Source organism: Hippoglossus stenolepis, chromosome 14 (genome assembly GCF_022539355.2).
Source record: "Hippoglossus stenolepis isolate QCI-W04-F060 chromosome 14, HSTE1.2, whole genome shotgun sequence".
Lineage (NCBI taxonomy): Eukaryota > Metazoa > Chordata > Actinopteri > Pleuronectiformes > Pleuronectidae > Hippoglossus > Hippoglossus stenolepis.
The window spans coordinates 18,406,476-18,522,962 of NC_061496.1; the positions used below are offsets into that span (position 1 = coordinate 18,406,476).

Here is a 116,487-nt window from a genome sequence, read left to right on the forward strand (position 1 = left end):
ATACACCAAACTCTGTTTGGAATTTTTCATATTCTTTGCTGAATACCAAAGATAACCACATTTTTACTGACTTCTAAGTGTTTGAACTGATCTACAGTTCAGCATTAGTTCTGTTGCTCCAACATTCTGAGACGAAACCCCTTTTTAAATTTGTAACACATATTTTAATTAGATAATAATACTTTACTTGTACATTGCACCTGGTAGACCGTAAGCACCTGAGAGCCTTCCATAGAAATTATTTTCAAATTGTATTTGTTTACTTTCTGTCTAAATACATATACTTCCTGGTGTGGGGCGCGGCAAAATGGATGTGAATGTGGGTCCTTAAACTTTTGGCAACCACGGAACCTGAGACTGCTCTTTAATTGGTTGTTGTGGATTTTCCAGAGGCTCTCTGCGCCCCAGACACTCCCACTTTTATTTCCAGCAAATAGGTATTAATTTACGTTTTTTTGTCTACTGTGATTGGTCGACCCTCACAGGTAAATCGCCTCTCACTTAATTACTTCTGCTGGGAGCTGACCAGCAAAGATATGGTGACCTCAAGTGGAACTGTGTAATCTCTTTACAAAAACACCCTTTCACAAGGCGTTCACTCGAAGAAAAAAATTGATCTCGGTGCAGATCGCACGATTGACAGATTCAGCAGCCGGCAATTTATGAGGACTTACATCCGGGGCTCCTGCCGCTCCAGTCTGTTTGCCACCACAATCATTGGCATATCTACCACTCTCAGCTCATCAACAACTTTAATAGGACATCCTGTGGAACCCTCTCCAGCTACACAGCACTCTCCCTTTTTATTATAGATTCATTTGAAGACTTCTAACACAGACAAGAAGAAAACAGACGGGTGGAGAAAGTACTTAAACGTCTTTCTCAAGCAAAAGTACAAATAAACAGACAAAAATCTTACTAAGTTAAAGCAAAAATACATTTTCTACTTGACCAAAAGTAAGTAAGTACTTGGTTTTAAAATACTTAAAGTAGTAAAAGTACTTGTAGAGAGTAGCCTATTCCGAATGCAATGGTCTACTTGAATTCGGGAATAGGTTACTAGATTAATCTATTACATCTTTAACTGTATAACGGTATTCTGTTTAAGACAAGAATGGTACTGACTCTGTCATATTAACAAAGAATGTTGCAGATGTTTCTACTGAGAATATTTACATTGTCATATTATTTAGTGACTGTGTCTCAGCGGTGGCCTCGGTGAGAGCTGCTGCTCTGATTGGATCAATGGACTAATTCCACTATTATTATTGATTACTTTCCAAAATATAAAAGAAATACATGAATTGAACTTAAATGCAATGTTTTTTTGAAATGTAGGGAAGTAGAAAGTACAGATACTTGCTGATATATGTAGTAAAGTAAATGTGAAAGGTACCTGAAAATAAATCGACTAAACACAGATACATAAAGAAAATGTACTTTTGTTACATCCCACCACTATTCAAAAAATACATCCTTGAGCAAGAAGCACAGAAGTAAAATCTGAGCCCTTAAAAAATAAATAAGTAAATATAAAATCAACATTCATATAAATTAAACCAATGGTGGAATTAATAAAACAAATGTTAAAATAAATCAATCTCAGCATGTAGAATATATAGATAAGACTCTAGCACCGGTGCTAGTGCATAATACAAAATATTGCTACTTCTGCCAAACAGTTTATGTTTTCATCTGCATCAGGCTGTGGATCCAGTTCATTTCTGTATAAAGTTGTGTTTTTCAACATTATAGTTGATTTCTGAGATAATTATTATGGATCCTGATGAGAAAAATCAGTCACGTTTCGGGACTGATATTTACGAGTGTGTACGATTTGGTGCAGATCCAAATACAAATCTGGATCTAGCGAACTTAAATGTGGTTTTATAAAGGGACGGTTGAGCCTTGGTGGAGGTATACACACTCTACTGACAGCATTTGAATCAACTGATACAAATACTGCTGCAGAACCTAAGCACTGATCATTAAATGTAAACTCAGACCCACGCTTGTGCATCTTTAAAAAAGCATTTTCAGTTCATTTTCATGAGCGTTTGTAAATGTGAACGTCTGCATTTACTGATGTTTTATAGGCTGTCATACCTGGTCCCAGCTGATAACGATAAAATTATCGACATTATCGACACTGAACAAAACTTTGAACCATCAAACATTATTTTTACAGAGCTGACAACAGATTTCATGGCTTTATTCATTTTTAAAACAATACAGAAATGTGTGCAATGTAATTTACACAACACTTTCATGCTAACTTTATTTCCGTGTTCAGTTTGGTATACTTTGAAAATGTATGATGTAAAGAATTTTGCGTGACCCATTTCAAAACAAAAAGTGCCAACTGAAAAACAAAACCACAGCACTGCACAGATATTAAACAACGTAGCACCACACGTTTGCTTTGTCTTGAAGAATACAACCCCATCATCCACACCGGCAAATTATCAGTTAATCTGATTTGCCTAATTCCTTTTTAACACTTTCCTAATCCAGGCCCTGAAGCAGGATACACTTGTGTAGACATCAGGGGTCTTGGGGTTTCCGCATTGCTTACCAGAGAAGGAGACCACGCCTGCTGCAGCTCCATCACACACCAGAGGGCCACCTGAATCCCCCTTGAAGAGAAAAGATACATGTCACTTAACAGTAGGTGTGTTTAAAAATACTTTTTTTTCCTTTGTGCAGTTTTGCTTGATCAATGTCCAGCCCGTTTATTATTCTCACCGTGCAGAAGCCTTGAAAACCTCTCTCTCCTTCACTGCAAACCATTGATCTAGTGATGGGAACCGATCCCCATCTCCTACGACATGTCCACCGTGACAGCGTGGTTACGTTGACTTCCTGAAGCGTGTTGGGTTCGGTTCCGTCATCCGCTATGTACCCCCAGCCGGCTGTGAGGCAGCGACTTCCTTTTTTCACCCTGCCTGTTTTCAGAGAGATCAGCTGCACTGCTGCACTCAGTTGTGCCCTGCCGTTCAGCTGAGATGAGGGGATTGATGATTGAGAAATACAGAAAATACATCTGGTTTTATGGTTTTTGTGCAAGCTAGAGACAATACTGAAAATGTGAAAGTGCTGTAGACAACAGTTGAAACTGTCCTCACCTTCAGGAGCATGATGTCATTTGCATGGTTCTCATACCCGGGATGGGGAAAGGATCTGACAGCTCTGAATTCCTGCTTTGTACTCTCGTTAGCTGACAGGGAATCAACGCCGAGCACAACTGTGTATGTTCTAGGAATCACAATTTAATGAAGACTAGACATTAGATATGATGTCAAGGCTGCAAATACACAGAAATCATTATCCACGTCTGTGTTCAGATGCGTGATGCTGAGAATGAACACTGACTAACTAGATTAACTTTGAGATTTAGATGGTTATTTTATCATTAATTAAACCTTTCTCAGAAGTTCTTGAGGACAAATCCTTGTCATGTGTGATGAAATATAGATATAAGGTTCAAATTCCTTAACTTGTCCTTTACTTCCATAAAAAGGATATGTTTGGACTCCGCTTCAGTGGACATGTTGAGACATTCTAACGTTGGGTTAGAAGACCAGAGATAAAGATTGGGGTCTCGGTCTACTGTGTTTTATCTAATCTTGTCTCAAACATGTGACACACATGTGGTCTGTCAGAGAGTTTGTGGAAGAGTCTTTCTGTTCTCAGCTGACGGCATTTTCGCTTCCCCTCGACTTAAAGAATACTTACAATTTTGGTACGAATATATTAGTTTGGATAAATTTGATTTGCTTTTGTTAATTGTCAAACCAGCAGTTTATGAGGTCATTCTTACTCTTTGTGTTCGGTGCTTCAAAAGGAAATCCACAACAGACTAATTTCCGTGCAAGTCAGAATATGCACAGTTTTTGCATGACGTCATCATCACTGTCAGTATATATCCTGCTCGCTGTACATTATTGTTAAAAATGTATAGAGTACAATGTATATATCTATACCCTGTCTTTGTCTTTATACAGTATTTATTATTCATTTCATTCCACTAGTCCAAACCAGCCACCACTATAATCATATATTAATTTAATACTGTATTATAAATACAATGATAACTAAATAGAGTATAATTATATCTAAATATTTTTGTACCATTCTTTAACCTAACCAAGTTTTTTGGTGTCCTGGTCCCTCGCTGTATGTCTATTTCTAAGTAAGTGCACTCAGAGCAATTTAATACCAGAGTCAATATCCTTGTATGTGCAGACATACTCGGCCCGATTGTGATTCTTTGTTTCCTCAGAGAATCTCAAATTCAGACAGAGATTGTCATTATGAAGTTGTGGAAAATACGTCACTTTAAAATGATTCAAAATCCGAAGGTATCTGTTATGGTTGTTGTTGTTGTTGTAAGAAGTACGCTTTTGAGCTTACCCACGAATCTTACAATGAGCTGCCGTGAGCACAAAGTCTTGTCTCACCAGCGCTCCCCCACAGTTATGGCGACCTCGGACTTGCAGCGAAGCCATGTAGGGGCGTGAGTGGGGGGCGGCATCTCTACCGCCAACAATATGAGAACCATCAGCTCCTGAAACACAAAATGCATCATTATTCAATTATCATAATCCAACTTAAATCATATGTAGCTTTTCATTTTTTTTTTTCATATACAGAAACCAGAAAGAAAAAATTGCTGCTTGTTTGATTTTGAATTTTATCATTAAGAAGGTGTAGCTCACCATTTAGGACAAAGACCAGCAGGAGTAGGAAACTGATCGCCATGGTCCCTCCTCTGATCTGCCTTCCGCTCTTGGTTTTATACATTTTCTGGAGAAGAAAACCTCTTGCATATTTTGTGGTCTTTATTGCTTCAGTGAATGTGCTAACATGCATGTGTTTATTTTCCAAACAGAGTTTCATAATTGAGGTTCCTCAAAGCCAAATGGCCTTAATCGCCTGAACAAGCACAGAGTTGTTCCTCCTCTCAGGCACTATTACTTCTATGGCTCAGCCATTTAGGCAATTAAAGTTGAACTTGCATATTAGTGTGGAGCGGATGGACGCCACTGTTGCTCCTCCACATCCGCCATCACATCATGTCAAGCTGCTCGTTCAAACTATCTTGTGCAACTCACTTCTATTATCAACAGTAACATTAATAACCATAATTTACTACAATATGCTACAGTGGGAAAAAATACAAATATATCTACTTTAATAATTTTGGTCTAATGAAGCATTGCAACTTTTTAAAATGATAGAAAAATATGTTATTGTAAATCTTTACTTTAGAAACTACAGCAATTGGTGACAGTGATGAGTTGAAGTTCATACTCTTTTTCAGCAAAGTTCAACACTTAAGATGAATGGAAATTTATCAGACAAATATGGCCTTTGTTATTGCTTAATTAATGACGGTTACATCAGTTTCCTCTTTTCTACAAGGTTACATTACTTGTGTTTAAAAAACAGTTTTGAAGAAGGAATGTGGTTTTGAGTCATGCAACATACCACGGCCTGAAACTGAACTCATCTGTTGGAAACAGAAAGTACATCTTTATTAAATTCAACAGAAAAACTGTAGTAAACTTTGATGAATGTTCTTGTTGAATATGATGTGAATCAGGAAAGAACAGCATTTTAACGCTGTTGAATTTGTATTGGGCTCAAGTAAACACAGGAAAAACTATTACATTTTTTATTGACTTGTGATCTGAAGAATGTTATCATAGGAAACAAATTAAGACAATGTTTTAAGGTATTTTGCAACAAACACTGAAAGAGTGACTTAGACACAAACATATTTCCCCTCAGGCAACATTAATTAATCAGAAGGAAGGGAAGAAAGGAAATAAAGAAAATGCATGAAAAACCAATTATTTGATTGTATAAACACACATACAAGCACATGCATACACACTCATGAATTAAAATGAATAGAAATAACAACAATACATGCACAAAAAAAAAAGAAGAAAAGGAAAAAAATGGATAAGGACTCTAACCCTAACCCTCAAATGAATCGGAGAAAGGGAGAGAAACAGAGGAGTGAGATGGAGAAAAGGAGAGAAACAGAGGAGTGAGACGGAGAAAAGGAGAGAAACAGAGGAGTGAGACGGAGAAAGGGAGAGAAACAGAGGAGTGAGACGGAGAAAGGGAGAGAAACAGACGAACAAAGTGGGGGAGTGGGATATAAGAGGGGAAGAAAGTGATTCTAAAACTGTTCAATTGTTGAGATGTATTGAGATTTATTATCTGTAAAATTGGTTGAGACTTTTGAGTCAAGATGTGAAACAGAAAAAGGGAAATTCAAGCTTTTGCTCCCTATATTTAATTTTTCTGAAGTTAAGCCCTTTATTTGAACATGCACAATTTTCACATTTTAATTATTTTCTCTTATTTTGAAATGCAGCCCTACTTTTATTTAGTTAATGAGAGAACATTATACATATCTGCAATCATACATATATGTTCAGTTCTTTGTTACGTTCTATGTCAAAGTTTTTGAATCGTACTGAATTCATTTGATTTGACAGTCAGGTATTTAGTACATGCAGATGTTGATACAACTACTAGGCTACTTAAATATATATATCACACTAAATAGTTAAACATTATGATCTTCCGGACCTTTGCTTCAAGACATTTTCTCTAACTGGACCTCTTTACATTTTAGTTGAATACCCCTGGTCTATGGGGTTTAAATCCTACTCGAGCCCAAATGCCACATATGCTGAGTACGTTTCCTCAAATAGGGTAAAAACATTCTGTTGACTGGATCTCTGACTGCGTTAACCCACTCATGAGCTGAAACAGTGGATATTACCCATGCCCCCCGGCTTCCTGAACCAGAGGAGATGCCACTTTAACAAATACACTAAACTCTGTTTGGAATTTTTCATATTCTTTGCTGAATACCAAAGATAACCACATTTTTACTGACTTCTAAGTGTTTGAACTGATCTACAGTTCAGCATTAGTTCTGTTGCTGGGCCTGATTCTGGCAATTTAAACTGCAACTATCAGTTGGTTACGCTTTTCTCATCGGAGATAACCAAAGCTTTATAAAGCAAGAAAAAGCATTCAAGGAGAGGAGTGCCACTATTCTCCATATTCCATGTGTCTGTACCATCAATCTAATTTTGAAGTTGCTAAGGTTATTCAAAGGTAAAAAAGTTGCGTAGTGTTGCTTTTTGTCTTTTTTATGGAAGGACAGGAAGCACCTGGCAGAATCCTTTGTTTGTGTCATATCCACCTACCAGTGGTGGCTTGTTAATACAGGGTGGGGGTGCCGTGCCCTCCAACACTCTGAGACGAAACCCCTTTTTAAATATGTAAGACATATTTTAATTTGATAATAATACTTTACTCGTACAATGCACCTGGTAGACCGTAAGCACCTGAGAGCCTTCCATAGAAATTATTTTCAAATTGTATTTGGTTAATTTCTGTCTAAATACATATACTTCCTGGTGTGGGGCGCGGCAAAATGGATGTGAATGTGGGTCCTTAAACTTTTGGCAACCACGGAACCTGAGACTGCTCTTTAATTGGTTGTTGTGGATTTTCCACAGGCTCTCTGCGCCCCAGACACTCCCACTTTTATTTCCAGCAAATAGGTATTAATTTACGTTTTTTTTTGTCTACTGTGATTGGTCGACCCTCTCAGGTAAATCGCCTCTCACTTAATTACTTCTGCTGGGAGCTGACCAGCAAAGATATGGTGACCTCAAGTGGAACTGTGTAATCTCTTTACAAAAACACCCTTTCACAAGGCGTTCACTCGAAGAAAAAAATTGATCTCGGTGCAGATCGCCCGATTGACAGATTCAGCAGCCGGCAATTTATGAGGACTTACATCCGGGGCTCCTGCCGCTCCAGTCTGTTTGCCACCACAATCATTGGCATATCTACCACTCTCAGCTCATCAACAACTTTAATAGGACATCTTGTGGAACCCTCTCCAGCTACACAGCACTCTCCCTTTTTATTATAGATTCATTTGAAGACTTCTAACACAGACAAGAAGAAAACAGACGGGTGGAGAAAGTACTTAAACGTCTTTCTCAAGCAAAAGTACAAATAAACAGACAAAAATCTTACTAAGTTAAAGCAAAAATACATTTTCTACTTGACCAAAAGTAAGTAATTACTTGGTTTTAATATACTTAAAGTAGTAAAAGTACTTGTAGAGAGTAGCCTATTCTGAATGCAATGGTCTACTTGAATTCGGGAATAGGTTACTAGATTAATCTATTACATCTTTAACTGTATAACGGTATTCTGTTTAAGACAAGAATGGTACTGACTCTGCCATATTAACAAAGAATGTTGCGGATGTTTCTACTGAGAATATTTACATTGTCATATTATTTAGTGACTGTGTCTCAGCGGTGGCCTCGGTGAGAGCTGCTGCTCTGATTGGATCAATGGACTAATTCCACTATTATTATTGATTACTTTCCAAAATATAAAAGAAATACATGAATTGAACTTAAATGCAATGTTTTTTTGAAATGTAGGGAAGTAGAAAGTACAGATACTTGCTGATATATGTAGTAAAGTAAATGTGAAAGGTACCTGAAAATAAATCGACTAAACAGAGATACATAAAGAAAATGTACTTTTGTTACATCCCACCACTATTCAAAAAATACATCCTTGAGCAAGAAGCACAGAAGTAAAATCTGAGCCCTTAAAAAATAAATAAGTAAATATAAAATCAACATTCATATAAATTAAACCAATGGTGGAATTAATAAAACAAATGTTAAAATAAATCAATCTCAGCATGTAGAATATATAGATAAGACTCTAGCACCGGTGCTAGTGCATAATACAAAATATTGCTACTTCTGCCAAACAGTTTATGTTTTCATCTGCATCAGGCTGTGGATCCAGTTCATTTCTGTATAAAGTTGTGTTTTTCAACATTATAGTTGATTTTTGAGATAATTATTATGGATCCTGATGAGAAAAATCAGTCACGTTTCGGGACTGATATTTACGAGTGTGTACGATTTGGTGCAGATCCAAATACAAATCTGGATCTAGCAAACTTAAATGTGGTTTTATAAGGGGACGGTTGAGCCTTGGTGGAGGTATACACACTCTACTGACAGCATTTGAATCAACTGATACAAATACTGCTGCAGAACCTAAGCACTGATCATTAAATGTAAACTCAGACCCACGCTTGTGCATCTTTAAAAAAGCATTTTCAGTTCATTTTCATGAGCGTTTGTAAATGTGAACGTCTGCATTTACTGATGTTTTATAGGCTGTCATACCTGGTCCCAGCTGATAACGATAAAATTATCGACATTATCGACACTGAACAAAACTTTGAACCATCAAACATTATTTTTCCAGAGCTGACAACAGATTTCATGGCTTTATTCATTTTTAAAACAATACAGAAATGTGTGCAATGTAATTTACACAACACTTTCATGCTAACTTTATTTCCGTGTTCAGTTTGGTATACTTTGAAAATGTATGATGTAAAGAATTTTGCGTGACCCATTTCAAAACAAAAAGTGCCAACTGAAAAACAAAACCACAGCACTGCACAGATATTAAACAACGTAGCACCACACGTTTGCTTTGTCTTGAAGAATACAACCCCATCATCCACACCGGCAAATTATCAGTTAATCTGATTTGCCTAATTCCTTTTTAACACTTTCCTAATCCAGGCCCTGAAGCACGATACATTTGTGTAGACATTAGGGGTCTTGGGGTTTCCGCATCGCTGGCCAGAGAAGGAGACCACGCCTGCTGCAGCTCCATCACACACCAGAGGGCCACCTGAATCCCCCTTGAAGAGAAAACATACATGTCACTTAACAGTAGGTGTGTTTAAAAATACTTTTTTTTCCTGTGTTCAGTTATGCTTGATCAATGACCAGCCCGTTTACTTTCTCACCCTGCAGGGGCCTTGAAAACCTCTCTCTCCTTCACTGCAAACCATTGATCTAGTGATGGGAACCGATCCCCATCTCCTACGACATGTCTGCAGTGACAGCGTGGTTACGTTGACTTCCTGAAGCGTGTTGGGTTTGGTTCCGTCATCCCCTATGTCCCCCCAGCCGGCTGTGAGGCAGCGACTTCCTGTTGCCACCCTGCCTGTTTTCAGAGAGATCAGCTGCACTGCTGCACTCAGTTGTGCTCTGCCGTTCAGCTGAGATGAGGGGATTGATGATTGAGAAATACAGAAAATACATCTGGTTTTATGGATTTTGTGCAAGCTAGAGACAATACTGAAAATGTGAAAGTGCTGTAGACAACAGTTGAAACTGTCCTCACCTTCAGGAGCATGATGTCATTTGCATGGTTCTCATACCCGGGATGGGGAATGGATCTGACAGCTCTGAATTCCTGCTTTGTACTCTCGTTAGCTGACAGGGAATCAACGCCGAGCACAACTGTGTATGTTCTAGGAATCACAATTTAATGAAGACTAGACATTAGATATGATGTCAAGGCTGCAAATACACAGAAATCATTATCCACGTCTGTGTTCAGATGCGTGATGCTGAGAATGAACACTGACTAACTAGATTAACTTTGAGATTTAGATGGTTATTTTATCATTAATTAAACCTTTCTCAGAAGTTCTTGAGGACAAATCCTTGTCATGTGTGATGAAATATAGATATAAGGTTCAAATTCCTTAACTTGTCCTTTACTTCCATAAAAAGGATATGTTTGGACTCCGCTTCAGTGGACATGTTGAGACATTCTAACGTTGGGTTAGAAGACCAGAGATAAAGATTGGGGTCTCGGTCTACTGTGTTTTATCTAATCTTGTCTCAAACATGTGACACACACGTGGTCTGTCAGAGAGTTTGTGGAAGAGTCTTTCTGTTCTCAGCTGACGGCATTTTCGCTTCCCCTCGACTTAAAGAATACTTACAATTTTGGTACGAATATATTAGTTTGGATAAATTTGATTTGCTTTTGTTAATTGCTTTTGTCATGAGGTCATTCTTATTCTTTGTGTTCAGTGGTTCAACAGGAAATCCACAACAGACTAATTTCCGTGCAAGTCAGAATATGCACAGTTTTTGCATGACGTCATCATCACTGTCAGTATATATCCTGCTCGCTGTACATTATTGTTAAAAATGTATAGAGTACAATGTATATATCTATACCCTGTCTTCGTCTTTACACAGTATTTATTATTCATTTCATTCCACTAGTCCAAACCTGCCACCACTATAATCATATATTAATTTAATACTGTATTATAAATACAATGATAACTAAATATTTTTGTACCATTCTTTAACCTAACCTAGTTTTTTGGTGTCCTGGTCCCTCGCTGTATGTCTATTTCTAAGTAAGTGCACTGAGAGCAATTTAATACCAGAGTCAATATCCTTGTATGTGCAGACATACTCGGCCCGATTGTGATTCTTTGTTTCCTCAGAGAATCTCAAATTCAGACAGAGATTGTCATTATGAAGTTGTGGAAAATACGTCACTTTAAAATGATTCAAAATCCGAAGGTATTTGTTATGGTTGTTGTTGTTGTAAGAAGTATGTTTTTGAGCTTACCCACGAATCTTACAATGAGCTGCCGTGAGCACAAAGTCTTCTCTCACCAGCGCTCCCCCACAGTTATGGCGACCTCGGACTTGCAGCGAAGCCATGTAGGGGCGTGAGTGGGGGGCGGCATCTCTACCGCCAACAATATGAGAACCATCAGCTCCTGAAACACAAAATGCATCATTATTCAATTATCATAATCCAACTTAATTCATATGTAGCTTTTCAATTTTTTTTACCATATACAGAAACCAGAAAGAAAAAATTGCTGCTTGTTTGATTTTGAATTTTATCATTAAGAAGGTGTAGCTCACCATTTAGGACAAAGACCAGCAGGAGTAGGAAACTGATCGCCATGGTCCCTCCTCTGATCTGCCTTCCGCTCTTGGTTTTATACATTTTCTGGAGAAGAAAACCTCTTGCTTATTTTGTGGTCTTTATTGCTTCAGTGAATGTACTAACATGCATGTGTTTATTTTCCAAACAGAGTTTCATAATTGAGGTTCCTCAAAGCCAAATGGCCTTAATCGCTGACAAAGCACAGAGTTGTTCCTCCTCTCAGGCACTATTACTTCTATGGCTCAGCCATTTAGGCAATTAAAGTTGAACTTGCATATTAGTGTGGAGCGGATGGACGCCACTGTTGCTCCTCCACATCCGCCATCACATCATGTCAAGCTGCTCGTTCAAACTATCTTGTGCAACTCACTTCTATTATCAACAGTAACATTAATAACCATAATTTACTACAATATGCTACAGTGGGAAAAAATACAAATATATCTACTTTAATAATTTTGGTCTAATGAAGCATTGCAACTTTTTAAAATGATAGAAAAATATGTTATTGTAAATCTTTACTTTAGAAACTACAGCAATTGGTGACAGTGATGAGTTGAAGTTCATACTCTTTTTCAGCAAAGTTCAACACTTAAGATGAATGGAAATTTATCAGACAAATATGGCCTTTGTTATTGCTTAATTAATGATGGTTACATCAGTTTCCTCTTTTCTACAAGGTTACATTACTTGTGTTTAAAAAACAGTTTTGAAGAAGGAATGTGGTTTTGAGTCATGCAACATACCACGGCCTGAAACTGAACTCATCTGTTGGAAACAGAAAGTACATCTTTATTAAATTCAACAGAAAAACTGTATTAAACTTTGATGAATGTTCTTGTTGAATATGATGTGAATCAGGAAAGAACAGCATTTTAACGCTGTTGAATTTGTATTGGGCTCAAGTAAACACAGGAAAAACTATTACATTTTTTATTGACTTGTGATCTGAAGAATGTTATCATAGGAAACAAATTAAGACAATGTTTTAAGGTATTTTGCAACAAACACTGAAAGAGTGACTTAGACACAAACATATTTCCCCTCAGGCAACATTAATTAATCAGAAGGAAGGGAAGAAAGGAAATAAAGAAAATGCATGAAAAACAAATTATTAGATTGTATAAACACACATACAAGCACATGCATACACACTCATGAATTAAAATGAATAGAAATAACAACAATACATGCACAAAAAAAAAGAAGAAAAGGAAAAAAATGGATAAGGACTCTAACCCTAACCCTCAAATGAATCGGAGAAAGGGAGAGAAACAGAGGAGTGAGACGGAAAGGAGAGAAACAGAGGAGTGAGACGGAGAAAAGGAGAGAAACAGAGGAGTGAGACGGAGAAAGGGAGAGAAACAGAGGAGTGAGACGGAGAAAGGGAGAGAAACAGAGGAGTGAGACGGAGAAAGGGAGAGAAACAGACGAACAAAGTGGGGGAGTGGGATATAAGAGGGGAAGAAAGTGATTCTAAAACTGTTCAATTGTTGAGATGTATTGAGATTTATTATCTGTAAAATTGGTTGAGACTTTTGAGTCAAGATGTGAAACAGAAAAAGGGAAATTCAAGCTTTTGCTCCCTATATTTAATTTTTCTGAAGTTAAGCCCTTTATTTGAACATGCACAATTTTCACTTTTTAATTATTTTCTCTTATTTTGAAATGCAGCCCTACTTTTATTTAGTTAATGAGAGAACATTATACATATCTGCAATCATACATATATGTTCAGTTCTTTGTTACGTTCTATGTCAAAGTTTTTGAATCGTACTGAATTCATTTGATTTGACAGTCAGGTATTTAGTACATGCAGATGTTGATACAACTACTAGGCTACTTAAATATATATATCACACTAAATAGTTAAACATTATGATCTTCCGGACCTTTGCTTCAAGAAATTTTCTCTAACTGGACCTCTTTACATTTTAGTTGAATACCCCTGGTCTATGGGGTTTAAATCCTACTCGAGCCCAAATGCCACATATGCTGAGTACGTTTCCTCAAATAGGGTAAAAACATTCTGTTGACTGGATCTCTGACTGCGTTAACCCACTCATGAGCTGAAACAGTGGATATTACCCATGCCCCCCGGCTTCCTGAACCAGAGGAGATGCCACTTTAACAAATACACTAAACTCTGTTTGGAATTTTTCATATTCTTTGCTGAATACCAAAGATAACCACATTTTTACTGACTTCTAAGTGTTTGAACTGATCTACAGTTCAGCATTAGTTCTGTTGCTGGGCCTGATTCTGGCAATTTAAACTGCAACTATCAGTTGGTTACGCTTTTCTCATCGGAGATAACCAAAGCTTTATAAAGCAAGAAAAAGCATTCAAGGAGAGGAGTGCCACTATTCTCCATATTCCATGTGTCTGTACCATCAATCTAATTTTGAAGCTGCTAAGGTTATTCTAAGGTAAAAAAGTTGCGTAGTGTTGCTTTTTGTCTTTTTTATGGAAGGACAGGAAGCACCTGGCAGAATCCTTTGTTTGTGTCATATCCACCTACCAGTGGTGGCTTGTTAATACAGGGTGGGGTGCCGTGCCCTCCAACACTCTGAGACAAAACCCTTTTAAATATGTAAGACATATTTTAATTTGATAATAATACTTTACTCGTACAATGCACCTGGTAGACCGTAAGCACCTGAGAGCCTTCCATAGAAATTATTTTCAAATTGTATTTGGTTAATTTCTGTCTAAATACATATACTTCCTGGTGTGGGGCGCGGCAAAATGGATGTGAATGTGGGTCCTTAAACTTTTGGCAACCACGGAACCTGAGACTGCTCTTTAATTGGTTGTTGTGGATTTTCCACAGGCTCTCTGCGCCCCAGACACTCCCACTTTTATTTCCAGCAAATAGGTATTAATTTACGTTTTTTTTTTGTCTACTGTGATTGGTCGACCCTCACAGGTAAATCGCCTCTCACTTAATTACTTCTGCTGGGAGCTGACCAGCAAAGATATGGTGACCTCAAGTGGAACTGTGTAATCTCTTTACAAAAACACCCTTTCACAAGGCGTTCACTCGAAGAAAAAAATTGATCTGCGGTGCAGATCGCACGATTGACAGATTCAGCAGCCGGCAATTTATGAGGACTTACATCCGGGGCTCCTGCCGCTCCAGTCTGTTTGCCACCACAATCATTGGCATATCTACCACTCTCAGCTCATCAACAACTTTACAAGGACATCTTGTGGAACCCTCTCCAGCTACACAGCACTCTCCCTTTTTATTATAGATTCATTTGATGACTTGTAAGTTAAAAAGTTTATTTTATGTTAAAACGCATCTACGGTAGAGGCAAGTAAAATAGGATAAGCGAGAGATTCACTGTAGAAACTAGAATCACCACACTGCTGTTGTAGGCCTCCGCCAACCAGTGCAGTTTCTACAAGGTCACTGTAACCTTTACATTTGACAACTAATCAGATAATCTTTGAGTCAAAGTACAACTGATCAAAGTTGAGATATTACATTCAAGAGGTCAAAAACATTTTTTCTGAAGCCACCGTGACCTTGAACTATAACCACTGAATCGAATCAGTTCGTCCTTGAGTCCAAGTGAATATTTGTACTAAATTTGAGGAAATTCACGTTCTTGCGATATCACGTTCACGGTAATGGGACGGACAACCCGAAGACATAATGCCTTCGGCCACTGGTTGTCGCCAGCGCAGAGGCATAAAAATATCGTGTAGTGGTACATTTTTGGGACCGAAATAAGACTTTTGCTAAACAAGTTTCTCAGGTAAGGAAATCCCTCGCAGCTGAACAGAGGCCTAATGTGGCACATGTATAGGAGTAAGCACATTTAACCCTTTGATACACAAGCTATGGAAATCCCTTCTAATGCACAACATGGGTCAACAATGACCCGTATTCATTTCCTATGTTATTTCGTGCATGGCTGAGTATTTCTTTGCTTTATCTTTGAAATCAATTTATTTCGTAATTTAATATTCTAAGTATTCAGTGGAGGGGTGCTCGTTCCAGTAAGACCCACTTTGACTCAGTCTATTGGACTGGGTTTGAGTTTCTTCTTCAGACGATTCATCAGATGAGTTTTCTATGTCATCAAAGGAGCCTTCTTCATTTAGGACAGCTGGATTCCAAGACCCACCCACAACTCCAGCTTGATACTGCTTGACAAAGCTCACTAAAGAATTTATTTGAACTCTGTGACAAAGTAGATGAACCACAGAAACCACAGTATCGCATGTGATCATCAGTGCTCTCACAGTTATGAAACAAATGCTTAAAAAAGTCCTTTCATTATTAATGAACAGCTAACAGGCAAGCTTGGTTTTTTGGTTGATTTATGTGACCATAATCCAAAAAATGGGATACTTTATACAAATATAACCATGCAATCAAACATACACACTTATTGGTAATTGCATGTTAGTTAAAGCAGCAAAACAAATCTCTATCTCATATCTGTGTTGTTTTTCAGTAGGACATTAGAAATCCATCTTTCATATTCTTTACATGAGCAGTTGGATCTGTTCTGTAGAGAGCAGAGCCTTTTCAGTGCAAAATTAAATTTAAATATATATTCTTCATCAAACTTACCCTGAAAAACATTTGTGAATATCACATAAGAATGTTTTTCTTTCTTTATTTAGAATAGAAGACTGGCTAATACAGATGTCCAGTTGTCAATACAAGAACAGTATATAAAACCAGACTGAGGATGAAGATATAGAACATAAACAGAAAACAAAAGGACAAAATAAATTAACAGAAGGTAAGAAAGAGGTCTAGTCAGGAAATAAAAGGGTGTGTGAGCCCAGACATTATGGTGAGTAAATAATGATTTATAATGTTTTTATCTGTGAACTATTCCTTTAAGTTATCCGGGGCATTTTTGCCCTGTATGATTTCACTCCCTGGTGCTTACAGAGTAAACAGAAGTAAAGTTCAAGCCTGTATGACACAGAGTAAAAATTTGTTTTGGCCATCTCATCATTTTGTCTAAGACATGTCAGAGGGTGAAACAGCAGAACCTTCTGTAAGCATGCATTGTGCCGGTAGCAGATTAACCCTAAGTTAACCTTTATATACAGCAGTGTGCTCAAGAAGTGTCCCTGTGGTTTTCCTTTTCTTCATCTCGACTTCTTTAGCCATATCCTCTCTGCAACAGTGCATTACAGTAATAGGTACATGTGGTCAGTGAAGAAATTAGTGGTCATGCAGTATTGCCTTTGTTGCAGTGAATTCAAAGCTTGTGGTTCTTCTGCACTTTTTTTTTCAACACTTTCATCATTTTCCCAGTAAATAATTCATGGCAATGGATAAAAAAAAAAAAGAGGATATCATACCAATAATTACATTTTAAGGGGACTGTTTGGCCGGGGCATGTGCTCTACTGAGGGCTATTTGATGAATTGAACTGAAAGATAAAAATCCTTGGTTATGAATCTACTGTTTAAATATGACCTTTGAGCTGTTGTTGGTTTTGACAGTGTGATGCTGTACACCAAAACCCAATTAGCAACAGAAACCACAGTCTCAAGCTCCAAACTTGAATCTTACAGTCACATTTATGACACAAATTCTTTACTCATGGTCATTTAACCATTAACAGTGAGCGATCTGAAGAAACATTATGACTCAACCTCTGTGTTTCTCCTGACCCCAGTGGGACATGCCACTTAGTGACGTTGATTATAATCATGTGTGAATCAAGTATTCTCACTGACTGAGGATACTGTGGCTGTTTAACAAACAGGCATGAAATGTGTGCGAAGGAGTCACCCGGTGAAATGTATGGATGAACATTTTGATGAAAAAATGTGCAAATATCAAGGGCACATGAGGAAGAGCCTCAAAGCATGGAAACATGCAGTGGAGATTTTCCAGTGGTTCCTACAGTGGCAAAATATCATAAGTGAACCTTTGTAGTTCACATATATGTATAAATGTGTATAATCTGTGGTCAGAGCTTCATCAGGTTACAGTAATGAAAAAAATACCACAATCTCTTCTGAGTAATAACACAAAAAAATCTAGTACTTCTTTTCATCTCCACATCATTCAAAAAAGACTTTCAATAAAGAATAATTCAAAAAATTCCAATTCAAAAAAGCTTGGAATTAGATACAAGTCACTGGAAGCAACTGGAAGATAGTCACCAGTCCACAGTGAGACAAGCTGTCTATGAATGGATATGAGTTAGTTCTGCGGCGAGTGGTGGGCGCCCAGTTAACGTGGTTTCAGTGGAATGACACAAAATGCACCGTGAGGGGAAGAAAAAAAAGACAGTCAGTGTTGTAACAACCCATGAGTCTACCATTTAGAAATCAGGATGCATGTGACTTCTTCTTGTCATTTGCCCCACTTATCGTCCATCATTAGGCTGTAGTACTTTCAGTCAGTTGCCATATGCAGTGTATTGCAGTGCTTTTCAAAGACTAGATAAAAACTATAGCACATTAATGTTTTTATTATTATTTAATCGACAGAACTTTGTTTATTCAATAATCTGCTCATATGGTGGTACGTGATTTTAGTGTTTCCCTTTTTCAATCATAAATCCACCTCCGCTCCAGCCTCACACTTTTGTGTCATGTATTGTAAGAACTGTTAACAACCCTAGTTGTTAAATTTAACCTTAACGCATCGTCTCTTTACACATCACCATTTAGAAACCATCAATGTAGTAACATATAGAGCTCCACTGATAGTTACATTGGTCAGTTCTTCGTAATGTCCAGTAGAGGGGGCCAGAGTTCGTTATAAGACTTTTTAAGTTACTCTGCTTTTGACCATCAGAAGGAGCCACCCTTCCATCAGTACAAATTTAAAATGAATTGAGCCGTCTAATGAATGTTACTGCCTGCAGCCCTCTGACCTCTGTGGTACATTCAAATAACCCATTTCAAGCAAAACAGTTTGAATGCAATCCAATACAAATACTTAATATTTATTATGAGGGACAAGGTATAGAAATTATTCATGCTGCTGTGGACTGATATTCAGAAACAGAAATACTTGAAAGTAATGATTTTTAAATCAACACACTTATTAGATTAGTTTGATGAATGAAGCAAAGGCCAAGAATAACCAGAGAAGCTCTTCGAATTCATGCTTTCATATCATTACAAAGAATTTATATTCCTCTCTTTTACAGTTGCTATCTCCATCAGCATTAATCTACAAAATAATGATGGCGTCACAGACTATTTGGTTTCCCGTGATCTGTCGGATTGATGATCCAGTAAACTGGCCTTAAAAAGAGCTTGTGACAACAACCACAGCAGATTCTTCCTGAGGTTTTCAAGCTCTGAGACGAAACTGTACATTGCAGAGCTTCTCTCGATTCAAGCCTCAATTCTGTCGCCACTGAGTCTGGTGCTGAGGGTGGAGAAGTATGTTAGTCAGCATTTATAGTTAATGTACAGGCTTTGTCAATATACCGTCAAGATTTGTCCTTTGTACGCTATGTATCGATAAGAGTTTACAGTGGTTTGACTCTGTATGAATGTCCTAATGTATTGGCAGAAAGAAACTCTAAAGTTTGTATGTTTGTTACTATGAGTGGAATTACATGTTGAGGAGACGGCACTGTAAAAAATACATGGACTTAATACACATGACAGAATTTGTGAGAGGTGTGTGTCAGTATGAAACGTTTTCAAAATGGAAAAAAAATACTGTGATTTCTCCACATTTGAGCATTTTATTGACTATGACTCTATACAGCCCCTGTTACAAAGGACAAATAAAGAAAACAATCTAAATCATAGACAACAGATGAAAAAATACATCATAATTTAAAATCAAATTCAAATAACATATATATATATAAATATAAAACTGTTAAATTTGAATAATAAAAACTAAATGAATATATTAAACTTAGTATGTATATGTGTTAAAATCCATGGGTCACCTTCATATAATATTGGTCTGAAAGTCTGAACTATCCCCCAAAAATGTTCACTTCTGAAACCAACCATACCTTAGTTTAATTTGATCAGGACCGAGACCCCCCCCTTTTGGTCAAGCAAAAATGTTGGTCCATTGGTCCTGTCCCTGGTCCAAGGCGCCTTTCACATCTGTTAATTTGCTTGAACTGTACTAATGAACTGTAAAGTCTTAAGGTAGGTGTGAAGTGTCCATGGTCTACATTTCACTGTTAGCTTTCACAGTGTGCCTGTATGTTTTTTTAATCCATTGTATTAACCAGTAACATGACAGACTTTGACTATAGTCAGACACAAGCCAAGGATTGTAATCAAAACAAAAAACTTCTCATCTACTTTATATCAAAAAGAGTATTTTTACATGTGCTGTATGTTCAGGAAGAACATCCACCTGTTCTTCTTTGAACTGAAAAAAAAAACCTAAACTGCAGTGTTGAAGAAAAACCTCTCCATGCATGCAGTGGTGAAACACAGAGTCGGTCTTGTTTCACTGGCATGAAGAATTACTTCACACTCAGCAGGGCTTGAGGGGCAGGGTGGATAGGCTTTGGCACCGCTGGAACTTTGCATGAAGCAGCACTGACTTTGGTCTTTTCCAGCCACGAACAGCCAAAGACAACCTCATGATGTTGACTGGGACGTTGGCCAACATGTGACTGGCCCGCCTCAGCTGGCTAAACTCTATACTGCTCTGTGCCCCTTTAGGATGCCAACACCTTTTCTGTGATCTTTTATATGTGGACATTTTTGCTATTGTCTTTTCATTGCATTTATTACTATAAACTATAATGTTACATCTGTGCGAAAAACAGTGGGATAGTACCACATACAGAAACTGAATAAAGTGAAAGGATGAATTGAGGGCCCACACATGTCTCCCAAGGATGTGGTTCGACTACATGGTCTGTCCTTCTTTCCGCTCTCCCCCCTTTCTCCCCCCTCTTCTCTACTCTCACCCCAAATGGTTGAGAAAGTTGACCTCCGGTTCTGTTTGGCGTTTTCTTCCCGTTTTTTTCTCTCAACAGTTGCCAAGTGCGGCTTATTGTAGGAACCATTGGGTTTCTCTCTAAAATATTGTATGAAAATGACCTCATGATAGAGAGTGTCTTGTGTTATACAAATATACTTGAAATGAAGGTCAATATAGATTCATCCATCCGTCAATTATCCATATCACCTATTCTTTGAGGATCGTGGGGGAGTTGGAGCCAATCCCAGCTGACATCGGCCGAGAGGCAGGGTGCATCCTGGACAGGTCGCCACCGAACTGGGATTTGAACTGGGACTGCGACAGTTCTAGCCACTGCACCACCGTGTCAGTTCTTCCAATTCAGACATACAGCAGATATTGAAAAATAAAATCAGTTGATTTTATTGAACAATGTAATGCAATCAAGGGCAGCAGCAGTTTTTCATTGAAGTTATAGTTATTGGTGCAAGACAGTATTATATAGCCTCATGCTGACCTCTATTTGAAATGCACATGTATCCCTGCTTTTAATATTCATATATTTGTGCTCTAACTGAGTTGGAAATGTTAAGATTGATTAAGATACCAGGTTTGTGTACGTTCAGGCATTCGGTTTAGGACATTTGCTAACACTCTTATATATTTACATTAAATTGAAGTAGTAGCAGCAGCAGTAGTTGTACATGGATGTTGGACATATTTGGCTGTTCTGTGTAAATTGCGGCCCCTTATGGCCCCTCGATTTAGAAAACTCCTAGAGCCGCCACTGTTGAGCTCACTAATTAGCACATGACATCTCGTTTGTTTAAACTCAAGTCTCTATTGGTTGTAGCAACCTCACTGTGGAGTCCAGAAAGTCTCTGAAGGAATAATGAAATATCAACACATGAAGTAGAAGTTTTTTACAATAATTTAGTCTGATGTCACATACTGACACCAATGTTGTGACATCATAATACTTATATTAGATGTACTCTCATCTGCTTTCCCTTCTTTTCCTTTCATTCGTTCTGATTCATCAGAGCCTTCTTTCCGTTCATCTCTCGACCTCGTCCCCTGGTGTCTGGCACACTTGCAGGCATCCAGAGAATGCCTGACATGGGGTTTGGCCGGTCTGCACCACATACCTGCAGCGTGGCATGGCACAGCTTTAGGGGAATTGTGGCGCATGTGCCACTCAGCAGCCCTGTCTGATGTCCACTAAGTGGCTTCAGACATGAGCACTAATCCACTCTGTGATGAGAAGGCTGCAGCCTGATGGCTCTGCTGCAGGCTGCCAAAATTGTCCAAGCATAATCTCAGGGTCAGACAGAGCACAATGGAGACAAACCTCGAGGCTTCAAAGGGAATTATTGTAACTTCAGTGAAATTATATTTCCTTTGCAGGAATTTGACTGTGATGAATCAATTTGTTCATGTTGTCCCTCCGTTTTATGAAATCTTTATTTGGAAAAGGAGACTGAGGACCATGAACTCTGTCTTTGCCTTCTCTTATGTGCATCAGTTCACAAACACACACAGTAAATAGAGGATTTATTAAAAGACACAAGATGTTAATATGAGAGTTGTTGGAAGGCCTGTGTTTTCATTTTTGACTGAGCAAAGCTAAATGACAAAATTCTATGACTTGACTGTGTTAAATCTTGGGAAACATTTTTATATCACATGGCACAGTTTCTACAAGGACACTGCTGATTTTAACTGTTGTGCTTTGTGAACATAAAGGCTACAGCGAGTCATCTGGAAAAGACGACAAACTCATTTTTGCATCACTTCTCATTGGAATGAGAATTTAGCCGAAACACTGAATAGGTTCTGTATTCTTATTAATTTTGGTCATGAACATAGCGTGTACCCAATAACCATACACACACACACTCAAATGCACACATGCTCGCAAGCTCACATGCACTCTCTTCCATCGTCCACCCTTGAGTCCATCTATTCAGCATTATAACTTGGGCTGTTTTTGTAACAAAACAAGGCCTAATCCTAAATTCAGGGAACTGTGAATGTGCTTCAACAAATGGCAGACAAATGAGAAGGATTAGCGAGGGCCTGTGAAAGAGTGAAAGGTTTGCCATTGATCTACGGTGGTCCTGTTCTCTTTCAGGGCCACTCGGTTTGAAAACCCCACTGAGTAAGAGCATACAGGGCCACTCCAGAGCCCCCTAGGCCACCGAGAGACACACAACAGCCACAATTAGTCTCAGGAGCTGTAATGGCAATTCAATAAGCGCTTTAAAATTGTGCCTTAGTCTGACTGCCACCCCCCAACCCCTCCCAACCCTCCCATTTTCGTCTACATACATAAGATTGGTATTATGAGTGGCGAGGGGCTCTTTTTTCTTTCCCACCCACCACAGTTCTTTTCAGTCACTCCGCGAGAAAATGACCACACAGGGTTTCAAAGGTTCCAGAGGCTGTGGTTTGTTGTCGCTGAAGCAGCATGACTTGTGCCCCTGTAGATTTTGGCTAAGGCCCTCAAAATGGGCTTCAATTATTACTTTCTTCTGTCACTCAGCTGCAAATTAATTTCGAAGCATTCAAAGTAACCTTCTCTGTAAACACTCATTGGGTCATGCAGAGTACCTCCATCCAAGAAATATCTTCATGGGTGTACAGTGTTATGATCTTAGATGTGGCCTGCTGTGGAGCGTATACCAGGTGCTATCTGACAGACACGAGCAACAGCATGACTCACTGTCTCAGTCCTCTCGAACATGGATCAGATCAAACACAGACCAAACACCTGTGCTCCTGACATCAACACGTCATAGCAGAGGAGGAGCTGAGGATGTCTTCTGGACAGCTGTCGTTTCCATTCTCCAACGCGCTCTTTGGGACATTCCTCGTCGATTTTGCAGTGTTTAGGTTTTTTTTTTCCTTTTGCCTCGTGATCAAAGGCCAAAGCTTTTGATCAGGACTTCCAAAGGATCCCTATTGTTTTGCTGGAGAGCACACTGACAGGACAGTGTTCGAGCAATGATAATTACAGCTCCCATTTGGTGTCCTCGGATCTGGCACCAGCAGCCAGTCGCACCCTCAGGCCAAGAAGAAAAGAGAGATTCTTGGATGGTTAAAAAGAGGAGAGAGGAGAGGTGCAGAGAAGAGATGGAGGAAACACTGACAGAGAGGCGAGTCAATCGAGGGAACAGGCAGAAAATGTGATTACCTCGTGGCGTCCATGTTTTTAGTGTGTCTGTGTCTGCTGAGGGTTTGATACCGATCATATGTTCAGAAACACCTGTGAAATTGAAATTCACTGTACTTTACTCTGACTCGAGCTTTGTTCCAACAAGGGGAAAAAAAAAACTGAAATCTTATTCTTCTTTTGGTTTAAAATGAATAATAAAACATTTTGGAAAATAAACTTATTCTTTTCTTACCACTCGTTCAGTTTAGATTTAAACCTCTCTCATGTCTCTACAGTAGGCTAAGTGTGAAGCTAGAAATAGCAGACAGTTAGCTTAGCACCAAGACTGAAAACATGGGGAAATTCTTCTTTTATCCGTACACCAGCGCTTTCAAAACTCACTGATTAAAAAAAACTTTAATTAACCCACATAAAATCCTAAGTGTAAAATGACAACTCACTGCTTTGCAGGTGCTGCACTATTTCTTGCATAGGACCACTATTTTCCTGGAGTCTCCACTTGCTTCCAGGCAACCAGAACCAGAGTTTTTGTACTGGCATAATGAGATACGACTTGTAAATTTGGAACTACAGAGGTGCTAATATGCAGATTTTGAATAGGATACAGATATAACACTTGGAAAGAAGTGCATTTCCCAAAATATCTAACTTTTCCTTTAAATTACTTGATACTACCGTTTAAATGCAATGGTAGGACATTTACAACACAACAGCCCCTCAAGGATTCATAGTTGAGGACAATGACATTTGCATGGCAACAGTATACTCCAGACCCACATTACCATATTTGTATGCCGCACCCAGACTTTTTGAGCTGAACTACAGTGTGACTTCACGCCATTCTGACCAGACATGTACCCCGTCACAGTAATCTCACATTATGTCAGACTGAAAGGTTGGCCTTTATTCACCCCTAACAGCGACTATTCATCCCCGACTCTCCTTTCTGTTCACTGAAAGGGCTGAGTGGCCTCCTGTGCCACTGGAGGGCTCATCTGTGTGTAAATGATCTCGATGCTCGGTTGCATAGTTCATAACCACAGACCTTTCATCAGACACAGGGAGGTCCTCCACATCAACGGCTCTCCCTCTGTGAGTTTTGTCATGATTATGATGAGGAGGGGGGATTATGTCCAAGAGCTCTGATGGAGATGTTACCAACACTTAACAATCAGTGTCAGGCATACGGAAAGATTAAAATCCAATTTTAGCACTTTAAAATTATGTAAAGATGATTAAAAACCCTAACCCACAAGCAATTGAGCCATGAGTCATGATTCATTTACATTTTTTATTGAAGTTTACCAAACTCAGCATGGACCAAGGCACTCAAATGATTTTACTTTGCTGAAATAAAGATTGGTTTGTTCTGAGGATTTTGGCCTTATATACAACCTGCCAGTACTGGCCTACAACCAGAAAACAGTTTATGATAAATGAATCACAAATATCCAGTAAAATTACCATACAAAATGAATGGAATATGGGCTTGAATACAGTTAATTTTCCCCTTATTTTTTAACAGTAGGACTACAATCCAACACAAAAAGTCAACAATAACAATAAACATTAACCTTAAACAGTTAAAGAGTACACAATGTTTTAAATATATTAAATGCTCTATTAGCAACAGGGTTGTTGTTGAGAAAATGTTAGCAAGACAGACGTAATAACCATTTACAACTGTGTACAAAATTAATGATGTTGTGATCTCTGATGTAACTACATTCTTTGTAATGCATTAAATGTCTCAAAACGTATATTAATTATCTCAGACCCAGAAGTGGAGATACTGATTTCTAACCTATTAGCTGTGGGCTGTTGGATGTCAGAAGCATTCTGAGAGAAACACACACATCCCAGTAGTTAGCTTTGTTACTGCTGTGTTCTTTTCACTGGTGTATGTATTTTGTTCATCTCATCTTATCCTGTAGCATCATTATATCCCAAGCAACAGTGATCACATAGATTTGTAGAAGGGCCACAGCCAGGATTTTAGAAACGATGCGGTCACTGTTACATGATAAAACATATGTGACACTGTGGTGCACAATTAATATCAAACATTTCACATGGGACATACATGGAAATCCATCAATATCGGATTTTCCTATGTGAGGTGATGATAACCATGTGCTTGAGATGAGAAATATATTCAACATGATAAATCCACATATTTATTTAAAGTATAATTATACAATATTAAAGGAGCTATATGTAAGTTTTTGCTATTGTTACAAAGCCGATCAATGTTAGCATTGATCGCTGCTTCAAAGCTACTTGCCAATGTAACAGTTCCTCGCAGCAGAAACTGAAGACGTATTATGCTCTATAGCTTGTAAACACAATGATGGCTGAAGCTGTTGATTAGTGGCCATCACCACCACTCGTACCTGGCAACAAGCCATGCTCAGCTAAAGTGAAAACTTACATAAGACACCTTTAAGTTTAGAAATACTGGAATCAGCTCAAGAACTAGCCACAATATGTTAGTTTTTAATTGTAGAGTGTGACCCTCCCCCCACACCCACATTGCTTAATCCCCCAAAACACCAAGGATATGACCCCAGTGTCATCAAAGGTACATATACAAATATTTTGTGTTCTGTGTTGTGCCAATGCATTTAGCCCATCCCTTATTGAGCTTTAAGGAGCTATTAGTCCCTGATTTGTAGCTACATATCTCAAAGTTCTTTTTGTTTCATAATGCTACTTCCATTTCAGATTGATAAGTATAATATGATTTCCCTTCTTATTCAGTTGAACATCTGAAATGGGGTAAAAAAGAAACCAGTGGGCCACGTTTTGTTTCCAAGCCCTGCCATCCCTTTTCAGTCCTCTTACAGTCTCTTAAAGTCACCCTAACACCACTTTACATCCACTCCAGACACACAGACGTAAACTGTAACCAGACAGATTCTTGAAGAAAGAATTATTCTACGGTATTGGACTGTGTTGCTGAACATCATTAGAAAATGAAGAAAATAACTTAAAAGTACATATCTAACTCTACAAATGTTACAGACCTCAACAAATGTACATTTATTTGACAGGAGGATGGAGTAATAAAAATAAAGATCACAGCTAGATCAACACTAGTGTGGGGAGGCAGGCGAGCCAGCCAGTTGCCGCTCAGAGTTCAGACTTGCGAAGCTAGGATGGGAGCATGGGCAGGAAATGGGTGGATGGGTGCCTTCGTCGAGCCTTGTGACCCCGCCTCGGCTTCCCACGCCCGTTAAGTGAAACAAACATCTGCCTGCCGCCATGCTTCCAACGCAGGGAGGCGTACGTGTTGTAGCCGTTCTCCTCAATGCGCTCCTTGAACTTGCAGCTCGGGTTGTACTTCACCTGTGATCAGAGGGAGATAGACATGAGATATTGAGGAGGTTATAACAGATGAGTGTACCGGCTCACGTGTTACAGTACGATATTTTGCAGGTGTTCGTAGCTAAGGAGAGATTTTCCATGACAAATAATTTAGCTTACGTTTGTTTTTCTTAGTCCACAATGGAAATGTTCCGTCTAGAATCTATGAGTTGGTTTTCCTAAATGCAGCGCAGATACAGTAGCTGTGACATTTTGAGACAGTCTCTGAAACATCTTCCTCATCCTCATAATACTGTACAAAGCATAAAAAAAAAATGCCTTTCAAGAAACAATGTTTCGGTTACTCAGGATAATCCACAGACCTTCCAGTAAGGTTTATACTGTGACCCATTTGTAAAGTTGACCACAGACAGAGACTGAAATATCTTCAGTAACTGGGATGTTGTTATTGGAAAAAAATATTTCACACACTTTATTGTGTTGGATTGGCCGAGGAAATCTGATATCCTAAAACTTTTAAAATTGGAGTGGCACCTGGAGCGTGCAAGGGACTCATGCGTGAGTAAGATTTGGTGAACTAACCCTTTAAGTTCTCAGATGTAGCAAAATATAACCACAAGAGATAGTGCTGCAGATAGTGCAGATTGTTATCACGCTGTCATAATGAGACACTCTCTGTGATAGCATCAGGATAGTGTGAGCTTAGCACGAATCACCTGCTCTTTTGATATGATGGGACAATGCAGAGGTAAGTAAAGGCCCAGATCTAAAGATCTATTTCTGTCATATCTTCTGTGTTAGCTTGTTGGACACACTTGTCTTATCACTGCTGCCTGACTGATTGCTTGTCCCCGATTGCTCCTTTTTTCTAAGATCTAAATACATGAGCTAGACACCACACTTTTTACTCACCCACAAAGAGAGGTGATTACTTTTGAAAACTTGCTGTGCAAAGCAACAATTGGCAGATGACACGCAGACCTTGAAAAGGGCCCAGCTGGCTCTTTGTCATTGCTGGTTGGGTTTCTTTTTTCTGTTCTATCTATTTTGACAGTGGAACAAGCATACTCAAACTGCAGGTATCATCAACCAGGGCCCAGGTGTACAGCCATGATTGATAGCAACTCTGAACCTTCTCTTGACGTTCCAGCAGAAGATTCCTGAGATTTCACTTCAGCAGAATCAAACATGTTTGGATAGGCACTCATTTAGGACCCCTATTCGTATGTACCTCCATCACCCTCCTCCCCTTCCCAGCCATTCCATCTTGACCTCCAGAAACAATGTTGCCAGGTTGTATACTCACCGATCCAAAGAGCGTGCCTTTCTTGGACATAGCTAAGTACAGCCCGGTGCTGACAGATTTGATGGCAACAACTCCCACACTGACAGATCGGATTTCCATCAGGCCTGGAAAATAAAAGAGAACAAGAGTCTGGGTTAGAAACATCAAGCTTTGGGAGTTCCCCATCAAAAGCCACTCTATCATTAGTGATTACAATACCACCATATGCTCTGGGGAGAGAGATCCCAAGACAAGAAAAAAAGGACACAGACAATGACCTGAGAGAGCTCACTTTTTTAGATCAACTGAGCATTTTGGTCAACAGGTGAAAGTCTGGCTATACTGGAAAAGCCAAAAAGTTATAATTATTGTGTTTAGTATCATTGCATAGTGTTGCAAATGTACCCCAATGTCCTGAACGATACAATAGAATATGTGCCACACACTTCTGTGGCAGACATGCGCAGTGTCTGAGCCTGCACATTGTCAGTCTGCCCTGCTACATGCATTCATAAAAGCCCCCTGACTCCAGATGTGACACTCCATCATGATGATACCCAGTTTTGTTTACTGGGGCACACAACGCCTGTGTCTGCTGGCCACTTAAACGGCCTCTCTCACTCACTTCACCCCGTCAAAAAGCTGGCAAGCTGGTGGGCTAATTGTTTCCTCTGGGCACTGATTGCAAACAAGTCCCATGTGGCTCTCTCTTGATCTGGTTTTTGTCTGCATACTAAAATGAAGGCACACACCCATTGTCATGGCTACGACAGGGAGATGTTTTGGAGATGACCTGAGGGCTTACCGCAGGCTCCTGAATAGAAACTAATTGCTAGAGATGAAGCTCTTTATGACATTTTTTTTTCCTGGCTTGATTTGCCCACTTACACCTTCAAAAGCACCCTTATGTGGCCTGCTATCTGATAGCAGAGCACGGAATCTTCTTTTTACACCCCTGAAAGCCACATCTCTGCAGATAAAACATGTTATGCTGCTCCTCAAAGGCTTGGTACCGCTGGATATTTGTGAAAAAGGATTGTTGGATTTGCAAAGATGCTGTAAATGCAGCACCAGATCACGGGACTGGAGGGCATATTGACCCAAAGCTGTTAGGAAATGAAGGAGTGATAAAAGCTGTACCCAACTGACTAACCCCCGGCTGCTTCTGTACAAAGACAGATCTTGTACAGGGTAGAGACTGAGTTCCTGAATAGTTTTACTCTCTTTGCAGATTTTAAAGCTATTTGTTTTTGCAAATCCAAGATTTGTTTGGAAAGACAATTTAAATAATTTGTTATATTTTTGTTTTATCCAAGATAGGTTCATATGTTTTCATATGTCTCATCCTTCCACATTTCATTGAAAATCTTTAATTTTGCATAATCCTACTGACAAACAACAAAACTTTGTTGGTGGAGCTAGGTTACCACTCTCTGTTGAATAAATCCTATGACTGACAACTTGAGTGCAAGTTTGGGTTACAAGTACTTCAGTAAGGCTAGGTGGCCTTCGTCGCTATGGTTACAATAACAAAGACCGGTCATGCTTGGAGAATAACTTTGGTACGGATGACACCAACATAATAAATAATCTTATGGGGCACAAAGGCTATATCCATACTACTACATTCAATTTAAACTAAAACAAACTCTGGCCACATGAAAATGTTTGCTCTTTATCATTTATAATCCCTGTCTAAATGTATCAAGTGACCAATCACGTACACCGGGCATGTGTGTAAACAGGCAGCAGGCTGTCTACTCTACAGTTGGTTACTTATAGAAAATACTGTACTACAAAAAAAGAAACAACAATAGTGAAAAGAGGTTTTCTATTCTTGGACAAACAATGATGTGTAATTGTATGTAAGTAAGTTTAAGAAACTTTTTGCCTTCACTGCTAGTAGTTGAGCCATGACATAAGCCATAAGATCCAATAAGGAAGCGAATGTCATCCTTTACAAATGTCAGATTTTGCCTGTCCATACTAAAACGTTGCAGGAATTTTCCAACAAAAACAGGGCCTACAACATTTCCAAACCCTGTTTCAGGCTCTCGGAAAAACTCTGGAGCAGTGTGCACTGCATGTGTAAACCTGGCAAAGGAATGTGTATTAAAACTGAAAAGTCGTATAGTGTGTGTAGCCTAACTACTCACTCCTGGATGGCTGCTAATACCATCGTCCTTCTGTTGTCGGTCTCAAAGAGCACCAAAAACATAAAAACACACATCTGCTGCTCCCATCACTCTAAACAAGCAACTATCTCCAACTTTTTTTTTTTTTCTTCTTCAGAACATCACTGGTCGTGCTTACCAAGTGAGGTCATCTACTTTAGTCCCGGACACAAAGAGGTACAAAGAGTAAAAAGACAGGAAAGGTAAACAAACACAAACTCCTGTTGAGTGTCTTTCTTCTCTGACAGGAGCGTGTAAATGAAGCCCTCTCTCAGCTCACCACAGCTGCAGGGACGGGGGGGAATGGCTCAGTTGAGTCCACCTAGGTATCTAGCCCAGCTGCACCCCCATCATTCCTACGTTGCCTCTGATCCTCCGAGGAAACATTAACACTTTGATGGCAGTCTCCTCTTTATGAGCTGTGTTTACAAACACCGGGTGTGCTATGGTGGCACCTGGAGCGTGCAAGGGACTCATAAGCAATTAGCTGAGGCCCGGCTGGTGATTGGAGCGCTGCAAGGATTTATGGGGGATTAGTCCAGGCCTATGAAAACCGCTGGTGCCTGAAAGTGGTGCCAGCAGTAATTGCCTCTTTTTTTTTTTTTGCTGGTTCAAGTTCCAGGCACAGTAGGTGTGTTTGAAGCAACAGTTTGTCACATATGAGACATTAAAAGTACCAAACCAATCCAAAACTTGGAGTTGTTAACATTTTGGAGTGAAAATTAGAGGCATCTTTTGTCCAATATCTGTAGCGACGGGTTTTCAGGTTTGTTGGTAATCATTTTGTTGAAGCACTTCAACTAAACTCCCCACGTCTTCCTTATGGCACATTAAATATTGTCCTTCCTCTCTTCAGGACTACCCTACATGTCACTGCATTCATACGTGGCGGTGGCGCAGCCAGCAGACACAAAGATCTGAGGACATAAACTGGGGATTTCACGTTGTCTACAGAAATCACTTGGGCTCTGGACGCTTGGCCACACATCTATAAAGACCAGTTAGATCCATATAACTCACAGTCCCCCTTTGAAAAGTCACTCCATTGTGTTCGAAGCCTGAGAAATCAGAGTGAGGCACTGCAAGCTATTAGAGGGTTTTCCTAACTGCTAAAATACAAAGGTCACTTTAGTGGAAGGAAGGCCTATATTGAGTTTGGCCTCCAGACTTGAAGAAGTGAAATTTAGTATTGATATAGTTCTATGGAACCTTTTACAACATTTAGTTTTTTAAAAGATGTCCAGATATGTGGATGATTTAAAGAAAAATCCCACTATTTAAAGTTTAAGAATTGGTAAATCGTGTCTTTTTAGTTCCTTTAAAACTAATTTTGGTTTACATCGACAAATAGCCTTGTGTCTCTGAATGAGTATTTAAAATACTTTAAATATGCACCCTGGAAATACTCCAGCCTTTATTAACTTATTTTTTTTGACATATGATCTGTAAATGATCGATTAATTAATTGTTAGGAAATGAATCTATGCAGACTTTTTAGAACTACTATTTTAGTTGAAAAGCTGACTGTATTTACCAAAAAAATTAAGTGAGACTAAGAAAAGTTTAAATGATTTTCTCTTCAAAAAACTTTTCAAACCTTTTCAACAATATCATGATTAAATAGAACAGCGAGAAGCAATGGAGACAAATTGACTCTTTGTTCTTAAGTCGCATTGGAAACTAGAGGTCACCTCTTCACCGCATTCTGCAAAGCAAGTATCAACTGATGGCCCTATTGAGCTCATGAAAAAGGTGCTTTTGGCTTCCTACTTGCAATTGGCCAGATCTCTTAACCTTTGACATGTTTTGGCTGCGACTGTCAATAAGCTCAAGCTGCCATTACAAGCAAATCCCGCACTATACATGTCTAGTCAACTGTGGACTTGCTATTTATTTCCTCTCTATGGGATTTTTAAAGCATAGAAAAAGTCTTTTGCCCAGTCTTTTTTTTACTCTTTCTTTTCTTTCCGTCCCCCATTTTTTGGACGTTAGCCCATCGTCAGATCATTCAAGCCTTTTCTGACCTCGAAAAAAAAGGCAGAAAAGACAGAGAGAGACACTCTCACGGGGTTCCCTTTTATCAGACTTGGTATGGGGGAGGAGGAGGAGGGAGCCAGTACAGGGTGAAGGTGCTGGGTATAAGATGGGGGGTTGGGGTGGTGGTGGGAAGGCTGCCCCCCCCCCAATAAGTCTTTGTTACTCACCTGAGAGGTGAAGAGCTAGACAAGATCTTATTAATGACCAAGCATTTTCAATAGGGCTCTACAAAGTGTGGCAAAATGGTTCCTTCCATCACAGATTTAAAGCAGAAAAGGGTGAAAGACTGAGAAAAGGGAGTGAGAAAAAGAGATTTTCCTGCTCCTTTCCTCCTGTCTTCTTTTTGTTCCTTTTCCCAGGTCTTTAATTTCTTGGGTTGCCCCCTTGAGCAGCCCTCCATGGCTCAGTGCTCGACTAGAGCGGAGCCTGGGAATCTCGGAGTTCCCGCTGTGCTCCTGCTCTTGATTGACATACCTTTTCAATTATTTCACAGTTTGCTTGCAGTTTAAATGAAGAGGGCCCTGTTGTTTTTTTCCTTCTGCCCTCCTTTTCAAAATACAAGCTTTTCATGTTGGGTCTGGGCTGCCGGGCCTAATGGCTGTGACCAGCACCTTTGATCTGCCATGACCCCCTCGAAGGGTCTGGTACTGGGCGAAGCAGCCGCCTGTGTGTATCAGCATGGACAAAGGCTGCATCACTCACGTTTGCTTTAAACACCTTGAGAGATTACCATGAGAGCGGGCTCTAGTGGAGGCCTTCACAGGTCGTGTGATATGGAAACTTGTTAACCCTTGAACGTACAGTAAAATACCAACCAATCATTAGCAAGGATTATTTCCAGAGGGAAATGTAACCTGCGTACAATTTACATTTTCACCATAAAAGAAAAATATCCCTGCATATTTAAGCAACTTTGCAAAGCCACTGCCCGATGTTCATTGCTTTGTAAGATATGTATATTTACGAGAAAAAAATGTTATACTCTGCAAACAAATCAATAGAATGGAGGATACTTTCACTGATTTCTTCCAGGTGGTGGATTTGCATGTTGATACAGTGGAAATAAGTCGTTCATTTAAAAATGGCTTCAAACACAACTTGCAATTGGATAAAACAGTTGCTTGTACAGCTTCATCCAGCATCCTCATCACTGCCTCCGAGTCCGACTAAAAGCCTGAATATACTTCAAGCAAAGTGCTGGATGAGTCATCTAACGGCATCTGAAACCTTTCCGCAGAATTGTGGCTATTCGTCCATCAACTATAAGACTTCTCGAACGATAACATCTATTTAATACAGAAATAGGCATAGCCCTAACCCTAAGTAACTTACTATCACCCACAATTACATTAAATTGTTAGATGGCATAAAAAGCCATAAAAATTAAGACAAATATGCATTAGCGGGAAGTTTTGGTGGATGGATTGATCAGCAAAACCCAGGACTTTCTCTCACAAGAAAACAGTGAGGAAGTCCCATTTGAAATCGACAGTTATTGACGTTTCTTCATGACTTGTCTTCAACCTTCTCTATGTGTTAGTTGTTGAAACAATGATGATGAAGGTCTTCTAACCTAAGGACATTATTTTATTTGAACCCAAACCATCCTTTTCTAAACTTAGACTCAGACTGGGGAGTCAGTGAGGTGCAGACAGGAGAAAGCTGTATGACCTGTAGTCAGTTTGAAGCATAGTGAGGACGGAACGTATCCAAAGCATTCACAACAAATGTATTAATTATGAATGAATTTGGACCAGATATAAGTTGTCATTTGATTTTTCAGTTGGATTTAAAAGTGGATGTACCTGTGGTTTGAAATACTTGCACCCAAAGAGATTTAAGCAATGATTGTACAAGTAATGATGAAATTCAAGCAATGACTCTTTGACTGCCCATAAAATGTTACAATGACCTTGATTTGGGACAGAGGCCATTGTTTATGTCCCGACAACAAACTGTGAACGTGTCAGCATGTGATGTCTAATCAAAGGCAGAAGAGGTGTGTGAGCAAGAATCACTGCTTCTGTTTCAGTGGCTCTGAGGACACACAGGAAGCATAAAGTAACCACTCTTGTTTAAAAAGTGCACTCCCTTTCCCAAATGATTTTCAACTGAGACTCTTTCAGTGAATCAAAATTGACTAAACGTTGACCTAATTCTTTGTTTAAAAAAAAAATCCAAACGCTTCATCTCAACTCGTATATGACGGATGAATTAATGTTTGCTCAGGAGGCTCATATAGCAGGATCCTAGTATTTCCGATTTGTGGCACATGGTACTGGGTCAGTGATGATCTCATTGGCTGATATGAAAGCTGATCTTCAATTTGCTGTGGAATATGACATTGCTGCTGAGAAGGAAAGAAATCATTTACAAATAACATGGTGGGCTGGACTTAAATTGTTAGCAGCGGAATAGTATTGTTAACTTCTCTCCCTTTTTAATTGCAGAAGGTAAATTACATCTTTATCATGCAGTATCTGCTTTGTCATGCAAAAAAATCATGGCTCTGCTGAGATCATAGAAGATGACAAAAATATGTGAACACAAATCTTTACACAGACCAAAAATGATCTACATCCACTGCTCACATATATCTTTAACATATATGTTCAGTCCTTAACGCTCTTTACATTATTCCAAGCTAATCTTGAGTCTTTGTCTACTGGTACAGACGCAGGTCAGGCACACACAGATAGGACAAGCACAGATTATGGCTGAAACCAGAGGATTTACGGTGGAAGCACAAAAACATAAAAAAAACACATCCAAAATGAGTGCAGTGGTAAATATGCCCCCCTGAAGAAGCATAACGTACCTAACTAATCAAACGTTTGATCCCTAGGAATACTGAAATGTGCTGAGCCCTCAGTGGCAGTTATTGTAAAATTGGTTATATCCAATACTGAGAGGGTTGTATCCATATTAATTGTGAAAATATAAAATAACCTGATTTATTTTTCTACTGTAAATTATTACAAAATCGTAGATGTGCTCAAAGTGAAGTAAAGTTTACTATATATTCCTCTTTTCTTTTCCAGGTACATATCACACTTTGACTTGTGTGTGGCTCCTCTCCCAGCATGTAGTGGGTGCACGGGATTATATTACGTCTGCAGCCACACACAGCTGCCAGCCTTTCACATTTGAGTTGGGTACTTACCAGATTGATGATGGTGTATTATACATCTCAACATTATCAACCCAGTCAGCTGAATGCTTTTTCCTGATGCACACTAGTATTTGAAACCATTTATATTATGTTGAACACCCCACTGTACTGTCCAGAAATAGTTCACCACAAGCTGGTGATCATAGTGAAGCTTTTAGCAGCTATCCAGTCAGATATTCGTGGTTGGCAGAGACCGATAACAGAGCTATAAGGCAGAGAGAATATTGAACCAACATTTGCTAAGTGGCAAAAAAATGTATTTAAAGTGCTGAATAAGTAATAACCAACTATTTTCTAACAAGTTCTCTATATCAACTTAAAAGATGATGATATGTCAATGCAGTTTTGGCATCGTATGTTTTCTGTCTTAAGTGACCCAAAACAATCTGCTTAAGTTTACAGTAATTCTTCTTCTTTTGCCCCAAAAATGACAACACAGTAGAGATTTGAACAATGCCCAATGCACATCTAAGAGTACTCGGTTACTTCAAGTTATTACTTATTGACATATGTTTACTATCAGTAAAAACACCAGAAACTATAAATTTGATCAATGACTTATCAAAGGACAAAGCTAAACATGACTGGCAAGGCAACTGTCATGTTTGATCACTGAGTAGTTTACAGGTTAGTTCAAGTTCAGTGAAAAATCTGTCCAGCTGTGATGTTGCTAAAACCAAAAACATTACGAAACACTAAAACTGCTTTCAGACATGCACTGAACTCATGTGAGAACACAAATGTCCAAGTCAGTTCCTCTTGACAATTTCTAGAGCATTTCCTGGCAGCCCCCGAGTAAAATGTCCTAAAAATGTCTGAGTAAGCCGATGCGGAAGATGCCAATGAAAATGTGAGTTTGGAAAAACAACAAGATTTGAGAGCTTTTGGTGACCAGGGCAGATGCCTGTGTTGATGTGCTGTTCACAAACATGTGATTTCTGAGGTTCTGGACATTTTAATGTTATTATAAACACATCTGACCCGCAAATGTCCAGACCCAGTTTTTCAGACATTTTGCGGACTTCATGTCTGAAAGGAAGACTTTGTCAAATACTGTAGAATGTGCATGTGGCAGTTCTCTACAGGCAGAAACTTCTGAGCATGAAGCACTTTGGGTCACACATGAGCGACGTCTGAACAGGTGTTTAACATCTGCTTCTGAAGGCTAAAACAGGACTGATTGGAGTGCCACAATGATTTTCTGCCCTATGTCTTGAAGGGACATTATAATTTAGGTCTTCTTTGATTGAATTACTTGTGCAAGGATGAGCCCATTTATAAGTAGTTGCATATCTTTATGTTCATCTCACATTGCAGGTTTATTATGCAGCTACATCAACACCTTGTCATGACCATTATCTGTGGCGGGAAGCAAGAAAACTGCTGACTATATTTGATTAAAACTCCAAATGCTACCACAGTTATGAAGCCTAGTTTTGCTTTTTAGCTTTTACGAGGTTTAAGGTCAATTTTAAATATTTTGGTTGACATCAGGGGAAGCTTCACTCTAAGGTAAAAACGTAAGGCCTTATTATTTTAGTTAAAGCTGATGGGAGGGTTTGTTTGTATATAACACATAAAGTCACTGTCCACAGTGTTTCATTCACATGCTGGTGAAATGATGACATTTATTTTTGTTTGAATAGGTGTGATCAGCCTCAAAATACACATTGTGATGACCTCATTGGTTTCTGGACAGCAACAAAATTTACAATGTCTTTAAAAGGGGCTGCACTAAGGCTACTGCGCGCGCGTGTGTGTGTGTGTGTGAGTGAGTGTGTGTGTACGTGTGCAGAGCAGCTGTCGGTCTATAGGCAGCGCCTCCCTCAATTCCTACACAAAGTGTACCTGTCTTTCATCCTGTCTCCCATCTGCTATCCTGCTTTTCACTGCCTCTCTGTACCTCACTTTTTCACTGTTTTAGTCTGGCTCTTTCCCTGGGTCACTCCATCACTCCTTCCCTTCTAGCCTGTCTGCACCAGGTCTCCGGACATGCATCATAGCTATTAATTTTCACTGGACTCAGATGATTTATTCATCCTCTAGCAGCTATGAGATGTGTCTGCTTCAAGCCCAGGAGAGCTGAACCGAACACACACACACACACACGCACACACACACACGCACACACACACACACACACACACACACACACACACACACACACACACACACACACACACACACACACACACACACACACACACACACACACACACACCAAGCTCACAGCCTACTGTTCTCAGCTCATCACCTACACATGTGCGCAGTTGTATCGTTGTAAATTGCAGAATTAAACTGCACAATAGCTGTTAGCAAGGACAACATGGTGCGTTTTACAATAATAGCTGAGACCCAATCAGCACGCAGTTGTAAGTGTCTGTCATAATTTCCAAAAGTCTCCGTTTCTGCCCATCCAGACTAAAACGCATCCCTGAAGTTTTCAAACTGAATCAGGGCCAGCAGCGTTTCCAAACTACAGAGTAGTGTGGACGGCAGGCGTATCTGTAGCAGAGTTGATGTGTTTTCAAAAGAAAACATAGTAATATGGATGTAGCCTCAGTAATGAACCTCAGTGTGATCATCCGCCACATGTTAGTCAAAGCAGCACGTCCAAGCCAACAGGCCAAGTAACTTGGCGCTGAGATCTTATTCTGTTCGTCAAATGAGCTCAGACCGTCTGGAAGTCTGAACAGTGTTTCTCTTGCCCAATTTAGCTCTGAATTCCTGGACAGTTAGGAATCCTTCGGCTCAACTTGTGCTGGCTTTGATCAAACACAATTTAAAAAGCACTTAATTTAAGTCACAGCAAAGGAAATAAGAAACAGGATTATTTTTGCCTTTTTTCTTTCTAGTGCTCTTGAACTTTTCACAGATCTAAACATGCTGTCACTTTCCAAATCGCTCTGTGTGCTGTCATTTAAATCTGACTGTACACAATGTCCTCTATACCTGAGGAAGTAGGACACATGAAAGACTGGTCTGCGTGTGCGTGTGTGTGTGTGTGTACATTTTCTCGCAGGTGGCCCACCCTGTCAAAAAAACAAGGAGGATGGATATAAAGCACAAGAAGAAAGGAGAGAAAAGACTGGCAGAGGGCAGGTCTTCCCTGCCCACATATCACTTGCTGTTCCCACATTCCATGGAAATCTCTGGAGGGATGACAGTGAAGATGAGACTGATAAGATTGTTTTGTTTCTGTCTTTTTTGAATATCACTCTATAGCCAATGATGAGGGCCTTTTGTACAGCAATGGTTTTGTTATATCTATTTTTATTATTATTGAGTTGTAGTAATATTAATTAGTATTATCAGTTATGGCCACATGCCTTTCTGCAAGACAAACAGCTTCATTATAGTGATTTAAGAAAATGTAAAATGTTTTACGCAGATCACTGTAAGAGGGAACATCTTGCATTATATCAAAGTGCAATATCACCTGCTGTATAATGTTCTCGCCTCCAACTCCATGACTCATTCGTCTCCTTGAACAAAGTCATAGACTTCTTTGCTTTGGCGTCAAACCTCAGGTCAAACCATTCCCTCTTCAGTATCGGGGATATCAATCTCTTTATTATTGAATGGGTAAAACATCATCCATGAATACCTACAGTACCGTAGCACAAATTACAAAAAGGAGTCTGGAAACAATTTGAAGTGCACTCCAGACTTGTGCGCAGGCTGGTTTTCAGGCCGTTCCCCTTGCCTGCCAGACTGAGCCACTAAGGGAGGTGTAAAGCAGAGACAATCTACCTCTCTACAAGCCCAGGCCCTGTTTTTTGGAGCCTGTGAACAAGCCACATGGTGGTGATCTGCTGAAAGCTGACTCCCACACTCCCTCGGCCCCAGCCCCGGCCGCAAGGGGTGACATTCTCTCACACACAATCCAGAGGCTGGTCCTCTTTCAGGACTCGCACTCGGCCCTGTTACCCCCACCCTTTCATATGGTGCTGCTGGGAGAAGTACTCCAGGGATTAGCCCAGTCAGGTCTTTCAAAGGCCATTAGAGCAAATTACAGGTATCCTGTTACCAGTGCGCTGGGACAGGCCAGGTGAGGGGCGCAGAGGCCAGGCGGGAGAGCAGGGGTCAGCTTGGGACAAAAAGACAAGGCCACCCTGGGCCCCACTCTATCGGAGTGTCTCCCTGGCTCCACGAACTGGTAGACCTGCATCTATGAATGGCTCACTTGATGGGACCTCAGAGACATTGTCTCACCAACGTAACTTTAGCCTTTTTTTCTTAGTGCCCCCCCCACCCCCAGACCTCACTCTCCCCACCCTGGTTTTTCTTGTATTTCGATTGATGTGGGCATGACTTCGACCAGATAAATGATCACACAGCCTTTAAAATGTGAGGGTTAGACTGTAATGCACCACCTCTCCACCATTGCTTGACTAAAATGCTGCAAACACATCATGTCCTGGCTGCAGCATGCGCCGCACAAAAAGACCTGCCTCAGGTCAAAGATTATTTGAATCGCATTAACTATTTCTACTTCAGACCAAATTCAAACTGTAATGGCAACCACACAGCCATTAATGTGTTCTGTCAATGAATCACTATGCTGCAGGCTTCATGAGTTTGATGCTGCTGATAAAGCCACGGAGATGGCCACAGGGAGTTCCGCATCCTGCCATTTTCTCTGGACTACACACACACTCTCGCCTGCACAAACATGCCTCTTGGCCACACAGACACACACACACGCCTCACCCTATACCAACCGGTGGATGGCAATCTAGTAGAGGAGCTGCGGAAGTGTTTCATTAGCCAATTACCGCTGGAAGATAAAGCCCGCGTTCCCACAGTTGGCGAGGCCGGGGGTCAAATGTGACCAATTACCCTCCATCCCCTCACAGGACAGATTAGTTTGTCTGATTTATCCCCAGACAGGCTGACCCAATACTCCAGAATCCCCATCCACATCTGGATACACGTGTGTGTGTGTGTGTGTGTGTGTGTGTGTGTGTGTGTGTGTGTGTGTGTGTGTGTGTGTGTGTGTGTGTGTGTGTGTGTGTGTGTGTGTGTGTGTGTGTGTGTGTGTGTGTGTGTGTGTGTGTGTGTCTGAGCAATACCGATTCAAACACTATGCTTATATAGCCAATTAAACTTTAATAACGACACCAACAGGGACTAAATAGGAGTAGCAAAGAGCAGCACTGAAATGTCTTCTACCACAAACCCCACCGAACAGTAATCTGCATTTGCTGTCATTATGCATTCAATGGTAGTTTTACCTCTGAACACAGATTTCCTTGGACATGCTAAGCTGTGATTGTATGAAATGGAACATCAATCAGTTCATTAAGGACCTCCAGGATGCTGAATCAGAGGCCCTCTGTTGATCAAACCCCAAAACTTACAAGCGTGGTGGGGGCAAAGGTATAGAGCATGCTCTGAGGCAGTAGGGGGGCGGTGGGGTGGAGGGCTGCTGTAGGGGGGCCATGGGATAGCAGAGGTGAAAAAGGTTAACGAAGGCAGTGTGGAGCCTGCCTGCTCGTCTGCGCCTGTGTGGCACTGAGGGGCCGCAATCCTACAGACCAAGAGGCCTTTTTCTTTAATCAAGGAGCTAGAGCGGGGAGGGCAAACTGCCTCCAAATCATCCATCACATCCGTAACAAGCGCACGGCGAGCTATCAAAGGCTTCACAGATAGTTACGAGCAGATCTGCCCACTGAGAGCTTTTGTGACTCACGGCTTCTGCAGTTTCCTGCACTTTGGTACCCTGGGAGACAGACATATGAGGGTGTGAAGCCTGGTAATACATTTCAAAGAGAATCATTCACTGCATAGACTGTTTAGCTACATTAGTGTAAATATTCAATGTCAAGTTAAAAGTAACATAATGGCAAGTTTCCGACTCCTAAACAGTGTTCAATATTGATATATGAATACTCAATTCAATAGATCAATATCCATGTTGTAATTACAATCAATTATATCCATGCCCATGATCGGCATCATTGGTTTGTAGATATAAAAAGATATTCATTAAACAGACTTGTATTATAAAATAGACATGAGGATTGAAAGAAGTGGGCATTTGGGACTCAGGTCCGATCCAATGAAAGACATTATCCAATTTACTGTGGGACATGAAAGGGATCCTACTTGAGCCATTCTAGGGAATAAAATACCTCAGCCTATACTTTATTGGTCTTTACCTTTTTTCCTCATCCCCTTCTTTCCCACCTTCATCATCTAACCAATATGACATGAGCGCAAAATCAGCTTTGCCCTGATTGGCTGCTGTATGCGCTGTCAGTTGTATGATTTCTTATTAATCATGTCAGTGTTTTAACCTTTTGTGAACACCATTGAAATTAATAATTCACTGTTATTTATGTGTATTTTTGTGTTTATGAAGCACGCTGAACCAGTCCCTTTATTTTAGAGAGTGGTACTAAGTTTAAGTGTGTGGATGTGAGGCTCAGGTGTGCAGCGAGGTTCCGGTGAGTGAGCACCAGGACACAGAATATTCTCTGTGGTCTGAGCTTGCCCCATATCTACATTATTAAAATGAGATGGGCTTACGGGGAGGTGACAGAAGGCACAAGAGTGAAATCAGGGCCATGTCAGAGCTGTCACTTGCTCCACTGGTCAAAGGGGCCTGACCCCAACCCTATCCACTGCAGGGGAGGAGAGGGAGAAATGGAGACAGCAGAAGGGAGAGAGATGGTGAGGTGTAGAAAGGTGTGGACAAAAAAACAAAAAAAGGAGAGAGTTTGTCGTGAAAGTTATGTGCATACAGATAGAAATGGCCACAGAGAGAGCACCAGGATTTTCACATTAGCATTTCACATTCAGCATCCATCTGTGCAAAACTGTGGCCTGATGTATGGTGGAAACCTGGCGCTCCATGCAGTTGGTTGCTTTATATGCTTGCTTGGTTGTGGATGACTACAGGCTGCAGAGAAACTTTCAGTACGAGAAGTGCAACGTTATCATTATAGCTGCTTTCAGACATGCATTGGAGTCAAGAAAGTTTCCTGAAATTTTCCAGAGGTGCCGTATGTGAGAACGCAAATGTACGAGTCAGTGGCTCCAGACACTTTGTGGAACTTTTCCTGCCAGCACCTTAATAAAATGTCAGGAAAATGTCAAAGTGAGCCCATATGAGAAACAACAAGTTGATGACATTTAATGACATGAAACCAAAAGGTGTCATACACGTAGAAGATGTAGACGAAGATCAATGAGATTGAAGAGTTTTTGGCGACAAGATATATGCCTTTATCGATGTGCGTTAAACAAAAACACGTGATTGCCAAAGGGAAATGTATACGTTATGTCCTGCCTCCTGCCTCCTGCATGCTCTACCCAGGCACCACCCCTCACCAGAATGTTCCAGACATTTCCCTGTTATTATGAACACATCTGACCTGGAAATCTCCTGCCACATTCTTCTTATTTAAAAGGCAAACTTCTGAAATTGTTGCTAATGTTTCATTGAAAAAAATAGATGTTCAGTTAAATCATATCCAGGGAAAATGGGTTAGATGGGTATAGATGAAGATAGATGTCCACTTTCTCAATCTCAGAGTAATATAACTAGCTAAGATGAAATGTGTAGTAGTTGTTCAGCAGAAAGTAGCCTCCATTCTGGACAATTAAAGGTTCCTGTGTCTATATATGACTGTTACATGGTTTGGACTGTACTGCCTCAACTATATCACTGCAACACTTTTTGCCACCCTCTGTGTCCTAATGAGCAGCATGACTTTCCAGACAGGGAAAAACACCCCTGTGCACAAAAGCTTGCACATGTCCGTGTGCATGTAAACACACACTCACACAAATGTATCTGCATCCAGTGCAAGGTAAGGTCTGGTTCGTATTAGCCATTAGGGAACGGAAAAGCACATCTTTTTCAGTTTAGGGTCCACTTCATGCTCCCACAGTGGCACAAGTATAAACACAGGCACATGCATTCTAAAAGTACACACACATTCAAAGTGCCTTGACACGATACTCACATCCTACTCGCGTTCGTTTAGCAAAATGGCCTCACAGATAAAAAGCAGGTACGGGTGGATGTGTGTAATGCAGTTCAGAGAAGACGCTGTGTATAGTCTCAGCCTGTTGTTATGCATGGACCTGCACTGGAGTTGCTGTTTTTAGACTCCCCGCATTTGCATTAATTATCCGACTTCTACTCTCAGGAAGCGCATTTGCAACAGTTATTTAGTCCAGATAACTTCCCCCGCTTCAGACTTCAAGGCACAGGCAAACTTCAACATAGATGGTTTTAATCTAATGGAAATAAATAACACAGATTATTTGTTTGCTCTCTGTCAAATATCATCAAAGTTCAAAATGTAATCCAAAATTAAGTTCTCATTTCAATTTTTTACTTTCAGATCAAGTTCTAGTCCAAGGTAGGTGTACCCTATTTCCACACAGTGGTCCATATGGTTTGCATGCTGCGACATATATGTACAAGGAGGTGCATGGCCCGTATTCAGTAGGTGATTTGTTATTGTTCAACCAGGGTGGATCGTCCTGGCGTCCATATGTAAAGCTCTCGTGTATATTACTCAGAGGTGTATCTCCAGATGATTCACTTTTAGACCTGATTCATTGGGGGTGGGGGTGTGAGGGGCGACACCCTTGCAGTAAGTACTTGTTGCGATAACACAGACAGCGAAAGCGGAAGCACCCAAGTTTATGTAGAACCCTTCCTGTCTGCTGAACATGGTAAATGATTTATGGAGTGATAAGAGGGAGTACATTTGACACGTCATTGAAGGGGAATGTTTTTTGATCATTTTGGTTTAAAGGGAATGGCACTCCTGTGCAGTATCTGACTTGAGTGTGATTAGTTGCAAATATGTCACATCCAGAGGTGTGTCATGATTCAACATATTTTGAGTGTGTTGCACAAAGCCAGGACCTGTTGTAATGCAGAAGCTGTTTATGACTTGATTGCTCGACATCAAGTCAATATTTAGCCATGCAAACTGATGGGCAGGTTGAGGTGTTTGTGACTGGGTGTGATTGAGGGATTGAAGTCTGCTGAAAGTTCAGGGAGCTCCCATGCATGCGCTCCTGTGGCTATATAACTTCACAGGAAAAAAAGGGTGGAGAGCCCCAGATTTACCAGAATGTCACCTAAGAGAAAGACTGAGGCACCTGATTTTACTGCCTCTTATTGCTCTCTTTATGATCTGGACAGGGAGGGATATCTGCCTCGTGGGCAACAGGTGCATTACATTCCTGCTATTATTGCTTCCTAGTCCCTGGCTCCTTGTGAGTTCAGGTTAAATTTGAACACCTTTAAACTCTTGTAGCTGTTGTCAGTGAGCCGTAGCTGTATTTAAGGATGCCAAGTTGTTTCTTTTTTCCCCATCTACCGCAGGGGTTCTCCCTCAGTTTCTTTATTCCTGGGCCAGTGGTTAAACGCTGTCCAAGACATGATGTCTGGCTCAGTCTGAGCAGGGAGGTGAGAGGCTTTATTGGAAGGGTCGAAATAAAACCATTAATCTGTCTTGGTCTAGCTGAGGTTGAGGCGAGACCTGTCTCCCAGTACTCAATGTGCTGGTTATGTCAGTGCAAATATGTGCGTGTGTGTGTGTGTGTGTATGTGCATGAGTAGTGAGTGGTGGCTGCTCCTCTGTGAGTATTTCCTTTGGCGAATGATGTTAAACATGTGTTGCTTCATGAGTAAGACTAGCTGGCCGACTGCTCCCACCTGATCTAACTAATACTCATTTTACACCTTTCACAAAAAAAACATTCACAGTATTAACGGCACTAATATGTTCTCATTTGGGAAAAGGCCAAACTCTTCACTCCCATTTAAAAAAGTCTACATTTGGCTGTGACCCTTCAGTATTGCTTTACCCTACTGTAATTTATTCCGACTCATTACAATGGTGTAAAAAGCACCTAAATCATTGAGGGAGTAGTTTTTGGATGGCAGCTGATCTACTACACTCTGCTCACTGGAAAGACTATGAACAAGTATAATGGTTATTTTTTCTGGACAAAATAATGTTTAAAGAGTCAAACCTCAATCGTTCTGTATTACACTGTAATCGCTCTTTCATGTTAACACTCTTTCCTCCAAGAATTTCAGAATCAATTTGTTTTTTACGAGCTTTTTTAAAACACCAAGGCAAACATCTTCTATCAATGACTCTAATGTTCAAGGAGCTGATTACTGGCACCACGAAGGCCTCTCCTTTGTGTCCCCTTGTCCAGAATTATGAAGGAATCGGCTGATGTTGCCAAAGTCGGACTCTATAAACCTACTGATGAACCCAGTAAATCTCCGAGAGGAGCCGCAGACAGTCTGCTAAAGGCTGTTAGCTACTAATTGCTACATTTCCAGAGCCCATTCATGATAGGCCATCAAACCCCGGTGGCAGAGACCAGTGATACCGGGCTAATTAGTGTGACACCGACACTCTTGTCCTGCAATGTTCCCAGGACAGGGATGGTTTGTGCATTTGTGAAGGATTTAACATGCACGTTCACCATCTGTGCGTGTGCCAGAGATGATTTATTTAGCTTTCAGCCTCTTCACACCAGGAACAGCTGGCAAAGGGTCGATTCTCAAGTGTCTCCCATCGGCTGAGTTCATGCACTGTCTCTATTGGAGTAGAATAATAAATGCATGATTCGTGGGATTGTACCCTCCCGTTGGCATCCAAAATGTCCACGGATCCCCTCACAGTTGAGACGACCCAGAGGAAACCTTACATAATGCCTAATGAGCAACGGGAAACGCTCCAGCACTCCTCTAGCCTTTAATTTCCACCTCAATACTGAGCAGAGCACGCCCAAGTCCTTCTCCTAGCCTCATTAACATGTGTATTCTCCCGATTCAAAACACCAAAGCACTTCCTTCAGCCAGGTGCTTCCCTCTGTAGCCCCTCCAGCCCCGGTGCTGTTGATCCAGTCACACATCCCCATGTAAGCGCGAGCAAAAGTGAGTCATGGTGAGGATGTAGGAAGGCCAGGATAGAATAAACTTTCACAGACCTTTAAAATGGCAGAACAGACATTTTGTAATGTCTGTCGTTTTAGCATGTGGACGCCATCGACAAAACATCTGACCTGACGCTTGATCAAAAAGCTGTTTAATTTCACAAAAATTACACAATGTGCCTCCAATTATATAAAGTTGAATATTGTTAGGCTCAATGACAAAGTAGAATACGGGTTTAGCATAACCCAACTATTTATTATATATATTTCTCTGTGTGTGCATAGTATTATATACATATACAAAAGCTTAGCAGTTAACTTTAATATCTAATTTTAAAGCCTAACTGTTATTTTTGGAAGTTACAGCATGTGACGCACTTTTTTTGTACTGCTAATTACTTTCAATTACAGCCCAATAAATGTCTCCTAGCAACGGGTTTACATGTTTTTTATTTCTTTTCTAGATCAGACATTCATTTATTTTTAATTGGTGCCTCTCGATTTAGTGAATCATTCATTTAAAAATAGCTACAAGTTGCTTAGAATCTCGGAGGGACTATAATTCTTTTGCATATATTTTTTTATTGTTTTATATTGCCTATTTTTTTCCATTGTAACTTATAACAGGCATCATGAGATTTGAGGATGACAGTTTTTGCACAATGACAGTAAAGTTATTCAATCTTTAATCAACTGGTGCAACCCAGTCCTAGCATTTACACAAAATTATGTTTTTGTACATTTGGTAAATTGTCAGCAACCATCCATATGTGATTGCGGATTTGTTATTTATCTTTATTTTACCGCCGTATAAACAGATGCTCATCACTGCCTCTGATGTCAGACTGGTCAAACCTTGGACTTAGTCATCTGTCTGCAGTTTCCCCTTTCTACAACACGTTTGAATCATTTCCACAACACACATTTCTATTTCTATGGGGTGGAAGATTTTCTTCCCGTGGGTCTCATCCAAGTTAAATACGCTCATGAACTTGGTAAACTCTCACATCAAACAGCGAGATGTTGGACACCGAGGGACATTTGGTAAACGCAGCACGCCCTGGCTGCGAGAGTTGTGTGGTTGCAGGGGCAGAATAGGGCAGGTCTGGTTTCAGTGACTTCTGCGATTATAGCCGGTTTGGTGAGGTGACCTTATTTCCTACAAGGATGAATGGGCTGTCACTACCTGGAGACCGCACAAGCGTTTGATGCCTTAAGCCGCACACACCCAAAATGTAACAGTCCATCGTTTAAAATGAGAGAAAATATATGCAGGGTGGTGATCCAAAAACAGACACTAAATTGTGGCAGAAATAGAAATTAGGCTTCTAATTAAAGCCTAAAAAATACAATCACTTTACACATAATAATTGAATTTGAATTAAGTGACTGCACTCTCTCACAGTTGTATGATTTGCTGTTGTTATTGATTGTGAGCGTGTTGCTGGGTGTGGCTGCGCAGCTGTTGTGGTGTAGAAATGTCCAATTAGCAGGCTATGACTGATGACCCAGGCCAGGATATGATGCATACCTGCCTCCCGAGCTTTTGTAAACACTTGGATGTGTTTTTCCTTTCGATCATGCGCTGCTTTGCCGTAGGTCAAAAAGGAAAAACATGTCAATGCCCTCGCCTTCCATCTGTCAAACTACTGTACTTTGTCTCTCGTTGCGGGTAGGTCAAGTTATTTTTAGCAACTTGGCTAATCAGGTGGATAGTAATCATAGGTGAATCTATCTTGGTTTCAGAGGCTGTAGTCAGTTTAATCTAACATATCGGATTTCTATCTTAATAGTTTGATTAAAAAATGCTTAGCTGTAAAAGTGTGATACACGTGTATGCTTGATTCTGATAAGGAACAGATACCTGAGCCTGATATTTTTTCAGAGCACTTTGGATATGTAACTGATATTAAGTCTATCCTCACTGCTGCAACTGATAGTTTAGAATTTCAGCACCCTGCAAATTGTATCTCTTTTTGGTCCTTTTGAATGACTCCTTTACAATATTGCTTCATGTCATTCTAAAATCCTTGTGAGTTGCTCTGCAAGTCCGATAAACAAAAGAGCACTTATTCTCTCATTCTCCGTCTCCCTTTCGACTCTGGCCAGCTCTCTCATCCCTCTAAAACAGCCTTTGTCCCTCTCGCCTCTTCCCTCAGCTGTTCCATGCCCCTGCTCCACTGGGATTGATACAATATTTTCCAACCTCAATTAGCCGAGAGCCTGTTGACTAATTCCAACTGTTTTTACACCTGAGAGGGAGCTGGGAGTCGGTGCTGGAAAAACTGAGTGGGGTGGAGGTGAAGGGCTGGAGCCTGGGTGTAGCAGGCAGAGCTGTCGGGGTAATATAGCTGTGTCGACAAGAGCGTAAGGGCAACACAGAGGACAGAGGAGGGGTCGGCCAGACTGCTGGGAAGCTGCAGTCAGGCTGCAGGAGGACAGTCCTGAGCTGACAGACTCCAAGCAATCAAGCCTGATACAAGCACATGTCTTCAATGTTTGCATTTGCATTGTGCTGTTTCATATTTTTATACAACAGATAGAACATGTATTGATTGAATCTTAAGGAGAAATGCATCCTCTTTCCTGTGTAAGAGGAATCTGTGCCACCGCTCTTGTCATTAAATATGTAGCACTTCCTGCTTGTCCAGCATGGCCACTATATCGGTATCAAGAAAGCATCTGGGTATTTGATGGAAGTAATGGTAGCCCCACTCAGAAATAGGACAAGACCTCAAAATGGCCTTTAAACCAGATCACTCCCATTGTGAGACGCAACCGCAGACTTACCACGAGGACCGTTTTGTTCAATTCAAGGCAAAGCCTATACATGACCGCTGGTCTGGCAGCGCGCTCAGCTCAGGGTGCAGGTACACACCCTCGCTCTGTGTGAGTGCTGAAAGAATCGTTTTTTCCATTGAAGGAAATGAGAGGATGATGGCTAAAGTGTATGAGGACATTATGTTTAAGGGGACTGTACTTTTTCAAAGAGTGCAGCTCCAATCACCAAAGCATAAATGACATTAATATGGCAAGAAAAGGCATCTCACATCAATGCCCAGACATCAATTTGGCTGCTGTCCTTGAACACTTGTTTAAATTTAAACTCCCTCATGTTTCCAAATTGCTACCAGTCTTCCAGCATGACTTTTAAAGTGTCAAGTTTATTTGAGAGAAATATTTTATTATGGTAGGTGACACATTACAACTAACATGGGAGAATAATGTCTGAACTGGGAGACGCCCACAGGACAAAATTTAACACAGTAATAATTCATCTGAAGTTGACTTCCTACCGGTGTGTGTGTGTGTGTGGTTTTAAAAGATTCTGCCAGGTGACTAATCCTTACAGGTTAACAGATGTCATCCAGTCTGCAGCTCTAGCTTGATGAAACTGTGGCATCAGACTGGACACTGGACGCAGCAGCTGTTCCTGCCCACCAGTAGCCGTATGGAAAAATCTGACTCACCCGCTTGGGTAAAAAAGCATTAATGACCAAATACATAAATATTACAGTCAAAGGCATAAATGTCTCTGAGGGCTATCCAGTCCGTCAGTCACCCAGTGACTAATGGAGAGGGAGGTCAGATCGTGACCACAGTCGGTTCCTCTGACCTGGTCAAGGATCAACCGTGGACAGACACACCCAAGAAGCTTATACCATTAGAATAACCTGGGTCTATGTGGATGTGCATGTTGCACACAAGAGTTCAACAAATGTACTGTCTGAGCAGGTGCTAAGACGCAAGATGTGGGGTGCAAGAGAGACAGCAGACTCTGAGAATGTGAGCATAAGTGTCAGGAAAATGTGACGGCAAATGATTGTCAGTAAAGTGCACATACACCAATCCAAAATCACTGCTATGGACCAAAGCTGTTACCCTTTCACACACGCATGGTCATACATGCACGTACACGGAATAAGCGCTTTCTTAGTTTATATCCGACTTCAAAACTGCCGTCTCATCACAGAACACATGAATCCATGTTTGCATTTGTTTTTAGAATGTGTTTCCGTTTACACCTGCTACTTACACGATGCATTTCCATCACAGTTTTGACAAGTTAATCCTCAGTGAAACTCAAGCTTTTTTTCCCCGTCACCAGTTAACATCACCAACTGATGCTGAATGTCTTTCCTCAAGTCAGCTTTCTTGTAAACTCAGTGCCGGCTGTCCCATGAGGAGCCTAAATCCACACAAGTGTATTCCCTTCTTACCTAGCAACGCTTCTGCTCTAAACACAACACAAATAGCTCGGTGGTGATATAACCTCAGGATATCCCTATGAACTGCTATAAAAGTGAAAAGATAAGCAAGTCCAGCTATAACAGTAAAAGTGGGAACGTCATCTCTGACACTCAACACACGTGTGACACACAGAATGCACTCAGGCTGTGCCAGCTACTTACTGTCTGCGTAGTTTTTCCGCCGAGTGCCGTCCACCTTGCCTGTTTTGTCAATGCACAGAAAGAACTTGTTAGCAGAGTAAAGCCGCCGTAGTCGGACATCGCCCTCTAGGTGATTGTAACTGCGAGTGTGCCTTTCCAATGTCCATGAACAGTTGATGCCACTTGTGAGAACCTGTAGGGATTCATGCCCTACCCCGGGAGGACAGGCCCCTGTGGCAGTGCCAGCGGTGACCAGGAGCAGAGTGAAGCATGCCAAGCAAAGGGAGGCTGCACTGGGTAGGGGGAGAAGTCGCCTGGCGGAGGCTGCAGCAGTGGTGGTGCCAAGGGTAGGTTCAGGACAGAGATGGGCTACGGACGGCGTCCATCTGCACATGGTGGGTCAGACTCCCAAGGTGCACCTTGTGCAAGCTGTAGGCATGCTGATGATCAGGAGAGGTCCCGGTGGAGGGATGACAAGAGGGTGGGAGTCCTGAAGGGAGGGGGAAATTGCACGCTCTCCGCAGACCCTCTGGATGGCACCAACAACCAGTGTCCACTCCGTGCTGACAGCAGGCCTCCCTACAGAAACAAGCTCTTTTCTCCAGTTGTCATCTTTAGTCCTGTTTGTCTGTGTGTCCACTTCTTTCAGAAAGTGTTGTAATTCAATGAATCCACCTTTAAAAGTTCCTCTTTAATCCTGCTCCTCGTCTCTCAGTTTGTCTTCCTTCCTTCTTCTTTGCTGGTCCCCAGATAAAAAGTCCTGGGCTGTTTGAGGATGCTCACGTGTGTGAGTATTTGTGTCTGTGTGTTTGTGTGTGTGTGTGTGTGTGTGTGTGTGTGTGTGTGTGTGTGTGTGTGCACCTCGCAGTGCTCTGCTCTTTCCAGCTGGATAGTAACAAGGTGCCTGTCTGAGCTGCTGGCCCGCGGTTGAATGAGCGTTGGTGACTGACTCTATGTGAGTGTGTATGTGTGTGTGTTTGTGTGTGCGTGAGTGTGTGATACTGGGAGAGAAGAGGGAAAGAGAGGGAGTGAGTAAGTGAGTGAGTATGGGAGGGAGAGAGCGTGTGTGTGTGTGTGTGTGTGTGTGTGTGTGTGTGTGTGTGTGTGTGTGTGTGTGTGTGTGTGTGTGTGTGTGTGTGTGTGTGTGTGTGTGTGTGTGTGTGTGTGTTTGCGACAGAGAGAGAGAGAGAGAGAGAGAGAGAGAGAGAGGCAGTGAGAGTGTTTGTATGTGTCAGATTGAGTGGCAGTCAGCGAGTGTGTGTCAGCCAGCACGGGGCAGCGAAGCAGTAAGTTAATGGCCTTGCGCTCTGCTGTGTGCAGTCAGTCGGCCAGTCCTCTCCTCTGTGGAGGCACCGGCTGAGTCGTCCTGCATTTTATCCTGGGCAGGGCCGGCATCTCGGGTGTTGAAAAGGAGAGGGCTGGGGCTGGGTGGGGGGGAGGGGGGGTGGCTGTGGGGTGGGGCCACCTCACTCATTCATAACCGTTTCAAGCAAACTGGAAAGCCTGCGACGAGCACCGGTCCCTATCCATTCTCACTCAGAAAAGTTTGTTCTGTGAAAACAAAACAAAAAAACAAGTAAATTCTTTTCCTACCTGGGGGTTTTATTATCCTAATTTCACAGACACCTGGAAAGACTTACATCCCCTTCCCCTTCCAATCCCGTGACCTCTGCTGTCACACCCCCCCCCCTTCATGTGCACGGTGAAGCATTGTGCAACTCAGTCAAATCAGCTCCATTACTGTCCACTGACCCAGCTCGGAGGCCGTCCCTTTTTTTTGACACCTTCACTCTCTTTTCGTCTCTAACTCTGGCCACATGGGGCAAATTAAGGGAGCCTTTCCTTATTTTTTAATGGCCGCTGGTTTGAATCATCAAGTGGTCGGAAATGCAGAGCAGGTTGCGGGAGTGTCGGCGGAGTTAGTCCAGATGAAGCCTGAGAGACCCTCTGATCACCTGCGTTAATATTTCAATGAAACACCTTCTCTGATCTTTGTCATTTAATTTTGGGAGGGCAGGACGGAAATGAAGAACACCTTTTTTGTGACTTCCAACACTCTTGTCTGTTATTTTACAGGCTGTGAAATGAGCCTGATTAGGACAAGGCATCAAGCTCAGCCCGAGGAGTTCAGATATCAGTGGTGACTCTTTATTTAATGGTATAACTTTAAATATCAATGTAAAGCAAAAGAAGAACAAAGACATATTCTATACTATCTGACTGGACAAGAACTTTATTGATTTTTTGACATTTGGGAAACAACCCTTTTTTGCTAAGTTAAATAAAACCACTCTCATATCTATATAATAAATATACAATACGTTATACAGCCAGTTATCCTAGTTAAGCATTATGATTTTAAATAAGGCAAAACAGCTAGTCCTCTGTCCAAAAACGTAAAAAAAAAAATCGAATACCCTGACTGTAGGCAGAAAATCTTGTCCTCGATGTGAAAGATTCTACACATAATTTTCCAGTATCAAGAAATTAAACAAAGATATCCTGGATATGAACGCTGCCATCTTGCGCATTTGGAGCCAGAGTCGGCACAGTAGGGATCAGGAGAAGGAGCCATAGTAGCAAGGTCCTGTTGATAAAAAACAATCCCAACCAATCGCGGCTATGTTTCAGCTGTCGATCGTTATGATTCAAATGACACTTGAATATATATCAGTGTGATAAGAGCTACCTAAAATGACAGAAACCATCTTTGAGTCAAATTGATTTATCGTATGACTTTTTTAGTTTGGCCCATGTCCCATCCACTAACAAGGAGGAGGCGGGTTTCAATGGCCTATGCTGCAACCAGCCACCTGGTGGTGATCAAGACCCTTTGACCTCTCTTTTGGCCAGCTGTTATTTCATCTATCCTTATGTACGGTCTATGCTGCAGAACATGAAGGAAAAAAAATAACTTTGCTTCCCATAATGACAAACTATTCCTTCAAATTTTTTCATTTAAACGCGAGATGAAAACTAACATGTACCTTTTTTCTCTATCGATGTTGACGCTCATCGAAGTATAAAGGGAGATTGAAACAGTGAAAGAAAGACGAAAGAGTCAGACATTCTGAAATGATGCCGCCCAGTTAGCATTGTCTCTGCTTTACAAGAGTCCTTGCTTCAGTTATAGTTAACACCCTGAGACCAAGTTTTTGATATTCTTATGCAATTTTACCGTGGTACGAAAGGTGTTATATCTTGTTTGATTTTCTTTTTATGAATTTGTTCCTTTTGCACCAAGTGGAGTGGTACTATAAATTTCGTACATTACAATACAATGATAAATAAAGGCTTTCTATTCTATTCTATTCTGCACTAAGTGTCTCTCAGTTGAGTATGTGTTCAGAGACGGTGACTTCACACTATTTTGCTCATATACTTTCCCAGAGACTTGCTGTCCCCCTAACCCCTATTTAAACTTAACCCTCACAAATAAGAAAAATCTACTGGAGAGAATCCAGTAACCTCTTACTCCAAACTCCCAGCTACGACCCCCAACTCCCCCGAGCCATTCCTGTCTACCTATGCTCTGGTTCTCGGTCCCCGCCAGGCTCCTCATCAAAGCAACTTTCAGCAGAGATGTAAATGGGCCCTTCGTAAAAATCACAGTCTTTCACCCTCAATTAAACCACACTGCCGTGTCTGTTAACTTCCGCAGGCTTTATGTGTTTTCCGGTTCTTTACTCATCTTTTCTCCCCTGTTTCTGTCCTTCAAAGTCAAACAGGGTAACAAAGAAAAGAAACAGGGAGCGTATCTGTGTCAAGGAGACTGGATTGGGGGAGTTGGTGGAGTCTTAAAAAAATAGAGATGATAAAAATGACAAGTTGCCAACCACCGGCAAATGTCATGGATCACCAGCAGATGGACATAAGTTGTGTTGTTGGTGTCTAAGTCAGTTGCTTTATGATAAACAAAACTGTAAATAGCTTTTTATTTACTAATCAGTAAGTTCTACGTAGTTTTAACTAAGAAATATATTTGAAGTGTACAAAGTTAACATTCATTAAAAGGTGCTACTCCCTTTAATTCCCTCTGCAGATAGAGGCAGATTATTGTGTTGCACATGCTTGATAATTAGATTAAACTTCCAGCTAAACGTCCCAACAGATTCCATATGTCCAACCCCTTTAACCATTTATTTTTCTACTGTGCTCAGGGCAGAGTTGCCAATGCCCTTACATAGGAAAACGTTTGAATAAAGTTGTTGCTAATAATAATTGTAATAGCAATTTATAATGAATAAAATCTGAACATTGTGCTTTCTCGTTGAAGGTACAGTAAAATTCACATTTTCAATAGTCTATCTTAAATTTGGCCTATGTGTTAGAGTGTATTGATAGATTTGTATATAATAATTCATACAACATTGTATGCCATTCAATGCAATGTGCTTCGTATTGTGCTGTACACATTGTAACTACGTTCACTGTGATGTAACTGCCTTCAACTATATTTGGAATACTTTTAAGTTGACATCATAAAATCATTCATTTATCTCTGGACTATGCCTACCGAATACTTTTATGTTGTAGGTTGCCATTGTAAAAGTACACAATATCTTGTGTATATATATACTGTATATATATACTGTATATATATATACATGTTATATATTATGAAATTTAAAATACCATATGTGTAGTTTAAATGATGTTCTTATCTACTCAGTAGTATATGTGGCCCTATTTCTCTTCTGCAAGATAAAATAAAAAGGAAACATGCAAACAAACAAAGATGAAGAGTATGAGAACCACAGGAAGTTGTAGTTGTCCTTCCTTTGCTGAAATTCCCTGTAATTAAAATAATACAATCACTCTATGTGCTGCAGAACTCCTCAAAAATCAGAGTGGCCCCCCGAGGTCAACAGCAAAGCTCGGGCCTCGTGTGAACGTCAGATGGGGCAGCAGATTGCTTTGTGGTGTCCTGCAAGAAAATGTTTGGGCTCTGAGCTCAGTGCCGGAGCAGAAACAAGCATAATGTAATTCTTTGTTAAAAGTCTGAACGTGCACTGTCTCTGTGTTTTACAGTGAGCATCTTTGATGTGGACAACTACAGTAATGTGGATGATTTCAAGGTCATAACTCATGTTGAGGATTTAGTAAATGTCCAGTAAAGCTAATCCTGGTTATAATTGTTAAAATCATTTAGAGTTTACAAGTGTGTAATCCACTGCATCATTTCTTGGATCAGACGCAGGTACAGGGAACTTTTGAGGCTGAGTTGAGTTGAGTTGAGTCGTGCTGTGTGGGTGTGCCCTGAGCTGAGAACACCACTCTGTGAGCCAGGCACCCAAGAAGGATGTTCTCAAGTGGAGGAACCTAATCTTTCCCAGCAGGGATCCAAGCGGCTCTGTAAGTGTATGAATAGAGATAATATCTCTATAATGAGGCCTGTTTTGTACCATCAAAGTCTTCAAAAGAGTCTGAAACCTGACCTCCCTCCTAGCACTGACAATCCCTCAGTAATAGCTCCCTATTATTAATTGTTTTGCCTGCCCGCTAAGTCCATGTCTCCCTCTTTCTCTCCCCCGCTCTTGTAGTTGTGTTTTAGCAACTCACCCTTGACCCAGTGCTTTTTACGTGCATTGACATTCTGCCAATTTGCAAATCACTGCTGGAAGGATATTTGTTTTCCTTGTTTTTTAGATAAAACTGTTTCCAGATACATGACAATCTACTTTCTCTTGACTGTAGATGCTGAGAGTTACAACACTCACATATGGAAATTATCCCATCGATTTTATTCATGGGCAGTAAATTCTTATAATTTCAGTGATTATGTAATTTATGCTTTCAGTGGGTCCAGCACTGTGTGTGTTGTTCAGAATCAGCACAGATGTGCCTGATACCTTTTGAGCTGTGGTTGGCTAGGCCGGAGGTGGTTAGAGGAACTGACCACCGCAGCTCAGACGTGTCCCTTTGCATATCCTGCTTTGTGACCATTGTCTATTGTGAGTGGCTGTATGATAACTGGGTCATCTATCTGATGCTGTGGAGAGTTCTGAGAAAAGCAGTCTCCCAGTTCTTCACAGGATAATACGCAGAGATCCAATTGTCTGATAGTGTTTGATAAAAAACTAGAATGACACTCAGTAGAGTGCACACCTCCAAGGACCATCAGCCTCCTTATGAAACCACATTTAAATTCACCAGATACATATTTTTATTTCGATCTGCACCAAATTGTACGCACTCATAAAAACGTCTTTTTTTTTCAAGATGTATGAATTATTCTCTGAGAAATAGGAAAATGTGGCTGCGATTAAACATTTGTGCCCTGATAATCTGATCTATCAGAGGCCCATACACAGATGGATCAGTATGGTGGTGGTGATGATGGGGAAAGAAAAAACTTTTAAAATCTTTACTTTTCTCATTCATTCAAATAAAGAAACACTTGCAGCCTCAGCTACAGTTACTTGTCTGAAACAGGATGACACAGCATCAACTAGAGTCTCTCACATTATTCTATTAAGATGTACTTAGAAGAATAGCAGCATGACACATCTTTTGACATTTTTACTGACTGAGTAATTGAAACCATCTTCAAATGCATGTGTGGGGAAACCCAGCAAGAGCTGTGTGAGTCACAGCATCCAGTAAAGGCCTATAATAGTAATGTAAACCTCACAATTCGGATCCATCCTTAATGGACTATAATGGACATATAGGGCTTAATCTGATGACTACTATTTTATAATTGAAGTTTGTTTCTTTGCTTCTTGAGTTAACAGCAGATTTTACAAAATTTTAATGTATGTTTCTAACTTCAAGCCCAAAAGTGTGATTAAAAAAAAAGTGTTTAATAAAGTTTCCAGATGTGACTTCTTTGACTCAGATGTCACATTATTTGGCGAAGCTCCTTGAGAAGCAACCTTTACCTCACAGGACAGGTCAGTAATTCCATGTAATGGGTGCTCGCATGCACACACACACACACACACACACACACACACACACACACACACACACACACACACACACACACACACACACACACACACACACACACACACACAGTATCATTGACTTCCATTTATTGTGGACAGACTAATCTCTGTAGGTGAGGGATAACATTTGTGGCCCAGAAGACTTCTGGTTTCCATTCCTAGATTGGCTTCCGTTAGTCCGTGTGGAGAGCAAAAGAGGCAGAACACCTTGATCGAAATGCATCTATCAACTATTTTATTTTTATGCATTCATATGCAGATAGCTGTAAATAGAGATTAGCCAAAATGTCGTCTGAACCTAAAACACATACAAAAAGAATCACTGTTTGTGTTTTGTGTAGAAAGAACAAACAAAAGAAACTTTCTACTTTTCCCGGATAGCCGCTGTCTACTGGAAGCCCCGAAATGTTGGTGGTTGCCCCCAGAGCTATGTCGTCAGATGATAGTCGATGGGTTCTGAGATTGTAGACAGCCTCACCAAAACCTTATCCCTCAACCATGACAAATTCATGCCTAAAAATAACCTTAACCTAACCACAATTCACATCTTACCCATAACCCTAACCAGGAACTCAGAAATTAAGATTTTTCTCACAAGGACCAGACTTTGGTCCCCATGAGTTTTACTGGTCCTGACAAGGAGTGTTTATACTGGAAAAGGTCCGAAAGAGGTAACAAAATGAGTGCGCACACATGCACACAGGCGCGCGCACACACACACACACACACACACACCAAAGGCATTTGGCAACACCGGCATCTCACAGAGAAGTATCTCCATCAAGTTTCCTCGGCCAGGTGAAGCAGTTTCAAAAACAGCCCTCTCTCCAACTGTTAAACAAATAGGGAGCCCCTACAAAGGTGTGCAAAAGAATCCACATGATCAAAGTGTATGAGAATGGCAGCCTTGTCCTTGCCTGGCCATTATCAGGCCCCATGAATGCCTGTCTTCTCCTCTTTTGTCGGCCGGGGCATTGACAGTCACTCACCCGGCAATGACTGTCACACCAGTGCAAAGAGCCAGCCGCCGACAGGGGCCAACCACATCAAACGAGGCTGTCAAGGGGCCCTGCTTGTGAACCGTGGCAACAAACACCTCCTGATCCTCACCTACAGCTCAGCAGCAGACACCCACCGCTGTGCTCTCAGCAACTGCCTCCACTGAGAAAAGATGTACTGCCTGGACCTCATTTCCCTCCATAACCCCCTCTTTCCTCTCTGTCTGTCTGTCTGTCTCTCTCTCTCTCTCTCTCTCTCTCTCTCTCTCTCTCTGTCAAGTAGGGCTTGTGTTAACCTCCAGCATGCCGAGACACAAAGGGGGCTGCTAAAGTGTTTAAGAATGCTTTATGGATGCATGACAAGGGGAGGCTGACACTGCAGGGGGGTCAAAAAAGTAACCAGGACGTGAATGAGATCAATTCAGTTTTACTAACGATTTGGAGCTGAGTCACACTTGATTTAAACTGTATGATGGTGGGACTTCAAAAGTCGACAGAAGACCATCTTTTTGCACAGGCTGGAACAAGTGCTTCGGTGCAGGCAGCAGGCGAGCAGGTTGCATGTGTATACAAGCAGCTTCAGATTTCACCACAAACGTTACCTCATATGCACAGTTTTTACTCACAGATAATGACAGATTTAAATAAGTACACAATTGCTACTGTGAATGCTGTACAAGTCCTGAGATAATTTACACACCTGTATAGAAAGATGTTGTGTTTTTTTTTGTTGACAGGCTTGATGCATACAAATATTCTGCATTTCACTTAAATATCCACATTATCATTCATGCAGTTTTAGATGGACTTTATTCAAATTATTAAAACTTTTCTTTCTTCTACTTTTATATCATTTAATATTTAAGTCATAATGTTTCCTGTCTAAACCCCCAAGGACTTTAAAGTTGCATGAGCAAATGTTTGACCACTGAAAGAAGCATGTATTTATTCAAATAAAAATGAAACATTTATACATGTGAATACACACGAATATGATGCAAAACTATAATTTCAACGCAATCATTTACAGCTTTGCCTCCTGTTTGACCTCGAGTGCTACTTGGGTAAATGTGATGAGACTGCCACCTGTAGGCCAAACATAATTCACTATCCATTTCAAACTGATGTGATGTAAAAATGTCACTTCTTTCTCAAGAAAATTAGAAAGGAAAGAAAACTTTTTGCTCTGAAATATCGAGCAATATATAACAACTGCCTTTATGTTATTTAGAAAAGACAGAACATACATTAATAAATATACCATAATGCTGGTAATGATTAAAATGTGCTGTTGTGTGGTAGCTCTCTTATTAAAAAAACATTAGGGCCATGGTTAAGAACAATATCCAAGAGGAAGATTTCTTTTCTCTCATTTTATTTGACATTTCAAGAATAAAGTTCAAATCTCAAGAAGAAGGTTGAAATATTGAGAATAAAGTGGAACTAAATCAAATATTTTTTATTTTATTTTGCATTTGAGAATAAAATCAAAATGTCTAGAATAAATTGGAAATTTCAAGATTGGCGTCAAACTTAAATAAACTTATATATCAAACTAACTTATATTATTAGCACATATGACTGCTTATACAAAATGTCTTGTGTAGATGAATTGTTTATTATTATTTTGTATTTATTCTTGTATTTTTGACTTTATTCTCGAAATGGAAAAAGGAAAAACATCCTATTCCTCTTATGTTTTCCTCATGTCTGACCCTAATACGCTTCCGTACTTTTTAAATACCTTAAACTTTCCCCTTGACCCCAGCAACGTTTGCCTCACTCGATTTATCGGTGATCTCCTCACCAGGCCTGACGCGGCCAGTAGCTCGCCCCGCGATTGGCTTGGTCTTATCCAAGATGGCTGCCCACTGCTGAGGGAGAACGCGGTTATTTCATGTCAACATGTCAGTCCTCAGAGTCTGTGCCTTAGCTCAAAGTCTCAGTCGCCGCAGTTTGTTGGAGAAGTGCACACTTCGCGGGTATTCTGCGGACTGTTGTCGGCTGTGTGCGTCATTGAGAAGCGGCGCAGTCAGACGAATCTCAGGTGAGCGGAAGGATCCTCTGAGGAGTGTCTGAGTTAGTCCCACGATGCCCACGACTCGTGTGTTACATGTCAAAGTGTCTTCGTGATAATTTAACCTCTGAATGGTTCGTGTCATGTTAGAACGAGCGGAACAAGGTCAGAGGAAGGGGAGAGTATCTGTCGATGAGTCGAGCTGGAGGATGCTCGTGCATGACCTCCACAGTCAAAGTGTGACTTATTGATTTATTTATATTCACAAAGTGCGAGTAATCTTCTCAGAGCTGTGCTTTAGTTGTATTTGTTCCCTGTAGTAACTTCAGACGATATGTTACATTACTTCACTATAGCAGCGTCCTCTCGTGGGAGACCCCTGAGCTGAACAAGTTAGCCACACAGCTCCACGTCTGTTATGACCAATATCTCCCAGATCGAACATCTAAAGTCAAACATGTTTTAATATCATCACACCTGGACGAATGTAGCTCTCTTCTCACCTGCTCACATTCCCACTCTGTCCAACCAGGTTCAATTTATCCTCAACTTGTCAGCAGCCACATTTTAAATCCAGGAGGTTTAGAGATCAATTTAATTTATAGATATACAGGATTTTTCACTACTTATTGCGTTATCTTTTGTAATTATCTTATCATACGTGTACATCAATTTACCGATGTTTTGGCATTGGGTTGAAGCGTTGTGCTGTTGATATCCTGTCATCTTCCAAAATGTATATGTCCTACAAGGGGGACTTCATGGATTTTAGATTTTAATATCTACTCCCTTTGTAAGGAAAGCACTTAAGCTTGTAAAGTGCTTTGAAATACAAGTTATTATTATTATTATTATTATTATTATTATTATTTCTTCTCGCTCAGACTGTGTGGTGTCTGAAGCTCAAGTCTACGAAAGTGTTGGCGTCAGATCCCTTGCTCCTCCTCGTCTTTAAGCAGGACACTGAACCCCCACATGCTCCTTCTGTGAATGGTGAATGTAATAAAATGATTCCAATCTAACATTTAATTGTACATTTTTTACAGCAAGCTATAAACAGAATACTCTTAGTATTGTTATTAGTTGTTGCATCATTACATTCAGAGGCACGATAGTTATACAGTCTGCATTAGGAGTCTAAAGCCAAGCCTAAACTTTTTAATCCTATTGTATTACGTTAGGATATGAAAGTATAAGTATGCAGTGTATTATTCTGAAATATTTTTGGAAGCTCTAGTTGTAAACCGCTGTTTTTCTTTTTTTCTTTCAGAGACACCTCTCCAGCTTCAGAGAAGAAATGTGTCGTTTGTTATCCCAAAGACAGAAGCTGCAAAAAAGCGTGTGTTGGAACAGTCTCAACTGTTTGACGGTACGCTGCCACATTCTTAACCATTAATATCACGCTATGCTGACTTGTGTGTTTATAAATTACATTGTCATCCCAAATGCTGGTATGTTAGGAATTCTTTGACAGATTTTCTTTCTAAATGCTGCCAGACCAAACTGTTATTGTTTGTTATTTCTCCAATATGCTGTATGCTGTTACACTGTTGGGTCTTAAAGAACCTCATATCACAATTATTGTTTGAGACTTGAGCAGTTTACTTGTCTTTGGTGTTCCTCATTTGGTTCCTATATGTTTTAGATGTCTTTTGTGCTACCAGTATGTGAGATATTAAGTATTTTGCACTGCTATCTGTATTTCAGTGCATTGCTCTGAAAAAAGCGGGTCATGTAATTTACTCACATTAAATGTTTTTATTGTTTCTCCATCTCAGTGCTTGAGGCCAGGATCCAGCAACTCCAGACCGACATTGTTCTCGACATCCAACATGCTGAGGTGCAAGTTGTTAAAGCCGGCTCCTCTGGAAGAGGGGTTTCATCTAGTTGGGGTCCCAAAAGCACGTCTAAGGAGAAGATTGTCATTCCTAAATCAGGAGCTAAAGGAACTTCTAAACCTCAGCAAAGCCGCTGGATTGAAAAGTTAGCTCTGGAGAAAAAAGAAAAACTTAAAATACAGCAGGGAGTTAAGCAAACCGATAAGAGGAAACCAACCGCCAAATCAAAAGGGAGCAAAAGCAGCTCCCAGATCCTACCAGGCACATCACATAAAACTATATCTACCACAGCTAAAAAGACCATACCTGCGATTAAGACAAACAGAGGATGCACAAAAGTATCAGATAAAATTCATGCTGCGGTTTATTCAAAAGCCACTTCCACTGCAGCCACAGCACATAATGTTTCTAAAGGGAAGTGGAAGGACTCTAAAAATCAGCATCATGGGGAAAAGGAGCAAAATCGGACTGATTATGCTCAGAGCAAAGCTACGGAGCTGGCTGAGGTGGAAAAGTTGGAGAGGAGGCTCAGTCAACAGGCGAACCAGTCGAAGTCCTCTAGTGTTCCAGAGCGCCCACAGGTGGACAGTGAAGAGCGTGCAAGTGGGGACATGCAGATGAGCATCCGCTCCTACCTGGAGGCGTGTGTGTTTGCGGGGGACATTGAGAGAGCAAACCATTTCCTGCTCAGCCAGCACAGAGTAATACGTCGACGGAAACTTCTGAACACGGATATTTACAACATCCTGATGAGGGTGTGGGCTAAGAAGGTGAGTCCAAAAGTGTTTTAAAAAATGTAAACCTTTTTAAATTTGATTTGACTTTTTCATGTATTTTAGACAGAATAAGAGAGTTAAATCATTTGTAACTAAAATGTAAGGCTTAATGGGGATAGTTCACAGAAAAATGAAAATTCCCTCATTATCCACTCACCAGTATGCAGATGGGGGGGTGAGTGATCATGCTGATAGAAGAGCGAAGTAAAGTTACAATGTTATAATTGGAGCCCAACCCGATATGTTGATATTGGCCTCACTGTCCCAATGTGAAGGGCTGGTAGACCCAAATTTCCGGAGCGAGACAGATCCAAATCAAAAAACAGAATTCATTGAATAAAATAAGGGGCAGGCCCAGTAGGAAACAAGCAGGCTAACTCCAACTGCTCAGGGTAAACAAGGCAGGAAATCGAAACAGACCGAGACAAAACAGGTAGAGAAAAAACAGAGGAGTTGACAGAACTGAGGAGTTGAGTTAAATATAAACTGAACTAATGACAAGCTAGAGACAGATGGCACAGGACAAACAGTTGAAACTAATCAAGAGGGGTGGGGGGCAAAAATCGAAAATGGAGCGAAACACACAAAGGAAGGAAGTAAATTGAACAGAAACCTGTGAGGGAGATCAGAACTACAAAATAAAACAGGAAACACCGAACTAAAACAGATCACCATGACACCCGCACTGATATCGGCCACCAAACTCCAGAGCGGTCGGGCTCTAGTTATGATACAGTAGTTTGACTATAAACCATATTTGACACTATAGACTATTGATATGCCAGTTTTTATCCCCAAGACCAAAAGAAGCTCCCTACATGAACCATCACCCCCGCTGATGTGTTACCACTGACATCATTCACATTCCTGTTTGACCAGAAGGGCTTCATTATTAAACTGTTTTGTGTGTTTTTGTGCTCACGTGAAATTTGTGTTGGAGTCCGTGTTGTGCTGGGACCAAAGTCACACCCTTTGGATTTTCCTTGAAAATTTGTACTCAGTCCTTTTCAAAGAAATCCGTTGACAGCCCATTAATAATCAGGGAGGGTCTCACTTTTTAAGTTACAATACAATCATTCACTTCACATTCATATTTTACCTTTAACCGCTGCACTTTTTTCGTGAGGTCATAAATGTTCATGTGGTTACTATCCAGTCTAAACACTTTTTTCACAGCAGATATTTTGACTTGTCATAGCAGGACCAAAATAACATTAATGGCTCTGTTTGATTAAATATGCCAGTAACTAAACTAGATACTGATACTACAACTCTGAAACTGAAGCGGCTAAATGGAATTGATTCTTCATTATTATTTATACCTGTTCTTAAAAGCTGTATGGTCACACCGCTACTAAACGTTAGGCTAGGTTGTTTCTAAACATGGAGTGGAAGTCAAACCCTGAATTCTCTACATTATTTAGATTGTTACTGTGTCAAGCATTTGTTAGTGTAGTGTAAGGAAATTTATGAGAATTGTGTGCCTGGTTTCATGGAAAATTGATGAAGTAAACATTGTATAAACTGAACTGAAGTTTAATGGCCCTTCTGTGTGTGTGCGCGTCTGTGTCTCTGTATTTGTAGTGCTTATTACATCAGATCGGTCGCATATTTATTCTGTTAGAGGAGGCTGGTCTTAAGCCAAACCTGGGATCCTACTGTGCTGCCCTGGAGTGTATGGGCCGCAGTCCCAGCTGCACCCCAAAAGTCGTCACGAGGTACGAGCTCCCATACACCACACACACGCAAGTATCATGAAGAGCTGTGTTTGTGATAACTTGCATTTGACATGTAAAAAACGTTTTGACAGTTTCATTTGATATTTGACTAGAGGGGTATAGAGCATATCAAAGTTTTCAAAAAGGGCAAGGCGGTGATACATAGACTCACCAGCAGGTGTCATATTATTCTCATGGTTGCCTTTATTCTCCAGCAACATCTTCAACAGTGTTCATGGTTTTAGTTACTTACTATTAGTTCTGGACTTCATGATATACTTTTCATTAATGACTCTGTCTAAGAAGGTCACTGTTAATGACTTCTCTAATCCTAATACAAAAATGGTACTCAGTGGAGTGTATTCCTCCGCGTAGGCCCAACAGTCTACAGTCAGACTTATGAAACCACATTTAAATTCACTAGATCCAGATTTTTATTTGCATCTGCACCAAGTTGCACACACTGTCCTCAAAACATGCTTTTTTAAATCAAGATCTGTGAATTGTTCTCTGAGAAATAACTGTAAAATATTGAAAAAAACCATTTTTCAAAATTGAATAGGTTCTTCCCTGAACTATGATGCATCATTCCACCACGTTTTTGTGGTACTCAGTCTCGTAATTTTTGTGTAATTCTGCTAACAAACAAACGCAGGTGAAATCTTAATCTCTTTGGCGGAGGAAATAATAATGTGGTCAGTTATGGTAATATTAATTAACTAGGGTGTGTGTTTATACGTGTTCTATTACTCTATCAGTCAGAATAACCTATACAGCAGCATCTCAGTTTTACAACCACAGACATGTCAGACCATAACAGGACCTAAGATGCAGCATGTACTTTATATCAGCTCTACAGTATTATCACTAGTGTGTGGGAGTATATCATATAAAGCCTTACTTTTACATCATCCCTGATACATAAATCGCCAACCAGGCATGCACTTTCCTCATTATACCATTACATGATGATATACAAGTTGACTTGAAATGTAAATAGTTTTTGCCTGAATATGTTTTGGTTGAGAATGTTTTGAAAAATAGCCTCATGATTAGAGTTTGTGGCTGTAGTGTAGCATCTTTGGTGAATGTTTTTTTTTTACTGCTTTCATCATATGATCGGGACGAAGGAGCACCATGATCTAAAAAGGCCCAAGTGAGATTTGTGTCACTAATCTTATTTATAAGAATTTTCTTTCTGGATTGTTTCTTGAATTTGGTGTTTTTGCTTATTTGTGGTCTATTATTTCTTTCTCTCCCTAAATTCGACGATTGTTGTAACACGAGACACAATGTTACTGAGAGTGCTTGACTCTAATTAAATTGTTAAAGGGCACCAGAAACATACTAACAACACATTCTCGTGTATTTAATTTAATTTTGCTCAAAAAACATTTTGCAAGGACGTCATTGACCACCACCAGCCCAGTCCTGTGTCTGCAGTAACTAGGTCATCCTGACATATCACTGTTAAGTAATATTAATTGTGTTGTTATGTCATTGACTGTGACACACAGATTTATCACATTACTTTTTAACACACACAACCCTGCTGGACACAGCTCACAGCCTCAGCACAAGACGACATGTGTCTCAGTTAGTTTGCCTGTTTGATGGCAGCCAATACAATCAGCTGGCGTGCTGCCCAGGCAGCTGCAGAGCCCATATTAAATTTCTTTTTTTTTTCTTCTTAGGGGCCTGACATTAGTCTGGTCTTACTTTAACAGGAAAAATAAAAAAAGGGCACAGGGGTTGTTTTCTGTTTTACCACCATGGATGTTGACAAAGAGACACTCCTGAACATTGCCTCTACGGTTTAAGCCACACAATCTGTCTCAGTTGAAGACTTGCTTCACTCGGGGGTTCCTCTCCAAAAATGGACTTGTGTCTTCTCACGATCCCAGAGTCCCTCATAGATGGGTCCGATTCGATCAAGCAGTCTCTGTTGATGCTGTTCAAATCTATAAATATAAATTGACTAAATTGTACAGTATTTACCAGGTATTTTTAATCAAGTGTTCATCAGTCACTTTCTGGACTTTTGGAAAAAACAATGCATAGATAAAATAAAGAAATTGCATTTGCTTGCACAACTTTGGCATGAATTCACCATTAGTTTTGGTCTTTATGATGTTACAGCCCCATATGGAAAGGGAATGCAGATTCGGCCCTCAAGCTTTGACCTTGATAAGCTTTGCTCTTTGATGAAGACAACCTGTGAGTTTGAACACCAGCTAGTTTCTAATCACACCATGAAAAACAGTCCACTTAACATTAATCACGACAAAACCACAGAAGCACACTTATTTTCCTCCTAGACGTCAGTGACATCACACTACAGATGGGACAGTGGTCCAATAGAGGGGCAGGTGGCAGTAGGGTTGGTGGTAGGTATCTGGTTTGTCCATTGATCTCTGTAAGCTGATGCTCATTTGACATTGTTGTTGTGCAGTGGTGCAGTCCTGCTCAGTCTCTGACCGGGCTGCCTGTCTTTTCTCTCACCTTCCTCACTGTGGTCATCATCCCTGTCACTGTGTGTTTGTTGTCTGCCAGTTCTTTTCTTTACTACGTTGTCTTTATGGCCTGACTGGCGTTCTCTCTTGATATCCCTCTGGCCTCTGAAGTCGCCTGGAGCATCCTTGGCCTCAGTGTACCAATCCGCTCCTCTCTCCTCTGTCTCTTTCTCCCTCACACACACACACACTGACCTACGCACACTCCCTTTAGGTTTTCCCTTTGTAAGAGCTCTGTCCTCTAGACTTCTCAGCTCCCTGGAGTGCAGCAGAGCAGTCACCAGGCCGATTATGCTCTATCTTTCAACTTCTCTGCCCTCTTTGTTCCTCTGGACCTCACTCCTAGCACCCAGACTAATCCTCTCTTTGTTTGATGCTCTCTCATTTGCTCTGACTCAAATTGCACGTCAGCATCACAAGAGACTCCGAGGCATGAGTAAAAATATTGAGAAACGGCCCCTCTGTGGCTTGCTTTAGGAAGATTTCACACAATGCATACATATACACAGTAGGTGTATGCCTTTTGTCCTTTTGCTTTTGTTGTGCTCATTCATTCATTTACAGAGCTCTGCTCTCTCTTGATTTGATTACGTGTAAATTGCTAAGCCAGGGCTCCTGCAGATGGAAATTAGCATCATAAGGTGTGCAGGGTGAAGCTCTCTCCTCCTCTCTGCTAAATGATAAATGGGATTTACTCGCTTCTGTCTCTTGGTTTAGCCAATAACAATTCTGTAGTGAACCTCTAGGGAGCGGCTCTCTTACGCCGGGTTTACACCGGACGCGGAAGCGCCGCGCCATTCTCAAGCGCACAGCCGCCTGGCTGTTCACACCGGACGCGCATTTTTCCGCGCTGGTCAGCCCGCGATTCTGCTTTCTCCGCTTGTTGTTGTATGTAACCCGTTCAATGTAGGGGTTCGGGGGTAAATGATGATGGTCTTCATAGCCCCCCCCCACCCCTCTCTTTCTCTCTCTGTCTGTCTGCTTGTGTGCTTGTAGTGGATGGGCAGATGGGGAAATTGAAACTCTAGGACAAAAGAAGGGAAATCCAAAGTATGGGATGCATATTTGATCATTTATATCATATAAAATATGTCATTTATATCGTTTAAAATCATTTTTCAGTGTGTTTCCTGGCGTATCAAAATAGACTTGACGCCGAAACCATCGGTGCAGGGCGCGAGGCACCATCGGCGCTGCGTGGCGCATCGCAGCCGATGTGAACAGCACAATTGTGTAACGGGGGGCGGAAAGGAGGCGCCTGGCTTTTCTTGGCGCTGTGCGTCTGTTGTAAACCCGGCGTTAGTCAGTGTGTGGCAGGGGCTTTGTGTGTGTGTGTGTGTGTGTGTGTGTGTGTGTGTGTGTGTGTGTGTGTGTGTGTGTGTGTGTGTGTGTGTGTGTGTGTGTGTGTGTGTGTGTGTGTGTGTGTGTGTGTGTGTGTGTGTGTGTGTGTGTGAAGTTTACACTGCTCACTGTGGTCATTCATAAAGTTCTACAAATAGCCCATGGGTTGACTTTCAATCATCCAATTTAACATTGTTTCATACACACTCATAATCATTATAAATGTTCTTACTTTCTGCTGTCAGACATTGTATTTGTACAGTTTGTAGTACCTGACCTTTTTGTGTGCTCCCTCTTAATGTGCTCCCTCAAAAAATACTTGATAACAATAAGGCTTGATTACATTATAAACCAACATGCATGATAAGAAACTAATCACAAAAGACCAGGCTGAAAATAGTAATTAACTTTCCTTCTTTGGTGTCATGTATCAAATTTGAGTAATGTAATAATCATTTTATTACAGCTCCCATTTTTATTTCTGGTTGCACATTGACGTTATCTGCAGTCCAGACATGGACACTGTGCTTTAATGCAGTTTCTTTCCGATCTTTAGTCAAGAGTGTGGTCTTTCATTCTGAGAGCACCATTTCTTCATTTCATGTTCAGGTTTTGTCATTCTTTCCCTCAGGGCCCTGCCCTTGCTCTCAAACAGCCTCCTGCTCACATGCAAATTTGCACTACTCCTGCTCAAAACGGTCATTGGTCACCGTCATACCTGACATTTTATTGGTTGGGGGAATTTTGACAGGATCATTTAACAAAAATCTCAGAAATCTGAGAGCAGACGCTTTTCAGGTGGAAAGAAGCAGCCTGAGCACGAGGAGAAGGACTGAAGCTGAAGCAATGGACATTTAAGCATGCAGCAACATTATATCTGAGTGCAGACAAACACATTTGCACGTGACTGGTGGCTATTTGAGAGAGAGCGGACTGGGTTTTGATGGAAAGCATGAGAAATAAAAAAGATGTAATGCTCTCAAAATAAAAGACCAGGCTCTTGAATACAGATGAGAGAGAAACACACTTTCATTTGCTCTCTCCAGGAGAGTCTGTTTGAATAAATATTTTACTGATGTCGTCAGTGGCCATTAGCCTCTGGATCAGACTCATACTTAGATTCCAGATAAGCCTGTCGATGCAAATACTTGCATTGATATTCTGCAACTGTTGATCAGGGTAGGCGAGACATACCATTATCTGATTTAAGATGAATTAATCAGGCACCCAGAACGTTTTATCATTATCTTAGTCCTATTCCCACAGATCAGGTCAGAAGGTTGTGATCTTCTGATCTGAAGACTCCAAAGTCTGTTCCATCATAATAATTACAATCTCCCACTGAAATAAAAATCTAGCTCTTGTGTCATCTGATGGGCCCTCATTCAGAATATTTGACTTGAAGAAGTATCTCAAACATAATGTAAAGTATCGTAATAACTTTCTGAAAGAGAGTTGGCTGTGTTGTGTTTTCTAATCTGATGGACTGATAACTCAGTATAAGAATTAGACAATTACATTTCAAAACTTATTAGTTATTCTATTTGTTTAAGCCACAGTTATTAAACACTGTGCACATGTAATGAGAGACCAAGATACGGGACGTCTAGTCTGGCTGCTAAAAAGTATTTTTATGCTCTTGCGGGAGACAAGTGGTGAACTTCCTGGTGCCAATTTTAATGGGTTATGGTAAACGATTGTCTAATTAATGAATGGAGCTGCTTTCTCAACCTCTCGCCACAACAAGTTACAGCAGCAACATTGCTCACTCTATTGGCTCCTTATGAAACAAGCCATCTTATCTCTTTGTTGGCTTTATCTGCTTTGCTCTACCCACTGCAGGCATCACGTAGCACAATACAGTAAGTGCTCAAGTGTAAGGACCGGAGATCGTATATATAGATGGATGACGCATCTCCTCTTGATCCCTTTGTTCAAAAATGAAGCTATAATATTCTGGATATGGGAGCCACCATCTTGCGATTTTGACGTCATTTGGAGCCAGAGTATGTGCAGTAGTTATCGTTGTTTGGAACTGTTGTATTGAGGTCTTCTTGACCAATCGCAAGTCAATCTCACCTGTCAATCATGGCATTTTACCCTGTTTTTATGGCATAAATACCTAATTAAAACAAAACTTACCTGAAAAGACTTAAATTTACGTCAGTGTGATAAGAACTTCCTAAAATGAAAAAAGAACAACCTTTTTTTTTCTTTAACATATGTTTAGTTTGGTTCATGTCCCATCTGCCAACATTGAAGAGGTGGGGGTTTGTGACCTATACTGCAGCCGTCCATCAGGGGGCAATAAAGATGATATTGCTTTCCTTTTGGGGAGCTGGGAGATGTTCTTTCCATACAGTCTATGGTCAGGAGTGACACAATCCATGCCACAGTAATAGTAAACTGATGTATGTCCCTGTATATCCAGGTGCCTGAATCAGATGCAGCAGGACGGTCTGTCTGTGGATGATGTGTTCAGCCAGTGTGTGTTTCGACAAGATGAGAAAGACATGGTGCTGAAGGCCATGCGCATGATCCAGCCCGACTACCAACCCTGCCTCAAGCTGACGACAAACGAGGGCTATACATCATTGGTTCAGGACTTTTACACACAGGTACCAAAGGACAGTTTTATCATAAAGTTATTCTTAAACTTAACATATAATAACTTATTTTAAATTTGTCACTGGCTTTTTATGATGGTACCACCAAGGTAGTAGTTTCACATAGTGATATTAAAAGTTGTCTTAAAAAGTGTTGGATTTAGGGGGATCTGTTTAAAAAAAAATGTAATAATTAATAATTATGTTTTCATTCATCTATAATCACCTGAAACTTTGGATTGTTTGTGTTTTTGTTATGTTCGAATCACCCTTTATATCCACATAGGGAGCAGGCCCTCTTTAACTAATCCCACATGCTTGGAATGGGAGGAGTAACTAAATCTGACGCACTTCTCCTGTAATTGTATCTGTGTATACCAGTGGATCTAACAGTAATCCTTGTGGAACACCAAAGTTATTTTTATAGAATGCAAAGGAATAAAACTGATTCCATTACAGTAAACAGTATTTTATAATATTATAAAACCTGAAGTATAAACCTATACTTCTGCTTTATCATTAGGATACTTACGTCTCAGATAATAAGATAATAATAATAATAACAAGCATCTGTTCCAATAATGTCCTTATAGAGAAGTGAAGTGTTATGGTTCCGTCTTTAAGTTTTAAAAGGTCTTGAACAGATATTAGTGGACTTAATAATGAACATTACTTTCTTATGTTTATACAGCAGAAACTTCATATTAGTGTAATCATCCATACACACTTTTCCTTAAAAAGGGTGTGATGTATCACAAGCTATTATCCCTTTCAAAAATAATATACTTTCAGTCTAACAGAAATCTTAATGGGAATTAGGTGAAGGACTAAATTTAAAGCGAGGGTATGACTTTAAGTAAAAAAAAAAAAACGAGCTATGCATGACTATAAATACAGGTAAGAGTTATTTTAAGACCAAGTGTTTGGTATGTTTTGCCAGCTGAAGCAGCAGAAAGCTGGGAAAGCTGTCAGACGGCTCCAGCGTGACTACGAAACATTTGATTGTCACCCCATCACAGCCAGACAGGCACTGGCCTATTTATAGTGGGCTAACTCTGCTTTCTAATGGCTCCTCTGCTTTCCTTGCCTCTCCTCCTCCTCCTCCTCCTCCTCCTCTCATCTCTCCTCACATTTTCCCATCTCTCTTCTGCTGCTGATTCTCACATGATTCATTCACAGCTTTTAGTACAATTGTTGTATTTTTATCTTTGCACCATCTTCACTTAGATCTTCATCTAAGTGACACATTTTGGGTTCTTTATTTGAGTGTTGGCCTGTGTGTGATGGTAGCATCAGCAGGTCGTGTATTTTTATCCTGTATGTGAAAGAATGCTACTTACAGACCTTTGAAACAGGTCAGATGTTACTGCTCCATCTGATTGTATTTGCAGGACAAGATGATTTAATGATTGAAGTTTGATCTACTTTCATCTTTTCGTCAGAGACAGTCTGATCTCTCATTTGATAACTTTTTCATCTGGTATCTCAGTAATACCTTCAGGAAATGTCTTCAATTTTGGTGCAAATTCCTTGGATGAACTGAGTGGATTTTGGTGGTTAAGGTCATCACGTCACAAAACACGTTTCTGGCCTTTTGACTGTGATATCTCAAGATCGCCTTCAGGGAGTCACTTAAAATTTTGCTCAATTTAAAGATGAATTGATTACATTTTGGTGCAACGGTCAAGATCAGGGTGACTGCACAAAACACATTTTTGGCCTTTTGAATGCAAAATCTCTGGTCAACAGAGAGCACGGCACCGGGGCATGAACCCAGGGACCCCAGGCAGTGGAGCTGCTCAAACCTTGCAACAATCTTCTCCGTGAAAAGACTGTAGGCATGGCAGAGTGTGGTCAAGAACAAAAACATTTCAAAGGAAAAGAAATTTGAAGCTTTACCTAAACATTATTGCAACTCAGTTCTTTCTGTGGAGTTTTTCACTTCACCAGAAGCTGCTTGTTTGTACTTTTAAAAATGATCATGCCAGCACATTTTTCAGCAGCTATCTATTGATTTCATCCCTGTCTAGTGATAATGCGGTTTCTTTGTCCATTTATTGTTCGTAAGTTGTAATATTGTACAAGGGCTCTCTAGTGAGCAATTTATGTGCCACTGTACCTTCAGCTTTGCTCTGGCTGCTGAACCTGCTCTGTCTCTCTGAGTCCTAATTTACCATCTACTGTATCTCTGCTGTCTATCAGCTAATAAATGATAGCACTGCATCTTCTCATGTGTACAACCTTTGTACAAAGTTTGGATAACATCCAGTAGTTGGTGCCGTGGCAAGGTTACTTCAAAGAAGAACAGAAATTTAAAGCACATTTTATTTTGTTGCAGTGCCAGTCAGTTTGGTTGCTTTGTAGGTATTTTGGCTAGTGCTAACCCCTTTGCACTTAATAAGGTTCCGTTAGCAGTGTGCTTTGCTTGTTAGAACTTAATTAACTTACCTACACATATACATGTTTACATAGACGTGTTACCACAATATTTTCTGGATTAATTTGAACCTATATGAAGTATCTCTGGGGTTTGATTGGGTTTGATTATAAAATTCAATGATTCACCCACAATATCTTTATCTTTTTACTATTAAATTTCATTATTTTTGTTGTTTTCTACCTATCTTTGATTTCTCAGCTTAACACTTTGTTGACTAGTCTAAAAAGGCTCCCTTTAATACTTCCCATCAATTTGTTAATTAATAATTAGTGATTACATATAGGGTCTGCCAGTCCTCTTGTATTAGGGTAATATCAGGACAAGGTAAGAAGCCTTAATTTGTGTCTGTCTCTCCTGTTTTTGTTTGTGTTTTAGAGAATAGACCACCACTACCCCAAACTGGACTTCACTCAGGAGGAGCTCCACAAGGGTTTCAAACGTCAGCTCCATGTGGAGCAGGCCTGCACTGCCACCATCCCCTCAGTGGAGGCTGACAAGCCTGTCACTGAAAACATGGCCAAAATGGTAATCAGACTCACCTCTTGCTTCTCTTCGTCCACAAGTAATCAACTCAAAACAAGGTGTTACGATACGGAGAAAATGTAGCTGGCAGTGAACAGAACACATATACTGTACCTCTTACCATAAAGTGGCTGAAAATAGCCTATCCCCCAGAGAATCCATATTTAAATTGGCAGGATCCAGATTTGTATTTGTATCTGTGCCAAATTAAGCACAATCCTAGATATCAATCCCCTATGAATTATTCCCTGGGAAATTGGTTGAAATCTCAAAAACACACCCAATCTTGAAAGTCAAATTTTTTTTGGCATTTAGGCATTTAGTCTTAAAGCTATATTCAGCCTTTTTTTAATAAAATGTACACGTACAACAATATCTTAAATATCAATATATTATTGTTTGGTGGATTCTCACACACTGTTTAGGGTAATAGTATTTCAATTGTGTTCTTTGGAAAAAATACAGCATTTTACACAAATGGTTTCTGTTGCTTTCTGTTCGGAGGAAATCATTGCTCCATCTGTGCCAGATCAGTTATCTTCCTGTTTTGTGCTGTAAATTTAGACTGCAAAAAAGCAAAAAACGTGCTGGCACACAATGTAAGATACAGGCTGTATCATCCTGGCAGTATTCTGCTTCGTTTGAAGTAATTAAACTAATAAAATACCATTTACAAAGTGATGATTTATTCACATGTACCTAACTTTCCACATCCATGGGTTCACATTTTTTTCTCTCTGGTCTAAACTTTGAAAATATTTGCATTTAGGCCTGACCGGTTAGAAGAAGAAAGAACATATTCCCATGGTGTACTTTTTTTCTAAATCTGGCATTTACAGTCCAGCCTGGCTCGTCTGTCTCTGCAGATGGGCTTCGTAGGAAGCGAGCGGGCTGAGAGTCCCTGGTGGTCAGGAAGCATTTACAGACAGGCAGGGCAGCATAATAATGTATTGTAATGGGGAGTCACCCTCCATCCACAACCTAGACTGCCTCTCTGCTTCTGTCAGACTGGAACTCTTAGAGTAAAACCCCTCAGCTGAAGAGTGAACTCAAACACAGTCATGCACAGAACGTACATACACGTCACAATCCACATATGTACATCCACAGGTGGTGGCCCTAGCTGCTGCTTCACAATTTATAATGACTTTCCATTTGGATCATGCAGTATGGGATTTCTGCAGGACTGGAAATTTCATGTGACACATTCTGAAACGTTCGTGCCATCACTCACAGTCATAAGATGGATGTCCCACACGTATGTTGTGTTTTCAGAGGGCGCTGCTGGCCGAGCAGCGGGCTCAATGGCAGAAGAGCCTCCTCCAGGCCCTGAGGGAGACCAAGATGATCCTGGCCAGCACAAACACCAAGGACTACAGGCTCAACCTTTATCCCTACCTCTGTCTGCTGGAGGATCGAGAGTATGTTGACATCATGATACAGGTAATGCAACACACCTAACCCAGCCTGCCGCTCAATGAAATGCCAGAAACTGAGGATTTAACCAAGCATCGTCTGTGTTTGAGTCAAAGAGATTTGATTGAGTAACTGACCGTGATGACAACACCTGGAAAAGCATTGCATTTTATCTTTAGCAGCGAAAGGGAGCATACTTTTGATCCAATGCCTCTGCTTCCCGCATACAAATTCTCAGGGCATGATGTTATTTCTGAAGTGACCATTCAGACTTTAATTAAAGAATTGCTTGTTCATCAAACTAAATCTTACAAAAGTGGTAAACACCCTTTTGCTGATGTTTTCACCTTTTGAACTATGTCCTGTTCTTGTCCAGAGTGTTGCCAACCTGCCTCCCAGTGGAGATTCGCTGAAGATTTTAGCCGGAGATCTGGGCAACAGGGTCTATACCAAGTATTCTGTGCGACAGAAACAGCAGAATCAGATGGTGGAGAAGCTGGGCAAAATCTACTGCAGTTACACGGAGCTGCTGGCCAAAGATACCAAGGTAGAGAAATTCTATGTTTCTTAAAGATGCTCCAGATGTATTTTTCTTTTTATTGTTGCTTTTACGTTGTATACTTCCTCACAGTGCTTCATAAGCATTACATTGATGCTTCTCTTCAATCTGCGAAAAAGGCTAATGTCATCAAGATTATAATTAGCAGGAGCTCATTATACTCCAGCACCTAGACCTCAGTTAATGTGTTTTCTTCATGGAAGTTATTTCACATTCCACCTCTGTAGTTAAATTTATGCCTGTTATATATTTTTTTTGTCCATTGTTGTTATGACAACAAACTGAGTTCATTAACATTTTTATTCATCCACTTTGAAAGTTAAACACTGTAAATGTCTGACTAAACTGCCTCTCACGTCTGCTCGGTCTTATTTATTGTGGCTTAAAGCTGTTGTACTGCAAGTAACTGACACTGTGTTGTTCACTTCTATAGTTCATTACACATCCAGCTTTTACTTTGAACTGGTTCATGAGAGTAAGATTGTATTTAGTATGCTTTCTCCTGAACCAAATCATGTTTATTATACTAGCTACCTGCCTACCTTCCTTTCTTCATTCCTGTGGGTTCTTTCACTACGGTATCTAGTCAGTTATTGTAAAAATTCCAAGCACCTGTTTTGACTTAATTTAAGTTTTGATATTTTTGAAGCAAAACCATGTTTTAAAAAGTCATTATTTTCATAATTTCATCTGTTCTGCTTTTCTCTGTGTTTTATTTTTGTGAGCAGAATATATTATTAGAAAGTTGACAAAATAATACTTTGACTAAACAATTGAGAAGGTAATCACATTGTTTAATAATGAAAGCAATGATTAGTTTTAATCTGGGCTTTTACAATATCCATTAAATATTGAAATGCCACTTTCAACCTACTGTAGTTAAAGACTTCATGGCTTATTGCAGTAAGACTTTCAGTGTCTGTGCTTTTTGCAAGACATTAGCATTATCATACTCCATGGTGTTTTTCATATGAGGAAAAATGTCTAAATCACAAAAAGACAAGAACCCACTTCTGATTGTCTCCCTCTAGGAGTATGACGTCCTTCCCAGGGAGCAGTGGTGTAACCTGGAGATGGAGCTGACTTCAGGACCCATGTTGCAGGGGGGCGAGACAAGCTGGCCGTACATAGTGACTCTGGAGCTGGGCACATGCTTGGTGGATATGATGGTGAAGAACCTTAAAATTAATAGTGACATCCTGAACCCAGCCCAAGAAAGGAAGCACATCCCCGTCCTCTACCACATGTACACCTTCCGCAGCATCCGACAGGTACATTCACTGAACTAGCTTCTCTGATATCTAGCGGCAGTCTGTTCTGCAACTTTGGAGAGAAAAGATCTTTTCATCTGAGATTTATTTGGACAAAATAGTTAAGGATTAGTCATCAGCATCTCCTGCAAACTACGACCAAGGATCTTAGTATTTGAAAGGATTAAGTTTTTAAAAAATGAACAAAGCAGTTCATGACAAGGACCCTCCATCGGTCAAATTATAATTCTTGTGACATTTGAAAATTATACACAGTTAATTAAAAGATTGACCATGTAAGGTATAAGTACAGTTGACATGTAATGAGGAAAGAAGCATAGCAGAGTAGAAATGAGGAAAATACCTGAAGACACTTGACCTTCCCTTGGACTGGAAGAGTGTCTGCCCCTCTAAAGCCTTGTCTATTTGAACAGCCTCCTATCCAATGTGAAGCTCCAAAGAGTGTGAATTATAAAACCATTTCATCCCTGCGTGACTTGGCAGGGGGAACAGTTGAGTAAGATGAATAGGCTCCAGCCTAATCCCTTTTTTAGTGTCGCCTTAATTGGCTCACTGATTTATTGCCATGGGACCCTGCAGGAAGGTGAGGCAACCGTGTCAGTGAACAGAAGCAGAAAGAGAGCAAGAAGAAACTGGGTTTTTTGTGGAGTTTTTTGCACTGACAAAGGGAAATTCAGGAGCAGAATTATGTTCTTATGTATTTTTTCAATCCTCTGTCATTTCCCCTCGACTTTTTTTTCCCTCTCCTCAGAGTTTTGCTCATCAGGGGAGCATCCTAATGATTTTACAGCACAGCATGACAGTCTGACTCATGCAAGCAATTCTGAGGTGTTTTCATTTTTTAGTTTTTCTCATAATGGTATTTATGTCCAGTTGTGCAGACTCCATGTTTGTTGCATTAGAGCAAAGACCCAGTATCCTTTTATTATATCAAATTAAAAATGGGATCAGAAGGTCAGCATGTGGTTTTTCACCTGCTACTAAATAGGATTTGTAATAATTAAAGGTTCAGTGTAATCTGGTGGTGAAGTTGCATGTTGCAGCTGAAAAAACCCCTCCCCTCACCCTCCCCTTCCAAACATGAAAGAGAATCTGTGGTAGCATTCAGTTGTCATAAAAACTCAAAAAGTGTTTAGTTTGTCCAGTCTGGGCTACTGTAAAAAAAACGGCGGCCTCCATAGAGGGGACCCCCTTCCTGTAAATATAAAAGTATTTAAATGTAAGGGGCCTATTCTAGGGTAAAGAAAACTACAATTTAGATGAAACACACTAGTCAAAACATCACTAGGATTATTTTGTATAAAATTTCCACCAATAGATCCCTTTTATTTAAATCGTACACACTGAACCTTTAAACATTGAATTGAAAAGCATTGTCGTCTCTGTTTATGAGCGATTTCTTTCGTGTGGCTGTTCATTTGAGGTTTCTTATTTGATTTTTCCACCAGATCGGTTTCATCAAGCTCCACCCCATCCTGTCTCAGATGCAACAGGAAGCCATGGAGACCGAGCTGACCTTTGACTCATGCGTGATGCCGATGCTGTGCCCTCCTGTGCCCTGGACTTCTGTGAAGTTTGGAGCCTACCTGCTGACACCGGCTAAGCTGATGCGCACAGTGGACGGGGCCGTCCAACACGAGGTGTTGCTGGAGAAATGCCAGAACCTCCACGCAGTCCTGGACTCTCTCAACCAGCTGGGCAGCTGTGCCTGGAGGATCAACAAACCTCTGTTGGATATAATTATCTCCATCTTCAATGACCGGGGAAATGATAAGCTAGACATCCCTCCTCCACTATCGGAGGCCCCCAAATTACCCCACTTCAATCCTCAAGATCCCAATCACACAGCTTCTGAGAAGGCCCATATGAGAAGAGAGGTGGTCATGGCCAAAAAGAAATACAGTGAGATGCACAGCCTGCGTATGGATGCCCTCTATAAACTCTCCATCGCCAACCACATGCGGGATGAGACTTTCTGGTTCCCTCACAACATGGACTTCAGGGGTCGTACCTACCCCTGTCCTCCATACTTTAATCACCTAGGGAGTGATGTGACTCGGGCCATCCTTTTGTTTGCGGAGGGGAAGCCCCTCGGTCCCAAGGGCCTTGACTGGCTAAAGATCCACTTTGTCAATCTGACAGGGTTAAAGAAGAGGAGCTCACTACAGGGACGGCTGGAGTACGCCAACACAATCATGGAGGACATACTGGACTCTGCCGACAACCCTCTCAATGTCAGTTAAGCACAGTGAAGCACACACACACACACACACACACACTTCTTAAAGATATACAAAGACTTATCAATTTCTGAAATATTGAGATTATATTATAACCAAAATAAGGATATAAATTTCTGTCGTAAAAATCCTTCTCCATCTGTGTACATGTGTTCAGGATAACAGGCCAGGTGCTTGTGTTTGTCTCTCTCAGGGTAAGAAGTGGTGGATGAATGCGGATGAGCCTTGGCAGGCTCTGGCATGCTGCATGGAAATAGCCACGGCTGTGAGATCTCCCGATCCAACACAGTTCATCTCCAACTTTCCTGTTCATCAGGTAAAATGATTATTTATCTGTTTACTAAGATCCATAGGGATTTGAATGTCCCATCTCCTCCTACTAATGTGTCCTTTAATAAGACGTTTGATTGAAAACCAAAAATGTAAAGCTACACTAACTGTTCTTTGTTGAACAGACGAAATAATGTGAAATGATTCGAAAAGATTATTCTTTAAGATTTTTTTATATCTTGCATTACCTGAGGCCAGTTATAGTGCTCTCTGCCATTTAGTCATGAGTAATAGTGCTGTCTCAGAGGACTCATCAAGATCAACAAGCCAAGACTCCCCGAGCCACGTGCAGCCATTTCATGTCTTCTGTCACAAACCTGCAGCTGAGATCTTACAGACCAGACCACAGCTTGAGCCGTCATGTGCTGAGGTCTGGCATTTGGGTGCCTGCCTTTAATGTAGAAACCGAAGAAACAAACAAATCCTCTACAATAGACTCTATGTTGTGCAGCCTTATGGAGTTCAGTAATTTGCACACTTCTAATCTTTAGCATTTATAATTTTTTTTAAAGTAATTGAACACAATCTGCACCACAGGGCCATGTTAAATATCTGTGTCATAGTTTTGCTTTTATTTGGCACTTGTCTCTCCTTTATGTTGCTTTTATTAATTCACATTTCATAGAGGGATTTATACTATAGTGATTTATACTAACGATTTATTGAAAATTATCACAGCAAATTATATTATAACACAGCAATCAAAAAGCAAGTAATGCAAGTGGAAATAATTGTCTGAGATTCCAACATATTCAAAAAAAAAAGATCAAATAAAAAGCATCACAACAAGACATACTGTGCATCACAGCGTGAAAGTGCTGAACAGTTCAGACAGAAGTGAGTGTATTCAGTTTGGCTCAAAGAATTTACATATCTTCCTTCAACCTGCTCAGGGACTGGAGATGAAAATCTAATATACTTGCCTCAAATTAATGTGTTAATCAATGTGTGTTGCCCCTTATAGATGAATAAATCAAGGAAAGGAAATAATTTGCCTAAATTAGTCAGTTTGTGTGAGGCTTTTCAATGCAGTTGCAGAGCTTAATTGGACAATGCAGATTCATACATCTGTATTCTGAACATCAGGTCCGTATCTGCACAATAGAAAGAATTAAAGATAGATGGATAGATGCAAGTCAGGTATTGTTTTGAATGTGTTAATAGTATGACAATAAATGCAAAATTCACTTTTGCAATTGTTGCTCTTGGCTATGGGACATGGTGATCTGTTGTTATAAACATCATCGGTTGAGCTGACGGTCACATTCTTAATTTGACCGTTTATCCCCTCTTTCCTGTCTGTCTTTCTTCTCTTCTTGTTCGTCTACTTTAACTTTCTTTAAATCACCTGGTCTGTGTTATGTTCACCTTCCCCCCCCCTCCCTGTGCCGACCTCTCCCTCTCTGCACTGACCTCTCTAATTCTTGCTCTCTCTGTTCTCCTTTCCTCCACTTCACTGCTTTAATCTCTCCTCCCCTCTCTCCACCTCTGCTCCAGGACGGCTCCTGTAATGGGCTCCAGCACTACGCCGCTTTAGGCAGGGATGTGATTGGTGCCACCTCAGTCAACCTCTTGCCCTGTGACGTGCCCCAGGATGTGTACAGCGGAGTAGCACAGCAGGTCAGCACCATTGGGCAGTTTTCGTGCTTTGGATCAATTTTGTTCCTCTTCTTTGAAATGCTTGTTGGAAGGTGCACAAAAGAACTGAATCCGGGCTGATTTCAGTTGCAAGGCACGTTGCACTTGCTCAGCGGTTAATATTAAGATGACTCACTCGATCCCATACTGAGTGACAGACAGATGACTGAGAATATATTTCAAGTTTCCCACTTGAGGTGTCACTTTTAAAAGTGCTCTGTTTCTCAGTCATTGCATAAGAGCGCAGCGAGAGGAGACAGCTTACCGCATCCGAGGGCTCAAAGGGCAAGTGTGCATACAATGATATCAGAAGGGCCCAGCAAGCTGTGAACACGCTTCTTTTATAGAGAAACAATTTGAAGTTAACTCCGGTGTTCTGACATCTCAGTACAGGAGGAATCAGAGAGCTGAGAGGCAGAAATGTTGCTTGGAGTTATCAGTGAGTGCAGTTTGCTACAGGACAATATTTTACTTATCAATCTTCTAAATCTACTTACCTCTGTCAGTAGGTCTGTCTGTCTGTCTGCCTGTGGAATGCAAATCTTGAAAACTATTCGCACTTGGCATGTGCATTGTTAAGGGCCCAAGGAAGTGTAGTGTCAAATTTGGTGCAATTTGGACATGTGAAATGTTCAATATTAATAATAAACTTTGAATAAACAGATGACCAGTGCTACAGGCAGTGTACCTTCAGTCTGTTGACCGAGTTGAATTAGTTCTCTTCTACATCCTCAGATAAACCACAAGAGTGATCAGTGTCTGGGTCAAACCGTGGGTCAACATCACCACATGATTTTGATGAATAATTATTTTAATGTCACCATTTCAGACTGACACAGACATTCCCAGGTGCTGATCTCTGTTGTGGCAACAACATTCATAGAATCACTTCCTCTTATGCAATTTGTCTAAAAGCACGACATTCGTTCTGTTGCTGCAATGCTTAATGCTTCATTTATATAATAAAGTTGTGGACTTGGGTCTGAAGATTGTGTGGAATGCATTACTGACCTGTGAAATGTCTCACTAATGACAAGGAATAATTTAGACATAGGCCTGAGAGAATTAGTACAGGACAAGCAATCAGGCCATTCCAAACAGGCAGTTTTAGAATGTGCATTGCTCTAGTATTTATAATTCTGTCAAATCATCTCACTTTTGGGCCACGCTGTCACAGATCTTAATGATTCTTTTCATGCTGATTTGGTGACACTAGAAACCTATGGAACTGTAATGTCATGTTTCTCAGGAGATATGGCTAGTTCCCACTTCGTCTCCCTAAATTAGGATACAAGAACATTTCAGTTCCATGGGTTTCTCGTGGGATCAAATGCATGAGCATGCCATATTTTCATTAAAGATCTGTGACGATGCATCCCAATGACCGATGACCCATTCATTTTTAGATGATACTGTTAATTATCAGGCTTGTGAAATGGCAAACTTCTGTTTACTTGCAACGTTAAGCTGTACAATAAACAACACTGGCAATTCATATTACTGAAGAATGCAGGGATTCAAGTTCGCCACTGCAACAACAGGTTTCCTGATTCCAGAGAGGGAGAAGGGTCTACCTGCAGGGCTCCTCCTTGCATGAATTTGCTGCCCTGACAGTGTGAGCCTGCACCGGAAGCAACCCCACAGAGGCCGTCATGCAGAGAAGCCCAGTGTGAGATCAGTGTAGATCTGAAGAGAAGCAAAAACCAAGGGAGGGGGTGGTGTGAGCGTGCCCGGAACCATTAGATGTAGAACATAAGCTGTTTGAACAGTTTACAGACAGTTAATTACCCAAAAGCAAATATTTATGAACGATAAGGGTGTGTAGCTTAACATCATTCAGTTTTAGCTGCCTCGGCCTTATTAAAATAAAAACCTATAGGAAGTTATTTGCCTTCCCCCCCACCCAAAATAAAATGTCTGTACTGTGGAGTGTCAAAAATCCGTAAAGTTTTTACTGGCCCTTTAGTTTCTTGTGTGCTTCTCTCCCTGTGTGCCTTTAACCACATGAAGGTGCTGCTTGTTTGTCACAGGACTGAGCTAATTGGCAATCACAACTAAATAAATGCTGTTTGACATTCTAGACTAATGCAAAGGTTGTGCGCAGCAGCATGTACTCTATCCCACACTGATCTAATTAATCTGTCAACTGAGAGACAGAATATAACAAATTGCTGCTTTGATAGTTTATTAATTTATTAATTCCATACAAATTAGATATTTGCTGGCATCTTTTGGGGTTTTCAGAGATACTATTAATAAACAATTATTTAGCTAATCAAGAAAATAGTAGGCTGTTTAATCAACAATAAAAATGTTGTGTTTCAGGTGGAGGAGTTCCGAGCTGAGGATGCAGAGAGTGGCGTGAAGATCGCCAAGGTCCTGGAGGGCTTCATCAGCAGGAAGGTGGTCAAACAGACGGTGATGACTGTGGTGTACGGGGTGACACGTTACGGGGGACGCCTCCAGATAGAGAAGAGACTGAAGGAGATTGATGAGTTCCCCAAGGTACAGTGGTGGTGGTGGAGGAGGACGGTGATGTCTGTGGCCGAGGGGCTTCCCTCGCACAATGTACTGTTTTATTTTTAGCAAGGCATCAGTGCGGTTTGATAGACTAGCCTCTTAGCACAGGGCTCATGTTTCACCGTCCTCTCAGGCTATGCATCCATACACACACACTGAGCCCAGATGGACTTGTATTGAGCACAAGGTCTCCTCTACTGAAGTCTATCTTCCTTTCATATTATTGCCCCATTGTCCTCCTCGTCAGCTATGAGACATTTTGAAGGTGTTCCCTAAGGAATTTTAGTAAGTTTGACCTTAATTTTGCATATTCATACATTTACATATTATCTTAGTGCAGTGAGATAAAGTATTTCATGGTTGAATAAGGGAGGCCTTGTGTGTAATACAGCCATATTACATTATGAGCAAATACTATTTGATATCCTCTGCTCAGCCTCTCAGGATCTATTTTTAGTTCAAAACCATCACACTTTATGGTTAGGTTGGACATAAATGGTCCGTTGATGGCCACACCCATTCTGTCAAATGACACCATGGCATTTCATCATCTTACAGCACTGTAGTGCTTATTACCAGTCATACAGATATACAGCTCCTTACAATAATCTCATTGTTTGTGTAGATGCGATCAGCATGGTCCCACTATCAGTGTATCGACCATCCCACAGCCAGACTATTGTGCTAAATGACTTCTGCATAATGTCCATAATTGTTTAAACAGGGAATTAGGGGGAAGTGCAATTGTGACTGATTACCGGGAGATGGATGAGGGGGTGAGGCACCTCCAACGGAGGGGGAGATCATATCTCTGTAATGATATGAGAGCTGTGCCTTTTCCATTGTGTGCTGTAACTCTTATCGTTTACTTTTGCATTACACATGAATCCTTAATAATAACAAAGTCAAAAATAATCTTCAAGTTTTATATATTTAATTGTTTCGCCTAAAATAGAAAAACAACGTGTGTTTATAGTATTTGAATATACAAGCTTAATGCTGATTTTTTTTTTTTTTTCAGGAGCATGTCTGGGATGCGTCCCATTACCTGGTACGACTGGTGTTCACTGGCCTAAAAGAGATGTTTACAGGGACCAGAGAGATCCAGGTGAGTTAACTACAATGGCACTTAGCAGAGTGTATACCAACACCAAGGCCCAACATTTCCCTTAAATTAATTTAAACCACACCAAATTGCACACACTCATTAATATCAGGCCCCTAAATATGTCGAAAAACATAACCAGAATTTCAAAATGTAAAAAAAAATACCCAGAGCTGCACCAAAATTAAATGGCTTCTTTCCTGTCCCATACCGCATCCTTCCACCTAGTTTTAAGGTAATCTGTCTAAAAACAACTCCTTGTTGGAGGTAATTAAAATCATGTAAAGGCAAATACATACATGTAGTTACCTCATCCGACATACACTGTATTATCAGCAATATCCACTTACACTTGTGTGTTTATATACATGCATAACAGTAATGATATACAGTCACTCTTCTTGTCTCTATCTACCCACACATGCATTAAATAGCATTTTTTATTGAGGCATTAAACAAACATACAATCCTCTATCATGAACACAGAAGCTTTTTTTCCATGACCATGATAATGGACTTAGTCAAAACAATAGCAACAGACCTATAGTTTGATGATGCTTTGAATAAGATCCTGACGCAACTCAGATACGAATCAAAATGTTCAGGGATGAGATAATGTGTTAAAATTGTATGCAGCAAAGGACAATGAATAATTGTGATCCATTACAAGTGATCAATACAAACAGTAAAGAACAGCCAGTCGGCTGCTTACACACTCGTCATATGTTGTTTTTCCCACGGTTAATGCGGATATGAAGCAATTTCATATTCATATCGGATTTCTCTGGGTTTGAACATTGTTCGAAACAATTTGGATAATGAAGGTCAACAAAATATATAACTTAGGTGTGGTGGTTTTCAGACATTTTAATGAAGGATTTTAAAATATTATATCTTTAAGTAATCTGGTTCTAAATGTTTGAAATTGGAGGCAGTGTAGATGAATATGCCTTACGCTAACATTCATGCAGAATGAAGTGTGCCGTGCTGAGCACACATGGATCTGATTATCTGAAGAAGTTTCCCCTGACATCAAACTCACAGCAGAGAACTAACCTCTCACTGACATTAGAACTTTTCTTTCTAATTAAAACCACATTTCCTTTTCCAGAAAAAATCTTTTAAATTATTAAATCATCACACACCCCTCACACACCATTTCTTACTACTGACCTAGTACTGCATATAGGATGTTACTTTATTTTTATGAATGACTACTTCACTATTACCCCAGCAACAACACCCATTCATCACGTAGACTCCATTTCTAGATGCAGGACGTGCACCTGGTATGAGATTGTACATTACCTCCACAGGCAAAGACTGGTGCGATAATAGAACCACCACCCACTGCTGGTTTGAGTGTCCTCTGGGGAATGTGTGTGGACAGACTCAGTCTCAGACGGAAAATTCCAGCCCCATCATGCCTCAGTGCCGACCTGAAGTTCTTGTGTGCGAGTGTGTGTTTGTGTGTGTGTGCACCTGCTGCTTTTAAATGGGTCACATCCTCTTGCATGTATTGTGAGTAGTGGGAAGTAGCTGATCAGTTGGTGGGGCTGACCTGACCTGACCTTTGCTCCCACATTGATGAACAGAGGTTTAGTTCCATCTTATTCCCTAAATACAGATATTCATTCCCTACAAATCCGTCACTGTCCACACTATATTCTCCCTCTCTGTCTTCCTCTTATCTGTCTGTTGATTGATCAGTCTCTCCAGCCATCTCTCTATTTAATCTCTCTCCTGTTTCTCTGCATTCACACTATCTTCATTTCATTGTGTGTGGGAATATGCGGAAGGCAGGTGATGATGAATGGAGCTGCTTTGGGCCAGACTGCTACCTAGAGTTGATAGGATGTATTTATCTTCCCTACAGCTCAGTATGAATGTGTGTGTGGGGGTATTTTTATAGTGTGTGAGGACGAAGGCACATGTGGGACATTAATAGGGCTTCTGTTCTTGGAGACAGACTGTGCCAGACATGTCTTGTCTACTGTTGCACTTGCAATTTTTAGAACAAGCAACGAACTTCTCACCTGTTCCTCAAGTTTGCAACAATTGTTTGCAGCAGTTTTAAGAAGCCGCAGACCTAAATGCATCAATCATCTGTTGATACTGTGGAGGAGAAGTTTGTTGTTCCAAATGCACCATAGTGTCTTTATATTTATAGCCTAATTTATTCAATCCTTGACCAAACACACCACGAACTGTCTGATTTGAGTGACACTCTCAATAGGCAGAACACAAAAAGCAGGTTTTGACTCTGTAACAGTGAAGTACATTGAATATTTTATATATCCCGCAATCAAGTGTGTGTCTTCACTACCTGCTGTCATCCTTCTGTCGCAGGATTGGCTGACAGAGAGCGCCAGGCTCATCTCCAAGTCTGGCCACACTGTGGAGTGGGTGACACCCCTGGGTTTACCCATCATTCAGCCTTACCATCGCACACGCAACCAAATGGTAAGTCGGCATCTGTTTTCTTTGCTAATCTCTCTAAAGTGAAGATTAAATACATTTGTACACACACTGTATGTGGGAATTATTCTCCTGGGCTCCAGGTGTGCTGTACTCCCAGTGGCAGGTACTGTTAGTAGAGTAATGAAGAAGTGTTTTCTGGTAGTATAGCATTTACCAGTGCTAGGTAAAAAGTCAGGATTTTGGGAATGTTTCACGCTCGAAAGTCTTACCAGTAAAACACCGTATGTATTGTATAACTTCAGCTTCAAGGGGTGGCACTGGTGTTAGCAATTACTACACTAACATTATCATAAAGCAGATTTTAACTTGAGCCAGGCCATACAACAACGATAGCAATCATCACTTCCCTATAGGTTTAGTAGCAGACAGCTGTTAAAGTACATGTGTTTTTTTGGGGGGGGGGGTTAAAATGCACCAATATGGAATTGGTACTCGCGATTGCCCAGTACATAAAGTCTACGTATCGGAAACATTATTGGGAAGGGAAAAAAATCACAACATCTCAAGTACTCTGTCATTTGACATCCATGTCCCATCCACTAATATGGATGAGGCAGGGTTTATAACCTATTTTGCAGCTGGCCACCATCTTTATATCATGTTGTCCATCTTTATATACAGCCTAATGTGTGTAGAATGAATCACATGGTTTCACACGTAACAAAACTGTTTTGCTGGAGTTTTAGTTCATAAAGCTGAACTATTGGTGTCAGTTTTTTCTTTTTTTCTTTTAAACCCGGACAGTTGTTAGAATTGATATCAACAGTCTGATGCACCATGCACAATCTTTGTATGTCCAGCATAGTTTCCCTCAGTGTATGATAGACAGCATGGCCAATTATAGGCCTGTCTATATTTCTCTGTATTTTCAGAAATTAACCAGCTGACCTTTCTGTTGTTCTTTTCTTCTATTTTCACTTGTTTCTCGTCCGCCTATTGGCTTTGTCTCAACTCTCACAACATGCTCAATATTTCCACAGCTGACCTTTTCGTGGCTCACGTTGTTTCCACTTTTTTAACTCCCTTTTCTACAATATAAGCAGTACTCATTAATCTCTCTCTTGACAAACTGACCAATATGTGAAACCTTTTATGTGTTCCAGCCTGGTGCTTTCACATAATATGTGTTAGATTTGACTCATTATTTCCATGAGGCAGTGAGGGGATTTGGATCATCACTTTAACTATAATTATCATTCAGTGTAATTTCCATTTATTATGTTTCATTGGACTTTGATGGAACTCTGATGAAGCTGAGGGTGGCTGGTTTAATTACAATTACAAGAACAGGCATGCTTCTAATAGCTGTCAGCTAATGAGAACAAGATCTTTGTCTCCACACAACCAGCCCACAAATTTTGCTTCACTTTTATTTGCTTTTGATTACTGCCTGAGTGCCAAGGCATCGCTTTACATGTGATTTGGGCGGCTGCTCATGAGGTAGTGCAGGTCATCCACTAACCAGACGGTTATTGGTTTAATGGTCATCTCCTCCAGATTGAATGCCGAGGTGTCCTTGGGCAAGGTATTGAGTTATAAATTGGCAATTGTTCCTGCAGAGTGTGAATGGTGTGTGAAATAAAAAGCATAGTGCTGTATGAGTATATGTGAATGGGTGAATGTTTTTTGTAGTGGAAAGCGGTTAGAATGTTGAGACTAAAAAACACTCCACACCAGGATCTCTGATTTGGAAAATAATTGGACTTTTAAAAAAATGTCTTCAAGTAAACACTGAGCTTCTGAGATACAATTGAATGTTGTTTTGGATTCAGAGTACTCACAACCCAGACCCTCTGTTCTTCCTAAAACTATTAGGAAAACATCAAATAATTAAATAATCTCTTTCCTCTCTATCTTCCCCTGCATGAGACCTCCAGCGGCCTCAGGCATCTTCAAATACGGTATAAATGTTCAGTTTGACTCAAGGATAAACGTATACGTTTTTAAAGGTGAAAGGTCAAAGTTGATGTGACCTCACAAAACACATTTAAATGGTCTGTATTTATATAATGTGTTTTCTAGTCTTGATGAACACTCAAAGCGCTTTATAGTACAGTTTTGACATTCACCCATTCACATTCCTACAGTGTGCAGCATTTTCTCTGGGTGCATTTCATGAGTGTGATGATGTCATGAATACCCATTGGGAATTTTATTAAATCAGGCACAAACATTCAACTGGACTCATGGATGAGTGGGTTATATTTTAGTGGTCAGGGGGCAGGGTCACTGTGTCCTTAAAAATATATTTTTGCCTTGTTAACACATTCTCTTGAGAACGCCTTTAGGGAATTTAAATAGGCCCCAAGGTTCACTACGACTCACTGATGCACTGATTATATTCGGGTGGTCAAAGGTCAAAATCAGGATTGTTGTCTCACAAAACATGTTTTTGGCCTATTGAACAAATCTCAAGTCTGCCTCTAGGGGATTTTTTCAAATTGTGACCAGTTGTCACTTGGACTCAAAGATTAACTGATTTAGATTTAAGTGGTCAAAGGTCACAGTGACAAAATGAATGTATACTGAAACTGCACTGGTGGAGTCATACAGTTTATTTTTCTTCTGCTCCACAGAAAATCCAACCAGCTAAAACAATTTTTGCCTCAGTATTCTCAATATGCCGGATTATCATAGAGCCTTAAGTGCCCAATGCTTCACAGGTTGAATGTCCCAGCTGAGCATTCCAGGTCTCGATAGCTTTGATGAAGGAGTGCACCACTGATTAAGCAGTGTGATTGCTGTGAGTGGCCCGACTTTAATTGAGCTGAACGACATCTCTGGAGTTGTTTGTCACTATGGAGATCCTGACAGTAGCTCGTCTCTGAGATAACGTGTCTGTGTGCCAGCACCGCTGAAGATACTGTGACTTTGTGTCCGTGTACATGAATAGAAAAAAGTGTACGTGACTGTGTGATATTATATAGACCCAGTCTGACCTCTGACATCCTCAAGCTCATTAACGAAGAGAAAGGAGACAGACATATAGCATATGATGCCAAGCACTGCAGACATGTAGTTTGTAGGCTGACCCAGTGAGCTGCCTGCTCCGTCAGTATGACATCCAGCAGAAGGTTAGACTGGAGGGATTTTGACACCTCAGAAGCAGGTGAAAGAGAGCGAGGGTGACAGATGGTGGATCCCCTCAGTGTGAAGCTCTCTCTGTGGATGTTGCTTCTTTTAATAAATGAATGAATGACTTCATGGGAGAATGAGGTCTCGACTTGCGTCTCACTGATAACTTTTTTCATCCCATGCAATAATTCTCTAATCCAGTTGCATCACTGAGCAACAAAAATGAAACCAGCTCCCTGAAAGGTCACCCTTTCCCTGCATAGCTGGATTAAATTCAATCTCCCCGTCTCCTCTCTGCCTCTTAAATCCAAGGCCACGGTGCTTCTGAGGGTCGTTAGTAATTAGACTCGAGATCGAGTGGTAAGATGAACTGGGATGTGCGGCACGAAAATCAAAAAGTAGCTACAGTAGCATCACATAGTCAGACAGGAGTGTGTTTGCATGTGAGTGTATCTCTGGGTTTTTGTGTTGGTTGTTTCCAGTGTGCACACTCTGACCTGTGTAATGGAGTTTTTTCCACGGCTCATGCGAGGTGAGGAAATTAGAGTAGGATGGAGTAGCTGAATGGAGCATGAACATACATCAGGGAGGATGCCTAACAGGATTTGGAGATACTAATCGGATCAGAGGTCACTCTGGCTCAGATTCCTTGTTTATTTTTTATCCCCCCTCGCAGGCAAGGTTACAGTGAAATCTGGCTCTCAGCGGATGGTGACACGCGGGAGTCATCAGCTGGATTGGCTAGATTCGACTGGATTTGTGAAAGCCTGTGATCTAATGTCCTCTCTGTGGAAAGAATCACTTTCAGTTACTTTGGGTTTTGTTTGTAATTTCCCTGGACATTAAAGCTCTGTAAATATTTTTCTTATTTCTATTAGTTTAGTACTAATCATCGAAATATTTGCTTGTGGCCTATAGCAATTAAAAAATAGGGCACTGTCAATATGAATAAATATTGAACTCCACTGGGTTAAAACACCTTAGAGTTATAGTAAAAAAAAAAATCATGGAGAAACAGGCCCCTGTGCAAAAACATGAAAAAGACTCCAGAAAATAAGACATTCAGACTGAATTTAATCTCATGTGTTCACGTTGTTTTGAAGGTCTCAGGGCCTTTACAATAAGTATGTACAATGTGTCTGCGTTTCTTTATAGTTAAGGGAACGTATGTCATTCCAAATGGCAATGTAATGCCCTGAATGCCTCCTTTTGCCTTGGATTAGAAATAAGACCTTCTCAGTGGTAACATGATGTGTAGTTGATTCTGCAAAATCTTGTGCCATTTTGGGGTGAAATAATAAAAAATGCAGTTTGAATTAGGAGGTAGAAAAGAAAAGTTTGGTAGAAAGGTCTGGAAAAAGCCAGTGAAACTGTGGCGATACTCAAGGGTATGTGTGTGTGACTGTTAGTTTCCAGCTGTTTTCATCCTTCTCCTGGGGGAGAAGGAGAGGTAGAGGACCAGGTGACCCGGAACAGCAGAGAAAAGGAGGAGTGTGAGGTGTAGATCAGAGCTGTGTTACTAACCACAATGTGATGGATGGGGATTCCCCTCTCGGCAGCATGGCTCACATGTGGTTACTGATGGCTTTTGTATCTGTGACCATCTGTAAACTCTCAGGTGATGTTGACTGCAGGAGACTATTCCCCACAGACTCGCAGCGGGGTGAGCCAGGGTCTCGTTCATCACAGCCTCAGGGTCTGAGTAAGAGCTTGTACACAGATCATGCCCATATTCATTATAATGAACAGGACTATAGCATAGGGTAGTGACCTCAATTACACCATGGCAGTCCATTACTCACATCTAAGGCAACATCTATTCCTCTCTCTCTGCTTTTTACGTTGCGTTCTCTCCATTCCCACCGTCCAGCCGATCCGTTAAGGACACAAATTTAGGATGTTAAGAACCAAGTGATGGACAGATCTCCTCACAAGCCCTCCCTGAGCAATGATGGATGAGATAGCAGCCGTGGCAGAATCTAATGGGGTTTCTCCACACTATGCTTCTATTTTAAAACCATCTCTTGATAATTGTGCGATTCTGTCATTCATCACACAGCGACCTTCAGGCGATCGACTGGAACCACCAAACCAAATAGCTTGCCAGCTATAACGTACTTCCATCCATGTGAACACCTGTCACTTTAATCCCTTTCTAGCTGTGCCTTCTTATATACAGTACATGTGGCTATTAATATCTGTATGAGTTTTGATTTTATAAGTCGTCTGTCACACAGTTATCTGTTGCAGATATACATTCATGCAACTTTAATATTAATAAAGCTCGTCTTTTAGAAGATAAGGTGTTGGAAAAAAAAAAAATCTCTAACATTATCTTAATGCATTTGAGAAAACACATTTATATTCATAAGGCGTTTTTGCTGTACAGTTTTTAGCAGCATGGCTCTCAGGATGGCAGCGGGAGTTGATTGATTGGTTCGTCCAGACTGAAACACAACCAGCCCAAATTTTGTACAAAAATGTGTGAATCCCTGACAATTTATCCGAATGACTTTGGTGATCCCCTGGACAGCCAGTGTCCAGGGGTATTGTGTTTGTGGGTTGTCTGTATGTCGATCCCTCCGTCCCCCTCTCGTGAACGAGATATCTCAAGAATGCCTTGAGGGAATCTCTTCAACTTTGGTACAAATATTCACTTTTTGACCTGTGAAGGTGATATCTCTGGAACCACGTAAAGGAATCCTTTCACATTTGGCACAAACCTTCACTTGGACTCAAGTATTAACTCAAGCATTGCATGTGATATCTTAAGTTCAGCTTAAGGGAATGTCTTCTATTTTGGTACAAATGTTCACTTGGACTCAAAGATGACCTGTTTAGATTTTGGTGCTTGGAGGTCAAAGGGCAAGGTCACAGTGACTTCACATCCCTGTGAATCGGATATATTAGGACTGCCCATAGGAAGCTCATTACATCTTGTACAATTCACCGGGACCCACTGATTAGATTTCGGTGGTCAAAGCTCAAGGTCACAGTGACCTCAAAAAATATGATTTTGGCCTCTTGAATGTTATATTTCAAGAACGCTTAAGGGAATTTCTTCAACTTTGATAAAGTGATCACGTTTCAGTGGCCAAAGGTCACAGTGACCTTGTATGAATCTAGAAAAATTATGTCGAAATATGTACAGAGAAACTGTAGCGAGTTTAGCGAGCGGACACATACAGCCTCATTGCGGTAAATATAGTTTTTGAGTTAAATGTTGAAACTATTGGATAGATTCAGACATTCATTTTCTTCTCGCGATGGATGGTGTAATATGTCAGTCGTTTGCAGGGTTTCTGCATGGTCTTAAAAAGTCTTAAGTCTAAAATCATTGGAATTTTATGCCTTTAAAAATCTTAAATATGTTAAACTAATACAAACTAGGTCTTAAATATATATATAAAGTCATAATTATGTCAACATTTATTTATTTAGAATGAAATGATAAATGTATGTTGTTCTTTTTCAACATTAGAGATTAGCATGCTGTAATAAAACTACAAACAAGACCAACATGGAACTCATAACTGACAGCTGACCAACACCCCGGTCAGATTTTATTTCAGTTCACTTGACTCGGCTGTGGGAAAAACCATAGATACCTACTCTGCCTGTAGTTTGTGATATAAAGTGGCATATCAGGGGCTATTTTCTATTAGACTACTCTGGAACTGTGATATTCCTTCATATCTGTCTTAGTTGACAATTTAATTCATAATGGCTTGCAATTCCTCCTTATAATCAAACATTCAGTGATACCATGCATTAAAAATGGTTGATTAGGCTGTATTTGTTATGTCTCTTGTTTCATCGAAAGCCAGAGAGAAACATTTTCTTCTGTGTTTTGTCTATATTTTGTATCAGTAAACCGACCTTCGAGCAAAACTGACGATGGAACAATTTTGCTTTGTGTTGTTCTCGCAGCAACACAGGACGTTTCCCATCCCTGTTATAGACAGATTATCTGGAGATGCTCCACAGACACTGAATAGTGGAACAACTATCATGACACCCATGCTGTCGTTTCAGTGAGATATAGAGACATTAATTCACAGCTTCAAGTCTTGCATTCAATTAAAACTCATTTGGATGTTATACCTCAAACAAAGGTCACTCGCTGAGGGACATATTGAATGTCAGTGGGCCACATTATACATTGAGGTCTTATTGGCCCGATTTCCAGCTCCAGTTTTCATCTATGCTGACTTTGCTGAAATCAATAACCAGAATCATGGAGTCAAGAGCACGTCCCGCATGAAATGTTTGTTTCCTGGCTTTCCAGAGGGTCATCACAGGCCCAGAATGAAGCTGAATGGGCATTTGACGGGGTCCTTGTGTCCTCACTGTTCACCCAGGAGTGTCAGAGTGCAGCAACAGCAACAAAATCATAAAATGAGTTAGTCTGTGGCTGACAACAGCCAACCAACAACTGATATGAGCTGAACCACTGACTTTCTTCCCACCTATAGTTCCCCAGGTCATGTAAAACCCTCAACTCTAACCACAGAGCCACCATGCTGCTCATTATGAATTGATTTCCCCCGAATACAAGCAGCAGCAGACTTTTTTATTTTTTTTACAATAAAAGCACTCTCATTACTCAGAGTACAGAAAGATCTGTTTGTAGAGCTAAGTAAAAAATTGAAAATGCATTCTGGCAGAGTAATCATATTAGAGACATGCACTGTAGATATGTTAGTGTAAACTGAATGAAAGCAAACAAACTAATGCAATGTGCTCCCTTAACAAGCGGTTGGCCGCCTGCTGCCAGTCATATCTCTTAGATTGTAGCTCGTCGTTCCCACCCTGGCATGGTTTCAGGGGTCAGTGAAAGAATGCCCCCGCTGCATATGTCTCGGCTCAGCTCTCTGAATGGACCCCTCAAGGTCTGCGAGATTAGAATGATAAATCTTCTCTCCATTAAGACTGTAACTGTTTGGGTGTCGAGAGGGAGCATAAAACTCCCATTGTGTATGTATTGGCAAATAAGACTATGAACACATATAGGTCTTTTGGAGTTGTTATAGAATTTAGAAATTGTGTTATGGATGAGATAATATTTTGTGCTCTTTGTCAGCTTCTTATTTTCATTCAATGAGTTAAATCAAATACCATCATAAATCACTATAGCTGCTTTCAGACATGCACTGAAGTCATTGCAGACCATCAGGTCTGTGTTCCAAAAATGTTCCTGTTCTTGTGAACACAACTGACCTGGACAATCTCCTGCTATGTTCTTCATATGTGAAAGAAAAAACTCTTGAAACATTTCCAGAAAATAGCTTCCAGTTCATGTTTGAAAACACCTTTACCACCTACTTTTAATCTTCTGTACTTTTGTGGCATACGGCTGATACTTCAGCTACAACTTTCCCCTCTGCCTGCCTCAACCTTCCATCCCTTTGTGCATCACCAAGAACTCTCTCTAGCTCCTGTCCTGTTCATATGAGAATACATATGTGTGTGGTTGCTTATACATTTGTAATGCAATGCAGTTCTGTTGTAAACAGGGTGTGACATAGCAGAGAGGGATTATTCAGTTGACAGACACAAGTGTCAGTTTTCCTGGAAATCCCCATTTCATGGAATATTTACAGAAACCAGTAGAGAGATCAAGTTTTGTTGGGTGTGTCACTGAAGTGCACAGCAGAATGTTTACTCCAGAATAGTTCACAAAACTATTCACTCAAAAGTACAATGCAGTTCCCTCAAGGGTTGCTGTAAAATCACTGTAGATAAAACAATTAAACCCATTCCAAGAGATTGGGTAGAATTTCAAAGAAAGTATCTATTCTAATCCACTCAATCTACAGGCACTATACAACCACAGCTATTTACTTCAGTGAAGCAGAGTTGAACCCTTGAACCACGGTCTCAGCTTTTAGGGTTCAAGTCTCCTGCGTTGCGTTTCAGTGACACCTGACTCCCTGTGGTCACTGACCTAAATAAGCATCTGGTAAATGTAACATGGATGGATGGATAGGAGGATGGAAGTTATTCTTTGGTTATCCAAGCATGATTTGATAGTAAATTAATATCCTTTTCATTAGTTCTTGGACATATGCTTTACATAATACTTTTAAATCTCACGTTTAGCACATTGTGTTATCCTCCTTACTTCTGTGTTACCTGATGGTTTGTTTTAATGAACATGTTGCTTCATAGTAAAAGAAAAATATATTTCCAAATTATGACTATGATTAACCAATGGAAAATGAATCAGCATTTTATACTTGACTGAACCATGAACAGCTCCAGCTTCTCCTCTGTGATATTAAACTGAGCATTTTAGGGTTTTACACTTGGATGTAATCTTCAGCTTTAGAAAGTTGTTATTTTAGATAAACAAATGAATTATTGTTCTATCAGATAACTCTACAGTAAAGTTTAATCAGAGACATCTTAAACCTTGGCATACTATGTTTTCATGGCTGTATTGAATAGCAAATATTGAGCGGCCTTGTTATCATTTAATGTGCATTGTCCTTCAGCACAAAATATCTATCTAAACAATCATAATCTTTGGGTTTGTGTGCGTCAGATACATTATATCATACATTTTATAAGACATATCGGTCATTATTTGTGTCTGGAACTGGATTTACTTGTGGATTAACCCTCTGTTTTCTTTGTCTGTGTTTTATCTCTACAGATGAAGAGTATCATGCAACATATCAACCTCAAAATCAACCATGACATCAAAGAGTGAGTCCTTGTGGCACCCGTCTGTTTCTATCTGCATCTGTACTCACACACTAACTCTGACCCACAGCAGATTCAACAATACCACTTCACTCTCTCATGGGCAGTCATTGACATATTGAGCTGAACTGAACTGTCACCAGTTATTGTGATTGTAATGAAACAGAAAGGCTGCTGTGAGAAAATAGCAGGCCTTTTATTTTTTTCATTTATTTGAGTCACAAGTTTTAGAAAAAGTAGCCTCAGACCACTCGATAACTTTGTGTTTGGCTTTTAGAGGAGGATGAAAGTAGAAAGTGGAGCTCTTGAGGCAATTAGCTTTTCTCAAGAACTTCAGCTGCACAAAAGCTGTCTCCAGTGGACATTTTCGCTAATTGCCTTCTCAAGGTCGGATGTAACTTTGCATTTATCACATATTAGCAAATGCGATCTGAAAAGTTTTGAAACTTTTGAAAGCATAGTTTCACACTTCTAGTTGTGTGAAGTTGAACTGAGGTTTTTCTAACAGGAATAGGAATTAGGGGCAGGCCAATAAAACTATACTGATATGATCATTTTCATTTTGTGGACCATGTAGGAATGAGTGAATAATGAACTCAAGTATTCTATGAGAATTAGAAATACTTTTTATATTAAATATGTGGGACACAAAATTAATAATGGGTTCAGATACAGTTTTGCAGTTTAGAGGTAGTGCAACTTAATTCAGATTAATAAGGTTTTTATTGTTGACGGCAGGTTTAACGTCACTCCAGAGCAACACAGGCTGTGCTCTGTGAGAGCTCGGTAAAATTGAGAATGAGGCTAATTTTGTTTTCCTGTTTACGAGGATGTAGGGGATGTTCTCTTTAGTAATATGTCCTCCATTTATGCTGATTTCTTTTGGTAGGATTATTATAGGGAAGAGAAGTTTTATTTCAGCAGATTTTATTTGCGAGGCTTGGGAAAGAAGGCTGAATTTTTTGTCGAATAGTTGAAGAACCACTGTAGCTTTATTTGTGGTGTCTTATGAACCCATGAGAATTGGGCACTTCTGTGTGGACATGAAAATAAAGAAACAATCATCAATGACTTTTAGAGTTAAATATGCATTTGTGTTATTGCAGAGCAGTTAATGTATCGCAAATGACAAAGAGTTACACCCTTTATTGCCAATAGGTTCATCAGAAGGGGTTGAGATTTAACATGTAATGGGAGTCAACACATTTCACATTGAATTATTTTTTTTTTTTATACCAGATCATCAGTGTATGCACGTCCTGTGATTTCCTGAGTATCTCATGACTTGTGTTATCTGTAGACGACTGCTAATCATAGTGAGGCAAGATAGATTTAAAAGAGGAGACTGAGTCAGGTTGACAGAGGCTCACCTCTGTCGTAGAGAACAAAAAAAAGACAGAATGAGTGACAGGAGAGTTGAGAGGAGATGGAGATGACAAAGACTGACAGCCGTCCTCTTCAGTCTGACATGCACAGTGCCACAGGACCAGCAGCGTGAATACTGAACTGCCAGCCAACAACGTGCAAGGAGGGATGGAGGATTTTAGAGTGGATGGGAAGGAGAGGGAGGAAGGTGGGGGTGACTCTCACAGAGGCCGACTTGTCTGAAACGTAAAATTTGCTGTCGGAGAACGTAAAGGTGGCAACAATCTGAGCTAAACTCGACACAATCGAGCGGCTCTGGCTGAGGGGTAGAGCGGTCGTCCTCCAACCAGAAGGTCGGCAGTTCAATCCCAGTGTTCCCCATCTGCATGCCGAAGTGTCCTTGGGCAAGAAGCTGAACCCCGAATGGCCCCTCATAGAAAAATAAAGTGCTGCTAATAGATGCACTGTATGAATGTGTGTGTGAATGGGTGAATGGCAAACTGTAATGTAAAGCACTGAGTGGTCATCAAGACTAGAAAAGCGCTGTATAAATAATGACCATTTGACATTTACAATCGCCATGGCTGATTTTCTTCCTTCCACAGAGACACACAAATGGAAGCAGCCACAATTTTACTTGCTGTAATTAAAATAAACATTAAAAAAGCAAATTCATTCAATAATGTATATACAGGACAGGATGAAGTGGTAAAGGACATAAAGCCCTGTTTTTAAGTGCTTTTTCTTCTAATGCATATTATCCAAGCTTATGAAATGCAATGTAAAATAAACAATAATTGCAAAGCCACATGCTTTTAGTATCTCTTCTAATATGAAGTGAACCATCACTCTGCTCGAGAACGGTGACACTTCAGAGACCTTGTGGTTGCGAACCCTTAGAGTACTGACTGTGCACCTTTCTAGTCTGTTGGGCCCATGGGATTTGAAGGTGACATGTTTGCTTGGTGTGTCTGTGTGAGACAAAGGGAAAGAAAAGAGGGGAAAGACAGTGTTGTTGAAAGCATCTCTAGCCGAGTGTGCTTGCAAATATATTTTCAGGAATCTTGTTTTTGTTCATCTAAAGCCCAAAGCAGCAGAACTAAAAGCACCCTGATGGAAAAAAATCTAACTTTTCCAAGCAAACAAGACTGAAAGACAGGCAGTGTGTGTGGGTGTGTGTGTTTGCGTGCATATGTGTGTTTTAGCTTGGCCCGAGCTCTCTCCGCTCTGTCTGCATTTCCATTAGAGCAGCGTTCTGCTCTGTGGCAGCCCAGAGGATTTGAATGGCACAGGCTCAGTGTAATGGGAATATGGGGATGCAGATTGGCAGGATGCTTCTTTTACTGCCAGCTCCATCAGCAGCAGCAGCAACAACACTGCATTTATATTACCTTGTAATATTCCTTTTATATCACGTATACACTTCTCATATTGACTGTTGTTTAGAAGATGCGAGTCGCCCGGAGGTCACATAGTAGAAAATACATATTGATGTTGAAATCCCAGCACGGCGGGCTTTGAGACTGAATGCAGGGAAAACGAATGCGACTTCATGATGCAGCTGTTAACAATACTGCTATTACATTTGTGCTTTTCCTGCTCGTGTAATTACATTTGATTTGTTTTAAAATGAAAGATCTACAATAACAACACAGAATGTTATCAAGATTTACCATTAACCACTGACCTGAAAATTAAAGGTTGTTTTGACCTCTCGTGCTACTGTCAGAAGTCCTCGACAGCTCCATATCACAGTGTATTTTTTTGGTTCACAGCCACCTTTTTATCCAGTTACATGAAAGGATTAGATTTAAATCCATCTCAATAATTCCCCAACCAGCAGATTCATTTTACTTTGAAATGTATCACAATATGGTTGATGAAAAAGCTTGAACTTCCATTTCATTGTTGCTTTGATGTTGCTAAAGAAAAATAAGTTTCTTTAAAGGAAAAGTATTCAACGAAAGCACAAATACAAAATTGGAGTCAAAATTATAGAATATAATAATAAATTGCAACACTGTGTAGCTGTTAAATTAAGATATGATGACATACAATGAAATAGAACTTAATCCCAAAGGAAATTCAGAATAACAGAGAATAACACAATAGTATAAGAATATTAAGTGTAATGAGGAGAAGTAGAGGACCACCACACATATAAACCGTAACATTATCGGACTTGATCACATGCTTTATATGTGATAAATGCTATGTGAACTTCCTTCTTCCAAGTGGTCCACAAACCAGTTCTCAAACAGGATTATTAACTGTTTCCCTGTTGAATTATCAGCACATAATGAGGCCACTTCAGACTTCAGGAAGCTTGGCTGAAAGCACATTTTGTGTATATCAGAACGTATGAAGGTACATCACAGAAAGTCCACAATAGTTTAATTTTTGTTTTCTGTCCCTTCACAGGCGGCCGGACACGGTCAAACAGAAGAACGCCTTCCCGCCAAACTTCATCCACTCCCTGGACTCCACCCACATGATGCTGACTTCTCTCCACTGCTACAGGTATCATTGAACATGCTGCACTTGTTACACAAATGTATTCAACTCAGAGTCATTTGTCTAAAGACAGTTTGTGATGTGAGACCTCAGATTGACTCATGTATGCATTACTTAAAGTCCCCTGTCACCTGAAAGGCAATTATCACAGCTAGGTATGGTATGGTATGATATGCTTTATATACAGTGAGCTCATTTTTACAGACTCAGGTTCTTTACAGGTTTTTGCAAATGTTGTCGTCTGTACACGTTTTTTGTCATCGTCTACTTTTCTGAAACCTTCTCCCTCTGTGTTCGATCCCAGCGCTGGTCTGACATTCGTCTCGGTTCACGACTGTTTCTGGACCCACGCCCTCACCGTGGACACCATGAACAAGGTATCGAATCACAGAACAGCCTTTTTTCACTCCCACCTCTCCACTTTGTGTCACCGTTCCTCATCCTTACCATCATCCCCCCACAGCCATATCCATCTGGTCTGATCATATATCATTGGGGGTTTGAATCTCCTCTTTTTGCTGATTAATTGAAGCTAAAGGTGTCATTGCACATTTTTGTTAATCTGATCCGGGCTTCTCCGTTTATTTTTAGCAACAGAAGAATGATTGTAACACTGATCTCATTGTAGCACTTTTTCTAGTGGATCATTTGTGTAGCTTCTATTAAGGTAAAACAAACTTTCTCCCTCCCCGGCCTCATACATTACCAGGCTGCAGACTGCAGGTAGCACCATCGCACAGAGCCCGTCACGTTGGATAAATGACTGTCTGCCGCTGCCTGCTGAAACTAGCTTGTCAGCAGGCCTAGACTGAGACGCGGCGCCGAATTTAATGGACCGAATTACCATAAAGCCCCAATTTTCTGTGGATGTAGCTTCAGAGCGCTGTAACCATGTTATGTCTTCACCCAATCTCAGAGGAGTTACAACCAATGAAGCAGTTCCCTTTATAGGTACATTTATTTTCTCTCATATTCTCTTGATGTGTATGAGTGCACGCCTCCAAAATTACACAGCTACTTGAATCGGCAGAGGGTAATAAATATATCTTTAAAAACACCCAAGCACAGGAAGCATCTTATTTTAATGGCAACTCATCCATCCATCTATCCTCTGAGTGATCCAGTTCCTGGTCAGTATTGTACTGAATGGAAAACATTCAAACTCCCTGTTAGTTGTACTGATGTAGTCAGAGTTGAAGATTTTTATGTAGTCTTTTACCTCTTTTAAACCAAAATTAGTGCACCATTTTGACAAATATAAAAAATGACCATATACATATGAGCTCTTCGTACATTGTAGCAACATGTTTCTATCCCCTGCTCAGTGCTCATCCTTGAGTGGTTGCTAATGGGGGAAACTTGACTACAGATCCTGATCCTGCAGCCGGTACAGAAAGTATTAGCACTTATCTTTCCCAGGACAGTTGGACTCTCTCATGTCGTTTTCTCTTTCTTAGCTGGTCACCAGACACCAGAATAGTCTAGAGATGATCAAAGTAACTCGGGGTACAAACTTTCTTCTCTGCCTCCTGTCAGGTCTGTAGGGAGCAGTTTGTCGCCCTGCACAGCCAGCCAATCCTGGAGGACCTGTCCAACTTCCTGCTACAGAAATACTGCAATCGGCTCCAGTGAGTTCACACACACACATTGGATTTCACGCACACATGCACACACAGTCGCACTTACACAAGTCTCAGGAGCAACGCTGTGTTCGTCTACCAGTCCTAAGATTCATTTTGTAACATCTCCTGTTCATGGACAAAAATGATTGTCATAGAGTTTCTGTATGTCAGTGAAATATTAATACAAATATTATATAATAGTTCCCTGTACATTTCTTTTACACTTTGTCCCCCCCACCTGCAGTCTGTCCCTCTGGCTCTGTTTGGATCGTACTTATACAACGAGCCATCATTGCCATCAGTCACTGTGTATGTTTATGCTACACTGTGATCTGTATGAACTTTTATGGTATTGACAGAGGCTATCATACACTGAACACGCGACTCCCGCATGTACAAACATTATAAAACAGTCCAAACAGAAGAGCTCAGATTGTGTGACTATAAAAGTTATATTAGCGTAGCAGAGATTTTCCTCTTGTTGTCTCAAGCATCGGATATAAAAGGATTTTCTCCCCTTCTCTCCTTGTGTCTGTGTTAATGGCCTCAGGCTGGGTTACGCTCATCATCTAACTGTGTTTTTCTCTCCTCGGGATAATTGGACACCTTCTCTACAGCCTGAACTCTACAGGAGCCCCTGTTCTCTGTCTCCCTCTCTCTCACACACACAGACACATTACTGTCTCCTAAAATTCGCCAGTATACTTATTCTCATTTACACCAGAAAAAGGGGACATGTGGGATCACAGAGACATCTGTCACAATATGAAACTAAACAGAATTCTTATCATCAGCACCATTTTATTCAAGAATATGTTAAAGTAACAGCTGTCAATGCAAATGAGTTTGGCTTATTACGTCTCTTCAGTGTTTGACACTTCATCTACTGACGGTGAAACTTTGTTCGTTCTCACATTAAATTCCACTTAAGTAGGATTTTGTGATTTGTGGACATTGTATATAACTTTATATTATATAACTTATATATAACCATTATATAACTTGAACAATTATCATGTGTAAACTTAGTGAATTGGATGATAGCTCTTATACTCAGTAGTGCATCTTTATATATATTTATAGTTTCTGGATTTTTCCAAAAGGTAAAATCGGGACATTGTGCTCTCAATAGGTTTAACAAGGTGATTCCACTTTATGAAGAAAAGGAACATCAGAGACAAATTGTTAATCAACACATTAGGTCCTATAATTAAAATTATGTCTGCAGGGGTCCTTTAATACAATCATGATTTAATCCTCTGCCTGTGTGTAAATTAAAACAATGATTATGTTTGACATTTAGATAAAGTATGTGTGGACACATGGCTCTATTACACAGTCAGACAGATTTGAAGCTGTGAATACACCATGTTTCTTTCACTCTTATACTCCTGCAATGTGCACGGTTATTTTTTGATGATGGCAAATTCTTCTTAAAGAACCACCTCAGTGACAAAAGGATGCGTTAAACCTGTCAGTAAATATATTACATGTGCGTACATCTACTACTACTACTCATATATGGTGCATTCAAAGTACGTTCGAAGTTGAAAGGTTATAGTGACATTTTGGAGTCGTTGAATCCTACTAATGATTTATTTACGAGTCCTTGCTCAATGGTTAACTTGCAAATAGACAAAACCCAAGATATCATCCTTATCAATTTGACAACACATCCACTACATATACGCACAACACAACTAAATGCAGAGACATGCTGCAAGGAACACAAACAGAAATGTTTCCTGGGGGACACAAAGAAAGTGAGGAACCCAGCTGAGGAACTATCTTTTTTAGCAAATTTTCCAGCGTTCAACATCAGTTACTTAAAACAAACATCCCTCAGCCTGGTTTTTCACTTGTTTGTGTCCCCTGGAAACACCCATCTGGGCTTCTTGCAGCTTGTTTCTGTATTTGATTATGTTGTGATTATTTGCAGTGTATTGAGCTCTTTGGGCTTACAGTACATTACAGTTGTGGGACTGACTGATCTGAAAAACGACTCATAATTAGCCTGAAAAACTCTTTCAACTCGTTTGGAGACATGACCCGCTGAATTCGCTTCAGAGTTTACCCAGAGTTTGTCTTTCACACATGCACAACACAGCGGGAAGTTTTCTGCACAGACGCATTCACAACAGCATCGAATCCTCCACATTATTTAGTGAGAGGTGCAGCAGACAGAGGCAGGAAGTGACGTAACTCCCCTGCGGAGATCACATGATTTATTTTACAACTCACAGACACTGGCGTCAGCTCTTATCACCACTAACCCTCTTGACATCTTTGTTGGTGTCCTCTATCGCTCCACTTGTTCACTGGGAAATATTTCTTTTCTTTTCTTTTGTGTTTTTTTCATTGTTTTGTCAGTCGCGTGTTAGAAGCGTCAGTGCATATCTGAAAGCAGCTTTAATGTGACCTCCAAGTGTGAACAACCCAGTGAAGTTGAGATACGAGAGGCCAACTGGCAACAGAAGCAATGAAAGTGACTTGATTGAGGGCTAAGAATTATTTGAAAAACCCAATTCTCTTCAACTACTTCTATAAAGACTGAAACATTTTCTCCTGAGAGTCAATAAAGTTTGAAATTTCTATTCTCCTTCTTTATTGCAGGACTGAGGCCAAGAACAAGAAGTACCAGGAGTACAGGAGGCTGCTGCTGCTTCTGGCCAAAGTGCCCCAGACAGGTCAGTGTGTGTGTACAACTGTCTGGCTCCTAAACACCTGAGGCCTGTGCTACAAAGCAGGTTCAACATACCCAGGAATCCTGTTGTCTCGAGGCTGCACTGAACCTAACACTGACCATTATGAATAACCTGAAGTCTGGAGGTTGTCAACCTGCTCAGTTAACTCTGGGTTTTCCTGTTCAGCTACGAGAGCGTTCATCTGGAAGATTCATTAATTACAAGCAACACTGTCACAACCATGAATAACCTAAATAATATGAAATGAGAAAGACCCCTGATGCCTGTAGGTAGATCTGATTATAGCGACAATCAAAAGTGATATTCGGTAAAGTGTCCGGCCCATTCCCATGAACGCAACATCTCAAGAATTGAGGGAATTTCTTAAAATTTGGTTCAAATATTCACTTGGACTCAAGGATGAACTGATTAGATTTTGGTGGTCAAAGGTTAAAACTCAATTGTTTTGAACTCAATATATTAGGAATTAGACTCAAGGATGACCTGAATAGAATTTAGTGGTTTCCTTTTGATGCCCCTGCAAGTGTCTCTCTATTGTTGTGCGGAGTGGACTGAACAGAAGCAGCGTGTCTCTCTCTGTGCAGCAGGTGAAAGCTTTGCTGTTACGTAACCTCTCGCTCCATCTGAACACTTCAGTGTCAGCTCGGCTCTGACAGCTGGTTGTATAATTTGATTACTGTTAATTGTGGCCCTCCTCTGCATAATCAGCTTATGTGGCAGAGATCAGTCAGGTGCGCTCCTGAGGGGCGTGTGCGTCTAGGCTAAAATCCATTATAATCTTCACTATGAAGTTATTACAGTGATTTAGGTTTTAGTTTGTAATCCAGCAGGAGATCACATGAATCAGGAGCAGATATGAGCAGAGAACTGAGGGAGACGACACTGAATAACTTCACAGATGTTATTGTTTGATGATGATGATGAAGAAGATAGTACAGTGGCAGTTAATGAGTGATAGTGAATGTATCAGGTCAATGTGCTCGTGTCCTTCCTCTAACATTTTTCTTTGGTGTCATTTAATACAACAAAGGAGACTAGAGGCAGTTTTGTAATCATGGGACTATTCTGTCTTTTACCATGACTACATAATGTTCTTTGACAAAGTAAATTCAGAAGAATACAAGAAAGAAAACAAACTACAGAAATCTGTTTTATCAAGTAGACTGAAGTTTGGAGCTGCTTGCAGTGAGAATTTGCATATAAATGAGCAAAAGCTGTGTGAAGCCGATTTTATTTTGATAACACTCGTTTTTTTTTTATACATAATCAAGGATAACTACGCATGTATAAGTATTGTAGTTACTCTAATAGGTTTAAGACTTAATTTTTCGGCTACTAAATTCTTATGTTTTTTCCTCAATAATTCACGCTTCTGCTGGCGCACACAGCTGTCAGAGGCAGAGTGCAGGACAAGGCTTTATCCAGAGCTGATATTTGGATTCATGTGTTCATGGTCGACTTGCTGGTGCACAGTAAAAGTGAAAAGTTCAATCTAATTTAAAATTCAACCGACCTAAAAAACAATTTCTCTTCTGTTTTTCTTTTGTAGATTGTAGCTCTGACTCCTCGCACCACACTCAGAATACCACCGAACAAAAGTCCAAGCAAATTCCTTCATTAATCATTAATCATTAATCACATGAAGGATGAACAATAAATCAGTGATTGTTCAAATTTATCAGAATAAATAAACCTACTGTATTGAGACAAGTGCTCCATCACTTTTTAATTAATTAATTTCAACAGCAGATTATTTGAATGGGAAGGCATCTAGGGGTGGCATTGTTGGCCTGGTAGTCAGACCGCATTAAGAGCTGCAGCTGATGATTATGTTCATTATTGATTCATCTCCAGATTATTTTCTCAATGAATTGAATATTTGTTTAATGAAATGTAATTGTCTATGAAATGGTGAAGTCAAAAGTGATGAAAGACGTCTGCCACAACTCAAAATGTTTTTTGTTTGTCAATCCAAAACTGAACACTTTTTTACTTGCAGCAAATCAGCAGATATAAGAAGCTGGAACCAGCAAATATTTTTAAATGATCGAAATGACTCATCTACTATGAATATACTATATAGGATCCACAAATGGATTAATTTGACTTATTGTTGCAGTTCTAGACTGGACTGAAATATTGTCATTAACTTTGGTAATTGGTCATAAATCTGGTTCAAATTTCAGTTTTTCCATACGAGTAAACTAATGACATTCTGATCAGCCTCAAGGTGTACTTTGTGTTCAGCATGCTAAGAACCTATACCAGTCAACTACCAGCATGTTAGCTTCATCATCCCTGAAGGGATAAAGCAGGGAAATCTTCCTCATCTCTGCACCATTATTTTTATAATAGGAGGGTCCCAGTCACTGCTGTTTTTACAGTGTTTTTATGTCTCTGCACCCACGACAACCAGTGGGCGGAGACATCCACAGATGTAAACCTGCTCTGACACCTTGCCTCTTTTCTCTCCAGGTGATTTTGACCTCGAGCAGGTGAAAGAATCCACTTATTTCTTCAGCTGAGTGACCGGTGAGGGCGAGTCAGCGGAGGGAGAGGAATGGAATTGACAGAGAGCAGCAGGAGTGGGCTGCAGGCTCCGGGGTCTCAACTGGTTTTGGCTCCCTCAGACATCAGCGCATTGATTGAGCCGCGCCCCGGCCCGCCTCCTGGTCCTCGGGCTGGTTGGAGCTGACAGAGCCGCTGGAGGCCTTCACACTCAGTGAACCTGCCTGATTAAGTGACTGGTGGGTTGATGGGAGGGAGGGTGCGACACACACTCGTCCAGATGAGGGAATCAGCTCTGGATGAGAATGTTAAGACTTCAATCAGTGTAAAGTACCTCTTACAATGGACGCTTAGGTCATATTCAGGTGTGTGGAGAGAGATCGTGTGTATGTGAGAGTCTCACAGACTGAATCACATGTGAACTGTGTTAATTTTAAGCCGTGTGTGTGTGTGTGTGTGTGTGTGTGTGTGTGTGTGTGTGTGTGTGTGTGTGTGTGTGTGTGTGTGTGTGTGTGTGTGTGTGTGTGTGTGTGTGTGTGTGTGTGTGTGTGTGTGTGTGTGTGTGTGTGTGTGTGTGTGTGTGCGTGTCCTGCTGGGATGACCGCAGAGCGCTGACCCGCCTCTGCTACAATCCCACCCAATCATCGATCCCATCACTTACAGGCTGTCAGGATGCTTTCTGACACGATGCTCATTCATTAGAACTTTTTCTGAAGAAGTTTGAAGAGGAAATGACTGATGGACACTGAGAGAAGCAGAAATGTGGAGGGATGAGTTGTGGGGCTTTTCCACGACATCGGGTCCCAGCATACTCTTGATTTTTACCTTCTTGCAGCGACTAAGCACTTCTCAGTTGCCTAAAAATAAAGATAAAATGTGTTTCTTAAAATGCCTCCTTATTCATTCCGTGGTTCAAAGAAATAGACAGTATTCTTAGCAGGTTATTTAGTTCTATCTGCACATTTCAACTCCATTGTGTATGATGAAATGAAGGACTCCTTTTAGATGCACCACAAAGGCTCTCGCAGGCTTCACTAATCAACTCAGATCTTATTTTTCTGGGCCAGCGCCACATCTAGAAGTAAAAATAGCAGAAGTGCTATCTGATCGTGGCTGGAAAAACGTTGCAGCAGTTTCAGACAAAAGGTGCCGTTGATGTTCAAAGGAAAATGTCGGCTCAGCCAAACAAAGCTGGCTGAGTGACAATGTAATGAAACGGAGATAATCTTTGAGGGGGCATAAATGGTTAGCTGATTAGACTGTAGGTTTTCAGATGATTTGCATGGCAACACACATGCTGACGCTCTTCATATTCTAGGACATGCATGAGATGGGGATTGAGAGTTTTATGCTTTTTTTTATTTTTTTAAATGATATATCACCTTAATGATATGACAGCTGTTGAGAAATTAAAGGTACATTCACACACTGAATGTGAAGGAGAAGGTTGAAGGGTGTGTGTGTTTTCTCACCTGATAATATAACCTGATTTCCTTTCATGCCCATAAAGGAAAACCTTTTTAATGGCACCAGACAGCAACAGGAACTGGGATGTAGCTGTTCTCTAATTAGAATGGAGACGTTTGACATCTTTGCCGTCTTGCCTCACGCTGGATAAAAAGACATCACTCGCATATCACATGAGGAATATGAAGTTGGAGCCTGCAGATGTTGACTGGGTTTCTTTAAAAAATAAAGTCCAGAGTTATAATCAGAATTTTAGGCCTTGAAAAGTCCTAAATACATTCAAATGTTAGGTACTAGATCTTGAATATGTTCAGGGAGATTTTAATTATGTTAACATTCATTTGACACTGTCTCCATCTGTTGTAGTTCTTTCTCAGCGATGCAAATATTAGTTAACTGTATTGAAACTACAAATAAGACCAATATGGCTGTGATAACTGAGTCTATAAACACCCTGGTCCGAATTGATCTCTGTACACTCGGGGAAAGACTAAAGATACCTACTGTCTCTGCCTAGTTTTGAGGGTTATTCTCTACTTTTCTACTTCATCTTATCTTCAATTATGAAGAAGTATAAGTAATTCAGGGACTTTCTAATTTACCTCACATCTGTCATACTTGACATAGGTCATTAATTTAATTCATGAATGTCTTAAAAAAGTCTTAAATTGAACTTGCTGAAACCTCCAGAAACTCTAGTTTTGCATAAGCACTCGAAGGAGGGAAATATCCAACCATGCTCTACCTGCACGCAACAAAATATACCTACCATGTAAAAGATTATGAATTTTTAGGAAGTTTTATATTGTTTGTATAAGCTGCAGAAAAATTGGTTTGTGTGCAGAATTGTTTTTTGGGTGCAGGAACAAGGGCATCATGGATTTAGTTTCCTTGGGACACAAGAGTCCCTGTTTGTCACACAGGTCACAAGCAGAATAGATGGGACTTGATCACATTGTGACTCCTGTAGCTGCCAAGCTACTGTTAACTCCATCATCAGCAGCCAGTCCAACCTCCATAACATCTAAATGATGAAGCAAAGTCAAGGTGTCCTCCCAGCATGCATCAGCCCAGCGTGTCTCTCCTTTCCCCTCGTCTCTGTGAGGCCACTTGTCAAGGACAAAGCTCTGTGCTGTAAAGTGCTCTCAGCATCTCACACACTCAACACATATCACATTTCACAACTTAACTCTGACGCACAGCTGCCTGAGAAAAAACCCCCACCTCTGCACTACGTGACCTGAGCTCAACACCCAGGAGTGGTCATGGAGGGATGGGTGGATGGAACTGGGACATGTCGTGTGTATAAGTGGATCAATAGCTGTGACTCATGGCAGAGGGAGGGTTGGATGGTTATTAATTAGCGTTAAAATGCCGACACTACAACAATTAAAATACCTCAGGGTGCAGAGAGGACGGTCAAGGATCACACACTCACTGAATGTGGGTTTTTGATGATGTGTGTGTGTGTGTGTTGTCGGGTGTAAACTACAGTTGACTTTGACCGAGGGAGTAAACAGGATATTGAAGATGTCCTTACAGCTGCCGCATGCCTTGATGGGTCCGTCTCACTTTCCCTGGGGTGATTCCAAGGATGTCTGCTGTCAGACCTCCGAGCTGCACCAGTCCGGCCTGCAGTAAGGGAGCGCAGGTTGTGCTGTAGCAGGAAACGACCAGATCATTGCCATTACCGGACGTCTACAGAGAATACACACACGACCTGCTGATGAGGATTTAATAGAAGAGGAATGGATGGATGTGGCAGAGGATGTTTTTTCTTCTTCACTTTATGTCCATGGTTATACAGGATTTTGATATTGATTGTGACTACTACTGATGGTGGGGTTATCTGTCTGTTTAGAAGAAAGAGATTGTCTTCACGTAACACCATAATAATATATTGTAAAATCTCTGTAATAACCTGGTGAATAAAAATCAGCACTACGCTGCAACAGTCAAAGAATGTTCATCAGTTTATGAAAAGAAAAAATCCATAAAATAATACGAATCATTTTGTATGAGCTGTTAATATTTTTTCTCTTTTATCTCAAATGTTTACCAGCACAGGCTCATTTTATTCTATTTCATCTGTATCTCTCTTTCATCTATGTATGTATGTATTATGCCTTAATGAACAAACTCATGTGCTCTTATAAACCCATTTAATCTGCTCTCCTTTGTAGCCAAAGACTGATGAATACAGATGTTCCATTCTACTCTATCTATTCTATTCTATTCCATTCCATTCTATATTCTAGCCATCCATAATGTACTTCCTGCTCTTTGAAGGTCATGGGGGGAGTTGGAGCCAATCCCAGCTGACATTGGGCAAGAGGCGAGTTACTGGAGAGGTCATGAGCATATCACAGGTTCAACATGCAGTGAGTCATGAGTCTAGTGTCTTCATGTCTATTCTATTCTATTCATCTATATTCTAATCTATTCTATTCTATTTTATTCAATAGATAATTCATGAGGAGTAATTTATGAAATCAAAAAATCCATATTTAACATTCTTAGGTTTTGGTTTGTAATCTGAAATCGTTGATCCTTCAGACAAGGGAAACTTCTGACACCAGTGCAGAGACGATAGTGTGAATACAGAACGTCTCTCAATACCCTGGTGCTGAATTTAATTAATTCACTTAATTAACATTCATCCTTCTAGTATGGGGAACATCTTGATATTTTGCTGTCATTCCCGCTGCATTTTCAATAATTTCCTTGATTTCAATTTCTAAATGTATCTTCTTGGAAAGTTGTAAATGAGGCAGCAGTGTGGCTGAGTGATGCTCGATTGTTGTTTTTCCATGTGGAGTTGTTGTTTGTCCAGGAAGCCTTCGATCAGCTCAGGTTTTTCACCACCACACAACCAAAGCATGCTGGGATAGGGTCCACACCTCTATGTAGAAAAAGCAGTAATCTGGTAAAAAATAATGGACAACGATGTGTTGATGAAAATGAAAAATAAAATCAGTATTTACAAGGCAGGCATATAAATATGGAATGTGGCTTGTTGTCGATGTACCATAAAACAGCATGACTGACATGTTTGCTGATTTGATAATATGTGAATGTCCTGCATGTCACTGACTGATGTCACACCAGCAGCAGTAAGTGTATCACATGCAGTGCAGACCGGAGCGTGGGGCTTTTAGCGAGCTCTCAGCATCAAGAGAGAGCGGACACTGTGGAAGTGCCGGCCGCTATCTGCCAGGCATATGCCGGAGCTGGAAGCCTCTCCCCGATAGCTGGACCACTCACGCTCACTCGGAGCACTTTGATTCCTGTGCCAGGCTGCCCGGGCTCTCCCGGCCTATCTCCTGCCGTGGTGTCGTGAACGGCCGGCACTCAGCAGCACAAGCAGAGGAGCAGAGTGGGCAGACAATCCTGGAGTGGGGGAGAGGAGACGGGAGGAAGCACAGTATGGAGGGAGAGCGGGAGTGTGGGAGTTAAGAAGGAGACAGGGGTAGAGTGTGGGGAGAACTCAGCAGTGATCCTGCACAAACACATATTTAGTCAGTATTTGTTATGTCTGCTGTTTCATGCGGGTCAGAGATAAAAACTATACACTGTGGAGCAGTTTGTCTTTGTCTGGTTCGAGGTGCTCAGCTGCAGAAACCAGGCTCCATCACAGCTTCTCAGCTAATCAGTTCTTACAGATCATCGTCTCTGTGAGGATGCTTCTTGTGTCCGGGGTTTTCACTGCCAGAGAAACTCTGTTGCTGCACGTTTCCACATGTAATGATGTTCCTTTGTGTCTTTTCCATCATTGTCTCTGCGAACTTGGAAACAACTTGATGCAGTTTAGTAACGACATGTAACACATACATACGTACAGCCGGAAGGGATCCACACTGAAGAACATATTTCCTGAATATTTGTACTTTTTTGTTTTATTGCAGAAACAAATAAAAAAGATATATATATATTTTTTTTTTTGTTGTTGCTTTTTGTGTTTCTGATTTGTATAGCGACCATATACAGCCCAGATACTGGAGGTTCCACAATAAACAAGTGCACAGTATAGTCTCTTTACATTTCTCTGTCACTCTGCTGCTCATCACGTTTCCCTGCTCTGATTGGCTGAAGGTCTGCTCTGTGACTGTGACCATTGTCCATTCCAAGTCTTGGAAATTGAAAAGGAATTTTCCAGAGCAATCTACAAATGCTAATTGTTCTGGCAATGCAAGCTCATGTCCTTGTTTGGTCCTGAAGATGGATGAGCAGTCAACCATTTCAGGTCTTCATGTGTTTTTATTCATGATTATAATTTCAAATATGAAGCAGCCATTCTAATTGTACTAAAATAATGTCCTGTCTTGATCCAACAAAACATGTTGTTGTCGATGTACTCTTAATTTTTATTGCAGCCTCAGTCTAATTTATCGGAACTTGGCTGTTTAAAAACAATATCATAAGCAGGTGCCCAGGTTTATAGTAACAGTAACTATCAAATATTTGTTCTCATGTTCTGTTGGACTGTTTTTTAATTGTGTTTTAGAAAGTAAAAACATTTAAAGGTAAAAAAACAGGATTTACATGTTAAATGCACCTAATCTACTAATTTCATTCTTGGCCTCAAATTTATCCCTGGAAAAATGACGATTAGTGTAATTGATTTAATTTAAGTTTTTGTCCGCTTTTGGTTTATTATTTAATCAAAAGGATATCGGAGAATGTTGAAATCAAAACCCACCTTTGTTTTCATCTGATGAACTTTGATTTGTTTCCTATTCTATCAAGTGCTAATTAATAAATCAACCACTCATCATATTTAATCTCCTCTGTGATTTGGATAATGATTTTTTCTTTTTTAGCAGTCAAGTTTCATTCAGACAAAATATTTTCTGTTTCTTCTCCATAATTAAAGCTTCGAGGGGATCGACAGCTTCCATTTGATTGTTCGCAACAGGAACACTGATTAAATGTTTCCCCATTAATGAATTTAAAAGATAAATATAGATCTGTTCAAGTAGGGGCTCTGATGTAGCGTGAGCAATTTTGTTTCAATTGGACAATGTTAGCACAACTGAATATTCACACTGATCAATAGGTGGCGCTATGACCCTGCACTAATATTAATATATGGAGCTGTTCAGGTCAGGATTGTGATCATAGGTCCGTCCGTCCGAATGTCTGTCCTTCTGGAAAAAATAAAAATGATATGGACAGACAAACGGACGAAAACAAATTTACAAAAATAAAATCCGTCCGTCTATCCATCCAAAAAAAAAATAATACGGACGGACAGACGGACAGATGTCTGTCCGTCTGTCCGTCTGTCCGTCCCAAAAAATTGCACCTCTGACCTTTTTTGTTTGTCTGGTCATGATACACCTGGGCTACGATTTTTGTGAAGATCGGTGAAACCTAACTGAGGGGCTTTTCCTTAGATGGCGCTGTTGAGCCATTTTGCCACGCCCATTTCAAATTACTCCAGAATTCAAATACTTTTTAGGGTTTTGAATTTCCTGCAAACCTTGGTGAGAATTTGAGCATGTCTAGGCCCTGAAAAGGCCCCAAAAGGGAAATACAAATCCTTCGAAATACAATAGGGCCTCCCACCGGAGGTGCTCGGGCCCTAATTAACCACCAGAGTTTGAGAAACCCAGGAGGTCGTTACCTCTGTTCTGATGATGTTTCAAGAATCAGAAAATACTAAGACTTCGAACAAAGTAGATGAGTTTTGTCCACTGTAGTTCACCATTATTAATCATCAACCTTCATCAAAACGCACATCTTTATAAGAATCTGGATAAATGAGCATGAGGTAACTCTCAGACACAGAACCCCACATTGGTTTGTTGGTTGGTTTGCTGTTTATGTAAAATTATAAATGGATTTCCATGTTACTTAGTAGAAAGAGCATGGAAGAAAACTTGACACTTTAGCACGGATCCAGAGAAAAATTGCAGGTGCAGGATTTTTTATCACCTTTTTAAACATTATGACATTATTTATTTTTATATTTA

At 40.4% G+C, this 116,487-nt stretch overlaps 3 protein-coding genes across 3 annotated transcripts; 1 reads left to right on the top strand and 2 right to left on the bottom strand.

Annotated features, from left to right (window-relative positions):
• Positions 1-2,176: 2,176 nt before the first annotated feature.
• Positions 2,177-11,937, bottom strand: LOC124854710 (serine protease 53-like). The gene is made up of 11 exons (XM_047342989.1): positions 11,850-11,937; positions 11,545-11,698; positions 10,288-10,417; positions 9,908-10,162; positions 9,649-9,799; positions 5,491-5,507; positions 4,719-4,806; positions 4,414-4,567; positions 3,126-3,255; positions 2,746-3,000; positions 2,177-2,636 (listed from the first exon to the last, which is right to left on the bottom strand). Exons 1-11 carry the CDS (start codon positions 11,932-11,934, stop codon positions 2,484-2,486), a joined length of 1,572 nt encoding a protein of 523 aa, XP_047198945.1. The 5' UTR covers positions 11,935-11,937; the 3' UTR covers positions 2,177-2,483.
• A 13,349-nt stretch (positions 11,938-25,286) lies between these two features.
• On the bottom strand, positions 25,287-52,205 carry fgf22 (fibroblast growth factor 22). The gene is made up of 3 exons (XM_047343082.1): positions 51,288-52,205; positions 28,582-28,685; positions 25,287-27,296 (listed from the first exon to the last, which is right to left on the bottom strand). The coding sequence occupies exons 1-3, from the start codon at positions 51,658-51,660 to the stop codon at positions 27,102-27,104; spliced, it is 672 nt and encodes a 223-aa protein (XP_047199038.1). The 5' UTR covers positions 51,661-52,205; the 3' UTR covers positions 25,287-27,101.
• Positions 52,206-61,042: 8,837 nt separating this feature from the next.
• Positions 61,043-109,934, top strand: polrmt (polymerase (RNA) mitochondrial (DNA directed)). The gene is made up of 21 exons (XM_047343127.1): positions 61,043-61,264; positions 62,505-62,603; positions 63,013-63,842; positions 65,433-65,566; positions 71,852-72,038; positions 74,842-74,991; positions 76,264-76,431; positions 76,781-76,951; positions 77,995-78,234; positions 79,683-80,468; positions 80,668-80,790; positions 82,302-82,424; positions 84,768-84,947; positions 85,984-86,070; positions 88,417-88,530; positions 98,282-98,334; positions 102,118-102,216; positions 102,515-102,587; positions 103,747-103,838; positions 106,446-106,519; positions 109,013-109,934. Exons 1-21 carry the CDS (start codon positions 61,123-61,125, stop codon positions 109,060-109,062), a joined length of 3,975 nt encoding a protein of 1,324 aa, XP_047199083.1. The 5' UTR covers positions 61,043-61,122; the 3' UTR covers positions 109,063-109,934.
• Positions 109,935-116,487: the final 6,553 nt, after the last annotated feature.

Excerpts from the sequence above, each read along its gene's own strand:
- fgf22 (XM_047343082.1), bottom strand. The coding sequence starts at position 51,660 with ATGTGCAGATGGACGCCGTCCGTAGCCCATCTCTGTCCTGAACCTACC. Across the intron at positions 28,686-51,287 it reads GCGGAAAAACTACGCAGACA|GCCTGATGGAAATCCGATCT; the intron begins GTAAGTAGCTGG and ends TTTATTTTCCAG. Across the intron at positions 27,297-28,581 it reads AAGGCACGCTCTTTGGATCG|GTGAAGTACAACCCGAGCTG; the intron begins GTGAGTATACAA and ends CTCTGATCACAG.
- polrmt (XM_047343127.1), top strand. The coding sequence starts at position 61,123 with ATGTCAGTCCTCAGAGTCTGTGCCTTAGCTCAAAGTCTCAGTCGCCGC. Across the intron at positions 74,992-76,263 it reads CTGAAAACATGGCCAAAATG|AGGGCGCTGCTGGCCGAGCA; the intron begins GTAATCAGACTC and ends TTGTGTTTTCAG. Across the intron at positions 80,791-82,301 it reads CCAACTTTCCTGTTCATCAG|GACGGCTCCTGTAATGGGCT; the intron begins GTAAAATGATTA and ends CCTCTGCTCCAG.
- LOC124854710 (XM_047342989.1), bottom strand. The coding sequence starts at position 11,934 with ATGTATAAAACCAAGAGCGGAAGGCAGATCAGAGGAGGGACCATGGCG. Across the intron at positions 11,699-11,849 it reads GCTGGTCTTTGTCCTAAATG|GAGCTGATGGTTCTCATATT; the intron begins GTGAGCTACACC and ends TTTGTGTTTCAG. Across the intron at positions 9,800-9,907 it reads GTTTTCAAGGCCCCTGCAGG|GGGGATTCAGGTGGCCCTCT; the intron begins GTGAGAAAGTAA and ends TTTCTCTTCAAG.